The 144179-nt window shown below is 40.9% G+C and overlaps 1 protein-coding gene across 1 annotated transcript; it reads left to right on the plus strand.

Annotated features, from left to right (window-relative positions):
• The first annotated feature begins 22014 nt into the window (after positions 1 to 22014).
• On the plus strand, positions 22015 to 119668 carry ZC3H15 (zinc finger CCCH-type containing 15). Its single transcript, XM_053698540.1, has 10 exons — positions 22015 to 22144; positions 37796 to 37897; positions 46213 to 46324; positions 76122 to 76274; positions 76358 to 76449; positions 89533 to 89712; positions 102219 to 102365; positions 102496 to 102594; positions 117124 to 117262; positions 118966 to 119668. Exons 1-10 carry the CDS (start codon positions 22070 to 22072, stop codon positions 119154 to 119156), a joined length of 1290 nt encoding a protein of 429 aa, XP_053554515.1. The 5' UTR covers positions 22015 to 22069; the 3' UTR covers positions 119157 to 119668.
• The last annotated feature ends 24511 nt before the right edge of the window (positions 119669 to 144179 follow it).

The raw sequence follows: 144179 nt of genomic DNA on the forward strand, positions 1-144179 counted from the left end.
AAGAATATATCTAAACTAGATAATGTATTTTGGGTTTTAGAAATACATGTGTATTCTAGACAATTTGGATTAATCAACCTCCAAATGTCCATCAAATTAAATTGGGACTGAAAAGATGAGAAAATTCTTGTTTCATGTTGTATTTGTGCTTTCCTTATATTACTAGGTTTCTTAGTAAGAGATACTTTTTTCCTATCTAGATGGCAATTAGGTGTGGCGTTAAAATCTCTGGCTAATATGGTATTGGTTTCTGGGAACTTATTTAGTATGTTATTAATTTTCCTCCAAAATTTGCAGTCCGTATTGTTAGGGCCATAAATATTTCCTATAAAGAAGTCCTTTCCGTATAACGTTAACAATAGGAATTGGAATCTTCCTTCTTTGTCATTTATTGTTTGTTTTATTGAGTATTCTAGATTTTTGCTAATTAGAATTGCTATACCTTTAGCTGCTCTAGTATATGATACTGAGATCTCTCCGACCCACTTTGTTCTTAGCTTTAAATGTTCTGTTTCGGAGAGATGTGTCTCCTGTAAACATTTATTTTTATTATTATTATCAGGTATTTGTAGAGTGCCAATAGGTTCCGCAGCAATATGAACATGGGTGGTATATAAAAAACGATTACAGGGATCAAATGGGTGAAGTGTCCTGCAGAGAGTTGCACTGTTGTAGTCGGCTCTTATGAAGGTGGACTACAAACAGCTGGGCTCATAGGCTTACATGCTATGGGGTTTAAGGGGATATCAGTGGAGATAGGAAGGTTAGTGTAGGTTGTAAGCGTCCCTGAACATATGATATCTGCATTTTTCTTACCTAGATAACTTACAATAGCTTTCCTTTTAATTGGGGAATGGATGCCTCCTACGTTCCAGGAAATGATTCTATCTATTACTTAGTCAAGGACATTATCTGTATTCCATTCCGAGAGTGGTGGGCTGAGGTGGTGTGCCGCGAGGCAGGAGGCAGCAAAAGAGGAAAAATTATACATTCTGGGACCAGCATTAACAATATTATGCAATCAATGCAAACAAATATAATACACATAATTCTTTGTATGCTTTTTCTTAGAATACCCTTGAAATCAGTCATATATTCAAGCTGCCCCCCTAGATTAGTAACATTCTACACTCTATAAATCGCTCTTCCAAATTTTTACCCTTTTAATTATCTAGAAAAATACACGTTATTGACCTTGAACAGCTACAGTGAATTTTGAGGACTCTCAGTGAAGTGTGTGCTTAAAGGGATGTTAACCCCAATATTTTTCTTTTATGATTCAGACAAAGAATACAATTTTAAACAACATTCAAATTTACTTATATTATCTAATTTGCTTCATTCTATAGATATCCTTTGTTAAAGAAATAGCAATGCACATGGGTGAGTCAATCACATGAGGCAAATATGTGCAGCCACCAATCAGAAGCTACTGATCCTATCTAGAAATATGTAAACACAAGAGAGGCGCCCAAATGTGTGTATCTGTTTTGAAAGATGGCTATAGCAGCAGTAATTCTTTGCACAGGGTACTCACAATTTCACAGAGCACACCTTTGTGCTTGTAGACGCAGGCTGGCTATCAGAGCTAACCAGCTAGCTCCCTCCGGTCTCAGTTTCCTTTCAATGCAGATGTATGGTAGTGGAAATCTCACCAAGTAAGGATCAAAGCCACGGAATAAAATCAAAGTCTTTTATTATTTTGACAAGTAGCTTGAAAACAGTATAATCCTTCAGGTGAGCATATGCCAATATGCTACGCATTTCTCAGCTCTAACGGCCGTTTCATCAGGCATATTTGACAACAAACATTGCTAGGCTTATATTGCCGTTAACTACCATACATCCTAATTTCATTGGACCCTCCCTAATAGGGTGTGTGTGTCTTAACCTTTCGGCATCTACTGGGACTGGGGTTGTGTATTCAAAACTCCCGCTGCACTTAATTTGCTTTTTAATTATTTCGTAACTTGAGCTCTGGGCCTTTGCTGTATCTATAAGCTATTTGAAGACTGTTAGCTTATCTGGTATCATGCTGATAGTGCTACTAAATATCTAGTGTATATATGTATATCATTAACAAAAATCATAGCGTTATTATAATCCCAAGTACTGTGCTACTAAGAAATAAGTTTTGCATTAATATGTGACTATATAACATAACTAACCAATTTATATGAACTTATTTGATTAAAATCTGGATCTGACATTTTCTGCCAAATGCATAAAGCTGTCGCTAAAAATAACAAAAAGAAAGTTGTTTAAAATGGTATTCTTTATCTGAATCATGAAAGAAAAATGTTGGGTTTAATGTCCCTTTAAGGAGCACCCTCAACTGCTTTTAGCCTAACTTTTTCTTTTCTTATTCTTTTCCTTTCCTTAGCAGAACATAAGACAGTGATATACCCTATTAATCTTAAAATACGATAATCAATTAAGTATGCTCTCCTTCCTACTTAACAAAAGTATTATACAGTGTAAATCTTAAAGAACACGACAATAGTACGTTTTTACAAAATAATTTACACCCTCAGTGTGGTGTATGCCTAACTTTAAGGACTCTCAGTAAAGTGTGTGCTTAAAAAGCTCCTTCATTAACCAAACATAAAACAATAATATATATCAGTAAGGAGTGTGCTCTTCATACTACTTGACAAAAGTAGAATACAGTGTAAATCTTAAAAAAAAAATTAGTGTACAACTTTGATCCTGAGAAACTGTAGTGAGTTTTAAGAACTTTCAATAAATCTTGAAATGCAGTAGTGCGAAGAAAGAGAAAAAAACAACACATGTACGGGTAAAAATAGGACAGGGACTCAAAAAAAAGGGGGAGTCACCTTAACAGTTTGATTATATTTCTTTTTCTAAGAAGCTGCGGGCCTGCTCAGGTGTCTCCTTTTAGAAGAGGTTTCATATTAAAAAAAAGTCCTGGAAAAGAAGGATTTTATTGTCATTACAGTACAGCTGCAGTTTTTTCTATATGCTCTTAATAGTTCCATTTTAGCACGGTAGTTCAAATATTTGGTAATCACCGGGCGTGGTTTATTAGTATTCTGTACAGATGGCTCTTTCTCTCTTCCAATCCTGTGAACTCTTTCCACAGTGAACAGATCTTTCTCCCCTTCCAAATGTAGTAGTTGTGGCAGAGTTTCTTCAGCAAAGTACAGTAGATCATCAGATGTTATCTTTTCTGGCAGGCCAATTATCCTCAGGTTATTACACCTGCTCCTATTCTCTATCTTCTCCATACTGAGTTAAAGACTGATTCAGCTTTGCAAAGTCCTCTAGCTTGGGTTCCCATGCTGTCTGAGTATCCTCACAGTCTGAGAGTCTTTGCTCCAGAGCTGTTAATCTAGTACTCTGATTTTTGAGTTCACAGTTGTCAATCTTAAATTTATCTCCTCGATTTTAGGAAGGATTAGAGCAGACACTTGAGAAGCAATGAGGTTAGCCTTGCTTCTATCCTCCAACTTTTCTTCTGCTACACCTTCTTCAGATGGGTTGCCAATTTGACTGGTGTTTTTAATATTTTTCCTCTCACTAGATTTGATTTTGGGAGACATTTTATGCGACTTTATGTATTTATCCTTCAGTTTCTTAACACTGTGCTGATGTTTTAGCAACCCCTCAGTGGTTGTATAATAGCAGGTTACCTCCTTGATTGTATCCTAAATAGATTTTCAAGTCCTACTGAGTAGGTAGGCAGAAGAAAAGAATACAGGTGAGTACTCTGCTTTAGCACACACCTTTAATTAGCTTGATTTCAGCCACTCTGCTGCATATTAGTTAAAGGGACACTGAACCCAAAATTTTTCTTTCGTGATTTACTCCATTTATCAATTTTTCTTTGTTCTCTTGCTATTTTTATTTGATTCAGAACTCGGGGCAGCACTTTTTTTATTGGTGGATGAATTTATCCACCAATCAGCAAGATCAACCGAAGTTGTTCACCAAAAATGGGCCGTCATCTACTCTTACATTCTTGCATTTCAATAAAAGATACCAAGAGAATGAAGAAAATTTGATAATAGGAGCAAATAAGAAAGTTGCTTAAAATGTCATGCTCTATCTGAATCACCAAAGAACAAATTTGGGTTCAGTGTCCCTTTAACCGCCATTACCTAAGCACCTTCTTAGATGTGTCATTTGCAGATTTGCAGAACTCTCCGATTGCTTGGTAAATAGGCAAATGAAAGAATGCAACTGGATACTTTATTTAATTTCAGCCACTCTGCTGCATATTAGTTAGTCAGTCACTGCCTTAATGAGTCCAAGTTTACACAGTTCTGCATAGCCCATATACCTCCTCTGCCCAGTAAATTACATATTATTGATTTAACTCCTGCAGTTAACAGATTTATTTTTTTATATAGCAGCTATGCTCTAAGTATGTCCATCAGATACAACAGTTTTTTTTACCTGAGACTTTCAGGTGGTTAGAAAGTAAATGAGAAGGCACTATCAGTGCCAAGTAAGGCTTCCATAGTCAGCGCGGCTGTGTCCACGCCGCTTCTCGCCTGTCATCCACCACTTGCCTTGAGGTGCCGCATACAGCGTGCTGTGTCACGTCACACACGGCTTACCCCTCGCACTGTGTTTTTTTAAGTTTTGTTAAATCATTTTTTAGCTATTTTTGTTACAGCGGTTGCCATGACGATGTGTAGCTTACTGATTGGCTAGCCTTGGTTTAAATAGCGTTTAGAACATATCTGTAACACCATATGATTAAAGGACCAGTAAACACAGTAGATTTGCATAATCTACAAATGCAAGATAACAAGACAATACAATAGCATTTACTCTGAATTTCAAATGAGTAGTAGATTTTTTTCTAACTATTTCCACTCCCCCTGTACCATGTGATAGCAATCAGCCAATAACAAATGCATATACGTATAGTCTGTGAATTCTTGCACATGCTCAGTAGGAGCTGGTGACTCAAAACATGTAAATATAAAAGACTGTGCACATTTTTTTTAATGGAAGTAAATTGGAAAGTTGTTTAAAATTACATGATGTATCTGAATCATGAAATTTAATTTGACCTGAGTGTCCCTTTAAGTGCTGCAGAGCACGAAACGCGTAAGGGATCTGTTCCCTAACCCTGCTGGGCACTTTCATTTTTATCATGCAATAATAAAGTTTCAGTTTTTAATCTTATCTTTCAACATTTTTTGTTTTGCCGTGTTCGGCTTCCCCAGCCGTTTGGCTTGCACCACACCGCAGTGTTTCCTTTTGACCTCTTCTGCCACCCGTAGTTTTGCCTCATTCCCAAAGTCACTTACCTGCTTGTCGAGGACTGTAAGTGTGTGATCGCTTACGTGTTTTCGGAGCTGTGCCGTTTTGTTTGTTAGATTCAGTAGATGTTAGGCTTAAATAAGTAGCATTATGTCCAGTTGTAGTTCTTGTATAATTCTTAGTGCTGCCACTTAAAGATGGAAGGGAGCTTAGAGAGATGGAATGCTCTGCAAATGCTCAGACCCCAGCAAATGCTCTCCCCTAGCTGGTTTTAAATGTATAGGGCTTCAGCAGACAGCTGAGTTACAGGGGTTAAGAACAGTGAAATAAATACAGTAAAAAAACCCAGAGGTTTTAAAGGGACGTACCTGAACGTAAATGAGAAATAGCATGGTTAGATTCAGTAGATGTTAGGCTTAAATATGTAGCATTCTGTCCAGTTGTAGTTCTTGTATAATTCTTAGTGTTGCCACTTAAAGATGGTCACTTAGACAGATGGGAGCTTAGAGAGATGGAAGAGGATGTACTCACTTTTGTTGCCAATGGTTTAGACATTAATGGCTGTGTGTTGAGTTATTTTGAGGGGACAGCAAATTTACACTGTTATACAGACTGTACACACACTACTTTACATTGTAGCAAAGTGTCATTTCTTCAGTGTTGTCACATGAAAATAATAATAATAAATAATATAATATAATATTTACAAAAATGTGAGTGGTGTACTCACTTTTGTGGGATACTGTATATATATATATATATATATATATATACTGTATATATGTGTGTGTGTGCGTGTATTTTACATTAACATAATTATATATATAAAGTACATTATTTTCTATCAGCTAGATTGTGCGTTATGACTCAAATTGTATTCTTATGGCCCATAACGCATTAATTTCCCTAACCCGGCCAATACAAGTTTGAAAAAATCTCCATAGCGCAACAAAAATCTCCATGTGTACACAAATCCATTCCGCTATCCAAGACCAGTAGTTATTGATATATCACCAAAGAAAACCTTTACGAATCACTTCAAAAATATTATACAAAGGGGGGGCGTGTCCGTATAGCAATCCTAAGCGGTCGCAACTCTCTAGAGCTCCAACTGATCTGGACATTCTGCCGATTTCTGGAGGCATCCTACAGTTATATCCCAGTATTTGCTCATTATACAACTGCATAGCTTTGCTGTGCAATATACACTAAAAATGAAGCTGTATTTTTTAAGTTTGAGCTGGAGATCGGACGAAGAAGACCTGTAGCGGCGGCTATCATGCAGGTAGCGCATCCCCCCTCGGCACACCAAGGTATTCAGCCTTAATTGAACACACCAGAAAACCGAAGGTCATTGTACCCCTATTTCAGTATCTAACATATATTGAGAAACATACTATCGAAGAGGGGAATAACTGCGTGTGAGGTTATATGCATAACATTGAAACATGGCCTACATGGGGGAAATGGATCCGCAATACCATCCTATATCGCCATTTGAGAAATTAGAGAGAGTCATTGAGATACTTCTGGAAAAAGCACTGTATGACTTCCTGATGAATAAAATCTGCACTAACAATAGAATATGCATTCGCAGAGAAGGATCTACAGATTCTTGCAATCAAGATGGCGCCAATCCTGCAGCGCACAAAATAGCAAAAGCTGAATGCCATAAGAATCCTGCAACACAACAAAGCATCATTCTTGGTTATGGAAAGACACAGCAAATAAAACCGCCTACGTCCGACCCAGGTAACATACTTGATAAAGCTACAAGCATAGTCCTTAAAAGCTCCATCATCAGAGGAAGCTACATGACTTTTACCGCACTTCAATCACCGGCATCAACTAGAACATCAACCTGGTCTCAACACATTGATCAGACTTCAGTGAAAATTGCGCTTCTAGAGGAGCTTGGTGGGGGCTCCGGGAAAACAGCGATCACTGGGCTGACTTATGTAAAAAAGAAAGACACTTTCACAAAACATGATGTCCAAACCAAAGGTCCCTCCATTAATCATAGTGACATGATGCCTAAGACTCACACAGACATATGGCAAATGGACTTACAAGCGGGACTATTGACTCAAATAACAACAAGCCATATCCAGTCACTACAAAGATACTTTCTAGAATATACAACGAAGACTGCTCGTTGACAGAAAAAACCTGGGGACTGACTAAACATGCTCCTGGCTACAGTCATGTAAAATGGATGTTTGTAAATTCAAGTTGTAAATGATCAATCTTGTGTTGTTGTTGTTTTTAAATTGTTTAAAGTGTATTCCTATTTATTTGCCTGGTGGGTTGGTCTTACTAAGAGTATAGTACTTCACAATTTGAATAGAAACACTGATAGAAGGTTTAATGCTTGTAGTCAATTGCACTATGTTTACATATAATACTCCATGTAGATAAGGATTTAACTTCACAGCCGTTCTATAATTACATATGCCTAGATTACGAGTCTTGCGTTAGCCTTAAAAAGCAGCGTTGAGAGGTCCCAACGCAGCTTTTTAACGCCCGCTGGTATTACGAGTCTGGCAGGTACAGGTGTACCGCTCACTTTTCTTCCGCGACTCGAGCATACTGCAAATCCACTTACGTCAATTGCGTGTCCTATCTTTTTAATGGGATTTGCCTAACGCCTGTATTACGAGTCTTGGAGAAAGTGAGCGGTACACCCTCTCCTGTCAAGACTCCTACCGCATTTAAAAGTCAGTAGTTAAGAGTTTTATGGGCTAACGCTGTAACATAAAACTCTTAACTAAAGTGCTAAAAAGTACACTAACACCCATAAACTACCTATTAACCCCTAAACCGAGGCCCCCCTGCACATCGCAAACACTTAAATACATTTTTCAACCCCTAATCTGCTGACCGGACATCGCCCCCACTGTAATAAATATATTAACCCCTAAACTGCCGCACTCCCGCATCGCAAACACTAGTTACATTTTATCAACCCCTAATCTGCCGTCCCTAACATCGCCGACACCGACCTACATTTATTAACCCCTAATCTGCCGCCCCCAACGTCGCCGCCACTATATTAAATGTATTAACCCCTAAACCTAAGTCTAACCCTAACCCCCCTAACTTAAATATAATTTAAATTAATCGAAAAAAAATTACTAGAATTAAATAAATAATTCCTATTTAAAACTAAATACTTACCTATAAAATAAACCTTAAGCTAGCTACAATATAACTAATAGTTACATTGTAGCTATCTCAGTGTTTATTTTTATTTTAAAGGCAACTTTGTATTTATTTTAACTAGGTACAATAGTTATTAAATAGTTATTAACTATTTAATAACTACCTAGCTAAAATAAGTACAAATTTACCTGTAAAATAAAACCTAACCTATGTTACAATTACACCTAACACTACACTATAATTAAATTAATTCCTTAAACTAACTACAATTAACCCCTTAACGACGCATGTTGTACAGGGTACGTCGCACACAACCTGGTCTTAAAAGACCAGCGACGTACCCTGTACGACATTAGGGGTTTAAATCGGCTGGAATCGATCCTGCTCGCTTCCAGCTGCTTTCCGGTTATTGCAGTGATGCATCGATATTGAGGCATCCTGAAATAACACCCCTTGGCCATCCGATGCAGAGAGAGCCACTCTGTGGCCCTCTCTGCACCGGACATCGATGGCCGTTATCGTTGGTGGGTGGGAGCCGACTTGGGAGGCGGGTGGGCGGCCATCGATCTGCCGGGTAATGTAGAGGGGGGCGGGATCGGGGACGGGGGCGTGCACGGGCGCGCACGCGTGCACGGGGGCAGCAGGCAGGCGCATGCACGGGGCGGGAGCAGGTGGGAACCGCTACACTACAGAAAATATTTTGTTATAAAAGTGAGAGAAAGGGGTATTTTAATTTTTTAATAAAATCAATCAAAGCTATCTAGGAGGGGGTGGGGGGTTGGTCTTTGGTGGGGGGGGGGAGCTACACTACAGAAAAGGGGAAAAAAATAAAAAAAAGCAACAATTCTATTCTAAACTAAGATGGCGCCCATTAAGGCAGAGGGGGGGGGGGTTAGAGAGCTGTTTGGTGGGGGATCAGTCAGGTTGGGGGCTAAGGGGGGGTCCTACACAGCAGCTTATGTAAATATGCTTAACCCCCCCCCCCCCCAAAGCCTAAATATACCTTTTATTTTAGTACTGGCAGAGTTGCTGCCAGTACTTAAGATGGCAGGGATAATTGTGGGGTGGGGGAGGGAAGAGAGCTGTTTGGGAGGGATCAGGGGGTCTGATGTTTCAGGTGGGAGGCTGAGCTCTACACTAAAGCTAAAATTAACCCTGCAAGCTCCCTACAAGCTACCTAATTAACCCCTTCACTGCTAGCCATAATACACGTGTGATGCGCAGCAGCATCTAGCGGCCTTCTAAGTACCAAAAAGCAACGCCAAAGCCATATATGTCTGCTATTTCTGAACAAAGGGGATCCCAGAGAAGCATTTACAACCATTTGTGCCATAATTGCACAAGCTGTTTGTAAATGATTACAGTGAGAAACCAAAAATTGTGAAAAATGTAAAGTTTTTTTTTAATTTGATCGCATTTGGCAGTGAAATGGTGGCATGAAGTATACCAAAATGGGCCTAGATCAATACTTGGGGTTGTCTACTACACTACACTAAAGCTAAAATTACCCCAAAAGCTCCCTACATGCTCCCTAATTAACCCCTTCACTGCTGGGCATAATACACATGTGGTGCACAGTGGCATTTAGCGGCCTTCTAATTACCAAAAAGCAACGCCAAAGCCATATATGTCTGCTATTTCTGAACAAAGGGGATCCCAGAGAAAAATGTACAACCATTTATGCCATAATTGCACAAGCTGTTTGTAAATAATTTCAGTGAGAAACCGAAAGTTTGTGAAAAAATTTGTGAAAAAGTCAATGGATATTCAGGGATTCCTGAAAGATATTAGTGTTCTAATGTAACTAGCGCTAATTTTGAAAAAAAAAAAATGGTTTGGAAATAGCAAAGTGCTACTTGTATGTATGGCCCTATAACTTGCAAAAAAAGCAAAGAACATGTAAACATTAGGTATTTCTAAACTCAGGACAAAATTTAGAAACTATTTAGCATGGGTGTTTTTTGGTGGTTGTAGATGTGTAACAGATTTTGGGGGTCAAAGTTAGAAAAAGTGTGTTTTTTTCCATTTGTTTCTCATATTTTATAAAAAACTTTTATAGTAAATTATAAGATATGATGAAAATAATGGTATCTTTAGAAAGTCCATTTAATGGCAAGAAAAACGGTATATAATATGTGTGGATACAGTAAATGAGTAAGAGGAAAATTACAGCTAAACACAAACACCGCAAAAATGTAAAAATAGCCTTGGTGCCAAACGGCAGAAAATGGAAAAGTGCTGTGGTCATTATTGGGTTAATTACATTTAAATTAAATAAACTAAAGTACGGAAGAAAACCCCCCACTAAATTACAGAAAATAATAAAATAATTACAAGATTTTTAAACTAATTACACCTAATCTAATCCCCCTAATAAAATAAAAAAGACCCCCAAATAATAAAAATCCCTACCCTATACTAAATTACAAATAGCCCTTAAAAGGGCCTTTTGCGGGGCATGGCCCCAAAGTAATCAGCTCTATTACCTGTAAAAAAAAAATACAATACCCCCCCAACATTAAAACCCACCACCCACCCACACACCCAACCCTACTCTAAAACCCACCCAATCCCCCCTTAATAAAACCTAACACTAACCCCTTGAAGATCACCCTACCTTGAGACGTCTTCACCCAGCCGGGCACAAGTGGTCCTCCAGAGGGGCAGAAGTCTTCATCCGATCCGGGCAGAAGAGGTCCTCCAGAGGGACAGAAGTCTTCATCCAGACGGCATCTTCTATCTTCATCCATCCGGAGCGGGTCCATCTTCAAGCCATCCAACGCGGAGCATCCTCTTCCATCCGACGACTAACACCAAAGGACGGTACCTTTAAGTGACATCATCCAAGATGGCGTCCCTTCAATTCCGATTGGCTGATAGAATTCTATCAGCCAATCGGAATTAAGGTAGAAAAAATCCTATTGGCTGATGCAATCAGCCAATAGGATTGAAGTTCAACCCTATTGGCTGATCCAATTAGCCAATAGGATTGAGCTTGCATTCTATTGGCTGTTCCAGTTTTAGTGTTCAGTTTTATTAAGGGGGGATTGGGTGGGTTTTAGAGTAGGGTTGGGTGTGTGGGTGGTGGGTTTTAATGTTGGTGGGGTATTGTAATTTTTTTTTACAGGAAATAGAGCTGATTACTTTGGGGCTGATTACTTTCTGTAATTTAGTGGGGGGGGTTCGTACTTTATTCTATTTTATTTAATTGTAATGAATTGTAGTTAGTTTAGGGAATGAATTTAATTATAGTGTAGTGTTAGGTGTAATTGTAACATAGGTTAGGTTTTATTTTACAGGTAAATTTGTACTTATTTTAGCTAGGTAGTTATTAAATAGTTAATAACTATTTACTAACTGGTCTACCTAGTTAAAATAAATACAAAGTTGCCTTTAAAATAAAAATAACCCCTGAGATAGCTACAATGTAACTATTAGTTATATTGTCGCTAGTTTAGGGTTTATTTTATAGGTAAGTATTTAGTTTTAAATAGGAATAATTTAGTTAATGATAGTAATTTTATTTAGATGTATTTAAATTATATTTAAGTTAGGGGGGTGTTAGGGTTAGACTTAGATTTAGGGGTTAATAACTTTATTATAGTGGCGGCGACATTGGTGGCGGCGGCAGATTAGGGGTTAATAAGTGTAGTTAGGTGGCGGCGACATTGGGAGCGGCAGATTAGGGGTTAATAAATAAAAAGTAGGTGTCTGCGATGTTGGGGGCATCAGATTAGGGGTTCATAGGGATAATGTAGGTGGCGGCTGTGTCCGAGGTGGCAGATTAGGGGTTAATAATAAAATGCAGGTATCGGTGATGTTGGGGGCGGCAGATTAGGGGTTAATAAGTGTCAGATTAGGGGTGTTTAGACTCGGGGTTCATGTTAGGGTGTTAGGTGTAGACATAAAAAGTATTTTCCAATAGGAATCAATGAGGCTGCGTTAGGAGCTGAACGCTGCTTTTTTGCAGGTGTTAGTTTTTTTTGCAGCCAATTCTGCCCCATTGATTCCTATCGTAAGCAGTGCTGGTATTGAGGTGAGATGTGGAGCTAAATTTTGCTCTCCACTCACTTTTTTGCGGCTAACGCCGGGTTTAGAAAAACCTGTAATACCAGCGTTGTCTTAAGTGAGCAGTGAGAAAAAAATGCTCGTTAACACCGCACACCATTACCGACAAAAACTCGTAATCTACCAGATAGAAAATAATTTCCTCAAGCAGTGTATTCTTGGTTGTTCGATGCACGCTTACAAACAGATTGGGCTTAGCGGAACATAGCTCCTTTTGTGTGGCCTGCAGCCGGGGCTAACAAAGGGTAAAATGGATTACATATATACATAATTAAGGCAACAACCTGTACCAGAAAGTTTACGAACCAATCTACAAATCACCAAGCTCCAGGCTATTGACAATTCTATTTTTTAGATATGTATTTCTCATTCTTTATCACGTCCACCAGAGGGCGACAATACATCAGAGCATTGATAATATCAAGTCAACTAAAAGATAAATTGCTGTGTTTTTTTTGTGTTTCAATAATTTTTTATTGGGTTTACAAATTTCACAGCAAGATACCATACAATACAAGTTAACATATTGACATACAGAAATAGGTCACATAAGTATTGTTAAAGAACCCGAAAGTTAACCTTTTTTATTTGGGGTAAAAGAATGGTGATATAGAAAATAATACTTCAGGGGTATAGAGACTAATAAAGAATTATAGAATTGAAAGTAGGGGGGAGGGAAGGAATGAAGGGAGGAGAGAAAGGGGTAGGGAAGGCAAAGACAAGGCTTCCCATACTGGTCATATCAATTTATGATAATATAGATCCCAGACAAAACCATGTGCAACCTGATCAGAGGAAATAACAAGTCCAAAGAGATAATCAGCATGAGTAGTCATTCAGTTATCGTCTGGTAAGTATGTCATTGGTATTACCCATTATCAGAGAGCCCCTGCTCCCACAGAAAGAGAATGTTGTTAATAAAGTCGCGTTTGCCTATATAGTAGTAGTGCATTTTTTCAAGAGCTAGAATATGTTCTACCTCAGCTACCTATTGTGCAAACGTGGGGATCATTTGAGTCTTCCATAGTCTCTGAATTAACCGCTTTGCACAAGCCAACATTATTTGAAGTAGCTTTTTGCGTAGACGCAGTGAAGTGGTGGGGTAAAATTAAGGAGGATGAGACGAGGGTTGAGAGCTATATGTGTACCTACGATTCTGTTGATACTCTGCTCTAGTCGTGTCCAGAAGCCTGTCATGTGTGGGCAGGTCCACCAAATATGGGTCATAGTCCCTATAAACAGGTACAAAAAAGAGCAGCCAGTCCGGATTTGATGCCAATGCTTGATAGAGTATTCAAAAAGTTATAGATAGCTGTGACAGCAGCTCAACTATCTAACATGTTTCGCGCATGCCCCCATGCGCTTCCTCATAGTCCCTATATCTCCGCGCTTTCTCCAGCAGCTTGTAGAAGCGGTCGAATAAATATGTCAGAGACGTTGTGGTGTCAGGTACCAGCAAGCTAATATTTTATAATTTAGTTCAGATATAAGCAGTAAAGTAGAGGCGGAGTGAGATGCCCTGAAGCAATGTTTCCAGTCATCGTCGCTAATATTGTTTAGTATTTCTGCATTCCATTTCAGCAAGTATGCAGGCCATTGGGCAGGGAAAGAACCTCTGAGCATTTTATATATTAGAGAGAGATGGGCTTTCCTAACGTTATTAATGCACATCTGCTCAAATGCTGTGAGTGGTCTCAGAACATTAGTTTATGTGTGCTAGTGTTGATTGCATGCCTAATCTGCAGGTACAAGTACCAATTATGAAAGGGAGAACCTAGGTCATTATTTAGTGATAATCTGTCTTTGTTCTCCCCGGAGTCCAGTAATAAACAAACGGGCAGATTTTGCAAATATTCTATTACATTCGTATGAGTAAAGGTGTGTTGTAGGAAAACGGGGTTAAGGGGGAGACTGGAGTGGAGATTCCTTTAATATGTGTGATTACATGGTCCCACATGTCAAGAGTGGTCTTAATATAGCTGTTTTAGTGTGTTAGTAGTGGTCTATTGATTTTAGGAAGCCATGCAATATCTCTCATACACTTGACCCCCAGCGGAGAACCCTCAATGTGAACCCACAAAGTAGTAGGATGGGAGTGGTTCCAGGAAATCATTCTGGCTAAATGTACAGCCCTATATTAGTTCAAAAGGTTGGGGACACTAAGTCCCCCGTCTTCTTTGCTTAGATAAAGAGTATCTTGAGACACCCTAGGTTTTTTTATAAGACCAGATAAATGAATTGAGCATCCTCTGCTGGACGCTAAGGTACAAGTCAGGCAGGGCCATCGGCAATGTCTGGAAAAGATACAACTACTTTGGCACCATCATCATTTTAATAGTATTTATTCTTCCCATCCAGGACAGATGCCCCTGCTTGTACTTGTAATATCAGCGCACCCCAACGCACAGAAAAAGTTTACTTCTAGCTAAATAGCGCTCCACTCGTAATCTGGCCCTTAGTGTATCATTAGCATCAGACAAAACTGATGGTCTTTGTATTTGATTAGGGTATCTAGGGATCGAAATTGACTCAGTAGCAAGGGAGTGTAGGCTTCTGGCTGAGAAAATTAGGGCTGCCAAGAAGCAGATCCTGGCAATAATGATGGTAGGACAGTCCACGCTTAGAGAGTTGCAATCCCTCTTAGGCTTGCTTAATTTTGCTAGCAGAATCATTCCCTTAGGCCGAATTTTTAATCGCCGCATGGAAGCGTCCACTAGAGGCTTGGTTTCCCCTAGAGCAAGAATTCCATTGTCCAAGGGAGTTAAGGCAGACTTAGAAGTTTGGAAGGTTTTCCTAGATGTCTTCAACGGGGTCAGGCTTTGGCTTCCCCTGCCAATTTCTAATCAGTCACTACATTTTTTCACTGATGCGGCGGGTAGTTTGGGTTTTGGGACTTACTTTAATGGTGTTTGGTGCGCCAGTGATTGGCCCTCTTCTTGGATGATTTGGGGATTCCTTAAGAACCTGACGTTGTTAGAGCTTTTTCCTATTCTAGTTGTGATTGAGCTCTGGTGGTTCAGTTTGCAAAATAGGTCAGTTACATTAAGACAACCTGAGTGTAGTGCATTCGATCAATAGGTTGTCAGCCTCTTCACCGCCGGTGGCTAACATCCTTAGACAGTTAGTATTGCGCTGCTTGAAGCATAACATTAGTTTTAGAGCAACACATGTACCTGGAGTACATAAAATAATCGCTGACGCTTTATCACGCTTTCATTAATACTTGCCCACCATATTTTTGGCTGGTGTCGATTTCTGGGGATTGCATTGAGGTTACTTAGCGGTTCTTTGTCGCCTAAGACTTGTGATTCTACTGTACACATTAGAATGAGTGGGGTAATTTTCTTGAGGGTAGGAGTAGTTCATGGAGAACGCCATCCATAATGTATTGTTTAGAGTGGATCTCTTGGCTTCATGTGCATGTGGCTTGTCCCTAGGTGTTATTGGGGTAAGTTTGGCAGCAGTGTAATTGTTTGCTAAACTTCAGGGCATTGAGGATGTCACTAAGACATTTGTAGTTCACACAGCTTTCTCATTAGCATTTCATTCTCATTTGGAGCTTTGAGAGTTAGGGAACTTGTGGCTCACTCTGAGGGTTATAGGATTCACATTAATAGTTAACCAGGTACGGGTGGAAGGTTCCTCTGTGCTTTTATTTATTGCTAGATCCAAAACAGATCAGGTTGGTAAGGGACGGTGGCTTAACTTGCTTCCGCAGGTGGAGTTAGCTGTGTGTCAGGTATCTTTATGCACATGTTATTTAGGAATTCGGCCACCAGGTGAAGGGTTTTTCTTGGTCCATGAGGATGGGACCTTTTTTTCATACTACAAATTTAGGTTAATTTGGAATAGGGCAGTAAAAATGTTAGGATGGAGCTCATCCGTGATTGCCCCACATTCTTTTCTAATTGGGTGCTGCTATGGATGGTTGCTCTGAGGAACAGATATAAGGCCTTGGGGAGATGGATAACTGTTAGGTTCAGGAATTATATTAGGCCCCTTCAGCAATAGGTTAGGTTTGTTTAATAGTCTGGTTGTGTTGTTGTTAGTTCTGGGTTTTTTATTCTTCTCTTTTTTCTGCGTTTTGATTGCTCTGTTGGGACCTTGAATTTTTTTGTGTTACAGCTGAGGTTCCGACCTGCAAATGTATTTGGATTTTGGGGCATTTATATGTCCATTGTTCATCAATACAAGAGGCTTAAAAGGAAGGAGGTCTGCACCTTGGATTGCCAGGCTCCAAATGCTATGTTAGATATCTAGGGCGCAGAGGCATGGTCTACGCTGACTTGCCAGGGAAAGTCAGCAAAGCTAGACGGAGGTGGGGTACACCTCACGTGATATTACTCCATTTGGGGGGGTAACAATGTGGACACTATGCCGATGAGGGATCTGTCCACTATAATTTTGTCTGACTTAAGATGGCTTAGGGTTCAGTTTCCAGGGGTCCTGATGATTTGGTCCAACATCAAGGAATGCCTGGTGACACATGGACTCTAGGAAGGCTGGTTTCAGGGTGAAGGGGAAGATCAATAGGGACGTGGGGCGCGTTCTTGAGATTGATGGTGGTAAGGTGGTGGTACATGAAAATATCAGGATTGATCTTCCAGTTCTTTTTAGGTCAGACTGGGTACACCTCTCTGACGTGGGTTTGGACTTGTTACTTGGTCATTTGAGGAAGGTCCTGGCCAACGTGATTGGAGTTTAGTGGCAGCAAGAGTCCTTTTGTCCTCTTTAGGGTGGCAGTAAGGGGTAGGTCAAAATAGCAATCTGAAGGTCAGCTCAACAATAGAAAGGAGGGACAGGGACTGCTTGACAGCAGCAAGAAACAGGAGCTCCGTGTCAAAGAATTATAAAACTTCTTTTTATTCTCTTCTCCTACTTAGCTTTTAAAAAAATTCTGGTGTAGACTGTCACTTTAATGTCTCAAGTTACTAGTTTTTGGGAACTCTCCCCCTTTGCTAATGTACATATTGCTTATAAAAATGGGTAGCTTCTCCCTGTCCACAATATACCACCAACTGATTAGATATGCCTCTACCAATGTAAAAGAAAGATACTCTGACACGGCTACAGAGAGCAGAAATGGGATCCATTTCAGCTAGGGATATTCACATTAGTCTAGAAAGGGCCAAAGCAGCTAGTTTAGCACTCTCTTTTAGAGAAATGCAGATAAGAATGATAAACAAGGATTATTTTACCCCAGCAGGTATGGCCCACTGGAATCATGCTCACCCAAATCAATTTGTTAAATGTTGCTTGCCTAGACCCACATTTAATCACTACTTTTATGAATTCCCATAAATCAACCATTTCTGATGCCAACTACAACATTGAGTTAAAATTACGACTTGAAAACAATTGATCTATTTCATGGGACAAACAATATAGCATGCTAACACTCAATGCTTACACTCTGTACTTTACTAGCCCGTAAATGTATTTTAGCTTTATAGATCTCTAAAAAAATCACCCTCTATTGTTTAGTTCAAACATAATCTGCTTAAACAACTATTTATTGAAAAAAAAAAGACACTAAACTAGACAAAAAACACAGACTACAACACTTCTTAAAAAAATGGCGGTCTCATTACCACTCTCCCTCCTCCTATACAGCGCCACATTTTAAAACCTTTCATACACCATGAAATGTTTCTTTAAGCATCCCTTAGAGGAGAATGGGATAATATAATATAAATAGATTGCCCAGATATGCTGCAAAATCTGGAGAAAAATACTGATTGAAACTTAGTTGCTCATGTTTAATTTGTATTTTGGTTACAGGTTAGCTTATTATTAGGTAATACATTAAAAAGTGTGTTGGTTAAAAAAATAAAAAAAAATGAACTGAACCACCCACCTTTATCCCCATTGACTGGACCAGCAAGGTCGAATTTCTGGATGCTACATTACTACTAGATCTGTATCCACACCGATGGGACTAAAACTATTATGACTTTACTTTTCTTTGATGCTCATTATACGGATTGTATGATAGTTAACCTGTAACTTTGTATTTCACTGTGTGATTCCAAATAAAGAAAATTTGAAAAAAAGAAAGGAGGGACAGGCACCACAAATTTTCCCTCAGCACAGAGTCTGGTGCTATGGCGGCCCCTGCTCAATCTTCCTAATATAACTAAGTAATCAAACTACAAAAAAATGATGAGAGGCGCTAGATGTAAAAAAATAAACCATATGAATGAAAAAATATAATAATAATAATGAAAAACATAAAATAGTTAAAAGTCCCAAACATCAGAGAATCAGGCAGTGCTCCAAAGGTTAGATAAGATCCTTCATAAACAAAGTCCTGGAAGACATAAAGGGCAAGATTACAAGTAGAGCGTTATGAGTTTTCCTTGCACAATGTGGTCTTTTCACAAACAATTTCCATTGTGCAGCTATTACAAGTTTTGAAAAAGGCTTCCGTCTTGCCAATCTACCCCATAACCCAGACATATGAAGAATATGGGAGATTGTTGTCACATGTACCACACAGCCAGTACTTGCCAGATATTCCTGCAGCTTGTTTAATATTGCTGTTGGCCTCTTGGCAGCCTCCCAGACCAGTTTTATTCTCGTCTTTTCATCAATTTTGGAGGGTCGTCCAGTTCTTGGTAATATCACTGTAGCGCCATATTTTCTCCACTTGATGATGACTGTCTTCACTGTGTTCCATTGTATATCTAATGCCTTGGAAATTCTTTTGTACCCTTCTCCTGACTGATACCATTTAACAATGAGATCCCTCTGATGTTTTGGAAGCTCTCTGTGGAACATGGCTTTTGCTGTAGGATTCGACTAAGAAAATGTCAGGAAAGACCTACTAGAACAGCTGAACTTTATTTGGGGTTAATCAGAGGCACTTTAAATGATGGCAGGTGTGTACTGACACCTATTTAACTTGACTTTGAATGTGATTGCTTAATTCTGAACACTGCTAAATCCCCAGTTATAAGAGGTTGTGCACAATTATGCAGCCACACTATTTAATTTTTTTTTTGTTTGCTTCACTCCACCTAAAAGATTTCAGTTTGTTTTTCAATTGAGTTGTACAGTTTATAGGTGGAAAAAGTTCTGAAATGATTTATCTATGTGTCATTTTTTTTACATCACAGAAACCTGACCTTTTAAAAGGGGTGTGTAGACTTTTTATATCCACTGTAGGTAGATACTTACAACACTGATGATCCTCATCTCTTATGTAGTATATAATTTTAATATGGTATCAGCAATTAGGTAATCAATTAGGTAATCTTATTTAAGCACGATTAGCACTTATGTCAGGATATCAGCCCACATTGTTATCAAATGGTTTTATATTATATGTAAAGCTGATCCATGTTTGTAACTATGTTGTTAAATGTATTGACTACATATGTCTTTATACTTACTACTTTATATGTATCCATGTCTGCGAGAAGAGCCATTTGCATTTTGAATACTATTGGTATGGTTCCTTTTAAGGAGCATATTCTTATGCCACATTATGATTGGTTCTTGTGTTTAAATAGAGTAAGGAGAGATCTTTATGCTACAGCCTGATAAAACGGAGCTTGTGCGAGAAACGCGTTGCTGCGTTTTTGTTTTATTAAAGCTTTTTAACCATTCCCTTGCTCTGCTTGAGTCTTCTCTGTCTTGAGAATCTATACATCCAGTAATGTTCTGCGAGTGATGTTCCTGATCGTTGGTTGATGCCAATGGGGTCATACACCGTCTCCTGATCTTCAAGTTGTGCACTTACACAAAGCTATGGGTGTTGACAGTGAAGTAGTGACTGACGTATCCTGTGGTCGATTGTCGAAGCTCCAGTTATGGGAGTGAGTCTGCCGAGCAGCTCTGAAGCTTTGGTCTACTCTGCATGCACTATATGTGCCACCTCAATTGTGAGTCAACCTTCCTTAGTTGGGTTGAACTGAGGAAAGGGGCGCCCCCTTACTCTAAGGCGGCCTCTCCCCTTTTAGAGGGGTTGTTAGGACAGTCAGTCCATCTTGCTAGTCAGCTGTTTGTGTTTTGGAGTTAATTTTACTTGCCGTTTTATTATTATTAATAAACATTAACCCCTCCACTTTGCTGTGGTTTGGTAAGGGAGGGGTTATTATACCCAAATAAAGGTGTATGTCTTTTTATTTATAGTTAAGTTGGGTGAATTACTGGTCCTGCACAGGATAAAAAAAATGTTCCCTTATGCTTGCAACTTTGCATGTGGATGAAAGTGGGTAACGCTAGAATGCATGTGATTGTTTTTGTCTCCAGTGTGCATGCGGTCAGAAGTACACAAATGGACATATAAATATGCTAATAGGACATTGACAAATGCAATATGACTGGATGGATGATTTCCAAATGGCACAGCCTTCTTTGGAGGGCTGTAGCTGGTGATATAATAATAGGAAATATAGAAGTTTTTTTATATATATATATATATATATATATATATATATATATATATATATATATATAAAGAAGCCTCTTTTTGGATATAATGTGAGTGGATTCTATTTGCATTACAGTGAAGGTCCATTTTGATGAATTAGTGCCCGGTTTTTAATAAACCTATTAAAAACAAGGGCACTTTAATTAATCAAAATTGACATTTCACTGTTTTCTTCAAAAACGTACCTTTTAATCCTGGCAGCCGCTCCAGCACTTCCTCCGCCGGTCGCAAGCCGTCTTCGCGGGTCCAAAATGACGAATCCGGCTTCCTCCAATCACAGCGTTGCATCAGACCAAGATTCCCCAGGGGGGGGGAAGCTGTGATTGGAGGAAGCCTGATTCATCATTTCTGACGTCTGCAGAGGCTTCCGATGGCCGGGGGAATCGCTGAAGCGGCATTCAGGATTAAAAGGTAAGTTTTTGAAGAAAACAGTGAAATGTCAATTTTGATTAATTAAAGTGCCCTTGTTTTTAATAGGTTTATTAAAAACCAGGCACTAATTCATCAAAATGGACCTTCACTTTAAGGTAATATATCATACGCATACGTTTTGTAATATATGCGTATGGAAGTTCTTATACCCCCCATGCAACGTCTGATGAGCAAAAAAACAGAGTAACATGGAGACATAAACTTGAATTGGGCAACTCTAAACGTAACTTTAGGACAAGGTCAAATCACCACCTGAAGCTAGACAAGTTTTCGTTATTCAAAACATAATGGGGATTTCAATGTTATATAAAACCAAGAAAAAATAAGAAAAATAAGTTTTGCGTCACTCCGACTTCAGGTGGGTCCTATCAACAAGAAGCAAAGCAGGTAACATTTGTTGTCATCCAAAAATATGACGGTGTTCGCTCTTCTGATAGAACAACGGTAACAAAAGCCCGTTCAATCGTAGTAAATAAATACCATAAGAGCAAGTACGCTAAGGTTTTACACCAATATGAAAATGTTCTATAATATAAGCTGAACTGCATGAAACAGAAACCACAGAACTGGGATATGAAGACGTGTTAGTCGCACATCAGCAGAGCACTGTCTCTTTCGAATTAGTGCACCGTGGAAACCTCGCGAGATCAGGATACCGGCCTTTACGTCATTGCCCTCTTCCTTTTGCCGTAAAGTGTAGTGTGCGGAGCTGACCGTCTAACGTGGGCCACGATGCCTCCTAAAAAACCAGCGGCACCGCAACCCAACAAGAAAACAGATCAGAAAAAGAAAGAGAAGACAATCGAGGTGAGAAGTCGCCTAACGGCGTATTATTCTCGGGAAAGACCTATGTGTTGCCTTGTACAGTGAGCCCAAGGGCTGGTGTCTACAGTGAGCTCCGTGGAAGTATTGCTGTCATGCTGTAGGCCATATAGAAGATGAATTGGGAGCTTACAGATGTCAAAGCTCGGTTTTATTTTACGCCTATAGCGAAGACTACAATTCGTATACATGTTAGATTCTGTAGGAACTTTGTACTGTGATAGTGTGATCATGAGCTCCATCTGTTAGTTATGGCAGGTGACTGCACAGTGACTGACTGCAATTAAATTCGTATTTAAATGTGTTAATAAGGCTGATAAATGTGTATTATTGGATCTTTGAATTGTTTACTATGCTTCGTAATAAACCACACACAGGTAATAATCCGATTAAAAATCTATTTTGGAATATTATAGGGTCTGTTTACTCCTTTCCCTGTTTTGTTCTGTCAGTGCTTTTGGAGTTGAGATAGTGGTCTCTGAATATCAGATGTTTGTATTGTTAATTACAAGTTTTATTTTATAGGTCATTCACTTTTAAATAAATATACAGTGTGAATGTACGTGTGTCTGTGTGTGTATATATATATATATATATATATATATATATACTGATAAAATAGACATAGTACTGAAAAATGTTCTACCTTGTGAAAGAGCAGCAGTTAATTGGACTGTGTACTAAAAAATTGTTCCCAGTTATTCATTTTAGTGTCTTAAATTTACAAATGGCTCCAAACCTTTTATTTTTGCATTTGAAATATGTTTTGCCTTTACTGAAAGTTTCAATACTTTAAGTGAAAGTAAATTTCGGACCATTTCAACACAGTAAGTCATTCTCGCCATCTATATAAACATAATCGCTATATATATATATATATATATATATATATATATATATATATATATATATATATATATATATATATATATTTTTTTTTTTTTAATAAAAATATTCAATTCACCTTTATTTTCAATACATTATAATGCTTCCGTTTTTGTCTGGACTCCTCCCATCTTCTATTTCCTTACTTTTTCAGTGTTTACGTATAGAGCGGTCCCACCCGCTCTATACGTATCAGATATGCGCGTTCACAACGAGCCTTACAATTGCGCATGCGCAATTAAACGATTTTAACTGCAATGCGCATGCAATTCCCAATACAGCTTGTCTCCAAAGCGCATGCGATCCGCTTCAATGTTGCAATTACTGATTGAAATCAGAAGACGTTTATGCGCATTCAGGAATGAATGATGCGCGCATGCGCAAATCGGCCACGAGCATTGTGATAGAAGATATGCGTATTAGATGGGACGCATGCCCAGATCGGCCGATAGGAAGATGACGTAGTATCACGGCCGCCTAACGGCCAGGATTTCAATTGGAGAATTGCAAAACGTCATCAGGAAGTAGTTAAAGGACCGAAAAACGGGTTGTTATTATCGATTCAAATATTAGTGTTTTAAATCATGTAAAACTTCGTTTGCAAACAAATATAACAAATTTCATGAATGAAAGTCCAAATGATTTTAAATGTTACATTTAATTGTGTTTAGTAACCATTGAAACTTTACCTTCACTTTAAAGGGACAGTAAAGTCAAAATTAAACTTTCATGATTCGGATAGTGCATGCAATTTTAAACAACTTTCCAAGGTACTTCTTTCATCTAATTTGCTTCATTCTTTTGGTATCCTTTGTAGGAAAGCATACCAAGGTTGGCTCAGGAGCAGCAAAGCATTATTGGGAGCTAGCTGCTGATTGGTGGCTGCACATGTATGCCACTTGTAATTGGCTCCTCCAATTTGTTCATCTAGCTCCCAGTAGTGCATTGCTATTACCTTAATAAAGGATACCAATAGAATGAAGCACATTTCATAATAGAAGAATATTGGAAAGTTGTTTAAAATTGTATGCTCTATATGAATCATGAAAGGAAATATTTTGGGTTTTGTGTCTCTTTTAAATATTGGCTGTCAAAAGAGCTATGCAAAGATAGCCAGCAGAAGAAATTACATTCTAGGTAAGAGAGACAGTGTTCTCCCCAGGATCTTTCCAACACCCTGCTGATTTTACTGACCACCCATCTAAATTGTATAGGGACAATCTTCTCTAGAATTTTTGTTTAAAAAGATAAATAATCCCTTTTATTACCCTTTCCACAGTTTTGCATAACCAACACTGTTCTATTAATACACTTTCTGCCTCTGTGATTACCTTGTATCTAAGCCTCTGCAGACTGCCCCCTTAAAGTGAAGGTTAAGTTAGAGCTTCATATTTCATTATAACACTTCTATGCATATTAAATATCTAGCCACTATATTAATTTTTTGCAATAACTTTTTATTTTTATTATTTTGTACAGTCTTTTTTTGCTTACAGTTCCCTTCTATTCTCCTCCCATTAGTTATTTCCTGGTTTTTGATCCAGTGACGTATAGAGCGGTCCCACCCGCTCTATACGTCTCTAGTAGGCTCGTGCACGGTGACTATCCAAAACTGCGCATGCGCAGCGTTCTCCGACTCGCATCAATGCGCATGCGTTAAAACAAGTTCATTGCCGAGTTCAGCGCATGCGTCATTCGTCCGCAATATGTTACCTAACAGTGCTTAAATAAAATTTTCAGTGCACATGCGCGAAACGGGCCACGCTCGCTTTGCCGAAGCAAACAGAGATACTGGCGCATGCGCATATTGTCACAGTAGCTGCTGACGTCATTTGACGGCTGTCTAACGACCAAAAAGTCAATTGGCTAGCGAAAAAACGTGATCAGACTTTAACAACAACAAAAAAAACGGGGTTGATTTACTGATAGCGAAATTACAAAGAAAGAATTGATATATCTAAGGAACGATGTAGAAGTAAAAGTTTTGATGAAAGAAACTGCCATTTATTTTTTGAGATAAACACAACATTTCATTAGAACTGATCAAAGTTAACCTTCACTTTAATTTCAGTTCTTTTGACAGACTTGAATTTTAGCCAACCGGTACTGACTCTTAAATAACTCCACGGGAGTGAGCACAATGTTACCTATGTGATACACGTGAACTAGCACTGTCTAGCTGGGAAAAACTCAAAATACACTGAGATAAGAGGCAGCCTTCAAGGCCTTAGAAATTAGCATATGAGCCTACCTAGGTTTATCGAGCAACAAATACCAAGACAACAAAGTAAATTTGATGATTAAAGTAAATTGGAAAGTTCTTTAAAATTGCATGTCCTGTCTGAATCATGAAGTTTAATTTTGACTAGACTATCCCTTTAAGATAGTATTATGCAAACAATAGCTAATATTATACTTTTCCAATCTTTATTGCACAAATTATCATTAAATAAATGTTATAATTATGCAATTTAATTTGTACTTTAGACAGCAGGGAATGTTATAATATAAGAAAATATTACACTGCCCCATCTGGCTACTTCATAATGTTACCCGCCTGGCAAAATGTTCTGTGGAAAACACATAAGAGATAAGTAAACAAAACGTTGCATTTCAATTGTTCTCTTTAGGTATTGGGCTATGGTATACAGAGAGAAATAAGATAAGGAAGACGACAAGGAAGTTGGTTTCTTATTCAAGCTGTTTCTTATTCATGGAAGTTGGTTTCTTATTAATTTTTTTGTCAGACTGCTTTAAATTGACTTTAAAATAAAAATATAGGTTTTATTTAAATAATATGATTCATATAATGTAGTTACACAGAGGTGCAATCCCTTTATACAACAATTGGATATACAAACTAGAAAAAAGGGCATACGTTGGCACCAATACAAATATTACTATTTTGAATAAGTAACATATTTTCAAAGGGTTAATAACTATTGGGCCACTGATTTCACTATGAATATATACAGGGTAGATCCCCCTCCATGCCATGCAATTGTTTTTAGCCTGGCCCAATGGTATTTTTGGGCACAGAAATTGATGCCAACCATGGCATAGGTCACATAATTCTCATTTTTGAATAAGAAACAGATATTTTCAAAGGGTTAATAATCACTGGGCCACTGATTTCACTATAAATATATACAGGGTAGATCCCCCTCCATGCCATGCAATTGTTTTTAGCCTGGCCCAATGGTGTTTTTGGCACAGAAATTGATGCCAACCCTGGCATAGGTGACATAATTCTCAATTTTTAATAAGTAACAGATATTTTCAAAGGGTTAATAACCATTGGGCCACTGATTTCACTATTAATATATACAGGGTAGATTCCCCTCCATGCCATGCAATTGTTTTTAGCCTGGCCCAATGGTGTTTTTGGCACATAAATTGATGCCAACCCTGGCATAGGTGACATCATTCTCATTTTTGAATAAGTAACAGATATTTTCAAAGGGTTAATAACCATTGGGCCACTGGCCCAAAACACCATTGGGCCAGGCTAAAAACAATTGCATGGCATGAAGGGGGATATACCCTGTATATGTTAGTGAAATCAGTGGCCCAATGGTTATTAACCCTTTGAAAATATCTGTTACTTATTAAAAATTGAGAATTATGTCACCTATGCCAGGGTTGGCATCAATTTCTGTGCCCAAAACACCATTGGGCCAGGCTAAAAACAATTGCATGTCATGGAGGGAGATCTAACCTGTAAATATTCATAGAGAAATCAGTAGCCCAATGGTTATTAACCAATTGAAAATATCTGTTACTTATTCAAATATGAGAATTAGAGCACCAATGCCAGTGTTGGCATCAATTTCTGTGCCCAAAACACCATTGGGCCAGTCTAAAAACAATTGCATGTCATGGAGGGAGATTCAACCTGTATATATATTTATAGTGAAATCAGTGGCCCAGTGGTTATTAACCAATTGAAAATATCTGTTACTTATTCAAAAATGAGAATTATGTGACCTATGCCAGGGTTGGCATCAATTTCTGTGCCCAAAAATACCATTGGGCCAGGCTAAAAACAATTGCATGGCATGGAGGGGGATCTACCCTGTATATATTCATAGTGAAATCAGTGGCTCAATAGTTATTAACCCCACTGTATGTTCTATAATAAAATAATTTTATGTGATTTTCAGTTCAGTGCTATAATGGAGCCTGATGTGTAAAGCAGCATATGCTCTAGTATATTTTAAAAATCTTAAAGGGACATGGAGCATACATTTGTAAACCACTTTCCAATCTGTTTCGGAGCCAGTGAGAATTATTAGGAGTCGGACAGCTGTATTTTTATATAGATATATGGAGAAAAACCAAAAAAGTTAGTAGCCAGGGGTAAATCGGAAATCTCAGCTGATAAGCAACTCAATACTGAATGCTGTTTTGACATGGCAAGCTGACTATACAAGTTAAATCTGTGCCAAGAGCTCACTCATATATTATTAGGTAAAAAAAGCCAGTGTGCTGGGACCAAAATCGGTGCAATTTAATGCTGGACATGGCCATTTTAATAAGAGGTTTTACTTGAGTTGGGGGTATAATGATCTCCTTAGGAAAAAAATGGTATACTTAAAGGTTAAGTCTAGTCCAAAACAAAAGTTTCATGATATTTATAGGGCATGTAATTTTAAACAATTTTCCAATTTACTTTTATCACCAATTTTGCTTTGTTCCCTTGGTATTCTTAAAATGATAACAAATACCATAATATCACAAAAACGCAAAAATGTGAAATAAATGTGATAAAATTGTGAACAAAAAGTGATCATAAAATATACATAATGTGTGAAACCTAAATACTTATAAAAGTTCATATAAGGATATATGTGTTCTTCCAAAATCTTCACGCTTCTATTTTTCTTTTGATCCTCATATGAAAAGAAAGAAGAAATGCCACATAGCGTAACTCTAACCTTTTTTTCAATGCAGAATGTGTATGTACAAATGATTACTCACATGAGATGGAGCTATAGCCAAGCTCAGGTTAGTGCGCACACCCAATGTTATACTGTTGGGTAAACAGTTGCTTGAACAGGATATTGAATAAAAAGATTTATTTAAAATACAAATATAAAAAGCGCCACAAGAGCTGCAAAGACCACCAAATACAATAGGATTGGCAATACAATCAAGTATTTGCTCAAGTTGAGCTTATACACAATACCAGAGACCGTGGTAAGGAGTGCAGAAATTTAACCACACAACCTCCCCCTTAAGAGTCCAGTATATGTTGCTCTCCTTACTGGTGTGCAGATTCTTGGAAGGACGCCAAAGAGCAATGTATCCGACGTACGTTTCGCTAAAGAGCTTTATCAAGGAATCCTTGATAAAGCTCTTTAGCGAAACGTACGTCGGATATACTGGACTCTTAAGGGGGAGGTTGTGTGGTTAAATTTCTGCACTCCTTACCACGGTCTCTGGTATTGTGTATAAGCTCAACTTGAGCAAATACTTGATTGTATTGCCAAACCTATTGTATTTGGTGGTCTTTGCAGCTCTTGTGGCGCTTTTTATATTTGTATTTTAAATAAATCTTTTTATTCAATATCCTGTTCAAGCAACTGTTTACCCAACAGTATAACATTGGGTGTGCGCACTAACCTGAGCTTGGCTATAGCTCCATCTCATGTGAGTAATCATTTGTACATACACATTCTGCATTGAAAAAAAGGTTAGAGTTACGCTATGTGGCATTTCTTCTTTCTTTTCATATGAGGATCAAAAGAAAAATAGAAGCGTGAAGATTTTGGAAGAACACATATATCCTTATATGAACTTTTATAAGTATTTAGGTTTCACACATTATGTATATTTTATGATCACCTTGGTATTCTTAGTTGAAAGCTAAACCTAGGAGGTTCATATGCTAATTTCTTATACCTTGAGGGCCACCTCCCTTTTTTTTTTTTTTTTTATGCATTTTGACAGTTTTTACCACTAGAGGGTGTTAGTTCATGTGTGTCATATAGATAACACTGTGCTCATGCACGTAGAGTTACCTAGGAGTCAGCACTGATTGGCTAAAATGCAAGTCTGTCAAAATAACTGAAATAAGGGGGCAGTTTGCAGAAGCTTAGATACAAGATAATCACAGAGGTAAAAAGTGTATTAATATAACTGTGTTGGTTATCCAAAACTGGGAAATGGGTAATAAAGGGATTATCTATCTTTTAAAACAATAACAATACTTCTTACACCACTGTGGACATTCTCGGGCAGTCGTAGCAACCAAGTTAATGTGATATGGGCCAATAAAAGTTTATACAGAATAGCTGACACACTGCGAAACTCTGAGACCATCACGTTCCAACAATATAACGATATCTTACCCTCCACACCACACTCCTGGTTTCATTACCTCCAACTAAAAACTAGGATAGACGAAGTCCGCAAGTTGAGAACCTCAAACAGCCCTACGCTATTTGAGAAAATTTGTAGCTCCACCTCTAGAAGTAGGGGTACAATTTCTAGCCTATATAAATTTTTATTCACAAAACAAAAGTCGGAGAAGCTATACTTTATTAAAAAATGGGAAAATGAGATTAACCTTACTAGAGACACGGGAGAATGGGCCACCATAATCCAAAAGGGCCTGGCTTGCTCTATTAGTGCAAACTTAAAAGAAAATTACATTAAAACAACATATAGGTGGTATAATTATCCAAGTAGATTTAAATATCATCAATCAGATACCAACACAGTTGGTCCAGTACAATGTTACAGAGGATGCCAAGCAGAGGGTACCTACGTTCATATGTGGTGGGAGTGCCACGAAAGTAAGAGAATATGGGAGTCCACCTCCGAGCTAATTAGTAAGATTTTCGATAGACGAATTACATTAACTATTGAGCAAGCTCTTTTACATTTCCCTATTGAAGGCCTCAACAGACATTCATTAAAATTAGTGGGTATAATATGCACCGCTGTTAGAACAGTGATAGCGAAATTCTGGAAAACTACAGTGCCCCACTATGATATTATAATAAACAAAATTAGGTATTACCACCAAATGGAGACCATAGCATCTTCGTTGTTAGACAAAAGACAGGAATTTCTTAAAATATGGGAGGAATGGATAGTCTGGGAAGACTCTGAGAATGCAAGCGAGAAGGGCGCTAGGAGATAGGGCATGTCAGGAAGGCGGACATGTTAGATAGATACCCCCACGAGTGCTTCATCCACACTTCTCTTTATTTCTTCTCTTTTCCCCCTTCCTCTCTGCTTCAAAAAAGAAAAAAATTATTTTTATTCTTGCCCTTCTATTACTATTTTAAGAGTTATAGGTGATATAATAGAAGTCTTCCTTTAATTCAACTTATGTGCTAACTAACTCTATGCTTAATTTGTATAGTCTCTAAGCGAAGGAGGAATAAGCTATAACATTGCTGGATGTAATTTGTAACATGGACTAATATTATCTTCTGCACGGCACTATAATGCAAATGTTGTTACTATTTATGTATTGATTTGGAAGGTTTCAATAAAAATATTTTCAGTTAAAACAATAACAATTCTGGTGTAGACTAGGGCTGGGCGATATGGGGGGGGGGTGTAATCGCGATTTTCTTATAAATGACTAACACCTTAATTTGTCAATAAAAAATGTATTTAAGACTACAGAATCTTAATGTACATGTTTCTCAATGTCCAATACATTGAGAATAAAAATACAAACCACAGATGTATGTGTGTGTATAATATATATATATATATACACATAACCTACAGTATTGTATTACACTGTGAGTATGCATTTAACTTGCAGCACTAATGTTCTATTAACAATTTAGCAAGCTTCATAAATTACAGTAATATTCTTAGTTCCAGAGTGAGCAATCTCTGTGCCTGTAGAAATATTGCAAGTATACTCTACTCTATTATCGTTTGCTATAGAGACATTACTGCAAAGTAAGCCAGCTGAGCTCTATAGTTTGCAGTATAATTCAGATGCAGAGGAGACAAGCTCTTTATCTTGCAATGGTGACCTATGCCAAGTGAGTCCCACTACACAACACTACCACAGTCACTTGCCGGCCCCCCAAGCAGGGTTTTCTTGTCCGGTGCAGCAGCAAGCACAGCGGCTCCCTCCCACCTTGAACAGAAAGCTGGCCAGCAGGATGCACGGTCTGCGCGACCAAATACTTTGAATGGAGTATTTGGGCGCGCAGACCGTGCATCCTGCTGGCCAGCTTTTTATTCATGATGGGAGGGAGCTGCTGTGCTTGCTGCTGCACCGGACAAGAAAATGCTGCTAGTCCATTCAACACTGCATGGCCGGCTATCCCTCAAGCTAGATCCGACACGGCTGCCCCCCGGGCCCCCTCTCAGCCTGAGCTCAGTCACCATGTGCTAGTACAGCACTGGTAAGTCACTGCCACCCCCCTTACCCGCATGTGGCCGCCGCGAAGCCCTCCTGTACGTCATAGGTGACATAGTGGGCGGGGTTATAAATCACATACTCTTGAGGTTTTTAATCTGCAGCGATTAATCGCGGTTTAAAACCGCATCCGTGATTAATCGTGCAGCCCTAGTGTAGACTGTCCCTTTTTAAAATAACATTTTCATAATCTGTACTCCTGGCTCTCTGAATGTTATTACCCCTATTTCAGATCTTTTGTTTTAATACTATTATCTCACATAGGGCCTGATGATCTAAAGCTCTCTAATCTGGCAAGATGATCTTATAAATCTCATCAATACTATGAGGTACCACCAATAACTTTAGAAAGGCAAATTTTACCTTGAGGGCAGTTTCTCTATCTCTGCAGTTATGGGTGTGAAGGAGTGACACATACTTTACAATCTACTGCTCACTTTCAGAATGTGAAAGAATTTATTCTGTGGCTCCTTTTAAATAAGAAGAGTTAATAAGCTTACTTTCTCTTGCAAGGTGTATCCAGTCCACTGATTCATCCTTTACTTGTGGGATATTCTCATTCCCTACAGGAAGTGGCAAAGAGAGCACACCGCAGAGCTGTCCATATAGCTCCCCCTCTAGCTCCACCCCCCAGTCATTCTCTTTGCCGGCTCTAAGCACTAGGGTCTCTCTCGGGAGTGTAAAGTGAATGTGGTGTTAGAATTGTAGTTTTATTATCTTCAATCAAAAGTTTGTTATTTTAAATGGTACCGGTTTGTACTATTTACTCTCTAGCAGAAAAGTGATGAAGATTTCTGCTGAGAGGAAAATGATTTTAGCATGTTGTAACTAAAATCCACTGCTGTTCCCACACAGGACTGAGGAGTACCAGAAAACTTCAGTTGGGGGGAACAGTTTGCAGGGTGATCTGCAATAAGGTATGTTCAGTCATTTATTTCTAGACAAGACTGAGATAATGCTAGAAGAGACTGACAATATCCCCATGAGGGGAGGGTAAGCTATGTTCACAGACTTAGGTGATTGTCAATTTTCGTTCTTTTGAACACATATTCCTGTAGGCAATCCTGATATTAACCTAACCGCCACTATACATTTATTATAAAATTAGTAATATGTAGTTTATTTTTTAGATGAAATATAGACTATTCACAGTACCTGCTCCTCCCACAGTTTACTTCCTTAGTTTTAGACATATCACGTATACAGCGGTCCCACCCGCTATTTACGTCTCTTCAATGCGCGCTCCCGTTTTCACTTCACATTGCGCATGCGTGAAATGCTGTTTCCGCTTTCAATCAACCATAGTATTCATTGAATCAATACATTCAATGAATACTATCGTTGTGAAGAGAAGGAAACAATCTGCTAACCCAGCACCTAATAGCGCAAAAAATAAAAATACAATACAGATCGATTGTAAGTGTTTATTGAAACAGAACTTTTTAATTTCATTATGTTTTGCCTGCTAACTAATATTTTATTATTCAAACAGTATTGATTTTTAAAATAAGCTGTAATTAGAGAATACGGAGCCCTGTTACTGATGTACTTACCGAGCGGTACAGTAATTCAGAAATGACAGGGCTCCGTAAAGTGAAACTACTGCGCATGCGCGAAATGTGCACGAGCGTTAAAGGAAATCGCTGGTGAACATGATAACAACGCAGGCGCAGAAAGGAGTAGTGACGTCAGCGTAAGCGGGTGGGTCCCCCTGTGGTTAGAGCCTTGATTGGTAATAAAGACGTCAATCAGACTGACACTAAGTAGGTGCGTGTGCCGGGTGGAGGATCAAAATAACGGGAGCCAACGAACAAAATAAAAAAACAAGGTATATAACAAAAACATTGTAAATCGATGAATGAAACTGGTATTTATTTTTAATAGACATTAAGGGTAACGTTAGTGAGGATGAGCACTTTACATTCACTTTAGTAAGGAATTGAATGCTTACATAATAGGGCTAATATACTGGTTGACACTTATTCAGGGCAATCGATTGTTTTGCTAAGAAAAAATCGTTTTGCAAGACACTTTGAAAGCCCTTTTGGGTTCTTTCTGGGGTTATTACCCACATGGCTGTTTTTTAGTCACTTAGGAGTGATTTACTAGGCCTCACAGCTCCGGAGTAGAGTGGGAGGGGCCTAATTTCGCGCCTCAGATGCGCACTTAGAAATTGTGTTTTTTATTTGATTAAAGTGATTTCAAAGCCTGTTTGTGTACTCTACTAGTCTGTTAAACATGTCTGACACTAAGGAAAATCCTTGTTCAATGTGTTTAGAAGCCATGGTGGAACCCCCTCTCAGAATGTGTCCCACTTTTACTGATATGTCTATACACTTTAAAGATCATATTGTTGCACTTAAGAATGTGGCCCAAGATGATTCTCAGACTGAAGGTAACGAGGGTAGCCCGTCTGCCTCTCCCCAAGTGTCACAACCAGTTACGCCCGCGCAAGCGACGCCTAGTACCTCTAGTGCGTCTAACCCTTTTACATTACAAGACTTAGCGGCAGTCATGGATAATTCTCTTACAGCCTTCTTATCTAAACTGCCCGTGTTACCTGCAAAGCGGGATAGCTCCGTTTTAAGAACAGATTATGAGCATTCTGACGCTTTGGTAGCCGTATCCGATATACCCTCACAACGCTCTGAAGTGGGAGCAAGGGATTTGATGTCTGAGGGAGAAGTCTCTGATTCAGGAAGGGTTCCTCCTCAGACAGATTCAGATACATTGGCTTTTAAATTTAAACTGGAACACCTCCGTGTTTTGCTTAGGGAGGTATTAGCTACTCTGGATGACTGCGACCCTTTGGTGATCCCAGAGAAATTGTGTAAAATGGACAAGTACCTAGAGGTCCCTGTTTACACGGATGCGTTTCCGGTCCCTAAAAGGATTGCGGATATCGTTACTAGGGAGTGGGGATAGGTCAGGTGTCACTTTTGTCCCCCCTCCTGTTTTTAAGAAAATGTTCCCCATATCTGACCCCATGCGGGACTTGTGGCAGACGGTCCCTAAGGTGGAGGGGGCTGTTTCTACACTAGCTAAACGCACAACCATACCAATTGAAGACAGTTGTGCTTTTAAAGACCCTATGGATAAAAAATTAGAGGGTTTACTTAAGAAAATTTTTGTTCAATAAGGTTTTCTTCTCCAACCTATTGCCTGCATTATTCCTGTAACTACTGCAGCTGCTTTCTGGTTTGAGGCGCTGGAAGACTCGCTCCAGACGGATAGACTTAAGGCTCTAAAGCTAGCTAATTCTTTTATCACTGACGCCGCTTTCCAAATAGCTAAGTTAGCGGCGAAAAATTCAGGTTTCGCCATTTTGACGCGCAGGGCGCTATGGCTAAAGTCCTGGTCGGCCGATGTGTCGTCTAAATCCAAGCTTTTGAACATTCCTTTCAAAGGGAAGACCCTCTTCGGGCCTGAATTGAAAGAGATTATTTCAGATATCACCGGGGGAAAAGGCCATGCTCTCCCTCAGGACAAAGCCTTTAAGACAAAGAACAAGGCTAATTTTTGTTCCTTTCGCAATTTCAGGAACGGCCCCGCTTCATCCTCTCCGGCTGCAAAGCAAGAGGGTAACGCTTCACAGCCCAAGGCAACCTGGAAACCTTACCAGGGCTGGAATAAGGGTAAACAGGCCAAAAAGCCTGCAGCTGCCACCAAGACAGCATGAAGGGGTAGCCCCCCATTCTAGTAGGGGGCAGACTCTCTTCGCTCAGGCCTGGGCAAGAGATGTACACAATCCTTGGGCATTAGAGATTGTAGCCCAGGGATACCTTCTAGAATTCAAGGACTCTCCTCCAAGGGGAAGGTTCCACATTTCTCGTCTGTCTACAGATCAGACAAAGAAAGAGGCATTTTTACGCTGTGTAGAAGATCTACATACAATGGGAGTGATCCACCCAGTTCCAATTGCAGAACAAGGACTGGGGTTTTACTCAAACCAGTTTGTGGTTCCCAAAAAAGAAGGAACTTTCAGACCAATCCAAGGACAATCTTACCAATGATCCAGGAGGGTCAATATATGACTACCGTGGATCTAAAGGATGCATATCTGCACATTCCTATCCACAAAGATCATCACCAGTTTCTCAGGTTCGCCTTTCTGGACAAGCTTTTTCAGTTTGTGGCTCTTCCTTTCGGGTTGGCCACTGCTCCCAGAATTTTCACAAAGGTGCTAGGGTCCCTCCTGGCGGTTCTAAGACTGCGGGGCATAGCAGTGGCGCCTTACCTAGACGACATCTTAATTCAGGCGTCGACTTTCCAAAGAACCAAGTCTCACACGGAGATTGTATTGGCCTTTCTGAGCTCTCACAGGTGTAAGGTGAACATCAAAAAGAGTTATCTTTCCCCCCTCACAAGAGTTCCATTCCTAGGAACCCTGATAGACTCGGTAGAAATGAAAATATTTCTGACGGCGGTCAGAAAGCTAAAACTCTTAACTACTTGCCGAGCTCTTTATTCCATTCCTCGGCCATCTGTGGCTCAGTGCATGGAGACAATCGGACTAATAGTAGCGGCAATGGACATAGTCCCTTTTGCTCGTATACACCTCAGACCACTGCAACTATGCATGCTCAAACAGTGGAATGGGGATTATGCAGATTTGTCTCCTCAAATTCAGTTGGACCAGGAGACCAGAGATTCTCTTCTCTGGTGGTTGTCTCAGGATCACCTGTCTCAGGGAATATGTTTTCGCAGGCCAGAGTGGATCATTGTAACGACCGACGCCAGTCTGTTAGGCTGGGGTGCGGTCTGGGTCTCCCTGAAAGCTCAGGGCTTATGGTCTCGGGAAGAAACTCTTCTCCCGATAAACATTCTGGAACTGAGGGCAATATTCAACGCTCTTCAGGCATGGCCTCAACTAGCTGCGGCCAAATTCATCAGATTTCAGTCGGCAGCAATTCACATCCCAGGAGTAGACAACTGGGAGGCGGATTTTCTAAGTCGTCAGACTTTTCACCCGGGGGAGTGGGAACTCCATCCGGAGGTATTTGCCCAGCTGACTCATCTATCGGGCACTCCAGAGTTGGATCTGATGGCGTCCCGTCAGAACACCAAACTTCCTCTCTACGGGTCCAGGTCCCGGGATCCCAAGGCGGTATTGATAGATGCTCTAGCAGCGCCTTGGTCCTTCAATCTGGCTTATGTTTTTCCACCGTTTCCTCTCCTCCCGCGTCTGGTTGCCAGAGTCAAGCAGGAGAAGGCTTCAGTGATTCTGATAGCACCTGCGTGGCCACGCAGGACTTGGTATGCAGACCTAGTGGACATGTCATCTGTCCCACCATGGACATTGCCAATGAGGCAAGATCTTCTGATACAGGGTCCGTTCAAGCATCCAAATTTAGTTTCTCTACGTCTGACTGCTCGGAGATTGAACGCTTAATTCTATCAAAGCGTGGGTTCTCTGAGTCAGTTATAGATACTCCTGATTCAGGCTAGAAAGCCTGTCACCAGGAAAATCTACCATAAGATATGGCGGAAATATCTTTGTTGGTATGAATCCAAGGGTTACTCATGGAGTAAGATTAGGATTCCCAGGATATTGTCCTTTCTCCAAGAAGGATTGGAGAAAGGATTGTCAGCTAGTTCCTTAAAAGGACAAATATCAGCTTTGTCTATCCTGTTACACAAGCGTCTGGCAGAGGTACCAGACGTTCAAGCGTTTGCTCAGGCTTTAGTCAGAATCAGGCCTGCCTATAAACCTGTGGCTCCGCCATGGAGTTTGAATCTAGTTCTTTCAGTTCTCCAAGGAGTTCCGTTTGAACCTTTTCATTCCATAGACATTAAGTTGTTATCTTGGAAAGTTTTGTTTTTGATAGCTATCTCTTCTGCTCGAAGAGTTTCAGAATTATCTGCCTTACAGTGTGATTCACCTTACCTGGTGTTCCACGCAGATAAGGTAGTTTTGCGTACCAAGCCTGGTTTTCTTCCTAAAGTTGTTTCTAACAAGAATATTAACCAGGAAATAGTTCTTCCTTCTCTGTGTCCTAATCCATCTTCGTGGTTTCTCCTTTTTCTTCCTAACCTTTGGTCGAATGACTGGGGGGTGCAGCTAGAGGGGGAGCTATATGGACAGCTCTGCTGTGTGCTCTCTTTGCCACTTCCTGTAGGGAATGAGAATATCCCACAAGTAAAGGATGAATCCGTGGACTGGATACACCGCAAGAGAAAGTAATTTATCAGGTAAGCATAAATTCTGTTTTTAAATACTTACGTGTGGTTTACATTGTAACTACTTGATTTATTTCTTTTAGATAAGCAGTTAGCCTTTTAAACAAACCTTTATTTTATTAGTTTTAGTCCCCCCTACAGTTTGTAATATTTTTTTGTTTTCTTTGTAGGACAAAACTTTTGGCTTAAAAAACAAGAAGGGGGCCAAGCAGCAAAAATTTATAAAAAATGTCACTCACCAAGTTAAATTTGGTGCGCAAAACCCTCGCCTGGTAAGTATTATTTATTTATTTTATTTATTTCTTTAAAATAATCTGTCCTAATGAATTGTTCAGGTCATTATGAATGGATATATAGATATCAAATTATGTTACTAAATATTATGATTGTCATCACACTACTACCAAGTGATGTTATAATGTATTAATAAAATGCTCTTCAATTACTACATTTGTAAGACCCACTAAATACATTCTAGGAAAAACATTTGAAAATTATCTTGTGCAAAAGGACACTAAATACATTTCATGCATCCATTTTGACACCTAGTTTACACGGCAGGTATCTGAAGGAGAGTTGCTGTACATGTGTAAACAGGTCAGCGCTGGAATGGAATGAAAGCTAGATTTTTAACATGGCAGCACCCATGACTAATTGGAGATGGGGAATAACCCCAATACTATGTTTAAGGGATACTAAACGGTAAATACATGCTACACGTTTGGTATGCGCATTTGTTATTTTCTTAAAGGGACATGAAACCCCAATTTTTTTTTTTCATGATTTAGAAAGCTCATGCAATTATAAACAACTTTTTAATTTACTTCTATTATCTAATTTGCTTATTTCCCTTGATATTCTTTGCTGAAAAGCATATCTAGATATGCGCAGTAGCTGCTGATTGGTAGATGCCTTGTGTGATTGGCTCACACATGTGCATTGCTATTTCTTCACCAAAGATATCTAAAGAATTAAGCAAATTAGATAATAGAAGTAATTTGGAAAGTTATTTAAAATTGTATTCTCTACCTGAATCATTAAATATTTTTGGGGGTTTAGTGTCCCTTTAACGAATTAGGAAATAGGTGACTGCAAGCCGCATTAGATTGTTTTTGGAACTACATTCATTTTCGTGAAAGTGCAACACACTGAGATCTGTGCAAATCCAGATCTTAGTGTGTTGCACTTTCACAAGAATGAACAGCAAGATAAGGTTAAAAGGATTGTAAAGTCCAAATTAAACTTTCATGATTCAAATAGGGCATATCATTTTTAACAACTTTCTAATTTACCTTTATCATTAAATTTGCTTTGTTCTTGTTATTCTTAGTTGTAAGCTAATACTAGGTAGTTTCATATGCTGATTTCTAAGCTCTTGAAGGCAGCTTCTAATTTTAAAGCATTTGACAGTTTTTCACAACTAAAGGGCGTTAGTTCATGTGTTTCATATAGATAATATTGTGCTCATGCACGTGAAGTTATTTAAGTCAGCACTAATTGCCTGAAATGCAAGTCTGTCAAAAGATCTGAGATAAGGAGGCAGTCAGCAGAAGCTTAGACACAAGGTAATTACAAGGTTAAAAGTATATTTCTTCTGTTATGTGCGATCAGTCCACGGGTCATCATTACTTCTGGGATATAACTCCTCCCCAACAGGAAATGCAAGAGGATTCACCCAGCAGAGCTGATATAGCTCCTCCCCTCTACGTCAGTCCCAGTCATTCTCTTGCACCCAACGACTAGATAGGATGTGTGAGAGGACTATGGTGATTATACTTAGTTTTTATGACTTCAATCAAAAGTTTGTTATTTTACAATAGCACCGGAGCGTGTTATTACTTCTCTGGCAGAGTTTGAAGAAGAATCTACCAGAGTTTATTACTATGATTTTAACCGGAGTAGTTAAGATCATATTGCTGTTCTCGGCCATCTGAGGGAGGTAAAGACTTCAGATCAGGGGACAGCGGGCAGATGAATCTGCATTGAGGTATGTAGCAGTTTTTATTTTCTGAATGGAATTGATGAAAAAATCCTGCTATACCGTTATAATGACATGTATGTATACACTTCAGTATTCTGGGAATGGTTTTTCACCGGAACTACTCTGTTAAAGGTCACTAATCCTTTTAATAAATATTGTCATGTTAAACGTTTTTGCTGGAATGTAGAATCGTTTACATTGCTGAGGTACTGAGTAAATAAATGTTTGGGCATTATTTTCCACTTGGCAGTTGTCTGCTTTAAATTGTGACAGTTTCGTTTCTCCTCACTGCTGTGTGTGAGAGGGAGGGGCCGTTTTGGCGCTCTTTTGCTACGCATCAAAAAATTCCAGTCAGCTACTATTATATTTCCTGCATGATCCGGTTCACTGACAGATCTCAGGGGTCTTCAAACTTCTTTGAAGGGAGGTACATTCTCTCAGCAGAGCTGTGAGAATTTTTATTGACTGTGAATAAAAACGTTACTCTATAATTTTTTATGTCAAATTTAGTTATTTACTAATGGGAACAAACCTTTGCTAAAAGTTGTGTTATTTTAAACTTGATGCTATAACTGTTTCAGTTCATTATCTCAACTGTCATTTAATCGTTAAAGTACCTCTTTGAGGCACAGTACGTTTTTGCTAAAAAAGATTATAACCAGGTTGCAAGTTATTGCTAGTGTGTTAAACATGTCTGACTCAGAGAATATCTGTGTCATTTGTTCCAATGCCAAGGTGGAGCCCAATAGAAATTTATGTACTAACTGTATTGATGCTACTTTAAATAAAAGTCAATTTGTACAATGTGAACAAATTTCACCAAACTGCGAGGGAAGAGTTATGCCGACTAACTCGCCTCACGCGGCAGTACCTGCATCTCCCGCCCGGGAGGTGAGTGATATTATGGCGCCTAATACATCTGGGCGGCCATTACAGATAACATTACATGATATGGCTACTGTTATGACTGAAGTTTTGTCTAAATTACCAGAACTAAGAGGCAAGCGTGATCACTCTGGGGTGAGAACAGAGTGCGCTGACAATACTAGGGCCATGTCTGATACTGCGTCACAGCTTGCAGAGCATGAGGACGGAGAGCTTCATTCTGTGGGTGACGGTTCTGATCCAAACAGATTGGATTCAGATATTTCAAATTTTAAATTTAAATTGGAGAACCTCCGTGCATTACTAGGGGAGGTCTTAGCAGCTCTCAATGATTGTAACACCGTTGCAATACCAGAGAAAATGTGTAGGTTGGATAAATACTTTGCGGTACCGGCGAGTACTGACGTTTTTCCTATACCTAAGAGATTAACTGAAATTGTTACTAAGGAGTGGGATAGACCCGGTGTGCCGTTCTCACCCCCTCCAATATTTAGAAAGATGTTTCCAATAGACGCCACTACTCGGGACTTATGGCAAACGGTCCCTAAGGTGGAGGGAGCAGTTTCTACTTTAGCTAAGCGTACCACTATCCCGGTGGAGGATAGCTGTGCTTTTTCAGATCCAATGGATAAAAAATTAGAGGGTTACCTTAAGAAAATGTTTGTTCAACAAGGTTTTATATTGCAACCCCTTGCATGTATCGCGCCGATTACGGCTGCGGCAGCATTTTGGATTGAGTCTCTGGAAGAGAACCTTAGTTCGTCTACGCTAGACGACATTATGGACAGGCTTAGAGTCCTTAAACTAGCCAATTCATTCATTTCGGAGGCCGTAGTACTTCTAAACAAATTCCTAAGAGTTCCATCGTTCAAAATGGAAACTATTCGGACAATCTTACCTATGATCCAAAAGGGTCAGTACATGACCACAGTGGATTTAAAAGATGCTTACCTTCACATACCGATTCACAAAGATCATCAACGGTATCTACGGTTTGCCTTCCTAGACAGGCACTACCAGTTTGTAGCTCTTCCATTCGGATTGGCTACGGCCCCAAGAATCTTCACAAAGGTTCTGGGCGCCCTTCTGGCGGTACTAAGACCGCGAGGGATTTCGGTAGCTCCGTACCTAGACGACATTCTAATACAAGCTTCAAGCTTTCAAACTGCCAAGTCTCATACAGAGTTAGTTCTGGCATTTCTAAGGTCGCATGGATGGAAAGTGAACGAAAAGAAAAGTTCTCTTTTTCCTCTCACAAGAGTTCCATTCTTGGGGACTCTTATAGATTCTGTAGAAATGAAGATTTACCTGACAGAAGACAGGTTAACAAGGCTTCAGGATGCATGCCGTGTCCTTCATTCCATTCAACACCCGTCAGTGGCTCAATGCATGGAGGTGATCGGCTTAATGGTAGCGGCAATGGACATAGTACCTTTTGCACGCCTACACCTCAGACCGCTGCAATTGTGCATGCTAAGTCAGTGGAATGGGGATTACTCAGATTTGTCCCCTACCCTGAATCTGAATCAAGAGACCAGAAATTCTCTTCTATGGTGGCTTTATCGGCCACACCTGTCCAGGGGGATGCCATTCAGCAGGCCAGACTGGACAATCGTAACAACAGACGCCAGCCTACTAGGTTGGGGCGCTGTCTGGAATTCTCTGAAGACTCAGGGATTATGGAATCAGGAGGAGAGTCTCCTTCCAATAAACATTCTGGAATTGAGGGCAGTTCTCAATGCCCTTCTAGCTTGGCCCCAATTAACAACTCAGGGGTTCATCAGGTTTCAGTCGGACAATATCACGACTGTAGCTTACATCAACCATCAGGGAGGGACAAGAAGCTCCCTAGCAATGATGGAAGTATCAAAGATAATTCGCTGGGCAGAGTCTCACTCTTGCCACCTGTCAGCAATCCACATCCCGGGAGTGGAAAACTGGGAGGCGGATTTCTTGAGTCGCCAGACTTTTCATCCGGGAGAGTGGGAACTTCATCCGGAGATTTTTGCCCAAATACTTCGACGTTGGGGCAAACCAGAGATAGATCTCATGGCGTCTCGCCAGAACGCCAAACTTCCTCACTACGGGTCCAGATCCAGGGATCCGGAAGCGGTTCTGATAGATGCTTTGACAGCACCTTGGAACTTCGGGATGGCTTATGTGTTTCCACCCTTCCCGCTGCTTCCTCGATTGATTGCGAAAATCAAACAAGAGAGAGCATCTGTGATTCTAATAGCGCCTGCATGGCCACGCAGGACTTGGTATGCAGATCTAGTGGACATGTCATCCTGTCCGCCTTGGTCTCTACCTCTGAGACAGGACCTTCTGATACAGGGTCCATTCAAACATCAAAATCTAACTTCTCTGAAACTGACTGCTTGGAAATTGAACGCTTGATTTTATCAAAGCGTGGTTTTTCTGAGTCGGTTATTGATACCCTGATCCAGGCTAGGAAGCCTGTTACCAGAAAGATTTACCATAAAATATGGCGCAAATACCTATACTGGTGCGAATCCAAACGTTACTCCTGGAGTAAGGTTAGGATCCCTAGGATATTGTCCTTTCTACAAGAAGGTCTAGAAAAGGGTTTATCGGCTAGTTCATTAAAGGGACAGATTTCAGCTCTGTCCATCTTGTTGCACAGGCGTCTGTCAGAAAATCCAGACGTCCAGGCTTTTTGTCAAGCTTTAGCTAGGATCAAGCCTGTGTTTAAAGCCGTTGCTCCGCCATGGAGTTTAAACTTAGTTCTTAACGTTTTACAAGGTGTTCCATTTGAACCCCTTCATTCCATTGATATAAAATTGTTATCGTGGAAAGTTCTATTTTTAATGGCTATTTCCTCGGCTCGAAGAGTCTCTGAGTTATCAGCCCTACATTGTGATTCTCCTTATCTGATCTTTCACTCAGACAAGGTAGTTCTGCGTACTAAACCTGGGTTCTTACCTAAGGTAGTTACTAACAGGAATATCAATCAAGAGATTGTTGTTCCATCCTTGTGTCCAAATCCTTCTTCAAAGAAGGAGCGTCTTCTACACAATCTGGATGTAGTTCGTGCCCTCAAGTTCTACTTGCAGGCAACTAAAAATTTTCGCCAAACTTCTTCCTTGTTTGTCGTTTATTCTGGACAGAGGAGAGGTCAAAAAGCTTCTGCTACCTCTCTCTCTTTCTGGCTTCGTAGCATAATACGTTTAGCCTATGAGACTGCTGGACAGCAGCCTCCTGAAAGAATTACAGCTCACTCCACTAGAGCTGTGGCTTCCACTTGGGCCTTTAAGAATGAGGCCTCTGTTGAACAGATTTGCAAGGCTGCAACTTGGTCTTCGCTTCATACTTTTTCCAAATTTTACAAATTTGACACTTTTGCTTCTTCGGAGGCTATTTTTGGGAGAAAGGTTCTTCAGGCAGTGGTTCCTTCTATATAATGAGCCTGCCTATCCCTCCCGTCATCCGTGTACTTTTGCTTTGGTATTGGTATCCCAGAAGTAATGATGACCCGTGGACTGATCGCACATAACAGAAGAAAACATAATTTATGCTTACCTGATAAATTCCTTTCTTCTGTTGTGCGATCAGTCCACGGCCCGCCCTGTTTTTTAAGGCAGGTAAATATTTTTTAAATTATACTCCAGTCACCACTTCACCCTTGGTTACTCCTTTCTCGTTGATTCTTGGTCGAATGACTGGGACTGACGTAGAGGGGAGGAGCTATATCAGCTCTGCTGGGTGAATCCTCTTGCATTTCCTGTTGGGGAGGAGTTATATCCCAGAAGTAATGATGACCCGTGGACTGATCGCACAACAGAAGAAAGGAATTTATCAGGTAAGCATAAATTATGTTTTCTAAAGCAGTGTTGGTTATGCAAAACTGGGGAATGGTAAGTAAAAGGAGTATCTATCTTTTTAAACAATAACATTTTTGGTGTTTACTATCCCTTTAAAACAAAGGGATGGTAAATCCTAGCTTTTGTGATACTCTAGGATTTACCAGTGGAACAAATAAAAGGGACTTTCAGTCATGAAGTATAAAATACTTTATGCTCAAAGTTCCTTTATTTGTTTGAAGCGTTTGCCGCACTGAGCTTTTCAGGCAGCCTGTGGCAGAACGCTATTTTGATGTGAGGTGATGCACGGCTATTGGCTAAGAGGAGGAAACATCACCTCTCAGCAAAATAGCATTCTGCCCTGGGCTGCCTGAGGCACTCAGCGTGGCGAATACTTCAAACAAATAAAGGAACTTTCAGCATGAATTTTTTTATACTTCATGACTGAAAGTCCCCTTTATTTGTTCCAATGGTAAATCCTAGCATTTCACAAACGCTAAGATAGGAGACAAAATAATGAAAGTGTATTACAAAGTTGTTGTTTTTTAAAGGGACAGTTTAGTCCAAAACAAACTTTCATGATTCAGATAGGGCATGTAATATTAAACAATTTTCCAATTTACTTTTCTCACCAATTTTGCTTTGTTCTCTTGGTATTCTTAGTTGGTTCATATGCTAATTTCTTAGACCTTGAAGGCCGCCTCTTAAGAATGCATTTTAACAGGTTTTTCACCACTAGAGGGTGTTAGTTCATGTTTTTCATATAGATAACACTGTGCTCATGCACGTGAAGTTACCTGGGAGCTATCACTGATTGGCTAAACTGCAAGTCTGTCAAAAGAACTGAAATAAAGGGGCAGTTTGCAGAGGCTTAGATACAAGATAATCACAGAGGTAAAAAATATATAAATATAACTGTGTTGGTTATGCAAAACTGGGGAATGGGTAAAAAAGGGATTATCTATCTTTTAAAACCATAACAATTCTGGTGTAGACTGTCCCTTTTAACTACACATAATTAAACATGCTATATTACAATCTCATTCTATTTAAAGTGATTGTAAAGTTTAAAGAATTAAAGCCCACTATCTAAAAATACTCTCAAAAACAGGGGCACTTTAATTCATTTAAACTTTACAATCACTTTATTAAACAGTAGGGTAAACAGACCGCTGATCCGGCTTCCTCCAATCGTTGTGTGTCCCGTGAGCTGGACGCCAATGGGGGCAAGCAACGATTGGAGGAAGCCGGATTCATTATTGAGATGCAAAATACAGCCGGAGAAGCAGGCGGAGGATCAGCGGTCTGTTTACCCTAATGAAATAGTAAGTATTTAATTCATTAAAGCACTTTTTTTTTTTTTTTTTTTTTGTAAAGTGCCTCTGTTTTTAAGAGTATTTTTAGATACTGGGTTTTAATTCTTTAATCTCTACGATCACTTTAATATCTGTTTATAAAATGTATTTAGTGTTTAATGTCCCTTTTTAATAAACCAATAATAACCAATTTGCTGCGATAAGCCGATAAGTGCTGTCATTTTAGTTTCGCTTTCCATTGAGGTCCTGCTCCTTGTTTGTGCTTATTTTATTAAACAAGATAACAATCTCCACCAAAGATATTTCAATTATTTTAATAGATTTTATTTATTGGGTCTTTGGTGTAACAGTCACAGTTTCTGCTGTGTAATATTTTCTTAGATTTAAGAAAAGTTTTTGGTGTTTGACACTAGTAATTGTGTGTTCTGAAAGTGGTTTAAAATTGTGTGCTCTATCTGAATCATGAAAGTTGAATTTTGACTTTAGTGTTCCTTTAACTACACAGCAAAGTATCACTTCTGACCCTATACACTTGATACATGAAACTGTAAATTTCAATGTTTATTCTCTGTTGGATTTCTTAGGTTGCACAGACTGAGGGCGACAAGAAAGGAAAGAAAGATGACAAAATGAAAGAACTACTTCAACTGAATGAACTATTTAGACCAGTTGTAGCTGCACAAAAGGTCAGCAAAGGTATGAAAACGGCATGATATGTATTTTATAGACAAAGTTTAAAAAACAAAGTAAAAATGTAGTTTGATTTTTAAATTTAGAATTAACCAGAAATACAATTGGATTAATCAGCTCCTTTCTGTCTGTATCCCATAGATATTGATCTTTCTCCTTTTTTTTTTTTTTTTTTTTTCTCTCCTCTGCATTATTCATATTTGTTTTCCTGTACTATGTGAATGTCTTTATCACACAATTGGGCACTTTAACAACATATTACTCTTGGGTCAAAGGAAGAATTTCTTCTCCTAGTACCAAGGCTGATGTTTTTCATTGCACCCCTGTAACTCTGTAAAATCTGTGTCCAATCCCTACCTTTAGGGAAAAAAGGCTTATACAAGTTCTTGAGATGAAAGAAGTAGTTCTATGCATTTTCAGTGACTAAATAAACTTGATAACTTATCACAAAATTCTCTTTTTCCTCTGCAACTTGTACAACTTTAAGAAAATAAATACATAATAGTCCAAAAGAAGCCATAGCTTGCAGTGTTCTCACTATTTAATGAGCACAACTCCTGACTGATTTTAATGACCACTCGGCTAAAATTTAAGCCAATATTACAATAAGCTATTATTACTTTTCTCCAACATTGGTGTGTCCGGTCCACGGCGTCATCCTTACTTGTGGGATATTCTCTTCCCCAACAGGAAATGGCAAAGAGTCCCAGCAAAGCTGGTCACATGATCCCTCCTAGGCTCTGCCCACCCCAGTCATTCTCTTTGCCGTTGCACAGGCAACATCTCCACGGAGATGGTTAAGAGTTTTCTTTCATGTAATTAGCAAGAGTCCATGAGCTAGTGACGTATGGGATATACATTCCTACCAGGAGGGGCAAAGTTTCCCAAACCTTAAAATGCCTATAAATACACCCCTCACCACACCCACAATTCAGTTTTTACAAACTTTGCCTCCGATGGAGGTGGTGAAGTAAGTTTGTGCTAGATTCTACGTTGATATGCGCTCCGCAGCAAGTTGGAGCCCGGTTTTCCTCTCAGCGTGCAGTGAATGTCAGAGGGATGTGAGGAGAGTATTGCCTATTTGAATGCAGTGATCTCCTTCTACGGGGTCTATTTCATAGGTTCTCTGTTATCGGTCGTAGAGATTCATCTCTTACCTCCCTTTTCAGATCGACGATATACTCTTATATATACCATTACCTCTGCTGATTCTCGTTTCAGTACTGTTTTGGCTTTCTACAAACATGTAGATGAGTGTCCTGGGGTAAGTAAATCTTATTTTCTGTGACACTCTAAGCTATGGTTGGGCACTTTGTTTATAAAGTTCTAAATATATGTATTCAAACATTTATTTGCCTTGACTCAGAATGTTCAACTTTCCTTATTTTTCAGACAGTCAGTTTCATATTTGGGATAATGCATTTGAATTTATCATTTTTTCTTACCTTCAAAAATTTGACTCTTTTTTTTTCCTGTGGGCTGTTAGGCTCGCGGGGGGCTGAAAATGCTTCATTTTATTGCGTCATTCTTGGCGCGGACTTTTTTGGCGCAAAAATTCTTTTCCGTTTCCGGCGTCATACGTGTCGCCGGAAGTTGCGTCATTTTTTGACGTTATTTTGCGCCAAAAATGTCGGCGTTCCGGATGTGGCGTCCTTTTTGGCGCCAAAAGCATTTAGGCGCCAAATAATGTGGGCGTCTTATTTGGCGCTAAAAAATAAGGGCGTCGCTTTTGTCTCCACATTATTTAAGTCTTATTTTTTTCAGTGCTTCTGGTTGCTAGAAGCTTGTTCTTTGGCATTTTTTCCCATTCCTGAAACTGTCATTTAAGGAATTTGATCAATTTTGCTTTATATGTTGTTTTTTCTCTTACATATTGCAAGATGTCTCACGTTGCATCTGAGTCAGAAGATACTACAGGAAAATCGCTGTCTACTGCTGGAGCTACCAAGCTAAGTGTATCTGCTATAATTTTTGGTATCTGTTTCTCCAGCTGTTGTTTGTATTGCATGTCATGACAAACTTATTAATGCAGATAAAATTTCCTTTAGTACTGTTACATTACCTGTTGCTGTTCCGTCAACATCTAATTTTCAGAGTGTTCGTGATAAACATAAGAGATTTTATTTTTTAAATCCATTAAGAAGGCTATGTCTGTTATTTCTCCTTCTAGTTTACATAAAAGTCTTTTAAAACTTCTCTTTTTTCAGATGAATTTTTAAATGAACATCATCATTCTGATACTGATAATGGTTCTTCTGGTTCAGAGGTTTCTGTCTCAGAGGTTGATGCTGATAAATCTTTGTATTTGTTCAAGATGGAATTTATTCGTTCTTTATTTAAAGAAGTATTAATTGCATTAGAAATAGAGGATTCTGGTCCTCTTGATTCTAAATCTAAACGTTTAAATAAGGTTTTTAAATCTCCTGTAGTTATTCCAGAAGTGTTTAATCTCCCTGATGCTATTTCTGAAGTAATTTCCAGGGAATGGAATAATTTGGGTAATTCTTTTACTCCTTCTAAACGTTTAAGCAATTATATCCTGTGCCATCTGACAGATTAGAGTTTTTGGGACAAAATCCCTAAGGTTATGGGGCTGTCTCTACTCCTGCTAAATGTGCTACTATTCCTACGGCAGATAGTAATTCATTTAGATAGGAAAATTGAATCCTTTCTAAGAAAAGCTTACTTATGTTCAGGTAATCTTCTTAGACTTGCTATATTTTTAGCGGATGTTGCTGCAGCTTCAACTTTTTGGTTAGAAGCTTTGGCGCAACAAGTAACAGATCATAATTTTATAGCATTATTATTATTCTATAACATGCTAATAATTTTATTGGTGATACCATCTTTTGATATCATTAGAGTTGATGTCAGGTATATGTCTCTAGCTATTTTAGCTAGAAAAGCTTTATGGATTAAACTTGGAATACTGATATGTCTTCTAAGTCAACTTTGCTTTCCCTTTCTTTCCAGGGTAATAAATTATTATTTCAACTGTTTCTGGAAGGAAGGGAACTTTTTTTCCAAAGGATAAAAAATCTAAGGTAAATTTAGGTCTAATAATCATTTCGTTCCTTTCCTCACAATAAGGAACAAAAGCCTGATCCTTCATTCTCAGGAGCGGTATCAGTTTGGAAACTATTTCCAGTTTGGAATATATCCAAGCCTTTTAGAAAACCTATAGCCAGCTCCTAAGTACCCATGAAGGTGCGGACCTTATTCCAGCTCAGCTGGTATGGGGCAGATTACGTTTTCTTCAAAGAAATTTTGATCAATTCCGTTCTCAATTTCTGGTTTCAGAACATTGTTTCAGAAAGGTACAGAATTGGCTTCAGTTAAGGCCTCCTGCTAAGAGATTTTTTTCTTTCCCGTGTCCCAGTTAACACAGCAAAGGCTCAGCATTTCTGAAATGTGTTTCAGATCTAGAGTTGGCTGGAGTAATTATGCCAGTTCCAGTTCTGGAACAGGGGCTGGGGTTTTATTTTATCTCTTCATTGTACCAAAGAAGGTCAATTCCTTCAGACCAGTTCCGGATCTATCAATATTGAATCGTTATGTAAGGATACCAACATTCAAGATGGTTACTGTAGGACTGTCCTGCCTTTTGTTTAGCAAGGGCATTATATGTCTACAATAGATTTACAGGATGTGTATCTACATATTCCGATTCATCCAGATCACTTTTAGTGTCTGAGATTCTCTTTTTAGACAAGCATTACCAGTTTTGTGGCTCTACCGTTTGGCCTAGCCTCAGTTCCAAGAATTTTTTTCAAAGGTTCTCGGTGCCCTTCTTTCTGTAATCAGAGAACAGGGTTTTGGTATTTCCTTATTGGACAATATCTGGGTACTTGCTCAGTCTTCTCATTTTCGAAGAATCTCATACGAATCGACTTGTGTTGTTTCTTCAAGTTCATAGTTGGAGGTTCAATTTACCAATCAGTTCATTGATTCCTCAGACAAGTGTAACCTTTTTAGGTTTCTAGAATAGATTCAGTGCCTATGACTCTGTCCTTGTCAGACAAGAGAAGTTTAACATTGATATCAGCTTGTCAAAACCTTCAGTCACAATTATTCCCTTTGGTAGCCTTATGCATGGAAATTTTAGGTCTTAGGACTGCCGCATCAGATGCGATCTCCTTTGCTCGTTTTCACATGCGACCTCTTCAGCTCTGTATGCTGAACCAATGGTGCAGGGATTACTCAAAGATATCTTAATTAATATCTTTAAACCGATTATACGACACTCTCTGACATGGTGGGCAGATCACCATCGTTTAGTTCAGGGGGCTTCTTTGTTCTTCTGACCTGGACTATAATCTCAACAGATGCAAGTCTTACAGGTTGGGGAGCTGTGTGGGGGTATCTGACGGCACAAGGGGTTTGGGAATCTCAGGAGGTGAGATTTCCGATCAATATTTTGGAACTCCGTGCAATTTCAGAGCTCTTCAGTCTTGGCCTCTTCTGAAGAGAGAGTTGTTCATTTGTTTTCAGATAGACAATGTCACAACTGTGGCATACATCAATCATCAAGGAGGGACTCACAGTCCTCTGGCTATGAAAGAAGTATCTCGAATTTTGGTTTGGGCGGAATCCAGCTCCTGTCTAATCTCTGCGGTTCATATCCCAGGTATGGACAATTGGAAAGCGGATTATCTCAGTCGCCAAACGTTGCACCTGGGCGAATGGTCTTCACCCAGAGGTATTTCCTCAGATTGTTCAAATGTGGGAACTCTCAGAAATAGATCTGATGACTTCTCATCTAAACAAGAAACTTCCCTGGTATCTGTCCGGATCCAGGGATCCTCGGGCGGAGGCAGTGGATGCATTATCTCTTCCTTACAAGTGTCATCCTGCCTATATCTTTCCGCCTCTAGTTCTTCTTCCAAGGGTATTCTCTAATATTCTTAAGGAATGCTCGTTTGTCCTGCTGGTAGCTCCAACATGGCCTCACAGGTTTTGGTATGCGGATCTTGTCCGGATGGCCTCTTGCCAGCTGTGGACTCTTCCGTTAAGACCAGTCTTTCTGTCTCAAGGTTCTTTTTTCCATCAGGATCTCAAAACCTTAATTTTAAGGTGTGGAGTTTGAACGCTTGATTCTTGGTCAAAGAGGTTTCTCTGACTCTGTGATTGATACTATGTGACAGGCTCGTAAATCTGTATCTAGAGAGATATATTATAGAGTCTGGAAGACTTATATTTCTTCAGGATGGTTTAGATAAAGGTTTGTCCGCAAGTTTCTTGAAAGACAAATCTCTGCTCTTTCTGTTCTTTTTCACAGAAGGATTGCTAATCTTCCTGATATTCATTGTTTTGTACAAGCTTTGGTTCGTATAAAACCTGTCATTAAGTCAATTTCTCCTCTTTGGAGTTTGAATTTGGTTCTGGGGGCTCTTCAAGCTTCTCCTTTTGAACCCATGCATTCTTTGGTCGTTATATTACTTTCTTGGAAAGTTTTTTGTTTCTTTTGGCCATCTCTTCTGCCAGAAGAGTCTCTGAATTATCTACTCTTTTTTGTGAGTCTCCTTTTCTGATTTTGCATCAGGATAAGGCGGTGCTGCGAACTTCTTTTGAATTTTTTACCTAAGGTTGTGAATTCTTACAACATTAGTAGAGAAATTGTGGTTCCTTCATTATGTCCTAATCCTATGAATTCTAAGGAGAAATCATTGCATTCTTTGGATGCTGTTAGAGCTTTGTAATATTATGTTGAAGCTACTATGTCTTTCCGAAAGACTTCTAGTCTATTTGTCATCTTTTCCGGTTCTAGAAAAGACCAGAAAGCTTCTGCCATTTCTTTGGCATCTTGGTTGAAATCTTTATTTCATCATGCCTATGTTGAGTCGGGTAACACTCCGCCTCAAAGGATTACAGCTCATTCTACTAGGTCAGTTTCTACTTCCTGGGCGTTTAAGAATGAAGCTTCGGTTGATCAGATTTGCAAAACAGCAACTTGGTCCTCTTTGCATACTTTTTCTAAATTCTACCATTTTGATGTGTTTTCTTCTTCTGAAGCAGTTTTTGGTAGAAACGTACTTCAGGCAGTGGTTTCAGTTTGAATCTTCTGCTTATGTTTTTTTCATTAAAATTTTATTCTGGGTGTGGATTATTTTCAGCAGGAATTGGCTGTCTTTATTTTATCCCTCCCTCTCTAGTGACTCTTGTGTGGAAAGATCCACATCTTGGGTAATCATTATCCCATACGTCACTAGCTCATGGACTCTTGCTAATTACATGAAAGAAAACATAATTTATGTAAGAACTTACCTGATAAATTCATTTCTTTCATATTAGCAAGAGTCCATGAGGCCCGCCCTTTTTTGTGGTGGTTTTGATTTTTTTGTATAAAGCACAATTATTCCAATTCCTTATTTTATATGCTTTCGCACTTTTTTCTTATCACCCCACTTCTTGGCTATTCGTTAAACTGAATTGTGGGTGTGGTGAGGGGTGTATTTATAGGCATTTTAAGGTTTGGGAAACTTTGCCCCTCCTGGTAGGAATGTATATCCCATACGTCACTAGCTCATGGACTCTTGCTAATATGAAAGAAATGAATTTATCAGGTAAGTTCTTACATAAATTATGTTTTTTGGTGTTTAAATGTAGTTTTTATTCTTCTATCAAGTGTTTGTTATTTTAAAATAGTGCTGGTATGCACTATTTACTCTGAAACAGAAAAGGATGAAGATTTCTGTTTGTAAGAGGAAGATGATTTTAGCAGACAGTAACTAAAATCGATTGCTGTTTCCATATAGGACTGTTGAGATGAAGTAACTTCAGTTGGGGGAAACAGTTAGCAGACTTTTCTGCTTAAGATATGACTAGCCATATTTCTAACAAGACTGTGTAATGCTGGAAGGCTGTCATTTCCCCTCATGGGGACCGGTAAGCCATTTTCTTAGTCAAAAACAAACAGAATAAAGGGCTTATTATGGGCTAAAAAACTGGTAGACATTTTTATGGGGTAAATCGATTGCTTTATTTGTGCATATTATTCAAATTTAGGCTAACAATTGACATTTATAATCTTGGGGAACGTTTATAAAACGGCAGGCACTGTATTGGACCCCTTTTTCAGTCAGGGGGCCTTTCTAGTCATAGACTGAGCCTCATTTTCGCGCCATTAATGCGCAGTTGTTTTTTGAGAGCAGGGCATGCAGATGCATGTGTGAGGATCTAAGAATCTCTGAAAAAGCTTTTAGAAGGCGTCATTTGGTATCGTATTCCCCTCAGGGCTTGGTTGGGTCTTAGCAAAGACTGTATCTGGGACTGTATAGAGGTTAAATTGAAAAACGGCTCCGGTTCCGTTATTTTAAGGGTTAAAGCTCTGAAATTTGGTGTGCAATACTTTTAAGGCTTTAAGACACTGTGGTGGTAATTTTTGAACAATTCCTTCATACTTTTTCACATATTCAGTAATAAAGTGTTTGTTTGAAATTTAAAGTGACAGTAACGGTTTTATTTTAAAACGTTTTTTGTGCATTGTTGACAAGTTTAAGCCTGTTTAACATGTCTGTACCTTCAGATAAGCTATGTTCTATATGTATGAAAGCCAATGTGTCTCCCCATTTAAATTTATGTGATAATTGTGCCATAGCGTCCAAACAAAGTAAGGACAGTACTGCCACAAATAATGATATTGCCCAAGATGATTCCTCAAATGAGGGGAGTAAACATGATACTACATCATCTCCTACTGTGTCTACACCAGTTTTGCCCATGCAGGAGGCCCCTAGTACATCTAGTGCGCCAATACTTATTATCATGCAACAATTAACGGCTGTAATGGATAACTCCATAGCAAATCTTTTATCCAAAATGCCTACTTATCAGAGAAAGCGCGATTGCTCTGTTTTAAACACTGAAGAGCTAGAGGACGCTGATGATAATTGTTCTGTCATACCCTCACACGAATCTGAAGGGGCCATGAGGGAGGTTTTGTCTGAGGGAGAAATTTCAGATTCAGGAAAAATTTCTCATCAAGCTGAACCTGATGTTGTGACATTTAAATTTAAATTAGAACATCTCCACGCACTGCTTAAGGAGGTGTTATCTACTCTGGATGATTGTGACAATTTGGTCATTCCAGAGAAATTATGCAAGATGGACAGGTTCCTAGAGGTTCCGAGGCTCTAAACAAACGCACTAGTATTCCTATCGAAGATAGTTGTGCTTTCAAAGATCCTATGGATAAAAAATTGGAAGGTTTGCTTAAAAAGATTTTTGTACAGCAAGGCTACCTTCTACAACCAATTTCATGCATTGTTCCTGTCACTACGGCAGCGTGGTTCTGGTTCGAGGAACTAGAAAAGTCGCTCAGTAGAGAAACTCCATATGAGGAGGTTATGGACAGAGTTCACGCACTTAAATTGGCTAACTCTTTTATTTTAGATGCCGCTTTGCAATTAGCAAAATTAGCGGCGAAAAATTCAGGGTTTGCTATTGTGGCACGCAGAGCGCTTTGGCTAAAGTCTTGGTCAGCGGATGTGTCATCCAAGACAAAATTGCTTAACATCCCTTTCAAGGGTAAAACTTTATTTGGACCAGAATTGAAAGAGATTATTTCAGACATCACTGGGGGAAAGGGCCACGCCCTTCCACAGGATAGGTCTTTTAAGGCTAAAAATAAGCCTAATTTCTTCTGTTAAGTGTGATCAGTCCACGGGTCATCATTACTTGTGGGATATTAACTGCTCCCCTACAGGAAGTGCAAGAGGATTCACCCAGCAGAGTTGCTATATAGCTCCTCCCCTCTACGTCACCTCCAGTCATTCTCTTGCACCCAACGACTAGATAGGACGTGTGAGAGGACTATGGTGATATATTTAGTTTTTATATCTTCAATCAAAAGTTTATTTTATAATAGCACCGGAGTGTGTTATTCCTTCTCTGGTAGAATTTGAAGAAGAATCTGAGTTTTTCTATGATTTTAGCCGGAGTAGTTAAGATCATATTGCTGTTTCTCGGCCATCTGAGGAGAGGTAAACTTCAGATCAGGGGACAGCAGGCAGATTAATCTGCAAAGAGGTATGTAGCAGTTTATTATTTTCTGACATGGAATTGATGAGAAAATCCTGCCATACCGTTATAATGTAAACTCAGCCTTGAATGCAGTAGATGTAGCTGATATCAGGCTGTCATGTATGTATATTTTACACTTCAGTTTTCTGGGAAATGGTACTTCTCTGGCTTTTAAACTGTATACATAGACTTAACCTATTTTGCAGGGACTTGCAATAGGTTTTAAATGACAATTAATTATTGAGGTAAAACGTTTTTTTGCTGGCATGTAAAAACGTTTTTTTCTCTGAGGTACTGGGTGAAAAAATGTTTTGGGCACTTTTTTTTCCACTTGGCAATAGTTTTGATTTAAATTAGAGCAGTTCACTGATCCCTCTCACTGTTATGTGTGTGGGGGAGGGGCCATTTTTGGCGCTTTTACTATGCATCAGAAAAACTCAGTCAGAGGTTCATTTTCTTCCTGCATGATCCGGTTCATCTCTACAGAGTTCAGGGATCTCAAGAGTCTTTTTTGAGGGAAGTAATCATTACAGCAGAGCTGTGCTGATTGTATTGACTGTGATATAAAAAACGTTTATTTGTGTATTTTTTTCTGCTGCCTGGGTTAGTTATCATTTGCTGAGGGGAACAATCCTTTGCTAAAACTGTATATTCTGACAAAGATTGATGCTATAACTTAATTATTTTATCTGTTATAATATTTTCTGTGCTTCTTAAAGGCACAGTTCGTTTTCATATTATTTGTAAATTACTTTGAAAAGTATTTCCAAGTTGCTGTTTATTTGCTAGTGTGTTAAACATGTCTGATTCAGAGGAATATCTCTGTGCTATATGTGTTAATGCCAAAGTGGAGCCCAATAGAAATTTATGTACTAAATGTATTGATGCTACTTTAAAAAATAGTCAATCTGTACAAATTGAACATATTTCACCAAACAACGAGGGGAGAGTTATGCCGACTAACTCGCCTCACGTGTCAGTACCTGCATCTCCCGCTCAGGAGGTGCGTGATATTGTAGCGCCGAGTGCATCTGGGCGGCCATTACAAATCACATTACAAGATATGGCTACTGTTATGACTGAAGTTTTGGCTAAACTACCAGAACTAAGAGGTAAATGTGATCACTCTGGGATGAGAACAGAGTGCGCTGATAATGCAAGGGCCATGTCTGATACTGCGTCACAGTTTGCAGAACGTGAAGACGGAGAGCTTCATTCTGTGGGTGACGGTTCTGATCCAAATAAACTGGACTCAGACATTTCAAATTTTAAATTTAAGCTTGAGAACCTCCGTGTGTTACTAGGGGAGGTATTAGCGTCTCTGAATGATTGTAACACAGTTGCAATCCCAGAAAAAATGTGTAGGTTGGATAAATATTTTGCGGTACCGACGAGTACTGACTTTTTTCCTATACCTAAGAGACTTACTGACATTGTTACTAAGGAGTGGGATAGACCCGGTGTGCCTTTCTCACCCCCTCCTATATTCAGAAAAATGTTTCCAATAGACGCCGCCACACGGGACTTATGGCAAATGGTCCCTAAGGTGGAGGGAGCAGTTTCTACTTTAGCCAAGCGTACCACTATCCCAGTGGAGGATAGCTGTGCTTTTTCAGATCCAATGGATAAAAAATTAGAGGGTTACCTTAAGAAAATGTTTGTTCAACAAGGGTTTATATTGCAACCTCTTGCATGTATTGCGCCTGTCACGGCTGCAGCAGCATTTTGGTTTGAGTCTCTGGAAGAGACACTTCAATCATCCACACTAGATGACATCACACACAAACTTAAATTCCTTAAGTTAGCTAATTCATTTATTTCAGATGCCGTAGTACATTTAACTAAACTTGCGGCTAAAAATTCAGGATTCGCCATTCAGGCACGCAGAGCTCTGTGGCTAAAATCCTGGTCAGCTGATGTTACGTCTAAATCTAAATTGCTTAATATTCCTTTCAAAGGGCAGACCTTATTCGGGCCCGGCTTGAAAGAGATTATTGATGACATTACAGGAGGTAAAGGTCATGCCCTGCCTCAGGACAAGGCCAAAGCCAAGGCTAGACAGTCCAATTTTCGTTCCTTTCGTAATTTCAAAGCAGGAGCAGCATCAACTTCCTCTGCACCAAAACAGGAAGGAGCTGTTGCTTGCTACAGACAAGGCTGGAAACCTAACCAGTCCTGGAACAGGGGCAAACAGGCCAGAAAACCTGCTGCTGCCCCTAAGACAGCATGAATTGAGGGCCCCCGATCCGGGACCGGATCTAGTGGGGGGCAGACTTTCCCTCTTCGCCCAGGCTTGGGCAAGAGATGTTCAGGATCCCTGGGCGTTAGAGATCATATCTCAGGGATACCTTCTGGACTTCAAATCCTCTCCCCCAAGAGGGAGATTTCATCTCTCAAGGTTGTCAACAAACCTAACAAAGAAGGAAGCGTTTCTACGCTGCGTACAAGATCTTTTATTAATGGGAGTGATCCATCCAGTTCCGCGGTTGGAACAAGGACAAGGGTTTTACTCAAATCTGTTTGTAGTTCCCAAAAAAGAGGGAACCTTCAGGCCAATCTTGGATTTAAAGATCCTAAACAAATTCCTAAGAGTTCCATCGTTCAAGATGGAAACTATTCGAACAATTTTGCCCATGATCCAAGAGGGTCAGTACTTGACCACAGTGGATTTAAAGGATGCTTACCTTCACATACCGATTCACAGAAGTCATTACCGGTATCTAAGGTTTGCCTTTTTAGACAGGCATTACCAGTTTGTAGCTCTTCCATTCGGACTGGCTACGGCTCCAAGAATCTTCACAAAGGTTCTGGGCACTCTTCTGGCGGTACTAAGACCGCGAGGAATTTCAGTAGCTCCGTACTTAGACGACATACTGATACAAGCTTCAAGCTTTCAAACTGCCAAATCTCATACAGAGATAGTACTGGCATTTCTAAGGTCGCATGGATGGAAAGTGAACGAAGAGAAAAGTTCTCTCTTTCCACTCACAAGAGTTCCCTTCCTGGGGACTCTGATAGATTCTGTAGAAATGAAGATTTACCTGACAGAGGACAGGTTAACAAAACTTCAAAATGCATGCCGTGTCTTTCATTCCATTCAAGAGACCAGAAATTCTCTTCTATGGTGGCTTTATCGGCCACATCTGTCCAGGGGAATGCCATTCAGCAGGCCAGACTGGTCAATTGTAACAACAGACGCCAGCCTACTAGGTTGGGGCTCGGTCTGGAATTCTCTGAAGGCTCAGGGACTATGGAATCAGGAGGAGAGTCTTCTTCCAATAAACATTCTGGAATTGAGAGCAGTCCTCAATGCTCTTCTGGCTTGGCCCCAGTTAGCAACTCGGGGGTTCATCAGGTTCCAGTCGGACAACATCACGACTGTAGCTTATATCAACCATCAGGGAGGGACAAGAAGCTCCCTAGCAATGATGGAAGTATCGAAGATAATTCGCTGGGCAGAGTCTCACTCTTGCCACCTGTCTGCAATCCACATCCCGGGAGTGGAGAACTGGGAGGCGGATTTCTTAAGTCGTCAGACTTTTCATCCGGGGGAGTGGGAACTTCATCCAGAGGTCTTTGCCCAAATACTTCGACGTTGGGGCAAACCAGAGATAGATCTCATGGCGTCTCGACAGAACGCCAAGCTTCCGCGCTACGGGTCCAGATCCAGGGATCCGGGAGCGGTCCTGATAGATGCCTTGACAGCACCATGGACCTTCAGGATGGCTTATGTGTTTCCACCTTTCCCGATGCTTCCTCGATTGATTGCCAGAATCAAACAGGAGAAAGCATCAGTGATTCTAATAGCGCCTGCATGGCCACGCAGGACTTGGTATACAGATCTGGTGGACATGTCATTCTGTCCACCTTGGTCGTTACCTCTGAAACAGGACCTTCTGATTCAGGGTCCTTTCAAACATCAAAATCTAACTTCTCTGAAGCTGACTGCTTGGAAATTGAACGCTTGATCTTATCAAAGCGTGGTTTTTCTGAGTCAGTTATTGATACCTTAATACAGGCTAGGAAGCCTGTTACCAGAAAGATTTACCGTAAAATATGGCGTAAATACCTATATTGGTGCGAATCCAAAGGTTACTCTTGGAGTAAGGTTAGGATTCCTAGGATATTGTCTTTTCTACAAGAAGGTTTAGAAAAGGGGTTATCCGCTAGTTCCTTAAAGGGACAGATCTCAGCTCTGTCCATTCTGTTACACAAGCGTCTGTCAGAAGTTCCAGACGTTCAGGCTTTTTGTCAGGCTTTGGCCAGGATTAAACCTGTGTTTAAAGCTGTGGCTCCACCATGGAGTTTAAACCTTGTTCTTAACGTTTTACAGGGTGTTCCGTTTGAACCCCTTCATTCCATTGATATAAAGTTGTTATCTTGGAAAGTTCTATTTTTAATGGCTATTTCCTCGGCTCGAAGAGTCTCTGAGTTATCAGCCTTACATTGTGATTCTCCTTATTTGATTTTTCACTCGGATAAGGTAGTTCTGCGTACTAAGCCTGGGTTCTTACCTAAGGTAGTCACTAACAGGAATATCAATCAGGAGATTGTTGTTCCATCCTTGTGCCCAAATCCTTCTTCGAGGAAGGAACGTCTTTTGCACAATCTGGATGTAGTTCGTGCCCTTAAATTTTATTTACAGGCAACTAAAGATTTTCGACAAACGTCTTCCCTGTTTGTCGTTTACTCTGGTCAGAGGAGAGGTCAAAAAGCTTCTGCTACCTCTCTCTCTTTTTGGCTTCGTAGCATAATTCGTTTAGCTTATGAGACTGCTGGACAGCAGCCTCCTGAAAGAATTACAGCTCATTCCACTAGAGCTGTGGCTTCCACTTGGGCCTTTAAGAATGAGGCCTCTGTTGAACAGATTTGCAAGGCTGCAACTTGGTCTTCGCTTCATACTTTTTCCAAATTTTACAAATTTGACACTTTTGCTTCCTCGGAGGCTATTTTTGGGAGAAAGGTTCTTCAGGCAGTGGTTCCTTCTGTATAAAGAGCCTGCCTATCCCTCCCGTCATCCGTGTACTTTTGCTTTGGTATTGGTATCCCACAAGTAATGATGACCCGTGGACTGATCACACTTAACAGAAGAAAACATAATTTATGCTTACCTGATAAATTCCTTTCTTCTGTAGTGTGATCAGTCCACGGCCCGCCCTGTTTTTTAAGGCAGGTAAATATTTTTTAAATTATACTCCAGTCACCACTACACCCTTGGCTTCTCCTTTCTCGTTGGTCCTTGGTCGAATGACTGGAGGTGACGTAGAGGGGAGGAGCTATATAGCAACTCTGCTGGGTGAATCCTCTTGCACTTCCTGTAGGGGAGCAGTTAATATCCCACAAGTAATGATGACCCGTGGACTGATCACACTACAGAAGAAAGGAATTTATCAGGTAAGCATAAATTATGTTTTTCGTCCCTTTCGCAGAAATGGACCAGCCTCTAATTCTGCATCCTCTAAGCAAGAGGGTAATGCCTCACAACCCAAACCAGCCTGGAAACCAATGCAAGGCTGGAACAAGGGTAAGCAGGCCAAGAAGCCTGCCACTGCTAACAAGACAGCATGAAGGAGTAGCCCCCGATCCGGGACCGGATCTGGTGGGGGGCAGACTCTCTCTCTTTGCTCAGGCTTGGGCAAGAGATGTTCAGGATCCTTGGGCGCTAGAAATAGTTTCTCAAGGTTATCTCCTGGAATTCAAGGAACTACCCCCAAGGGGAAGGTTCCACAGGTCTCACTTATCCTCAAACCAAATAAAGAGACAGGCATTCTTACATTGTGTAGAAGACCTGTTAAAGATGGGAGTGATACACCCAGTTCCAATAAAGGAACAAGGAATGGGATTTTATTCCAATCTGTTCGTAGTTCCCAAAAAAGAGGGAACGTTCAGACCAATTTTGGATTTGAAGATCCTAAACAAATTTCTCAGGGTACCATCGTTCAAAATGGAAACTATTCGAACGATTCTACCCACCATCCAGGAAAGTCAATTTATGACTACCGTGGATCTAAAGGATGCGTACCTACATATCCCTATCCACAAGGAACATCATCAGTTCCTAAGGTTCGCTTTTCTGGACAAACATTACCAGTTTGTGGCTCTTCCATTCGGATTAGCCACTGCTCCAAGGATTTTCACAAAGGTGCTAGGGTCCCTTCTAGCGGTTCTAAGACCAAGGGGCATTGCAGTAGTACCTTACTTGGACGACATTCTAATACAAGCGTCGTCCCTGTCAAAGGCAAAGGCTCATACGGACATCGTTCTAGCCTTTCTCACATCTCACAGATGGAAGGTGAACGAAGAAAAGAGTTCTCTGTCCCCGTCAACAAGAGTTCCCTTCTTGGGAACAATAATAGATTCCTTAGAAATGAGGATTTTTCTGACAGAGGTCAGAAAATCAAAACTTCTAAGCTCTTGTCAAGTGCTTCATTCTGTTCCTCGTCCTTCCATAGCGCAGTGCATGGAAGTAATAGGATTGATGGTTGCAACATTGGACATAGTTCCTTTTGCACGAATTCATCTAAGACCATTACAACTGTGCATGCTCAAACAGTGGAATGGGGATTATACAGACTTGTCTCCAATGTTTCAAGTAGATCAAAAGACCAGAGATTCACTCAGTTGGTGGCTGACCCTGGACCATCTGTCCCAGGGAATGAGCTTCCGCAGGCCAGAGTGGGTCATTGTCACGACCGACGCCAGTCTAGTGGGCTGGGGTGCAGTCTGGGAATCCCTGAAAGCTCAGGGTCTATGGTCTCGGGAAGAGTCTCTTCTCCCGATAAACATTCTGGAACTGAGAGCGATATTCAATGCTCTCAGAGCTTGGCCTCAACTAGCAAAGGCCAAATTCATAAGGTTCCAATCAGACAACATGACGACTGTTGCTTATATCAATCATCAAGGGGGAACAAAGAGTTCCCTGGCGATGAAAGAAGTGACCAAAATAATTCAATGGGCGGAGGATCACTCCTGCCACTTGTCTGCGATCCACATCCCAGGAGTGGAAAATTGGGAAGCGGATTTTCTGAGTCGTCAGACATTCCATCCGGGGGAGTGGGAACTCCATCCGGAAATCTTTGCCCAAATAACTCAATTATGGGGCATTCCAGACATGGATCTGATGGCGTCTCGTCAGAACTTCAAGGTTCCTTGCTACGGGTCCAGATCCAGGGATCCCAAGGCGACTCTAGTAGATGCACTAGTAGCTCCTTGGACTTTCAACCTAGCTTACGTATTCCCACCGTTTCCTCTCATTCCCAGGCTGGTAGCCAGGATCAATCAGGAGAGGGCCTCAGTGATCTTGATAGCTCCTGCGTGGCCACGCAGGACTTGGTATGCAGACCTGGTGAATATGTCATCGGCTCCACCATGGAAGCTACCTTTGAGACAGGACCTTCTTGTTCAAGGTCCATTCGAACACCCAAATCTGGTCTCCCTCCAACTGACGGCTTGGAGATTGAACGCTTGATTCTATCAAAGCGTGGGTTTTCAGATTCGGTGATAGATACTCTGGTTCAGGCCAGAAAACCTGTAACTAGAAAAATTTACCATAAAATATGGAAAAAATATATCTGTTGGTGTGAATCCAAAGGATTCCCATGGAATAAGATAAAAATTCCTAAGATTCTCTCCTTTCTTCAAGAAGGTTTGGAGAAAGTATTATCTGCAAGTTCTCTAAAGGGACAGATCTCTGCTTTATCTGTCTTACTACACAAAAGACTTGCAGCTGTGCCAGATGTTCAAGCATTTGTTCAGGCTCTGGTTAGGATCAAGCCTGTTTACAGACCTTTGACTCCTCCCTGGAGTCTAAATCTAGTTCTTTCAGTTCTTCAAGGGGTTCCGTTTGAACCCTTACATTCCATAGATATTAAGTTACTATCTTGGAAAGTTTTGTTTTTGGTTGCAATTTCTTCTGCTAGAAGAGTTTCAGAGTTATCTGCTCTGCAGTGTTCTCCTCCTTATCTGGTGTTCCATGCAGATAAGGTGGTTTTGCGTACTAAACCTGGTTTTCTTCCGAAAGTTGTTTCTAACAAAAATATTAACCAGGAGATAGTTGTACCTTCTTTGTGTCCGAATCCAGTTTCAAAGAAGGAATGTTTGTTACACAATTTGGACGTTGTCCGTGCTCTAAAGTTCTATTTAGAGGCTACTAAAGATTTCAGACAAACATCTTCCTTGTTTGTTGTTTATTCTGGTAAAAGGAGAGGTCAAAAAGCGACTTCTACCTCTCTTTGCTTTTGGCTTAAAAGCATTATCCGATTGGCTTATAAGACTGCCGGACGGCAGCCTCCTGAAAGAATCACAGCTCACTCCACTAGGGCTGTGGCTTCCACATGGGCCTTCAAGAACGAGGCTTCTGTTGATCAGATATGTAAGGCAGCGACATGGTCTTCACTGCACACTTTTGCCAAATTTTACAAATTTGATACTTTTGCTTCTTCGGAGGCTATTTTTGGGAGAAAGGTTTTGCAAGCTGTGGTGCCTTCCGTTTAGGTGACCTGATTTGCTCCCTCCCTTCATCCGTGTCCTAAAGCTTTGGTATTGGTTCCCACAAGTAAGGATGACACCGTGGACCGGACACACCAATGTTGGAGAAAACAGAATTTATGCTTACCTGATAAATTACTTTCTCCAACGGTGTGTCCGGTCCACGGCCCGCCCTGGTTTTTTTAATCAGGTCTGATGAATTATTTTCTCTAACTACAGTCACCACGGTATCATATGGTTTCTCCTATATATATTTCCTCCTGTCCGTCGGTCGAATGACTGGGGTGGGCGGAGCCTAGGAGGGATCATGTGACCAGCTTTGCTGGGACTCTTTGCCATTTCCTGTTGGGGAAGAGAATATCCCACAAGTAAGGATGACGCCGTGGACCGGACACACCGTTGGAGAAAGTAATTTATCAGGTAAGCATAAATTCTGTTTTTTGCAATGTTTGTGGCTCAAGGTATCATTAAATCAATTTTCCTTTTTAATATGAGGAAAGTCCATGGCTTCATTCCTTACTTGTGAGAAATACTGAACCTTGCCACCAGGAGGCGGCAAAGACACCCCAGCCAAAGGTTTAAATACCTCCCCCATTTACCTCATCCCCCAGTCATTCTTTGCCTTTCATCACAGGAGGTTGGCAGAGAAGTGTCAGAAGATATGGAGTAGTTCCTTATGGAGGGTAGTACTCTTCGGAATGGGACTGGAGTTTTAAATAGTCTTGTCAGCCTCTCAGTGAGAGCATTGATGAATGTGTCTGAAGATGCAGGGAGAGTCTTTCTGCGAACCCATCCAGACTCGTATTAACAACTCCTAAGCAGTCAGTGTTCACGAGTTTCACTGCCTGCTTCTATCACTCAAGTCCATGTCAGGTGCGATGCTACAAGACGGTCAAACCTGAGAGGCCGTGTTTCTGTTCCACGGTATAGATTTCGGTAAGATTGTTTAATTTTTTATACGCATTTGATAACGCAAGAAGACAGGGTCACAGTGTGACTCCTTTTATCTGAATGGAATCAAGGGTTAATGTCTCCGGAAGGGGATTAATGACAAGGGGGGATTAATCACATATTTGAATTATTGTGTTTATGCTGTGATATGAGACTCAGGCAGATGTTGGAACGTACAAATTTTACTTTAATTTTGGAGAGTTGCGCAACCTGTTAGGCTTGGCGCGCTTTTAGTGGTTCAGGGGTGGTCCTGCATGGTGCACCTCGTGTGATCGGGTGTGGTCACATTGATTCTCTTTTTCCTGACCGTGCGTTTATCTGGAGAAAAAGTGGTTTCTCTCTTGGGCCTGGGTCATAGGAGGTGGTGAGTGCCCCAGCCATTTGGGGGTATAAAGGTGCCATTTATCTTTGTCTATAGTCCTATTTATAAGCGCAAGCTAGGGAGGACTCTGATACGTTAGAGGGTACTCCCTCTTTACCAAAATCTAATGCCTGTCTATATTGTGAGGAGGCCCCGCCTGCTCAATTATGTTCCACATGCCTTGATAAAGTAATTTTATCTAAGGAAGCTAATATGTTTAGTACTACTGAGCCTTCTACCTCTGAGGAGTCTCCATCCCGTGAGGTGCGCACCATACAGTCAACTCCTAATACACATGCAGCTTCCCGTAGCACTCCTGTTCCTCCATCTGGAGGGCCCTTTAGCCACACCACGTTTCAACCTTGCACACTACGGTCTATGCACGCCACCTAGGGGGGTCTACTTCTTCCTCCCTGGAAATACTCAAACAAGAATCAGCAATGGTGGCAGCAAACAATCATTTATTCCATCAGCACAGTAACAAACAGCAGCTCTTAATTCAATTTTAATTTCTTCATTCAATTTCAAAACATAGCTCAATATCTAAGTCCTATACCTTAATTAATTATTATACATAGTTTACCTCAAAATTATCTAAATTCTCAATAATGCTTTACAGAAATACATATAAATCCCAATCTCTATTGAGACCTATTGGTTCCATAGTTCCTAATTTATAGATCCAAAATGCTTCACATTGTTTTAATAACTCCCTGTTCCCACCTCTGCGGGGCATATGTACATATTCAATAATTTGGAACCTTAATTCATTAATCAAATGTCCCTTTTGGATAAAATTATGTGCAACTGGGGCTTTAATATTTACCTGTTCTAATTGAACTCTTATGTTCAATTATACAGTCTCTAATGTGTCTAGTCGTTTTTTCCACATAGCTTCTCCCACATGGGCATTTTATCAAATATATTACGAAATTAGTGTGGCAAGTAAGATATCCCCGTATTTTAAATTTCTTACCCGTGGTCGGGTGGTGAAACACTGGGCCTTTAATCATATTGTTACAACAAGAACAGTTTAAGCATGGAAAACAACCTTCATTTTTTCTTGTAATAAAACTCTGATTCACTTTTTTATTGGAACCTACAGTATATCTGCTTTTATCAATTGTTGTTATTTTAAATTCCTACCCTGTTTAAAGGCAGACATTTGGGGGCTTTTGGAATTCTACAATGTCATGATTACAATCTGACAACACAGACCAATGTTTTATTATTAGTTGGATTTCAACTGACTGAGCATTGAACTCTGATACGAAAATGAGACGTTGATCATCTGTCTTTTTTTTTTTTTTTTTTTTTTTTACTTAGTCTTTCTAGATAAAGACGCAGCATTCTCAATTTCTTTATTTATCAATGCAGCAGGATAACCTCTACTACAAAATCTCTCACTCATTTCTTAAAATCTTATGTTCAATAACTGGTCATCTGTTACAATTCTACAAGCACTTAGGAACTGACTCCGTGGAAGAGACTTAGGAACTGACTCCGTGGAAGAGCTTTTAATAAGGATGGAGGATGTGCACTTTCAAAATGGAGCAGACTATTCCGGTCTGTCTCTTTACGGAACAGGTCACTCCATTCTTATTAAAATTTAATACATTTTGTAGCACAATTTAAATCCTCAACAAAGGCCAAAAGGGATCCAACGTCACACCTCCATATCCCAAAGATATCATCGATTTTAGCGCCACCAACAGGTGCCATACCGATGAAATCTATAGTTAGTATATACAAACTTTTCTTCAAAAATATTCATAAAAATATTTGCGTAATTTGGGGCGACGATGTCTGCCTTTAAACAGGGTTTGCATTTAAAACAACAAATGATAAAAGCAGATATGTTCCAATAAAAAAGTGAATCAGTTTTATTACAAGAAAAAATGAAGGTTGTTTTCCATGCTTAAACTGTTCATGTTGTAACAATATGATTAAAGGCCCAGTATTTCACCGCTCGACCACGGGTAAGAAATTTAAAATACAGGGATATCATACTTGCCACACTAATTTCGTAAAATATTTTAGAAAATATTCCATGTGGGAGAAACTACTAGAAAAATTAGGGACCATATAATTGAACATAAGTGTTCAATTAGAACAGGTAACTTTAAAGCCCCAGTTGCACATCATTTTATCCAAAAGAGACATTTGATTAATTAAGGTTCCAAATTATTGAATATGTACATATGCCCCATAGAGGTGGGAACAGGGAGTTGTTATTAAAACAACGTGAAGTATTTGGATCTATAAATTAGGAACTATGGAACCAATAGGTCTTAATAGAGATTGGGATTTATCTGTATTTCTGTAAAGCAGTATTGAGAATTTAGATAATTTTGAGGTAAACTATGTATAATAATTAATTGGGGTATTGGACTTGGATTTTGAGTTATGTTTTGAAATTGGATGAAGAAAGTAAAATTGAATTAAGAGCTGCTGTTTACTGTTACTGTGCTGATGGAATAAATGATTGTTTGCTGGCACCATTGCTGATTCTTGTTTAAGGGGCCCTTTTACCGCCAGACTTTACTGCACAGTTAGACGGCAGTGTCTGCGGCCTTTAGCGCTTTACCTCGACCTGCTAAGCGAAAGGTTAAATATTGATATTCTTCCCAGGGGTCATCTACTAGCTTATTTGATTTATCTGATACAAGATTATCCAATGATGACACCTCTGATACTTCAGAGGATGCTCTTTCTGGGTTAGAATCTGCTGCCTCTAAGCCTCCAGCTGCGGAGGAACCAGACTTTAGATTTAGGATTGAACACTTACCCTTGCTGCTAAAGGAAGTTATGGCTACTTTAGAGGTTCCAGACCCTAAATTACCTGAGGAACCTTTGTATTCCTAAATTAGATAAGGTCTACGAGGATAGGGTTGTACCACAGACTTTCCCAGTTCCTGTAGAGATGGTGAACATTATTAAGAATGAATGGGAAAGACTTGGTTCTTCTTTTTCCCCTACTTCTTCCTTTAAGAAATTGTTCCCCGGTTCCGGACACTCAGTTCCGTCCCTAAATAGACGGTGCTATCTCCACGCTTGCTAAGTGCACTACTATCCCTCTTGAGGATAGTTTGTCATTTATGGAGCCCATGTTTAAGAAGTTGGAAACTTTATTAAGAAAGATGTTTCAGCATACGGGGTATTTGTTTCAACTGGCAGCGGCTGTTGCTGCAGTTGCGTGAGCGGCTACCTACTGGTGCGACTCCTTATCTGAGTTGATTAAGGTGGAGGGTTCCCCCGACACGATCCAGGAAAGAATTGGGCCTTAAGGGTAGCTAATTATTTTATTTGTGATGCAAATATGAAGATTATTCGCCTGAACGCCAAGGTTTCAGGTTTTTCTGTGCTAGCCCATAGGGCACTCTGGCTGAAGTTTTTGTCCGCGGACATGACTTCAAAATCTAGACTCCTTTCCCTCCCATTTAAGGGAAAGATTCTATTTGGTCCAGGCCTGGACTCAATCATATCCTCGGTTACTGAAGGCAAAGGTGCCTTTTTACCGCAGGATAAGAAGAACAAACCTAAGGGACAAGGTCCTAATTTTCGTTCAGACAGATCCCAATGTCAGCAGCCCTCTGCAAAGCTGGAGCAGTCCAAGGGAACTCGGGAACCTCCTCAGTCCTGGAATAAGTCCAAGCAGAATAAGAAGCCCGCCGAGTCAAAGTCGGCATGAAGGGGCAGCCCCCGATCCGGCTTTGGATCTGGTAGGGGCAGACTGTCGCTCTTTTCAGAAGCCTGGTTTGAGGACGTGCAAAACCCGTGGGTACTGGAGGTCATCGCTCAGGGATACAGGATAGGTTTCAAGTCTCATCCTCGCAGGGAAAGATTCCTCTTATCAAACCTGTCTTCAAGGCCAGAAAAGAGAGAGGCTTTTCTAGGGTGTGTGAGGGATCTCTCTGCCCTGGGGGTCATTGTACCGGTACCTCCAGCAGAGAGAGGTCTGGGATACTACTCAAAGCTGTTTGTGGTCCCAAAGAAGGAGGGTTCTTTTCGTCCAATTCGGGACTTCTCCCTCGTGTAGTGGCCCGCATCAAGCAGGAGCAAGCATCAGTGATTCTAATAGCTCCATTGTGGCCACGGAGGATGTGGTTCGCGGACCTGGTGGGGATGTCCTCATCTCCTCCATGGAGGTTGCCTTGTTGCAGGGATCTGCTGGAGCTAGGTCCTTTTGTTCATCAAAATCTAGATTCTCTGAGTCTGACTGCGTGGAGATTCAACGCTTAGTCCTAGCCAAGAGAGGTTACTCTGAAAAAGTTATTGATACTCTCATTCAAGCTCGTAAGCCGGTTACTCGTCGCATCTATCATAAGGTTTGGAGGACCTACTTATTCTGGTGTGAAGAGCGGGAATTCCCCTGGCATAAGGTCAGAGTTTCCAGGATTCTTTTCTCCAGGATGGTCTGGAGAAGCCTTTCTGCTAGCTCCCTTAAGGGACAGATTTCGGCCCTATCTGTTTTACTGCACAAGAGGCTCGCTGAGCTTCCAGATGTCAGGGGACGCACGCTAATATGGCGCCAATTACATCAGGGACGCCCATAGCGATTACCTTGCAGGACATGGCTGCAATCATGAATAATACCCTGTCAGAGGTATTATCTAGATTGCCTGAATTAAGAGGCAAGCACGATAGCTCTGGGGTTAGGAGAGATACAGAGCGCGCAAATGCTGTTAGAGCCATGTCTGATACTGCGTCACAGTATGCAGAACATGATGACGGAGAGCTTCAGTCTGTGGGTGACATCTCTGACTCGGGGAAACCTGATTCAGAGATTTCTAATTTTAAATTTAAGCTTGAGAACCTCCGTGTATTGCTTGGGGAGGTATTAGCTGCTCTGAATGACTGTAACACAGTTGCAATTCCAGAGAAATTGTGTAGGCTGGATAGATACTATGCGGTGCCGGTGTGTACTGACGTTTTTCCTATACCTAAAAGGCTTACAGAAATTATTAGCAAGGAGTGGGATAGACCCGGTGTGCCCTTTTCCCCACCTCCTATATTTAGAAAAATGTTTCCAATAGACACCACTACACGGGACTTTTGGCAGACGGTCCCTAAGGTGGAGGGAGCAGTTTCTACTTTAGCAAAGCGTACCACTATCCCGGTTGAGGACAGTTGTGCTTTTTCAGATCCAATGGATAAAAAATTGGAGGGTTACCGTAAGAAAATGTTTATTCAACAAGGTTTTATTTTACAGCCCCTTGCATGCATTGCGCCTGTCACTGCTGCGGCGGCATTCTGGTTTGAGGCCCTGGAGGAGGCCATCCAGACAGCTCCATTGAATGAAATTATTGACAAGCTTAGAACGCTTAAGCTAGCTAACTCATTTGTTTCTGATGCCATTGTTCATTTGACTAAACTAACGGCTAAGAATTCCGGATTCGCCATCCAGGCGCGTAGGGCACTATGGCTTAAATCCTGGTCAGCTGACGTGACTTCAAAGTCTAAATTACTCAACATTCCTTTCAAGGGGCAGACCTTATTCGGGCCTGGCTTGAAGGAAATTATTGCTGACATTACTGGAGGCAAGGGTCATACCCTTCCTCAGGACAGGGCCAAATCAAAGGCCAAACAGTCTAATTTTCGTGCCTTTCGAAATTTCAAGGCAGGAGCAGCATCAACTTCCTCCGCTTCAAAACAAGAGGGAACTGTTGCTCATTCCAGACAGGCCTGGAAACCTAACCAGTCCTGGAACAAGGGCAAACAGCATGAAGGAACGGCCCCCTATCCGGAAACGGATCTAGTGGGGGGCAGACTTTCTCTCTTCGCCAAGGCGTGGGCAAGAGATGTTCAGGATCCCTGGGCGTTGGAGATCATATCTCAGGGATATCTTCTGGACTTCAAAGCTTCTCCTCCACAAGGGAGATTTCATCTCTCAAGGTTATCATCAAACCAGATAAAGAAAGAGGCATTCCTAAGCTGTGTGCAAGACCTCCTAGTAATGGGAGTGATCCATCCAGTTCCGCGGACGGAACAAGGACAGGGATTTTATTCAAATCTGTTTGTGGTTCCCAAGAAAGAGGGAACCTTCAGACCAATCTTGGATCTAAAGATCTTAAACAAATTCCTCAGAGTTCCATCATTCAAAATGGAAACTATTCGGACCATCCTACCCATGATCCAAGAGGGTCAGTACATGACCACAGTGGACTTAAAGGATGCCTACATTCACATACCGATTCACAAAGATCATCATCGGTTCCTAAGGTTTGCCTTTCTAGACAGGCATTACCAATTTGTAGCTCTTCCCTTCGGGTTGGCCACTGCCCCGAGAATTTTTACAAAGGTTCTGGGCTCACTTCTGGCAGTTCTAAGACCGCGAGGCATAGCGGTGGCTCCGTATCTAGACGACATCCTGATACAGGCGTCAAGCTTTCAAATTGCCAAGTCTCATACAGAGATAGTTCTGGCATTTCTGAGGTCGCATGGGTGGAAAGTGAACGTGGAAAAGAGTTCTCTATCACCACTCACAAGAGTCTCCTTCCTAGGGACTCTTATAGATTCTGTAGAGATGAAAATTTACCTGACGGAGTCCAGGTTATCAAAACTTCTAAATGCTTGCCGTGTCCTTCATTCCATTCCACGCCCGTCAGTGACTCAGTGCATGGAAGTAATCGGCTTAATGGTAGCGGCAATGGACATAGTGCCATTTGCGAGCCTGCATCTCAGACCGCTGCAATTATGCATGCTAAGTCAGTGGAATGGGGATTACTCAGATTTGTCTCCTCTACTAAATCTGGATCAAGAGACCAGAGATTCTCTTCTCTGGTGGCTTTCTCGGGTCCATCTGTCCAAGGGTATGACCTTTCGCAGGCCAGATTGGACGATTGTAACAGATGCCAGCCTTCTAGGTTGGGGCGCAGTCTGGAACTCCCTGAAGGCTCAGGGATCGTGGACTCAGGAGGAGAAACTCCTCCCAATAAATATTCTGGAGTTAAGAGCAATATTCAATGCTCTTCTAGCTTGGCCTCAGTTAGCATCACTGAGGTTCATCAGATTTCAGTCGGACAACATCACGACTGTGGCTTACATCAACAATCAAGGGGGAACCAGGAGTTCCCTAGCGATGTTGGAAGTCTCAAAGATAATTCGCTGGGCAGAGTCTCACTCTTGCCACCTGTCAGCGATCCACATCCCAGGCGTAGAGAACTGGGAGGCAGATTTTCTAAGTCGTCAGACTTTTCATCCGGGGGAGTGGGAACTCCATCCGGAGGTGTTTGCTCAACTGGTCCATCGTTGGGGCAAACCAGAACTGGATCTCATGGCGTCTCGCCAGAACGCCAAGCTTCCTTGTTACGGATCCAGGTCCAGGGACCCGGGAGCAACGCTGATAGATGCTCTAGCAGCTCCTTGGTTCTTCAACCTGGCCTATGTGTTTCCACCGTTTCCTCTGCTCCCTCGACTGATTGCCAAAATCAAACAGGAGAGAGCATCGGTGATTCTGATAGCGCCTGCGTGGCCACGCAGCACCTGCTATGCAGACCTAGTGGACATGTCATCTATTCCACCATGGACTCTGCCTCTGAGGCAGGACCTTCTAATACAAGGTCCTTTCAATCATCCAAATCTACTTTCTCTGAGACTGACTGCATGGAGATTGAACGCTTGATTCTATCAAGGCGTGGCTTCTCCGAGTCAGTCATTGATACCTTAATACAGGCTCGGAAGCCTGTCACCAGGAAAATCTACCATAAGATGTGGCGTAAATATCTTTATTGTTGTGAATCCAAGAGTTTCTCATGGAGTAAGGTTAGGATTCCTAGGATATTGTCCTTTCTCTAAGAGGGTTTGGACAAAGGCTTATCAGCTAGTTCTTTAAAAGGACAGATCTCTGCTCTGTCTATTCTTTTGCACAAGCGTCTGGCAGAAGTTCCAGACGTCCAGGCATTTTGTCAGGCTTTGGTTAGGATTAAGCCTGTGTTTAAAACTGTTGCTCCCCCGTGGAGCTTAAACTTGGTTCTTAAAGTTCTTCAGGGAGTTCCGTTTGAACCCCTTCATTCCATTGATATTAAACTTTTATCTTGGAAAGTTCTGTTTTTGATGGCTATTTCCTCGGCTCGAAGAGTCTCTGAGTTATCTGCCTTACACTGTGATTCACCTTATCTGATTTTTCATTCAGACAAGGTAGTTCTGCGTACCAAACCTGGGTTTTTACCTAAGGTGGTTTCTAACAGGAATATCAATCAAGAGATTGTTGTTCCATCATTGTGTCCTAATCCTTCTTCAAAGAAGGAACGTCTTTTGCATAATCTGGACGTAGTCCGTGCCTTGAAGTTTTACTTACAGGCTACTAAAGATTTTCGTCAAACATCTGCCCTGTTTGTCGTTTACTCTGGACAGAGGAGAGGTCAAAAAGCTTCGGCAACCTCTCTCTCCTTTTGGCTTCGGAGCATAATACGCTTAGCCTCTGAGACTGCTGGACAGCAGCCCCCTGAAAGGATTACAGCTCATTCTACTAGAGTTGTGGCTTCCACCTGGGCCTTTAAAAATGAGGCCTCTGTTGAACAGATTTGCAAGGCTGCGACTTGGTCTTCGCTTCACACCTTTTCAAAATTTTACAAATTTGACACTTTTGCTTCTTCGGAGGCTGTTTTTGGGAGAAAGGTTCTACAGGCAGTGGTTCCTTCCGTTTAAGTTCCTGCCTTGTCCCTCCCATCATCCGTGTACTTTAGCTTTGGTATTGGTATCCCACAAGTAATGGATGATCCGTGGACTGGATACACTTAACAAGAGAAAACATAATTTATGCTTACCTGATAAATTTATTTCTCTTGTAGTGTATCCAGTCCACGGCCCGCCCTGTCCTTTTAAGGCAGGTCTAAATTTTAATTAAACTACAGTCACCACTGCACCCTATGGTTTCTCCTTTCTCGTCTTGTTTCGGTCGAATGACTGGATATGGCAGTGAGGGGAGGAGCTATATAGCAGCTCTGCTGTGGGTGATCCTATTGCAACTTCCTGTTGGGAAGGAGAATATCCCACAAGTAATGGATGATCCGTGGACTGGATACACTACAAGAGAAATACATTTATCAGGTAAGCATAAATTATGTTTTTGTTCAGGCTCTGACTAAAATAAGGCCTGTGTTTAGATCTACTGCTCCTCCTTGGAGTTTAAATCTTGTTCTTAAAGTTTTGCTGAAGGCTCCGTTTGAGCCTATGCATGGAGTTGACATTAAATTACTATCTTGGGGGAAAAAAATAAATTCTACTGGCTATTGCCTCGGCGTGCAGGGTATCTGAGATGGCTGCCTTGCAATGTGAACCCCCTTACCTAGTAATACATGCTGATAAGGCTGTTTGTTCTTCGTTCTGGGTTAGGTTTTCTTCCTAATCCTCCTCCTCCTTCGAAGGAGGTTACTTCATATCATATTACATATCATATAGCCCATACTTAAGCTGGATTAACAATATAACCCCTTTTGCTTAAATACTTATAAGGATATGACCATTTTTGACGAATAGATTCTAATGTTTAAAGAAAAACAAGGAATTGTGTAAACAGTGCAGACTTGATTTGATACAATATTATATACATAGTCGGCACTCAGGAGGTGAGGAATTGTCTATAACATTCCTCATGGGTGACCCTATAAACCTCTCATGGCTCATTGTAAATCAATACAACCCCTATTCAGGGGAACTAATAGTATTAGTAATACTAGGAGCCACTAAGATAAGTTACAGCGCCACCCAATGTCCAAAGAAATGTATAACAAAATGTAAATACATTTATTATTCAACAGAACCTCATAGTACCTAGTATTTAACATAACAATATTCCTATTCTTATTTCAAAGAAAACATGGGAAAGACAGAAGGAACAAGAAACTATAAATGAATCATGCAAAATCTCACAGAAGTAAATACAATAATAAGTTGTCAGGGGACTTATCTCCAGCAATTTATGAGATCAGTCTTGATATTGAGGCCATCCGGCACCCTAGATTTAAGTTTAAATATCCAGAAAGCCTCTCTGGTGCGAAGGGGGATGAGGGAAGTTGGAGAGGTATTTAAGCCTTTGCCTGGGGTGTCTTTGCCGCCTCCTTGTGGCCAGGTTCAGTATTTACAACAAGTAAGGAATGAACCCGTGGACTCCTCATACAGAAGAAAAGAAAATTATCTGGTAAGCATAATTTGTTTTTATGTTAAATTACGCAATTCATTTTGACTTTTGAGCTTAAAGGGACATAATACTCATATGCTATATCACTTGAAACAGATGTAGTATAACTGTAAAAAGCTGAAAAGAAAATATCACCTGAGCATCTCTTTGTAAAAAAAGGAAAATATTTTACCTCACAATCTCTTCATCTCACCAGAGTAAGTCTTGTGTAAAAAGTTATACTTCAGTTACTGTCCAGCTGCAGGTAAAAAAAAAATGAAGAAATTAACTGCAGCCAATCAGCATCAGCAGTGCTGAGGTCATGAACTTTGACTGTGATCTCGTGAGATTTCACTTAACTCTCATGAGATTTCATAGTAAACTTCCTTAAACTATAAAGGGAAATAAACATGAGTGTGCACAAAGCTCACTCCCTTGCCTGTTCCGGGACAGATATACTGATCTGCTGCTTAAAGTTCTTTGCAATGGGGTTTGAATTCTTAGGCCATTTTGAGGTAAAATATCTTTCTTTTTTGCATAGAGATGTTCAGGTGATATTTTCTAGTCCGCTTTTTTACAGCTACGCTGCATCACTTTCAAGTGTTTCAATATTTGGGTATAATGGCCATTTAAGTAACATTTATAAATAGCCGAAAATTATGTTGTAAAGTAATTCATAATACCTCTTGAACATTTTCTGGTGAGAACACTGGCTGGCAAAAGCAATCTTTTATTGAGCAGTGGAAAGTGTCAGGGACATCTTCTTTTACTATATTTAAAAGAAAACACTTCCTGAGCAACACAAGTGTTGCTCTTTTTATGTCCCTTTTTAGTATTTATTGATAATCTATTTGCTTTTGTAGGGGCAGATCCAAAATCGGTTGTGTGTGCTTTCTTCAAGCAAGGGCAGTGCACCAAAGGAGATAAATGCAAATTCTCTCACGATTTAACTCTGGAAAGAAAATGTGAGAAAAGAAGTGTTTATGTTGATCAGAGAGATAGTGACCTTGAAAAAGGTGAGTGGACTTGCCTCCTGGTTATTAAGATAAGATGAATATAATAATACAATCTGTACTGATTTGTGGATGTCTTTCTTTAGATACAATGGAGAACTGGGATGAAAAAAAATTGGAGGAGGTAGTGAACATGAAGCACGGTGAGGCAGAAAAGAAAAAACCTAAAACACAAATAGTATGTACTTTTTACTGGAATCATTTAATATTTAATTTCTCAATCTTTTTGTTTCTCAAGCTATGTTTATAATAGAATATTAGCAAATCTGCTATTCTTATTGAATATATATATATATTATCACAAAAGTGAGTACACCCCTCACATTTTTGTAAATATTTTATTATATCTTTTCACAAAGAGGGTACAAACCCTATAGGGGGCGCTAGTAAGTTGTTAAGGACTCCAATGATAGAATTAACAATGTGGATATAATATAATCACCAATATGTGTCACAGTCCTTGATCAGTGATAAAGGAAATGAGAGATGGTAGGAGACAAATAGTCCACAGTATTAGTCCACAGGAATGGAGGCAGCACTCAATCTTCACTGTATGATGATCAACAACTCTAAAAACAAAACAAGGAGAGAGGCGCCGTATGTGTGAATCGATAGCCAGCAAGATGGGAGTATGGACAAGTACAGGGTACTCACATTCTGTGGCGGCACTCCAATGTGCCAATAGAGACAGGCTGGTTTTCACAGCAGACCAGCTAGCTGTACAAGGCAGTATCAAGAATCTCTGGAGGAGCGAGGTCCACAGGTAGCGTAGAATAATGCACTCAGCAATGAAGATGTGTAATTAAAAATAGATTTAATACACAATAAAAACAATTTAAAAACAACAGTTCATGCCGTATTGTGCACAAACATATCATGCAATGCGTTTCACGGTCAACACCGTTTCATCAGGCATGTATTCTGTTCAAAATTCAACCCTTAAATAAGGCTACTCTACCTACTCACACCCTCTCCAATGAACAAACAAACCAATCAGTATGCCCTTTGTCTAATTGGTAATTAAATTGTAGCACCAGGATAACTCTCATGTGAATATACATACAAACTAGCTGATTATAAAAACATATATACCACAAAGTGCAAATGAGTAACTAAATGTACCCATATAGTGCAAGCATAAATATATAGCCCAAATCTACCCATTGATAAAGTGTACTTAGATACACAGACTGTTGAATGTGAAACTGAAGGAATATAAAATGACTAAACACAATCATTAGCTCTCTCTAACTGAATGATTCTCCTTTTGATTTGTTACGATTTGTTAATACATTATCATTGGATAAACTGGCTAGTATTCAATGATCCTGAATAAATGTGTGGAGACCTGATGTTCAAATATACATCTAGAATGGTGATAAAAATGTTTTTAAACAAAAAACAGAACTCGACATATGTTTGGCGAAAACAGACGATATTGGAGGCTTCTGATTGGTTGAATTAACCTCCGGGATTTAACCAGTGGCAGGGGCCGTGTCAGTGCACACCTTTTACGTGTTTATGAAGCTTTGACAAACCCTTCTTACGCTGGGAGTCAGATGACCTCATTACGTGACTAACGTCTAATACCAAGGGGGGTCACCCTTTTAGGACTAATAGACTATGAACTAGTGTCAATGCGTGATTGGAGAAAAATAGCCGATAATGGGGGCATCTGATACTCCTATGTCACCAACATTTGTGACAGGGGGGCCAATGAAAAGGTAATAAACGGATTGATCACCTAGACTATCATATCCATAATAGAAATTATATCAGGTGGCAACTATGTTCCCGAGAACGAGAAGAAAGTAACTATATATCTAGACTATACTCAGGATGTGTCTGGATGAATCGTGATGTATAATAAATATAGACAAAGTGTGAGATATATGTAAATAACGAAATACAAATATAAAATATAATGTTACCAAGTGATGATATGATGTGCATATGGCAAAATTAATGATGGACTAAACATATAGTGCCTATAGTGTGTGATAGTGGATATTATAATAATGACATTCACAACTAAAACAAATGGGGGGAATGGTGTATATATGCATAAATAACACATGACTAAACATTAACAGTGTATAATAAGCACTGGTTCTAGAAAATAAATTAGAGATGTATGGGGATAGTGCAATATCGTCAACATAAAGTGTGTGGACAGTAATCAAATACTACATAAGTGTAGTATAAATATCATATAGTACATAAGTGAGCTAATACATCGACTACAATGATGGTGAAACAATGTGTGTGTGTGTGTATATGTATATGTGTGTATGTATATATATATATATATATATGTATATATATATATATATACACACATGACAAATTGTCATAGATGTAAATAATATCAATATCCAACTGACAAGGACTGATCATAAATACTAATGATGATCGTATATATAATTATGTGAATAAACATATGTGTCCAACCTAAACTGATAATTATAAAAATAAATGAGTGCATAATACAATTTATAATAAATGTAATTGAAGTAGAACAACCTAAATGATAGAACAAAGATACAAGCCAAATCTATCATAATGTATGTGTGTATGTATACATATAAATGGTGATCAATCTGTTTATCACCTTTTCATTGGGCCCCCTGTCACAGATGTTGGTGACATAGCTGTATCATTTTATCCTCTCTACATCATTGGTCCATATGAGTATATCAAGCGTCACACAGTATGTGTCCCGATATAGTGTTATTGGTTATTATCTTCACCAGTCAGATGGCCCCCATTATCGGCTATTTTTCTCCAATCACGCATTGACACTAGTTCAGTCTATTGGTCCTAAAAGGGTGACCCCCTTGGTATTAGACGTTTGTAACGTAATAAGGTCATCTGACTCCCAGCGTAAGAAGGGTTTGTCAAAGCTTCATAAACACGTAAAAGGTGTGCACTGACACTGCCCCTGCCATTGGTTAAATCCCAGAAGTTAGTTCAACCAATCAGAAGCCTCCAATATCGTCTGTTTTCGCCAAACTTATGTCGAGTTCTGTTTTTTGTTTTAAAACATTTTTATCACCATTCTAGATGTATATTTGAACATCAGGTCTCCACACATTTATTCAGGATCATTGAATACTAGCCAGTTTATCCAATGATAATGTATTAACAAATCGTAACAAATTAAAAGGAGAATCATTCAGTTAGAGAGAGCTAATGATTGTGTTTAGTCATTTTATATTCCTTCAGTTTCACATTCAACAGTCTGTGTATCTAAGTACACTTTATCAATGGGTAGATTTGGGCTATATATTTATGCTTGCACTATATGGGTACATTTAGTTACTCATTTGCACTTTGGGGTATATATGTTTCTATAATCAGCTAGTTTCTATGTATATTCACATATGAGTTATCCTGGTGCTACAATTTAATTACCAATTAGACAAAGGGCATACTGATTGGTTTGTTTGTTCATTGGAGTGGGTGTGAGTAGGTAGCATAGCCTTATTTAAGGGTTGAATTTTGAACAGAATACATGCCTGATGAAACGGTGTTGACCGTGAAACGCATTGCATGATATGTTTGTGCACAATACGGCATGAACTGTTGTTTTTAAATTGTTTTTATTGCGTATTAAATCTATTTTTAATTACACATCTTCATTGCTGAGTGCATTATTCTACGCTACCTGTGGACCTTGCTCCTCCAGGGATTCCTGATACTGCCTTGTACAGCTAGCTGGTCTGCTGTGAAAACCAGCCTGTCTCTATTGGCACATTGGAGTGCCGCCACAGATTCACACATACGGCGCCTCTCTCCTTGTTTTGTTTTTAGAATTATCTTTTCATGTGACAACACTGAAGAAATGGCACTTTGCTACAATGTAAAGTAGTGAGTGGACAGCCTGTATAACAGTGTCAATTTGCTGTCACCTCAAAATAACTCGGCACACAGCCGTTAATGTCTAAACCGTTGGCAACAAAAGTGAGTTCACCCCTAAGTGGGTCCAATTAGCCATTTTCCCTCCCCGGTGTCATGTGACTCGTTAGTGATGCAAGGTATCAGGTGTGAATGGGGAGCAGGTGTGTTGAATTTGGTGTTATCGCTCTCACACTCTCTCATACTGGTCACTGGAAGTTCAACATGGCACCTCATGGCAAATAACTCTCTGAGGATCTGAAAAAAGAATTGTTGCTCTACATAAAGATGGCCTAAGCTATAAGAAGATTGCCAAGACCCTGAAGCTAAGCTGCAGCACGGTGGGCAAGACCATACAGCGGTTTCACAGGACAGGTTCCACTCAGTACAGGCCTCGCCATGGTCGGCCAAATAAGTTGAGTGCACGTGCTCAGCGTCCTATCCAGAGGTTGTCTTTGGGAAATAGACGTATGAGTGCTGCCAGCATTGCTGCAGAGGTTGAAGCGGTGGGGGGGGTCAGCCTGTCAGTGCTCAGACCATACGCCGCACACTGCATCAAATTGGTCTGCATGGCTGTCATCCCAGATGGAAGCCTCTTCTAAAGATGATGCACAAGAAAGCCTGCAAACAGTTTGCTGGAGACAAGTAGACTAAGGACATGGATTACTGGAACCATGTCCTGTGGTCCAATGAGACCAAGATAAACTTATTTGGTTCAGATGGTGTCAAGCTTGTGTGGCGGAAACCAGATGAGAAGTACAAAGACAAGTGTGTCTTGCCTACAGTCAAGCATGGTGGTGGGAGTGTCATGGTCTGGGCCTGCATGAGTGCTGCCGGCACTGGGGAGCTACAGTTCATTGAGGGAACCATGAATGCCAACATGTACTGTGACATACTGAAGCAGAGCATGATCCTCTCCCTTCGGAGACTGGGCCGCAGGGCAGTATTCCAACAGAACGACCCCAAACACCCCTCCAAGACGACTACTGCATTGCTAAAGAAGCTGAGGGTAAAGGTGATGGACTGGCCAAGCATGTCTTCAGACCTAAACACTATTGAGTATCTTTGGGGCATCCTCAAACGGAATGTGGGGAGCACAGTGTCTCTAACATCCACCAGCTCTGTGATGTCGTCATGGAGGAGTGGAAGAGGACTCCAGTGGCAACCTGTGAAGCTCTAGTGAACTCCATGCCCAAGAGGGTTAAGGCAGTGCTGAAAAATAATGGTGGCCACACACAATATTGACACTTTGGGCTCAATTTGGACATTTCCACTTAGGGGTGTACTAACTTTTGTTGCCAACGGTTTAGACATTAATGGCTGTGTTGTTATTTTGAGGGGATAGCAAATTTACACTGTTATACAGGCTGTACACTCACTACTTTACATTGTAGCAAAGTGTCATTTCTTCAGTGTTGTCACATGAAAATATATAATAAAATATTTACAAAAATGTGAGGGTTCTACTCAGTTTTGTGAGATACAGTGTGTGTGTGTGTGTGTGTGTATATATATATGTATGTGTAATATATATATATATATATATATATATATCTCATCCTCCTATGATTGTAATACTATATGTGATCACAAATATACTTGGCTAGGGATAGATAAACGTATAATGCCAATAATTCATGCAATTAAAAATGTTTTGTGCACACAAGGCGGGGATTAATATTTATAGTATAGGCATGGTGTGCTGCAGGCTTTTTCTTCTGTTAAGTGTGATCAGTCCACGGGTCATCATTACTTCTGGGATATTACTCCTCCCCAACAGGAAGTGCAAGAGGATTCACCCAGCAGAGCTGCATATAGCTCCTCCCCTCTACGTCACTCCCAGTCATTCTCTTGCACCCAACGACTAGATAGGATGTGTGAGAGGACTATGGTGATTATACTTAGTTTTATATCTTCAATCAAAAGTTTGTTATTTTAAAATAGCACCGGAGTGTGTTATTATCTCTCTGGCAGAGTTTGAAGAAGAATCTACCAGAGTTTTTGTTATGATTTTAGCCGGAGTAGTTAAGATCATATTGCTGTTTCTCGGCCATCTGAGGAGAGGTAAACTTCAGATCAGGGGACAGCGGGCAGATGAATCTGCATAGAGGTATGTAGCAGTTTTTATTTTCTGACAATGGAATTGATGAGAAAATCCTGCCATACCGATATAATGTCATGTATGTATACTTTACACTTCAGTATTCTGGGGAATGGTACTTCACTAGAATTACACTGTAAGAAATACATAAAGCTGTTTAATAACTAGAGATTATATTTAACGTTTTTGCTGGAATGTAAAATCGTTTTCATTTGCTGAGGTACTGAGTGAATAAATGTTTGGGCACTATTTTTCCACTTGGCAGTTGCTTAATCTGATTTCTGACAGTTTCTGTTCCTGTGTGTGAGGGGGAGGGGCCGTTTTTTGGCGCTTTTACTATGCATCAAATATTTCAGTCAGCAACTCATTGTATTCCCTGCATGATCCGGTTCATCTCTACAGAGCTCAGGGGTCTTCAAAACTTATTTTGAGGGAGGTAATTTCTCTCAGCAGAGCTGTGAGAATTATAGTTTGACTGAGATAAAAAATGTTTATTCTGTAATTTGTTTCCTGCGTTCAGAATTTGTTATCTTTGCTAATGGGATTAAACCTTTGCTAAAGTTGTGTTGTTTACAAGGATTGAGGCTATAACTGTTTCAATTTATTAATTTTCAACTGTCATAGATCTTCTGTGCTTCTTAAAGGCACAGTACGTTTTAATATTATTCTAATTGAATTGTATTTCCAAGTTGCAAGTTTATTTGCTAGTGTGTTAAACATGTCTGATTCAGAGGATGATACCTGTGTCATTTGTTGCAATGCCAAAGTGGAGCCCAATAGAAATTTATGTACTAACTGTATTGATGCTACTTTAAAAAAAAATCAATCTGTACAAATTGAACAAATTTCACCAAACAACGAGGGGAGAGTTATGCCGACTAACTCGCCTCACGTGTCAGTACCTACATCTCCCGCTCAGAGGGAGGTGCGTGATATTGTAGCGCCGAGTACATCTGGGCGGCCATTACAAATCACATTACAGGATATGGCTACTGTTATGACTGAGGTTTTGGCTAAATTACCAGAACTAAGAGGTAAGCGTGATCACTCTGGGGTGAGAACAGAGTGCGCTGATAATATTAGGGCCATGTCAGACACTGCGTCACAGGTGGCAGAACATGAGGACGGAGAACTTCATTCTGTGGGTGACGGTTCTGATCCAAACAGACTGGATTCAGATATTTCAAATTTTAAATTTAAACTGGAAAACCTCTGTGTATTACTAGGGGAGGTGTTAGCGGCTCTGAATGATTGTAACACAGTTGCAATACCAGAGAAAATGTGTAGGTTGGATAAATATTTTGCGGTACCGACGAGTACTGAGGTTTTTCCTATACCTAAGAGACTTACTGAAATTGTTACTAAGGAGTGGGATAGACCCGGTGTGCCGTTCTCACCCCCTCCGATATTTAGAAAAATGTTTCCAATAGACGCCACCACAAGGGACTTATGGCAAACGGTCCCTAAGGTGGAGGGAGCAGTTTCTACCTTAGCTAAGCGTACCACTATCCCGGTGGAGGATAGCTGTGCTTTTTCAGATCCAATGGATAAAAAGTTAGAGGGTTACCTTAAGAAAATGTTTGTTCAACAAGGTTTTATATTGCAACCCCTTGCATGCATTGCGCCGATCACGGCTGCAGCGGCATTCTGGATTGAGTCTCTGGAAGAGAACATTGGTTCAGCTACTCTGGACGACATTACGGACAGGCTTAGAGTCCTTAAACTAGCTAATTCATTCATTTCGGAGGCCGTAGTACATCTTACTAAACTTACGGCGAAGAATTCAGGATTCGCCATTCAGGCACGCAGGGCGCTGTGGCTAAAATCCTGGTCAGCTGATGTTACTTCTAAGTCTAAATTGCTTAATATACCTTTCAAAGGGCAGACCTTATTCGGGCCCGGGTTGAAAGAGATTATCGCTGACATTACAGGAGGTAAAGGCCATGCCCTGCCTCAGGACAAAGCCAAGACTAGACAGTCTAATTTTCGTTCCTTTCGTAATTTCAAAGCAGGAGCAGCATCAACTTCCTCTGCACCAAAACAGGAAGGAGCTGTTGCTCGCTACAGACAAGGCTGGAAACCTAACCAGTCCTGGAACAAGGGCAAGCAGACTAGGAAACCTGCTGCTGCCCCTAAAACAGCATGAATTGAGGGCCCCCGATCCGGGATCGGATCTAGTGGGGGGCAGACTTTCTTCGCCCAGGCTTGGGCAAGAGATGTTCAGGATCCCTGGGCGCTAGAGATAATATCTCAGGGATACCTTCTGGACTTCAAACACTCTCCTCCAAGAGAGAGATTTCATCTGTCAAGATTGTCAACAATCCAGACAAAGAAAGAGGCGTTTCTACGCTGCGTACAAGAGCTCTTGTTAATGGGAGTAATCCATCCAGTTCCACGATCAGAACAGGGACAGGGGTTTTACTCAAATCTGTTTGTGGTTCCCAAAAAAGAGGGAACTTTCAGACCAATCCTGGACTTAAAGATCCTAAACAAATTCCTAAGAGTTCCATCGTTCAAGATGGAGACTATTCGGACAATTTTACCTATGTTCCAAGAAGGTCAGTACATGACCACTGTAGATTTAAAAGATGCTTACCTTCACATACCGATTCACAAAGATCATTATCGGTACCTAAGGTTTGCCTTCCTAGACAGGCATTACCAGTTTGTGGCTCTAACATTCGGATTGGCTACAGCTCCAAGAATCTTCACAAAGGTTCTGGGTGCTCTTCTGGCGGTACTAAGACCGCGGGGGAATCTCGGTAGCTCCATACCTAGACGACATTCTGATACAAGCTTTCAAACTGCCAAGTCTCATACAGAGTTAGTGCTGGCATTTCTAAGGTCACATGGATGGAAGGTGAACGAAAAGAAAAGTTCACTCGTTCCACTCACAAGAGTTCCCTTCCTGGGGACTCTTATAGATTCTGTAGAAATGAATATTTACCTGACAGAGGACAGGCTAACAAGACTTCAAAGTGCTTGCCGCACCCTTCATTCCATTCAACACCCGTCAGTGGCTCAATGCATGGAGGTAATCGGCTTAATGGTAGCGGCAATGGACATAGTACCCTTTGCACGCTTACACCTCAGACCACTGCAACTGTGCATGCTAAGTCAGTGGAATGGGGATTACTCAGACTTATCCCCTTCTCTGAATCTGGATCAAGAGACCAGAAATTCTCTTCTATGGTGGCTTTCTCGGCCACATCTGTCCAGGGGGATGCCATTCAGCAGACCAGACTGGACAATTGTAACAACAGACGCCAGCCTTCTAGGTTGGGGTGCCGTCTGGAATTCTCTGAAGGCTCAGGGACAATGGAGTCAGGAGGAGAGTCTCCTGCCAATAAACATTCTGGAATTGAGAGCAGTTCTCAATGCCCTCCTGGCTTGGCCCCAGTTGACAACTCGGGGGTTCATCAGGTTTCAGTCGGACAACATCACGACTGTAGCTTACATCAACCATCAGGGAGGGACAAGAAGCTCCCTAGCTATGATGGAAGTATCAAAGATAATTCGCTGGGCAGAGTCTCACTCTTGCCACCTGTCAGCAATCCACATCCCGGGAGTGGAGAACTGGGAGGCGGATTTCTTAAGTCGTCAGACTTTTCATCCGGGGGAGTGGGAACTTCATCCGGAGGTCTTTGCCCAAATACTTCGACGTTGGGGCAAACCAGAGATAGATCTCATGGCGTCTCGACAGAACGCCAAGCTTCCTCGTTACGGGTCCAGATCCAGGGATCCAGGAGCAGTCCTGATAGATGCTCTGACAGCACCTTGGGACTTCAGGATGGCTTACGTGTTTCCACCCTTCCCGTTGCTTCCTCGATTGATTGCCAGAATCAAACAAGAGAGAGCATCAGTGATTCTAATAGCACCTGCGTGGCCACGCAGGACTTGGTATGCAGACCTGGTGGACATGTCATCCTGTCCACCTTGGTCTCTACCTCTGAAACAGGACCTTCTATTACAGGGTCCCTTCAAACATCAAAATCTAACTTCTCTGAAGCTGACTGCTTGGAAATTGAACGCTTGATTTTATCAAGACGTGGGTTTTCTGAGTCAGTTATTGATACCTTAATACAGGCTAGGAAACCTGTTACCAGAAAGATTTACCATAAGATATGGCGTAAATACCTATATTGGTGTGAATCCAAAGGTTACTCTTGGAGTAAGGTTAGGATTCCTAGGATATTGTCTTTTCTACAAGAAGGTTTAGAAAAGGGTTTATCTGCTAGTTCTTTAAAGGGACAGATCTCAGCTCTGTCCATTCTGTTACACAAACGTCTGTCAGAAGTTCCTGACGTCCAGGCTTTTTGTCAGGCTTTGGCCAGGATTAAGCCTGTGTTTAAAACTGTTGCTCCACCATGGAGTTTAAACCTTGTTCTTAATGTTTTACAGGGCGTTCCGTTTGAACCCCTTCATTCCATTGATATAAAGTTGTTATCTTGGAAAGTTCTATTTTTAATGGCTATTTCCTCGGCTCGAAGAGTCTCTGAATTATCAGCCTTACATTGTGATTCTCCTTATTTGATTTTTCATTCGGATAAGGTAGTCCTGCGTACTAAACCTGGGTTCTTACCTAAGGTAGTTACTAACAGGAATATCAATCAAGAGATTGTTGTTCCTTCTTTATGCCCAAATCCTTCTTCAAAGAAGGAACGTCTACTGCACAACCTGGATGTAGTCCGTGCTCTAAAATTTTACTTACAGGCAACTAAGGAATTTCGACAAACGTCTTCTCTGTTTGTCATTTACTCTGGGCAGAGGAGAGGTCAAAAAGCTTCCGCTACCTCTCTTTCTTTTTGGCTTCGTAGCATAATTCGTTTAGCTTATGAGACTGCTGGACAGCAGCCTCCTGAAAGAATTACAGCTCATTCTACTAGAGCTGTGGCTTCCACTTGGGCCTTCAAGAATGAGGCCTCTGTTGAACAGATTTGCAAGGCTGCAACTTGGTCTTCGCTTCATACTTTTTCCAAATTTTACAAATTTGACACTTTTGCTTCATCGGAGGCTATTTTTGGGAGAAAGGTTCTTCAGGCAGTGGTTCCTTCTGTATAAAGAGCCTGCCTATCCCTCCCGTCTTCCGTGTACTTTTGCTTTGGTATTGGTATCCCAGAAGTAATGATGACCCGTGGACTGATCACACTTAACAGAAGAAAACATAATTTATGCTTACCTGATAAATTCCTTTCTTCTGTAGTGTGATCAGTCCACGGCCCGCCCTGTTTTTAAGGCAGGTAAATATTTTTTAATTTATACTCCAGTCACCACTTCACCCTTGGCTTTTCCTTTCTCGTTGGTCCTTGGTCGAATGACTGGGAGTGACGTAGAGGGGAGGAGCTATATGCAGCTCTGCTGGGTGAATCCTCTTGCACTTCCTGTTGGGGAGGAGTAATATCCCAGAAGTAATGATGACCCGTGGACTGATCACACTACAGAAGAAAGGAATTTATCAGGTAAGCATAAATTATGTTTTATTAATACATGAATTTGTCCCAATGAGCTTTAATGTGCTATGCCAGTACGTTGCACACTGTAGGGGTTTAAAGGGACATTGTACTATAAAATGTTCTTACTTTTTTTGTCACCAGTGGTCCATTTACCTGCTGGATTGTATTAATTGTTTAAAAAAATAATTTATTTACCTTTTTTTGTCATCTGAAATAGCTACTGCTGCCTGTTGAAACCATCACCTAGAATACTGCATTATTGGCTATATCTAAACAAGAGACGGCAGCAGAAATTGACCTTTGAGTGGATGTTAGGAAAGAAGGCCCAACTCATTTAAAAGTATTTGAATACAATGAGCTTTTATCCGCTAGTCACCTGTGTACATTGTCCCTTTAAGTGCACTATGTAAGGCAGATAATGTGATATTTGTAATAACAGTAAATTATTAAGGTGAAGTATGTTAGGATAATATTATAGCACATTTAAAAGACTAATACATCATAAATGCAATTAGATTTTCTTTTAAACCTTTCATTTTTTCATGTTTGATACTTAAAGTGACAGTTCAAAATAATGTAAATCTATTACTTATGCTAAGAGTGTGCTTATTGACAGAGGCAAGATGGAGGTGTTGCCTGTGGTGCAGTGCAACTCTGTTATGCAGCAGAAACCATTTATTGTGAATGACGCTGTTAATGTGGCTGCAATTGGCCAAACAATCCTTGCTTTTTAAAAATGTTGCTTCCGCGCAGATGCTGAAGCTGCTCCTCTTCATACTGGATGCCGCGATCTTGGAGCTCAAGGTTTTCTCACAGCCCGTGACAGAAGCAGTGCACACTCACAGATCAGTAATATTGTCTGTTTTTTACAGCTGTACAATGTGCTTGGAGCTAGCGTGCATGATACATCATGCGCTTTAGTTTTTTTGCATTTTTACAGTTACACATAATGTATTTAAAAAAACAAACAAACACTCAACAATACTTATAGAGCAATGCAGTCACTGCAAAAATGTACAGCTCCAGCTTTGTATCATACACTCTCTAACCTGAGGCACATTATACAGCTGTAAAGAAGTTGACTACCTAATTAATATGTAAATGCAAAATGTTTCTGTCACAGTGTGAGAATACTTGCGCTCCAAGATGGTGGCGCCCAGTACATAGAGGTGGAGCTCACCATCGGACAACATTTCAAAGGTTAAAATTGGAACGCGGCTTTAAAGAGGGCTGCAGCAACAGGAGGGAAAGAAATAGCATAGTGAGTACTAACCATTCTAGAGTAGTTTAAATTGTGTTCTCTAATATAAAGTGCTTAAAGGGATAGGAAACTCAAAATTAATCTTGAATGATTTAGACCGAGCAGGTAATTATTAAGACTCTTTTTAATTCACTTCTATATTCAAATGTGCTTTGTTCTCTTGGTATCCCATGTTGAAAAAGAATATGCACATATCCTACGCTAGTGGTATCTAGCTGCTGATTGGTGCCTGCACACATTTGTCTCTTGTGATTGGCTAACTAGATGTTTTCAGCTAGATGCCAGTATTGCAATGCTGTTCATTCAGCAAAGAATAACAAGAGAATGAAGCAAATTTGATAATAGAAGTAAATTAGAAAGTTGTTTAAAATTGTATGTTCTATCTGAATCATGGAATAAATTTTTGGGGTTTCCTGTCCCTTTAAATTACAAAATTACAGGTGAAAATTCAGTAAACCAGGGATATTAAAATTGTAATTTCTTAGCTACTAAGCGTTGTCTGGGTCATAATTCTTAATGTGGGATTCAAATTTAGAATTTGTTTAACAGGTTTGCAGATATTTCCTTGAAGCAATTGAAAACAACAAGTATGGATGGTTTTGGGTTTGCCCAGGAGGTGATGTCTGCATGTACCGCCATGCACTCCCTGCTGGATTTGTGCTTAAAAAAGATAAAAAGAAAGAAGAGAAGGAGGAAGAAATTTCATTGGAAGACTTAATAGAAAGAGAGGTATGTAACAGTGTGAAACATTTGGATTTATTTTATATGACCTCTGTTTTTGCCTTTGTCTTACATATTGTGTTTAGTGCCGCCTCAGTGTTCCTCCCAGGACCTATTTAGCAGAAACGCCACCCATCTGATTTTATTGACCACCCAGCTAAAATTAGCTCTCTTTTCTCCTGTTAAGTGTAGTCAGTCCACGGGTCATCCATTACTTATGGGATTATATCTCCTCCCTAACAGGAAGTGCAAGAGGATCACCCAAGCAGAGCTGCTATATAGCTCCTCCCCTCTACGTCATACCCAGTCATTCTCTTGCACCTAACTAATAGATAGGACGTGTGAGAGGACTGTGGTGTGTTAAACTTAGTTTTTATTTCTTCAATCAAAAGTTTATTTTAAACGGCACCGGAGTGTGTTGTTTTTTCTCAGGCAGCATTAGAAGAAGAATCTACCTGAGTTTGTCTATGATCTTAGCGGTCGTAACTAAGATCCACTTGCTGTTCTCGGCCATTCTGAGGAGTGAGGTAACTTCAGAACAGGGGATAGCAGGCAGGGCCCACCTGCAAGGAGGTATGTGCAGTAAATTATTTTCTGAGGAATGGAATTGACTGAGAAAATACTGCTAATACCGATGTAATGTAAGTGCAGCCTTAAATGCAGTAGTAGCGACTGGTATCAGGCTGATATGTATGTATGTATACTCTGAGGTATTTCTGGGGAATGGAATTTCACTAAGAAAATACTGTCTATATTAAAGTAATATTTTAGCCTGCACTGCAGTGAAAGCGACTAGCAGCAGGCTTATTAATAACACTTCATAACTTTCATTTTTAAAAACGTTTACTGGCATGTTAATCGTTTTTTCTGAGGTACTTGGTGATAAAACTTTATGGGCATGATTTCTCCAACATAGGTGTGTCCGGTCCACGGCGTCATCCTTACTTGTGGGATATTCTCTTCCCCAACAGGAAATGGCAAAGAGCCCAGCAAAGCTGGTCACATGATCCCTCCTAGGCTCCGCCTACCCCAGTCATTCTCTTTGCCGTTGTACAGGCAACATCTCCACGGAGATGGCTTAGAGTTTTTTAGTGTTTAACTGTAGTTTTTATTATTCAATCAAGAGTTTGTTATTTTGAAATAGTGCTGGTATGTACTATTTACTCAGAAACAGAAAAGAGATGAAGATTTCTGTTTGTATGAGGAAAATGATTTTAGCAACCGTCACTAAAATCCATGGCTGTTCCACACAGGACTGTTGAGAGCAATTAACTTCAGTTGGGGGAACAGTGTGCAGTCTCTTGCTGCTTGAGGTATGACACATTCTAACAAGACGATGTAATGCTGGAAGCTGTCATTTTCCCTATGGGATCCGGTAAGCCATGTTTATTCAGCAAGTAAATAAGGGCTTCACAAGGGCTTATTAAGACTGTAGACTTTTTCTGGGCTAAATCGATTCATTATTAACACATATTTAGCCTTGAGGAATCATTTTATCTGGGTATTTTGATATAATAATATCGGCAGGCACTGTATTAGACACCTTATTCTTTAGGGGCTTTCCCAAAGCATAAGCAGAGCCTCATTTTCGCGCCGGTGTTGCGCACTTGTTTTTGAGAGGCATGGCATGCAGTCGCATGTGAGAGGAGCTCTGATACTTAGAAAAGACTTTCTGAAGGCGTCATTTGGTATCGTATTCCCCTTTGGGCTTGGTTGGGTCTCAGCAAAGCAGATACCAGGGACTGTAAAGGGGTTAAAGTTCAAAACGGCTCCGGTTCCGTTATTTTAAGGGTTAAAGCTTCCAAATTTGGTGTGCAATACTTTTAAGACTTTAAGACACTGTGGTGAAAATTTGGTGAATTTTGAACAATTCCTTCATGTTTTTTCGCAATTGCAGTAATAAAGTGTGTTCAGTTTAAAATTTAAAGTGACAGTAACGGTTTTATTTTAAAACGTTTTTTGTACTTTGTTATCAAGTTTATGCCTGTTTAACATGTCTGAACTACCAGATAGACTGTGTTCTGAATGTGGGGAAGCCAGAATTCCTATTCATTTAAATAAATGTGATTTATGTGATAATGACAATGATGCCCAAGATGATTCCTCAAGTGAGGGGAGTAAGCATGGTACTGCATCATTCCCTCCTTCGTCTACACGAGTCTTGCCCACTCAGGAGGCCCCTAGTACATCTAGCGCGCCAATACTCCTTACTATGCAACAATTAACGGCTGTAATGGATAATTCTGTCAAAAACATTTTAGCCAAAATGAACACTTATCAGCGTAAGCGCGGCTGCTCTGTTTTAGATACTGAAGAGCATGACGACGCTGATAATAATATTTCCGAAGGGCCCCTAACCCAGTCTGATGGGGCCAGGGAGGTTTTGTCTGAGGGAGAAATTACTGATTCAGGGAACATTTCTCAACAGGCTGAACCTGATGTGATTGCATTTAAATTTAAGTTGGAACATCTCCGCATTCTGCTTAAGGAGGTATTATCCACTTTGGATGATTGTGACAAGTTGGTCATCCCAGAGAAACTATGTAAAATGGACAAGTTCCTAGAGGTGCCGGGGCTTCCAGAAGCTTTTCCTATACCCAAGCGGGTGGCGGACATTGTTAATAAGGAATGGGAAAGGCCCGGTATTCCTTTCGTCCCTCCCCCCATATTTAAAAAATTGTTTCCTATGGTCGACCCCAGAAAGGACTTATGGCAGACAGTCCCCAAGGTCGAGGGAGCGGTTTCCACTTTAAACAAACGCACCACTATACCCATAGAGGATAGTTGTGCTTTCAAAGATCCTATGGATAAAAAATTAGAAGGTTTGCTTAAAAAGATGTTTGTTCAGCAAGGTTACCTTCTACAACCAATTTCATGCATTGTCCCTGTCGCTACAGCCGCATGTTTCTGGTTCGATGATCTGATAAAGGCGGTCGATAGTGATTCTCCTCCTTTTGAGGAGATTATGGACAGAATCAATGCTCTCAAATTGGCTAATTCTTTCACCCTAGACGCCACTTTGCAATTGGCTAGGTTAGCGGCTAAGAATTCTGGGTTTGCTATTGTGGCGCGCAGAGCGCTTTGGTTGAAATCTTGGTCGGCTGATGCGTCTTCCAAGAACAAGCTACTTAACATTCCTTTCAAGGGGAAAACGCTGTTTGGCCCTGACTTGAAAGAGATTATCTCTGATATCACTGGGGGTAAGGGCCACGCCCTTCCTCAGGATCGGCCTTTCAAGGCAAAAAATAAACCTAATTTTCGTCCCTTTCGTAGAAACGGACCAGCCCAAGGTGCTACGTCCTCTAAGCAAGAGGGTAATACTTCTCAAGCCAAGCCAGCTTGGAGACCAATGCAAGGCTGGAACAAGGGAAAGCAGGCCAAGAAACCTGCCACTGCTACCAAGACAGCATGAAATGTTGGCCCCCGATCCGGGACCGGATCTGGTGGGGGGCAGACTCTCTCTCTTCGCTCAGGCTTGGGCAAGAGATGTTCTGGATCCTTGGGCGCTAGAAATAGTCTCCCAAGGTTATCTTCTGGAATTCAAGGGACTTCCCCCAAGGGGGAGGTTCCACAGGTCTCAGTTGTCTTCAGACCACATAAAAAGACAGGCATTCTTACATTGTGTAGAAGACCTGTTAAAAATGGGAGTGATTCATCCTGTTCCATTAAGAGAACAAGGGATGGGGTTCTACTCCAATCTGTTCATAGTTCCCAAAAAAGAGGGAACGTTCAGACCAATCTTAGATCTCAAGATCTTAAACAAGTTTCTCAAGGTTCCATCGTTCAAGATGGAAACCATTCGAACTATTCTTCCTTCCATCCAGGAAGGTCAATTCATGACCACGGTGGATTTAAAGGATGCGTATCTACATATTCCTATCCACAAGGAACATCATCGGTTCCTAAGGTTCGCATTCCTGGACAAACATTACCAGTTCGTGGCGCTTCCTTTCGGATTAGCCACTGCTCCAAGGATTTTCACAAAGGTACTAGGGTCCCTTCTAGCTGTGCTAAGACCAAGGGGCATTGCTGTAGTACCTTACTTGGACGACATTCTGATTCAAGCGTCGTCCCTTCCTCAAGCAAAGGCTCACACGGACATTGTCCTGGCCTTTCTCAGATCTCACGGATGGAAAGTGAACGTGGAAAAGAGTTCTCTATCCCCGTCAACAAGGGTTCCCTTCTTGGGAACAATAATAGACTCCTTAGAAATGAGGATTTTTCTGACAGAGGCCAGAAAAACAAAACTTCTAGACTCTTGTCGGATACTTCATTCCGTTCCTCTTCCTTCCATAGCTCAGTGCATGGAAGTGATCGGGTTGATGGTAGCGGCAATGGACATAGTTCCTTTTGCGCGCATTCATCTAAGACCATTACAACTGTGCATGCTCAGTCAGTGGAATGGGGACTATACAGACTTGTCTCCGAAGATACAAGTAAATCAGAGGACCAGAGACTCACTCCGTTGGTGGCTGTCCCTGGACAACCTGTCACAAGGGATGACATTCCGCAGACCAGAGTGGGTCATTGTCACGACCGACGCCAGTCTGATGGGCTGGGGCGCGGTCTGGGGATCCCTGAAAGCTCAGGGTCTTTGGTCTCGGGAAGAATCTCTTCTACCGATAAATATTCTGGAACTGAGAGCGATATTCAATGCTCTCAAGGCTTGGCCTCAGCTAGCGAGGGCCAAGTTCATACGGTTTCAATCAGACAACATGACAACTGTTGCGTACATCAACCATCAGGGGGGAACAAGGAGTTCCCTAGCGATGGAAGAAGTGACCAAAATCATTCTATGGGCGGAGTCTCACTCCTGCCACCTGTCTGCTATCCACATCCCAGGAGTGGAAAATTGGGAAGCGGATTTTCTGAGTCGTCAGACATTGCATCCGGGGGAGTGGGAACTCCATCCGGAAATCTTTGCCCAAGTCACTCAGCTGTGGGGCATTCCAGACATGGATCTGATGGCCTCTCGTCAGAACTTCAAAGTTCCTTGCTACGGGTCCAGATCCAGGGATCCCAAGGCGGCTCTAGTGGATGCACTAGTAGCACCTTGGACCTTCAAACTAGCTTATGTGTTCCCGCCGTTTCCTCTCATCCCCAGGCTGGTAGCCAGGATCAATCAGGAGAGGGCGTCGGTGATCTTGATAGCTCCTGCGTGGCCACGCAGGACTTGGTATGCAGATCTGGTGAATATGTCATCGGCTCCACCTTGGAAGCTACCTTTGAGACGAGACCTTCTTGTTCAGGGTCCGTTCGAACATCCGAATCTGGTTTCACTCCAGCTGACTGCTTGGAGATTGAACGCTTGATCTTATCGAAGCGAGGGTTCTCAGATTCTGTTATCGATACTCTTGTTCAGGCCAGAAAGCCTGTAACTAGAAAGATTTACCACAAAATTTGGAAAACATATATCTGTTGGTGTGAATCTAAAGGATTCCCTTGGGACAAGGTTAAGATTCCTAGGATTCTATCCTTCCTTCAAGAAGGATTGGAAAAGGGATTATCTGCAAGTTCCCTGAAGGGACAGATTTCTGCCTTGTCGGTGTTACTTCACAAAAAACTGGCTGCTGTGCCAGATGTTCAAGCCTTTGTTCAGGCTCTGGTTAGAATTAAGCCTGTTTACAAAACTTTGACTCCTCCTTGGAGTCTCAATTTAGTTCTTTCAGTTCTTCAGGGGGTTCCGTTTGAACCCTTGCACTCCGTTGATATTAAGTTATTATCTTGGAAAGTTTTGTTTTTAGTTGCAATTTCTTCTGCCAGAAGAGTTTCAGAATTATCTGCTCTGCAGTGTTCTCCTCCTTATCTGGTGTTCCATGCAGATAAGGTGGTTTTACGTACTAAACCTGGTTTTCTTCCAAAAGTTGTTTCTAACAAAAACATTAACCAGGAGATTATCGTACCTTCTCTGTGTCCGAAACCAGTTTCAAAGAAGGAACGTTTGTTGCACAATTTGGATGTTGTTCGCGCTCTAAAATTCTATTTGGATGCTACAAAGGATTTTAGACAAACATCTTCCTTGTTTGTTGTTTATTCCGGTAAAAGGAGAGGTCAAAAAGCAACTTCTACCTCTCTCTCTTTTTGGATTAAAAGCATCATCAGATTGGCTTACGAGACTGCCGGACGGCAGCCTCCCGAAAGAATCACAGCTCATTCCACTAGGGCTGTGGCTTCCACATGGGCCTTCAAGAACGAGGCTTCTGTTGATCAGATATGTAGGGCAGCGACTTGGTCTTCACTGCACACTTTTACCAAATTTTACAAGTTTGATACTTTTGCTTCTTCTGAGGCTATTTTTGGGAGAAAGGTTTTGCAAGCCGTGGTGCCTTCCATTTAGGTGACCTGATTTGCTCCCTCCCTTCATCCGTGTCCTAAAGCTTTGGTATTGGTTCCCACAAGTAAGGATGACGCCGTGGACCGGACACACCTATGTTGGAGAAAACAGAATTTATGTTTACCTGATAAATTACTTTCTCCAACGGTGTGTCCGGTCCACGGCCCGCCCTGGTTTTTTTAATCAGGTCTGATAATTTATTTTCTTTAACTACAGTCACCACGGTACCATATGGTTTCTCCTATGCAAATATTCCTCCTTAACGTCGGTCGAATGACTGGGGTAGGCGGAGCCTAGGAGGGATCATGTGACCAGCTTTGCTGGGCTCTTTGCCATTTCCTGTTGGGGAAGAGAATATCCCACAAGTAAGGATGACGCCGTGGACCGGACACACCGTTGGAGAAAGTAATTTATCAGGTAAACATAAATTCTGTTTTTTTCCACATGGCTGTCGTTTTTTTCTGAATAAAAACAGTTTACTGAGCTTCCCCACTGTTGTAATATGAGTGGGAGGGGCCTATTTTAGCGCTTTATTGCGCAGTAAAAATTTAGTCAGTCTTCCTATTTCTTCCTCCATGATCCAGGACGTCTATACAGAGCCCAGGGGTCTCCAAAACTAGTTTTGAGGGAGGTAATCACTCACAGCAGACCTGTGACAGTGTGTTTTGACTGTGATAAAAACGTTAATTATTAAATTGTTATCCGTTTTTGGGTATTAAGGGGTTAATCATCCATTTGCTGGTGGGTGCAATCCTTTGCTAACTTAATACATTTACTGTGAAAAATTGGTTGCTATAACTATTTTGGTTCATTGTTATTTCAACTGTGACAGCTTTTTGTGCTTCTTAAAGGCACAGTAGCGTTTTTTATATTGCTTGTATATTTATTTAGAAAAGTATTTCCAAGCTTGCTAGTCTCATTGCTAGTCTGTTTAAACATGTCTGACACAGATGAATCTCTTTGTTCACTATGTTTAAAGGCCAATGTGGAGCCCAATAGAAATTTGTGTACTAATTGCATTGATGTTACTTTAAATAAAAGTCAATCTTTACATGTAAAGAAATTATCACCAGACAACGAGGGGGAAGTTATGCCGACTAACTCTCCTCACGTGTCAGTACCTTCGCCTCCCGCTCAGGAGGTGCGTGATATTGTGGCGCCAAGTACATCAGGGCGGCCCATACAAATCACTTTGCAAGACATGGCTAATGTTATGACTGAAGTACTATCTAAATTGCCAGAATTTAGGGGTAAACGCGATCAGTCTGGGGTAAGCACAGAGTGCGCTGATAATAATAGAGCCATGTCTGATACTGCGTCACAATTTGCAGAACATGAGGACGGAGAGCTTCATTCTGTTGGTGACGGCTCTGATCCAAGTAAACTGGACTCAGACATTTCAAATTTTAAATTTAAGCTTGAGAACCTCTGTGTATTACTAGGGGAGGTATTGGCGGATCTGAATGATTGTAACACGGTTGCAATTCCAGAGAAAGTATGTAGGCTGGATAAATATTTTGCGGTACCGGCGTGTACTGACGTTTTTCCTATACCTAAAAGGCTTACAGAGATTGTTAACAAGGAGTGGGATAGACCCGGTGTGCCTTTTTCACCCCCTCCCATATTTAGAAAAATGTTTCCAATAGACGCCACCACACGGGACTTATGGCAGACGGTCCCTAAGGTGGAGGGAGCAGTTTCTACTATGGCTAAGAGCACCACTATCCCGGTGGAGGATAGCTGTGCTTTTTCAGATCCAATGGATAAAAAGTTAGAGGGTTACCTTAAGAAAATGTTTGTTCAGCAAGGTTTTATATTACAACCCCTTGCATGCATTGCGCCTGTCACGGCTGCGGCGGCATTCTGGTTTGAGTCTCTGGAAGAGACCCTTAGCACAGCTCCATTGGATGAGATTATAAACAAGCTTAAAGTCCTTAAGCTAGCTAATTCATTTATTTCTGATGCCGTAGTACACTTAACCAAACTTACGGCTAAGAACTCCGGATTCGCCATTCAAGCGCGTAGAGCGCTGTGGCTTAAATCATGGTCAGCTGATGTGACTTCTAAATCTAAATTGCTTAATATTCCTTTCAAAGGGCAGACATTATTCGGGCCCGGTTTGAAAGAAATTATCGCTGACATTACTGGAGGTAAGGGCCATGCCCTGCCTCAAGACAGGGCCAAACCAAGGACTAAACAGTCTAATTTTCGTGCCTTTCGTAACTTCAAGGCAGGAGCAGCATCAACTTCCTCCGCTCCAAGACAGGAAGGAACTGTTGCTCGCTACAGACAGGGCTGGAAACCTAACCAGTCCTGGAACAAGGGCAAGCAGGCCAGAAAACCTGCTGCTGCCCCTAAGACAGCATGAAGTGAGGGCCCCCGAACCGGAAACGGATCTAGTGGGGGGCAGACTTTCTCTCTTCGCCCAGGCTTGGGCAAGAGATGTCCAGGATCCCTGGGCGTTGGAGATCATATCTCAGGGATATCTTCTGGACTTCAAAGCTTCTCCTCCACAAGGGAGATTTCATCTTTCAAGGTTATCAGCAAACCAGATAAAGAAAGAGGCGTTTCTACGCTGTGTACAAGACCTCTTACTAATGGGAGTGATCCACCCAGTTCCGCGGTCGGAACACGGACAAGGGTTTTATTCAAATCTGTTTGTGGTTCCCAAAAAAGAGGGAACCTTCAGACCAATCTTGGACTTAAAGATCCTAAACAAATTCGAATAGTTTCCATTTTGAACAATGGAACTCTTAGGAACTATCCTACCCATGATCCAAGAGGGTCAGTACATGACCACAGTGGATTTAAAGGATGCCTACCTTCACATACCGATTCACAAGGATCATTACCGGTATCTAAGGTTTGCCTTCCTAAACAGGCATTACCAGTTTGTAGCTCTTCCCTTCGGGTTAGCTACGGCTCCAAGAATCTTTACAAAGGTTCTGGGCTCTCTTCTGGCGGTACTAAGACCGCGAGGCATAGCGGTAGCTCCGTACCTAGACGACATTCTGATACAAGCGTCAAGTTTCCAAACTGCCAAGTCTCATACAGAGTTAGTTCTGGCAATTCTAAGGTCGCATGGGTGGAAGGTGAACGTAGAAAAGAGTTCTCTATTGCCACTCACAAGAGTTCCCTTCTTAGGGACTCTTATAGATTCTGTAGAAATGAAAATTTACCTGACGGAGGACAGGTTATCAAAACTTCTAAATGCTTGCCGTGTCCTTCATTCCATTCAACACCCGTCAGTGGCTCAGTGCATGGAGGTAATCGGCTTAATGGTAGCGGCAATGGACATAGTACCTTTTGCGCGCCTGCATCTCAGACCGCTGCAATTGTGCATGCTAAGTCAGTGGAATGGGGATTACTCAGATTTGTCCCCTCTGCTAAATCTGGATCAAGAGACCAGAGATTCTCTTCTATGGTGGCTTTCTCGGCCACATCTGTCCAAGGGGATGCCCTTCCGCAGGCCAGATTGGACGATTGTAACAACAGACGCCAGCCTTCTAGGTTGGGGCGCAGTCTGGAATTCCCTGAAGGCTCAGGGATCATAGACCCAGGAGGAGAGACTCCTTCCAATAAACATTCTGGAATTAAGAGCAGTTCTCAATGCTCTTCTGGCTTGGCCTCAGATAGCAACTCTGAGGTTCATCAAGTTTCAGTCGGACAACATCACGACTGTGGCTTACATCAACCATCAGGGAGGAACAAGGAGTTCCCTAGCGATGATGGAAGTCTCAAAGATAATTCGTTGGGCAGAGTCTCACTCTTGCCACCTGTCAGCGATCCACATCCCAGGCGTGGAGAACTGGGAGGCGGATTTTCTAAGTCGCCAGACCTTTCATCCGGGGGAGTGGGAACTTCATCCGGAGGTGTTTGCCCAACTGCTTCATCATTGGGGCAAACCAGATCTGGATCTCATGGCGTCTCGCCAGAACGCCAAGCTTCCTTGTTACGGATCCAGGTCCAGGGACCCGGGAGCGGTACTGATAGATGCTCTGACAGCTCCTTGGGTCTTCAACATGGCTTATGTGTTTCCACCCTTCCCGATGCTTCCTCGATTGATTGCCAGGATCAAACAGGAGAGAGCATCGATGATTCTAATAGCGCCTGTGTGGCCACGCAGGACCTGGTATGCAGATCTAGTGGACATGTCGTCCTGTCCACCATGGTCTCTGCCTCTAAGACAGGACCTTCTGATTCAGGGTCCTTTCAAACATCCAAATCTAATTTCTCTGAGGCTGACTGCATGGAGATTGAACGCTTGATTCTATCAAAGCGGGGATTCTCGGAGTCAGTGATTGATACCTTAATACAGGCTAGGAAACCTGTTACCAGGAAAATTTACCATAAAATATGGCGTAAATACTTATATTGGTGCGAATCCAAGAGTTACTCATGGAGTAAGGTTAGGATTCCTAGGATATTGTCTTTTCTACAAGAAGGTTTAGAAAAGGGTTTATCTGCTAGTTCATTAAAGGGACAGATCTCAGCTCTGTCTATCCTTTTACACAAACGTCTGGCAGACGTTCAGGCTTTGGCTAGGATTAAGCCTGTGTTTAAGACTGTTGCTCCGCCGTGGAGCTTAAACTTAGTTCTTAACGTTCTTCAAGGTGTTCCGTTTGAACCCCTTCATTCCATTGATATCAAGCTGTTAACTTGGAAAGTTCTGTTTTTAATGGCTATTTCCTCGGCTCAAAGAGTCTCTGAGTTATCGGCCTTACATTGTGATTCTCCTTATCTGATTTTTCATTCAGATAAGGTAGTTCTGCGTACTAAACCTGGGTTCTTACCTAAGGTAGTCACTAACAAGAATATCAATCAAGAGATTGTTGTTCCATCATTGTGCCCTAACCCTTCTTCAAAGAAGGAATGACTTCTGCACAATCTGGACGTCGTCCGTGCCCTGAAATTTTATTTGCAGGCAACTAAAGATTTTCGTCAAACTTCTTCCCTGTTTGTCGTTTATTCTGGACAGAGGAGAGGTCAAAAAGCTTTGGCTACCTCTCTCTCTTTTTGGCTTCGTAGCATAATACGTTTAGCCTACGAGACTGCTGGACAGCAGCCTCCTGAAAGGATTACGGCTCATTCTACTAGAGCTGTGGCTTCCACTTAGGCCTTCAAGAATGAGGCCTCTGTTGAACAGATTTGCAAGGTTGCAACTTGGTCTTCACTTCACACTTTTTCAAAATTTTACAAATTTGATACTTTTGCTTCTTCGGAGGCTGTTTTTGGGAGAAAGGTTCTACAGGCAGTGGTTCCTTCCGTGTAAAGATCCTGCCTGTCCCTCCCGTCATCCGTGTACTTTTAGCTTTGGTATTGGTATCCCATAAGTAATGGATGACCCGTGGACTGACTACACTTAACAGGAGAAAATATAATTTATGCTTACCTGATAAATTCATTTCTCCTGTAGTGTAGTCAGTCCACGGCCCGCCCTGTTTTTACGGCAGGTCTAAATTTTAAATTAAACTCCAGTCACCACTGCACCCTATAGTTTTCTCCTTTCTCGTTTGGTTTCGGTCGAATGACTGGGTATGACGTAGAGGGGAGGAGCTATATAGCAGCTCTGCTTGGGTGATCCTCTTGCACTTCCTGTTAGGGAGGAGATATAATCCCATAAGTAATGGATGACCCGTGGACTGACTACACTACAGGAGAAATGAATTTATCAGGTAAGCATAAATTATATTATATCTCTTGCACAAATTTATAATAAGATCAATTTTTGTTAAATTATGCAATTAGTATGTGATTTGGGTAGCTTATAGGAACATTGTACACTAGATTTTTATTTGCATACATGTTATGTAGATGATCCATTTATATATCCCATCTGGGAGTGTTTTTGTAAAAATGTATAGTTTTGCTGATTTTTCGACTCCTAACCAAGCCCCAAAGTTTTAGATTTATACAGACTTCAGATTGCTTCTGTTTCTATGCAGGGGAGGGGGAGTGTTTGCTCTTTGTGAATGCATGCAGTTATATGAAAATTGGTGTATAATGTCCCTTTAAGTAACACTTATAAATAACAGAAAATGTTATAAAATTGCAAAGTATCATACTGCCCCCACCTGGCTACTTAATAATGCCACCCAGCTAGCATAAGCTTCTGTAAAGAACAATTCTCCTTGTACAACAATTTGTTAATTTCAAAAAAAAATTATTTTTTTTTTATCAGCGTGCTGCCCTTGGGCCCAATGTTACCAGAATTACCTTAGAATCTTTTCTTGCATGGAAAAAACGAAAAAGGCAAGAAAGAATTGAAAAAGCAGAAGAAGACATGGAGAGGAGAAAGGCAGATTTCAAAGCAGGAAAATCTTTTGGGGTATGTGATTTTCTTTTTGTTATTTTTATACCTTAGATAGCCAAAATGCATATTATTTTACATTCTTATTTCTGCAAAATAATATACAATATTCTGTTTAATTTTGGTATTATTTTTTTTATCCTGATAGATCAGTGGTCGTGAAGTTTTTGAATTCCGACCTGAACTTGTGGATGATGATGATGAAGAAGCAGATGATACACACTATAGCCTAGACATGGAGGACAGGGTAAACCAATACCTCTTTATTTTATTTGTATCTTATTGAAACTGTTAAAAAAAAATATATATATATATATATATATATATATATATATATATATATATATATATATAATGTATCTCAGGCTCATTTAACTCATTTAGAGTTACTGAATGGTTTTGTTGCTGTGTGCTTGTATATTTATATAATAAACACAAATAGGCTTAATTGTACAGATGTGTTTTTATGTATGTATAGCTCTTAAATGACCACCTAACAAACTCCTCATTAAACGTTTAAGGGTCTGAGCATGCAATTCTAAGAGACTATATGATTTACTTCTATTATCAAATTCAGGGTAGATAAAAATCAGGGGTTGTTTTTTTTTTTTTTTTTTTTCTCAAATAGGATATTGATCTTAATACGAGGAGAGTCCACAGCTTCATTCATTACTTGTGGGAAATACAGAACCTGGCCACCAGGAGGAGGCAAATACACCCCAGCCAAAGGCTCAAATACCTCCCCCAATCCCCTCATCCCCCAGTCATTCTTTGCCTTTCGTCACAGGAGGATGGCAGAGAAGTGTCAGAAGATTCGGAGTAGTCTCTTGTGGAGGGTAGTACTCTTTGGAATGGGACTGGAGTTTTAGGTAGTCTTGTCAGCCTCTCAGTGAGAGCATTGACAAATGTTAGGGTCTGAAGATGCAGGGAGAATCTTTCTGCGAATCCATCCAGACTCGTATTAACAGCTCCTTAAGCAATCAGTGTTGACGAGTTTCACTGCCTGCTTTCTATCACTCAAGTCCACGTCAGGAGCGATGCTACAACACTGTTAGAGGCCGTGTTCCTGTTCCACGGTGTAGATTCTGGTAAGATCATTTCATTTTTTATACCGGTAATGATAACGTAAGAAGACAGGGTCACAGTGTGACTCATTTTATCTTTATAGAATCAAGGGTTAATATCTCCGGAAGGTGATTATTGAACAGGGTGGGGGGTTTATCATGATTACTTGGTGTTTTTGCTGTGAGATGTGGCTCTGGCAATGTGTGAACAGTCGGGTTCTTCCTTCATTTTGATTACTGCGCAGCCGGTTTAGTTTGGCGTGGTTTTTCTCGGCTGCAGGGGCAGTCCTACATGGCACTCCAGGTGACCGGGTGTGGCCTCATTCTTCACTCGTGTTGAAGGGCATGTGACCCAAGAGGAGTGTCGCCGACTGGCCTGAGCTGTCAGTGGTTGTAAAAAAAAAAAAAAAAACGTGACCACAGTATTTCAATGGCGGCTGTTGTACAGGAGGAGGATAAAAATAATAAAATACAAGTTTCAACAATAAATAAGTTGATTAATATAGCGATTTTTAAAAAATCATGAATTAAAGTCACATTTTCTCCAACATAGGTGTGTCCGGTCCACGGCGTCATCCTTACTTGTGGGATATTCTCTTCCCCAACAGGAAATGGCAAAGAGCCCAGCAAAGCTGGTCACATGATCCCTCCTAGGCTCCGCCTTCCCCAGTCATTCTCTTTGCCGTTGCACAGGCAACATCTCCACGGAGATGGCTCAGAGTTTTTTGGTGTTTAAATGTAGTTTTTATTCTTCAATCAAGAGTTTGTTATTTTAAAATAGTGCTGGTATGTACTATTTACTCTGAAACAGAAAAGAGATGAAGATTTCTGTTTGTAAGAGGAAAATGATTTTAGCAACCGTTACTAAAATCGATGGCTGTTTCCACACAGGACTGTTGAGAGGAATTAACTTCAGTTGGGGGAAACAGTGAGCAGACTTTGGCTGCTTGAGGTATGACACATTTCTAACAAGACTTGGTAATGCTGGAAGCTGTCATTTTCCCTATGGGATCCGGTAAGCCATTTTCTTAATTTTCAATATAAGAATAAAAGGGCTTCACAAGGGCTTTAAAGACTGGTAGACATTTTTCTGGGCCAAAACGATTACTATATAAGCATATTTAATGGTTTATAACTTTGGAGAGTTATTTTAATCTTGGCAATTTTGTTAAAAAAACGGACAGGCATTGTATTGGACACCTTTTTCACTGGGGGCCTTTTCTAGTCATAGGCAGAGCCTCATTTTCGCGCCACTAATGCGCAGTTGTTTTTGAGAAGCAAGGCATGCAGATGCATGTGTGAGGAACTCAGATCCACTGAAAAAGCTTATTGAAGGCGTCATTTGGTATCGTATTCCCCTCTGGGCTTGGTTGGGTCTCAGCAAAGCAGATACCAGGGACTGTATAGGGGTTAAATGTAAAAACGGCTCCGGTTCCGTTATTTTAAGAGTTAAAGCTTTCAAATTTGGTGTGCAATACTTTTCAGGCTTTATGACACTGTGGTGAAATTTTGGTGAATTTTGAACATTTCCTTCATACTTTTGCGTATATTCAGTAAAAAAGTGTGTTCAGTTTAAAATTTAAAGAGACAGTAACGGTTTTATTTTAAAATGTTTTTTGTGCTTTGTTATCAAGTTTATGCCTATTAACATGTCTGAACTATCAGATAGACGATGTTCTGTATGTTCGGAAGCCAAGGTTCCTATCCATTTAAATATATGTGATGAATGTGACAAACAAAGTAGGGACAATGATGCCACTGATAATAATGTTGCCCAAAATGATTCCTTAAGTGAGGGGAGTAAGCATGGTACTGCATCATCCCCTTCTATGTCTACACCAGTCTTGCCCACTCAGGAGGCCCCTAGTGCATCTAGTGCGCCAATCCTCCTTACTATGCAACAATTAACGGCTGTAATGGATAATTCTATTAAAAACATTTTAGCCAAAATGCCCACTTATCAGCGAAAGCGCGACTGCTCTGTTTTAGATACTGAAGAGCATGAGGACGCTGATGATAATGGTTCTGACATGCCCTTACACCAGTCTGAAGGGGCTAGGGAGGTTTTGTCTGAGGGAGAAATTTCAGATTCAGGAAAAATTTCTCAACAAGCTGAACCTGACGTTATTACATTTAAATTTAAATTGGAACATCTCCGCGCTCTGCTTAAGGTGTTATCTACTCTGGATGATTGTGACAATTTGGTCATTCCAGAGAAATTATGTAAGATGGACAGGTTCCTAGAGGTCCCGGTGCCCCCCGAAGCTTTTCCTATACCCAAGCGGGTGGCGGACATTGTAAATAAAGAATGGGAAAGGCCCGGCATACCTTTTGTCCCTCCCCCTATATTTAAGAAATTATTTCCTATGGTCGACCCCAGGAAGGACTTATGGCAGACAGTCCCCAAGGTCGAGGGGGCGGTTTCTACTCTAAACAAACGCACCACTATCCCTATAGAAGATAGTTGTGCTTTTAAAGATCCTATGGATAAAAAATTAGAGGGTTTGCTTAAAAAGATGTTTGTTCAGCAAGGTTACCTTCTACAACCAATTTCATGCATTGTTCCTGTCACTACAGCAGCGTGTTTCTGGTTCGAGGAACTAGAAAAGTCGCTCAATTAAGCATCCTCTTATGAGGAGGTTATGGACAGAGTTCAAGCACTTAAGTTGGCTAACTCTTTTACCTTAGACGCCACTTTGCAATTAGCTAGATTAGCGGCGAAAAATTCAGGTTTTGCTATTGTGGCGCGCAGAGCGCTTTGGCTGAAGTCTTGGTCAGCGGATGTGTCCTCCAAGAACAGATTGCTTAACATCCCTTTCAAGGGGAAAACGCTGTTTGGCCCTGACTTGAAAGAGATTATTTCAGACATCACTGGGGGAAAGGGCCACGCCCTTCCTCAGGATAGGTCTTTTAAGGCTAAAAATAAAACAAATTTTCGTCCCTTTCGCAGAAACGGACCAGCCTCAAATTCTACATCCTCTAAGCAAGAGGGTAATTCTTCTCAAACCAAGCCAGCCTGGAGACCGATGCAAGGCTGGAACAAAGGTAAGCAGGCCAAGAAGCCCGCTACCAAGACAGCATGAGATGCTGGCCCCCGATCCGGGACCGGATCTGGTGGGGGGCAGACTCTCTCTCTTCGCTCAGGCTTGGGCAAGAGATGTTCAGGATCCTTGGGCGCTAGAAATAGTTTCTCAAGGTTATCTCCTGGAATTCAAGGAACTACCCCCAAGGGGAAGGTTCCACAGGTCTCAATTGTCTTCAGACCAAATAAAAAGACAGGCATTCTTACATTGTGTAGAAGACCTGTTAAAAATGGGAGTGATTCATCCTGTTCCATTAGGAGAACAAGGGATGGGGTTTTACTCCAATCTGTTCATAGTTCCCAAAAAAGAGGGAACATTCAGGCCAATTTTGGATCTCAAGATCCTAAACAAATTTCTCAAGGTCCCATCGTTCAAGATGGAAACCATTCGGACAATTCTTCCTACCATCCAGGAAGGTCAATTCATGACCACGGTGGATTTAAAGGATGCGTATCTACATATTCCTATCCACAAGGAACATCATCGGTTCCTAAGATTCGCCTTTCTGGACAAGCATTACCAGTTTGTGGCACTTCCATTCGGACTAGCCACTGCTCCAAGAATTTTCACAAAGGTACTAGGGTCCCTTCTAGCGGTGCTAAGGCCAAGGGGCGTTGCAGTAGTACCCTACTTGGACGACATACTGATTCAAGCGTCGTCTCTACCTCAAGCAAAGGCTCATACGGACATTGTCCTAGCCTTTCTCAGATCTCACGGGTGGAAAGTGAACGTAGAAAAAAGTTCTCTATTCCCGTCAACAAGAGTTCCCTTCTTGGGAACAATAATAGACTCCTTGGAAATGAAGATTTTTCTGACAGAAGCCAGAAAATCAAAACTTCTAAGCTCTTGTCAAGTACTTCATTCTGTTCTTCTTCCTTCCATAGCGCAGTGCATGGAAGTAATAGGTTTGATGGTTGCGGCAATGGACATAGTTCCTTTTGCGCGAATTCATCTAAGACCATTACAACTGTGCATGCTCAGACAGTGGAATGGGGATTATACAGATTTGTCCCCGACGATCCAAGTAGATCAGAGGACCAGAGATTCACTCCGTTGGTGGCTGACCCTGGACAACCTGTCCCAAGGGATGAGCTTCAGAAGACCAGAGTGGGTCATTGTAACGACCGACGCCAGCCTGGTGGGCTGGGGCGCGGTCTGGAAACACCTGAAAGCTCAGGGTCTATGGTCTCGGGAAGAATCTCTTCTCCCGATAAACATTCTGGAACTGAGAGCGATATTCAATGCTCTCAAGGCTTGGCCTCAACTAGCAAAGGCCAAATTCATAAGGTTTCAATCAGACAACATGACGACTGTTGCATATATCAACCATCAGGGGGGAACAAGGAGTTCCCTGGCGATGGAAGAAGTGACCAAAGTAATTCAATTGGCGGAGTTCCACTCCTGCCACTTGTCTGCAATCCACATCCCAGGAGTGGAAAATTGGGAAGCGGATTTTCTGAGTCGTCAGACATTTCATCCGGGGGAGTGGGAACTCCATCCGGAAATCTTTGCCCAAATAACTCAATTATGGGGCTTTCCAGACATGGATCTGATGGCGTCTCGTCGGAACTTCAAGGTTCCTTGCTACGGGTCCAGATCCAGGGATCCCAAGGCGACTCTAGTAGATGCACTAGTAGCGCCCTGGACCTTCAACCTAGCTTATGTGTTCCCACCGTTTCCTCTCATTCCCAGGCTGGTAGCCAGGATCAATCAGGAGAGGGCTTCGGTGATCTTGATAGCTCCTGCGTGGCCACGCAGAACTTGGTATGCAGACCTGGTGAATATGTCATCGGCTCCACCATGGAAGCTACCGTTGAGACGGGACCTTCTTGTTCAAGGTCCGTTCGAACATCCGAACCTGGCATCACTCCAACTGACTGCTTGGAGATTGAACACTTGATTTTATCAAAGCGTGGGTTCTCAGATTCTGTCATTGATACTCTTATTCAGGCTAGAAAGCCTGTAACTAGAAAAATTTACCATAAAATATGGAAAAAATATATCTGTTGGTGCGAATCAAAAGGATTCCCATGGAACAGGGTAAAAATTCCTAAGATTCTATCCTTTCTACAAGAGGGTTTGGAGAAAGGATTATCTGCAAGTTCTTTGAAGGGACAGATTTCTGCTTTATCTGTTTTACTTCACAAGAAGCTGGCGGCTGTGCCAGATGATCAGGCTTTTGTTCAGGCTCTGGTTAGAATCAAGCCTGTCTACAAACCTTTGACTCCTCCTTGGAGTCTCAATTTAGTCCTTTCAGTTCTTCAAGGGGTTCCGTTTGAACCCTTACATTCCGTAGATATCAAGTTATTATCTTGGAAAGTTTTGTTTTTGATTGCAATTTCTTCTGCTAGAAGAGTTTCAGAGTTATCTGCTCTGCAGTGTTCTCCTCCTTATCTGGTGTTTCATGCAGATAAGGTGGTTTTGCGTACTAAACCTGGTTTTCTTCCGAAAGTTGTTTCTAACAAAAATATTAACCAGGAGATAGTTGTGCCTTCTTTGTGTCCGAATCCAGTTTCAAAGAAGGAACGTTTGTTGCACAATTTGGATGTAGTTCGTGCTATAAAATTCTATTTAGAGGCTACAAAGGATTTCAGACAAACATCTTCCTTGTTTGTTGTTTATTCTGGTAAAAGGAGAGGTCAAAAAGCAACTTCTACCTCTCTCTCTTTTTGGCTTAAAAGCATCATCAGATTGGCTTATGAGACTGCCGGACGGCAGCCTCCTGAAAGAATCACAGCTCATTCCAATAGGGATGTGGCTTCCACATGGGCCTTCAAGAACGAGGCTTCTGTTGATCAGATATGTAAGGCAGCGACTTGGTCTTCACTGCACACTTTTACCAAATTTTAGAAATTTGATACTTTTGCTTCTTCTGAGGCTATTTTTGGGAGAAAGGTTTTGCAAGCCGTGGTGCCTTCCATCTAGGTGACCTGATTTGCTCCCTCCCATCATCCGTGTCCTAAAGCTTTGGTATTGGTTCCCACAAGTAAGGATGACGCCGTGGACCGGACACACCTATGTTGGAGAAAACAGAATTTATGTTTACCTGATAAATTACTTTCTCCAACGGTGTGTCCGGTCCACGGCCCGCCCTGGTTTTTTAATCAGGTCTGATGATTTATTTTCTCTAACTACAGTCACCACGGTATCATATGATTTCTCCTATGCAAATATTCCTCCTTTACGTCGGTCGAATGACTGGGGAAGGCGGAGCCTAGGAGGGATCATGTGACCAGCTTTGCTGGGCTCTTTGCCATTTCCTGTTGGGGAAGAGAATATCCCACAAGTAAGGATGACGCCGTGGACCGGACACACCGTTGGAGAAAGTAATTTATCAGGTAAACATAAATTCTGTTATTTTTTTAAGTTCATAAAATAACGATCGTTCAAGGTAGGCATAGTTTTCCATCACTTTAAAGGAAAGGTACTTTTTGGTCTAGGCCTGGAATATCCACGTCACAGGGGGCAAGGGTGCCTTTCTACCGCAGGATAAGAAGAATAAACCTAAGGTTCCTAATTTTTGTCCTTTCGTTCGGACAAGTCCCAACGACAGCAGCCTGCCGCAAAGCCCGAGCAGTCCAAGGGATCTTGGAAACCATCTCAGTCTTGGAATAAAGCCAAGCAGGACAAGAAGCCCGCCGAGACAAAATCGACATGAAGGGGCGGCCCCCGATCCGTCTCTGGATCTCGTAGGGGGCAGACTATCTCTTTTCAAGGAGGCTTGGATGAGGGACGTGCAGGATCCTTGGGTTCTGGAGGTTATTGCCCAGGGTTACAGGATAGGTTTAGACAGACCAGAGACGTTGCAAAATTGCCTCCAGCTGTCTTGCCCTTCAGACCTCCTCAAGGCCATCTGTGGCCCGATGTATGGAGGTGATTGGGCTCATGCTATCCAGTATAGATGTCATTCTATTCGCCCGGTTCCATCTACGACCTCTTCAGTTGTGCATGCTGAGGCAATGGAACGAGATCACTCAGATCTATCGCAACAGATATCTCTGGACAACCGGTCGAGGGAATCCCTCTCTTGTTGGCTCCGTCCAGATCAGCTGTCCCAGGGGACATCCTTCCTGAGACCATTCTCAGGATGTGGAGCTGTTTGGGGTGCCAGGAAGGCACATGGCAGGTAGAATCGGGAGGAGTCGCTTCTTCCGATCAACATCCTGGAACTTTAAACGATCTTCAACGCTCAGAGGGCTTGGCCCCCCCTGTATTTCGCCATTCTGCTCCTCCTTGGAGTTTGAATCTGGTTCTTAGGGTTTTGTAGGGGGCTCCGTTTTGAGCCTATGCTTTCTCTTGACATGAAGATACTGTCTTGGAAGGTTCTTTTTCTACTGGCTATTGCTTCGGCACGCAGAGTCTCTGAGTTGGCGGCCATGTAAGCCTCCTTACCTGTTTTTTTTCATGCCGTTAATGCTGTCCTTTGCACTGGGTTGGGATTTCTCCCTAAGGTTGTGTCTGATCACAACATTAATCAGGAGATAGTAGTTTCTTCCTTGTGTCCTAACCCTTCTTCTTCGAAGTAACAGTTGCTTCATAACTTGGATGTCGTTCGCGCTTTGAAATTTTATCTTCAGGCTACGAAGGATTTCAGACAGACTTTTTAGCTTTATTTGTTGTCTATTCGGGGATGCGCAGGGACAGAGGGCTTCTTCCACTTACCTATCTTTTTGGCTGAGGAGCATGATTCCCTTGGCTTATGAGACAGCGGGACATAAGCCTCCTCAGAGGATTATGGCTCACTCAACTAGAGCTGTGGCTTCTTCTTGGGCCTTCAAGAATGAGGCCTCTATGGAGCAGATATGTAAGGCGGCTACCTGGTCCTCCTTACATACTTTTTCAAAGTTTTACAAATTTGACGTTTATTCTTCGGCTGAAGCAGCTTTTGGGAGGAAGGTTTTGCAGGCTGTGATGCCCTCAGAATAGGGTCCGCCTCTCTTTTTCCCTCCCGTTTTCATTCAGTGTCCTCTAGAGCTTCATTATTTGTTTCCCACAAGTAATGAATGAAGCCGTGGAGACTCCCCGTATTAAGATGGAAAACATAAATTATGCTTTCCTCATAATTTCATTTCCATCTGTGCGAGGAGAGTCCACGGCTCCCACCCAGTTCTCTGTTGGGCGGAGCTAAATTTCTTTTGTTTTTCTAATGGCACCATTTATACCCTGATATTTCTCCTACTGTTCCTTGTTCCCTCGGCAGAATGACTGGGGGATGAGGGGAGTGGGGGGAGGTATTTGAGCCTTTGGCTGGGGTGTCTTTGCCTCCTCCTAGTGACCAGGTTCTGTATTTCCCACAAGTAATGAATGAAGCTGTGGACTCTTCTCGTACAGATGGAAATTAGATTATCAGGTAAGCATAATTTGTTTTTGTTTTTTCTTCAATTAAATGCTTTTTGAGGAAAAAATCTATTTAAATATAGTTTCTATTTCAGATACATTATAATATAAAGGTTGTTCATCCTGAAATATAGATTTGTTTTTAATTATATAGCAAGATACTGTATATTCATGGCTGTAATGTTTAATTTTTTTTAAATAAATTAATTTAATTAATCCATTTACAATGTCACACTCTCACAGAGGTTTGTGTCTGATTATTTTTCTATCTTGAAGATATTATCACATCTTATTGGTTTTGGTGTCTGCATAAATAACATGCACCTTCTTCACAGCACAAATGTTATAAAATAAACATAGAGTTGAAAAATAGACCTTAAAGGGGGACACTTTTGGGTTTCAGAGCATACAATTTTCAAATTTACGTCTATCAAATTTGCTTCATTTTCTTGGTGCCCTTTGTTGAAGGAGAGTAATGCTCTACTGGGGCCTAGCTATACACAGTGGGTGAGACAGTGACAAGCAGCTAGTTCACAGTAGTGCATTGCTTCTGAGCCTACCTATGTATTCTTTTCAACTATGGATACCGAGAGATCTTAGCAAATTAGATAAGAGAAGTAAATTGTAAAAATTGCATATTTTTTTCTGAATCAGGAAAGTATAATTTTGACTTTAATGCAATTGTTCCCCTGTAACTATATGTACACAATCAACCCATATAGTAAGTTTCAAGAAGCTCACTGAATAGAAGATTGTTTGGAGTGAAATAGATCTGCACAAGGACCTACGTGTGAGGAGGGAGGGGCAAGCATTAAAAATGAAATATAATGTAATTTTCGGCAATAATAAGCAGGCACTGGGGCTAGGAGACATGGATGTTTAGGGCCTGGTGGTTTTACTTCACAGTGGAATTCTACCTCTACTGCCTCCAAACAGGAACCTGCATGGAGATCCAATCATCCTGGAATAAAGGAAAACAATCCAAGAAGCCTACTGTTGAATCTAAGACCGCATGAAGGGCATGCCCCCGATCCGGGACCGGATCTTGTAGAGGGCAGACTTTCCTTTTTCACTCAGGCTTGGATTTGAGAAGTTCAGGATCCCTGGTCAATAGAAATTGTGTCCCAGGGATACAGGTTAGAGTTCAAAAGTCTTTCCCCCAGAGGCAGCTTTAGGCTTTCAAGATTTTCTGCAGACCAGACAAAAAGAGAGGTGTTCTTACACTGCGTAAGAGACCTTTCCAACCTAGTAGTGATTGTTCCAGTACAGGAACAGGGTCTGGGATTCTATTCCAATCTGTTCGTGGTTCCCAAAAAAGAGGGAACCTTCAGGCTGATTTTAGATCTCAAACAAATTTCTCAGAGTACCGTCCTTCAAGATGGAAACTATTCGTTCCATTCTTCCTTTGATCCAAGAGGGTCATTTTATGACAACTGTGGATTTAAAGGATGCGTACCTGCATGTTCCCATTCAAAGGGAGCATCACAAGTTCCTAAGGTTTGCTTTTCTGGACAAACACTTCCAGTTCGTGGCTCTACCTTTCGGTCTTGCCACAGCTCCCAGAATTTTCACAAAGGTTCTAGGATCGCTGTTGGCGGTGCTTCGGTTACGGGGCATTGCAGTGGCGCCCTATCTGGACGACCTCCTAGTCCAGACGCCATCATTACAACAAGCAAGGTCCCAAACGGACATGGTGTTATCCTTCCTGCGATCTCATGGGTGGAAGGTAAATTTGGAAAAGAGTTCCTTAGTCCCAAATACAAGGGTAACTTTTTTGGGAACTATAATAGATTCCCTATCAATGAAGATTTTTCTGACAGAAGTCAGGAAATCAAAGATTATCAATATTTGTCAAGTCCTTCAGTCCACTCCTCGGCCATCTGTGGCTCAGTGCATGGAGCTAAACGGGCTGATGGTGGCGGCAATGGACATCATTCCATTTGCTCGGTTCCATCTCAGAGCTCTGCAGTTAAGCATGCTCAAGCAATGGAATGGAGATTATGCAGATTTGTCTCCTCAAATACTACTGGAGCAAGAGACAAGGGATTCTCTTCACTGGTGGTTATCTCTGGATCATCTCTCTCAGGGAACCTGCTTTCGCAGACCTCCTTGGGTGGTTGTGACAACAGATGCCAGTCTTCTAGGGTGGCGAGCAGTCTGGGGCTCCCTAAAGGCTCAGGGAGTGTGGACTCGGTCAGAGTCTATTCTTCCTATAAACATTCTGGAGCTGAGAGCGATTTTCAATGCGCGCCTGGCCTCAGTTAGCCTCAGTCCAGTTTATCAGGTTCCTGTCGGACAACATAACTTCAGTGGCTTACATCAATCATCAGGGAGGGACCAGGAGTTCCTTAGCGATGACAGAGGTAACCAAGATAATTCAGTGGGCGGAGGCTCATTCTTGTTGCCTGTCTGCGATCCACATCCCAGGGGTGGACAACTGGGAGGCGGCGTACTTTCTGAGCAGGCAGACCTTTCATCTGGGGGAGTGGGAACTCCATCCAGAAGTGTTCTCCAGTCTGATTCTCAGGTGGGGTCTGCCGGAATTAGATCTGATGGCATCTTGACAGAATGCCAAGCTCCCGAGATACGGGTCGAGGTCCAGGGACCCCCAGATGGAACTGATAGATGCTCTGGCGGTTCCTTGGATTTTGAGTCTAGCATACCTATTTCAACAGTTTGCTCTTCTTCCTCGGGTCATTGCTCGAATCAAGCAGGAGAGAGCATCAGTGATCCTCATTGCTCCGGCTTGGCCTCGCAGGATTTGGTATGCAGATCTGGTGGACATGTCGTCTCTGCCACCTTGGAGACTTCCGTTGAGGAAGGACCTTCTAATTCAAGGTCCCTTCCTACACCCAAATCTGGTTTCTCTGAAGCTGACTGCTTGGAGATTGAATGTTTAATCTTATCCAAGCGGGGCTTCTCTGACTCGGTCATAGAGACCATTAATCAGGCTTGTAAACCTGTAACTAGAAAGATTTACCATAAGATATGGCATAAATATCTCTATTGGTGCGAATACAAGGTCTACTCATGGAGTAGAGTTAGGATTCCTAGAATTTTGTCTTTTCTCCGAGGGTTTGGAGAAGGGTTTATCAACAAGTTCCCTTAAGGGTCAAACCTCTGCTTTATCTATTTTGTTACACAAACGTCTGGCAGATGTCCCAGATGTGCAATCTTTTTGTCAGGCCTTGGTTAGGATCAGGCCTGTGTTCAAACCAGTTACTCCTCCATGGAGTCTTAATTTAGTTCTCAAAGTTCTTCAAGGGGCTCCGTTTGAGCTTATGCATTCCTTAAATATTAAGTTATCTTGGAAAGTTTTATTTCTTGTTGCTATTTATTCTGCTCGTAGAGTGTCAGAGCTCTCGACATTGCAGTATGAGTCTCCTTACCTTATTTTCCATTCAGATAAGGTAGTTTTACGTACTAAATTAGGATTTCTTCCTAAGGTTGTTTCTGATCGGAACATTAATCAGGAGATTGTTGTTCCTTCCTTGTGTCCTAATCCTTCTTCTCAGAAAGAGCGACTTCTGCACAATTTGGACGTGGTCCGTGCTTTAAAGTTTTACCTGCAGGCGACTAAGGACTTTCTTCAGTCTTCTTCTTTGTTTGTTTTCTCAGGAAAACGTAAGGGACAGAAAGCTATGACTACTTCTCTTTCTTTTTGATTGAAGATTATCATACGTTTTGCATAAGAGACTGCTGGACAGCAGCCGCCGGAGAGTGTTATGGCTCATTCCACAAGGGCTGTTGCTACCTCGTGGGCATTCAAAAATGAGGCTTCTGTAAAACAGATTTGCAAGGCTGCAACTTGGTCCTCTCTTCATACTTTTTCAAAATTCTACAAATTTGACACTTTTGCCTCGGCTGAGGCAGCTTTTGCCAGAAAGGTTCTTCAAGCAGTGGTGCCTTCCGTTTTAGGTTCCCTGTCTTGTCCCTCCCATATCATCTGTGTACTCTAGCTTTGGTATTGGATCCCATTACTAATTAAACTGATCCGTGGACTCATCGTGTCATAAAAAAGAAAAGAAAATGTATGCTTACCTGATAAACGTATTTTTTTGACACAAGTCCATGGCCCGCCCTGTGTTTTGTAAGACAGGTTGTTGGTTATTATAAACTTCAGACACCTCTGCACCTTAGTTTTTCCTTTCTCTTCATAATTTCGGTCGAATGACTGGAGTGGGAGGGAAGGGAGGAGCTATTTAACAGCTCTGCTGTGGTGCTCTTTGCCGCCTCTTGCTGACCAGGAGGTGAATATCCCATTAGTAATTAAAATGATCCGTGGACTCATTGTGTCAAAAAAGAAATAAATTTATCAGGTAAGCATAAATTTTATTTTTCCTTACAATAAAGTACTACTGAAAAGTTGATCAAATATGAATGATTAACCCATTAAACTGGAGATGGTTAACCTCCCAATACTATCAATTATTTCAGTGATCTATCTATGCATATCTAATTATATATACAACCAAATCAGTAATGGTCTGATATAACTGAAAAAATAATCTGAAACGTTATTCTAAAAATGAAAAACATGATTTTAATTGGTCTTACTGACTTGTGATTTAAATCAAATCCACATGTGTTAAAATGTACTTCGAAAAGCATACCTATTTAGGCTCAGGAGAAGAAATACACAACTAGGAGCTAGCTGGTGATTAGTGCTAACATACACATGCCTCTTGTCATTGGCTCACCGGATATGTTCAGCTAGCTCTCAGTAGTTCATCGCTGCTCTGTAGCGCACTTTTATATGTTAACAGTTAAACATATTGGGCTACATTCGTATTTTCATGTCTGGTTAGTACTAATGAGAATCTGTGATGGTGTTTGCTCGAGAGTGGGGTGGTAGGTTTTTCCAACTTTTTTTTTCTCTCCATTTACTTTTGTGGGGGAATACGTGAACGCGATATTCTAAGTTCAGATTTTTGCGCTCATCGGGTTATAGATAAAGCAAAAACAGTTTAATTTCAATTTATAATACCAGCGCAACCCGGCTAGCGCAAAATACCACTGCACTTGTAATCTGGCCCATGGTTAAAAGCAAGCAATAGTGCAATAATAAAATACTCTAAGATATTAGCATATTTTCTTTTTGCACTTATATCTCTTTTTTTGAATCCTTGGCCTTTATATTGAAATATAAAGCATTTAATAGAGTATTTGTGTGTTGCATCTTGTGTATGTTTTCATCCATTTTAGCTATTTACCGAACTAGTAATAGCCGTATTTAAGTATTTACAAATAATAAAAGTAATTTACAGTTTTTTTTTTTTTTCTGCTTTAAAGGATGAAACTCAAGATAATGATGATGATGTGAAAGACATAGATCTGAGCAGATTTGTTCCAAAAGATGTTGATGATACTGGTATTACAGTTGCCAGTCATGAACGATTCAGCACATATGTTACATCAAAAGTTAAAGACGGTAAGAACTTTTAACAGTAAGGCATTTTTGGCTTATTTATTATGGATAAGATTCTTTCATTCTTGAGAATGTTCAGGAGTATTTATTCATGGAAGTTGACTTGACTCTTGATTGCCTGTAGCCATTTTGTCTCCTTAGGGTGTTCTTGTAATGTGAGGTACGAATGTAGGCGCTATGCTGTGTGACATTTATGGGGATTTGAGTCTCTATGCAATGAGTTACCATAGACTGAATGCAGAATTTGATCTCATTTCATTTGACAATTGACATTTCTCAATCCCATTGCATTATCATGTTTGGTCTGCTATAGCTTATTCTTTGTATGTTTGTATGCACACAATAGTGGTTTAAATTAGTGTGTGTGGTTTTTTTTTAATAATTTTTTTGAAAATATCACAAATATAATTCAATGTAACAGCAATACAATCAGTTTACTGAAAGTACAGTATAAAAGTGGATGATTGCAGTATATTGGCGAAATAAGGTTACAGAAAAAAATAAATTATCTAGAATTTACATATTCTTCTCAAATTAAATTACTAGCAAAATCATCTAGTTTACGTAATTTGAAATAGTGATGTTTTTCCAAGGATAATGTTAACGTAACAGAATTAATCCATTCTTCCAAAGATTGGGTTTCTTTTCCAGAATCTAGGGATTGTTTGGAACATTTATTTATTATGACTACCAACCCCTTTTTTTTTTATTTTATTTTTTTTTTTTTTTTTCTTAATTGCTAGATGGTTATAGTTTTGTTTTTGTTTTTTTTTTTGTTTGTTTAACTTAATATGATGTTTTTGTTTAATTCCTTCAAGCTAAATCTCAAGCAATAATTATAATTATAATAAAGATTCTTGCTGAGAAGTTATGACACCATTCTGTTGAAATATACAAACTTTTATAGCAGATATTAAAAGTCCAAAAGGAGATATTTCATTTAAAGTGAATGTAAATTTTTATGCTAAAGTGCCCGGTTTTTAAAAATTCGATTAAAAACAGGGGCACTTTAATTCATCAAAATTTACATTTCACTCCTGTTGTGAAAAAAAACTTACCTTTTAATCCTGACAGCAGCTCCAGCTTCCTCCACCCGTCGCTAAGCCTCTTTCTGGGTCTAAAATGAAGAATCCGGCTTCCTCCAATCACGGCATTGAATCAGACACTGATTCCCCTGGGGTGAAGCCATGATTGGAGGATGACCTATCCATCATTTCTGACATCAGAAATGGCTTGTGACGACCGGAGGAAGCTGGAGGAGCTGCTGTCAAGTTTAAAAGGTAAGTATTTTTTCACAACACGAGTGAAATGTAAATTTTGATTAATTAAAGTGCCCCTGTTTTTAATTGAATTTTTATTTTACTTTAGCATCAATATTTACATTCACTTTAAGCAAACAGTTTCTGACATTCACACAATGATTCTACTTTCAAACAATATTTATGTAAAAACATCTGCACTTTCTTCACATACATATTTATAAGGGTTGAAAACCCCATCAATGCTTTGCCTGAATACAGATGTTGCTAAGGGGTAGGAAGAAGAAGCAAATGGGCTGGTATGTTGTAAGCAAGAAGTGATAATCTATGGAAGGAATAACTTTTTGGCATATATAGTCAAGTTCTTTATGTATGTGGGGAAAGCCTGCTTTGGTGGTGTTATGATTGAGAACATACTTTAAAATGTGGTGTTTTTATTTTTTTAAGATACTAAGTTAAGTGAAGCATCAGGAGGTGAAATTGAAAATGGAGAACAAAGTGACCTGGAAGAGGATAATGAAGATGAGGATCAGGAAAATGGTCTTGTGGATGCTGTGCCTGTTGATGAAAATCTGTTTACTGGAGAGGACTTGGATGACCTTGAGGAAGAACTAAACACACTTGATTTAGAAGAATGAAAAATAAACAATCCAGACTCATTTTTTTTTTCATCTAGGATTCCTTAATGGGATGTTTAACACCTACAAAGCTGCTTCAGAAGGGCACATCAGAACTTTTATTTTCTTTGTCTTTTGTGTTCTCATTTCGACTTCATCTAAAAATTGGTTCATAGGAATGAGGAATTAAGATCAAAGTCGGATATTGTGATGCATAGTTTGTTTTGTTAAATAAAACAGAATAAATTATTGCGGACAAAGTAGCTGCTTTGTTTCCTTTTAAAAACTGTCTTTCCAAAGATAATTATACTTCTGAAAACTTTTCAGCAAAATCTATTTTAGTCACTGACTATTCCAGAAAATAATTTTCAAAATCACACATTAAACATAAATTTCAAATTATGTTCTGTACTGTATTTGTACACATTTTAGAGAAAGATACAGATCTGTTAAACATAGTATCTCTAGCAAAAAATATTTTAAACTTCTCATATATCAACAAAATGTAAATAAAGGCTATTCACTTAACTTCATGGAAGTTACTAAATTGTAATTTTTTCAAGTTCTCTGTGTTGAGTACTGGTGTATATTCATTGTGCCAGAAGTCTTTAGTGTGCCTCCATTTCTATAATGTCCACCTCCTTCCTGCCTGCTTCAGTTCTGTTTTAACCTTTTTGGAGTGAGGTGGCTTAGGAGGATGTCATCCAGCAACCATGAAGAGCACATACATACAGGAATATACACAGTTTTACTCCCAGTGCCTATGGGTTGTGGCCTTACATTCATGGTGTGTTCCCTCTTCTATATAGCACTACTTTAGGTATATGTTTAAAAAATAGGTCAAAATTGAAATGTGAATGAATGCATTTCAGTCTTAATTCTATAGAAGCATATTTGCAATATTCCTCTTAACAAAAATGCTTTAGTAAAAGTTATACTGTTTTAGCGGCACGCACATATGCTATGTGACTCAATGCTCAGGATTCAAACATACCTGCTCAGAGAACGGGTGGTTGTGTGTATTGCATCAGTGTGTCATACAAGCCACTGCTGACTGAGAAGGTGTGGTTGAATGCTGGTGCACAGGGCACACACAGTATAAGCGTGTATGCTGCTTTAAAAAAAACAAACTTTTTCTTAAATGGAAAGGTTCCACAGCTGCATTCATTACTTTTGGGAATTAAGAACCTGGCCACCAGGAGGAGGCAAAGACAACCCAGCCAAAGGCTTAAATACTCCTCCCACTCCCCTCATCCCCCAGTCGTTCTTTGCTTTTCATCCCAGGAGGATGGCAGAGAAGTGTCAGAATTTTTAATTTTTCTTTTTGTCTCTTATGGAGGGTAATACTCTTAGGCATGGGACAGGAGTTTTAAGTAGTCCTGTCAGTCTCTCAGTGAGGGCTTGAATGAAAGTTAGAGTCCGGAGATGCAGGGAGTTTCTTTCTTCGAAACCATCCCGACTCATATTAACAGCTCCTCAAGCAATCAGCGTTGTCGAACTTCACTGCTTGCTATCTTCTCTCAAGTCCATGGCGGAGGCGATGCTACTATCCGTCACACTTGAAGGGCCGGTAAGATCGTTTCATTTTACTTTATTCGCAATGTACTGTAATGTGAATGTTTCCCGAGAGGTTACCACCTTGTGGGTCTAACTTATACATAAGGGTCTCAGTGAGTCTCTTTTAGTATCTTGGAATCGAGGGTTAATATCTCCTGAGGGGGGTTATTGAACAGGGGGGTTTATAATCATGTTTATGTGATTCAACCTGCGTATGTGCAATGTTTACTGGGCTCGTGGCTGGAACTTTGAGGCTTTTGGAAGTGACGCAGCCTTTTGGTTGGGCGCACTTGTTTTGGACTGTACGGTTCACCTTGTGTTCGGGCGTGGCTATGTTCTGTTTTTCCATTTCCGCATTCCCGACCACGTGGCGAAGGAACATTTTCTAGTCCGCAGGGGTCTGGTCATAGGAGGTGGTAAGTGCCCCAGCCATTGGGGGTGTCAGGTGCCATTTTAGTTTTTACTACTTTAGTCCATATTTAAATATCCAGTTATGGCGGATTCTGATGCTGAGACTGTGTTAATTTTAGATTCAGTTACAGAGGATTCTGATACTGAGACTATTTTGATTTCAGATTCTGTGTCTGGTGATGAATCCGGAGTGGCCTCGTTGACGCCTGTCAACCAGTTTTGCTCAGGGAATCAAGGTAATGCTGAGCAATCCGCCTCTGGGGGTCCTGTCCTCCGAGAGGCGAGTTCCCTACCAAATCATACTTCTGCACATGCGGGTAACCCAGTTTATGGTTCCTCCATGCGGGGTGGCGTGTTTCCCCCGGAGGTTGCAGCACGTTTTCGCTTCCACATAATGTTGGCGATTGTTCGTCTGCAGAGTCCAGATGTTTATTTGAGAATGTGCTCCCGGGCCTTCCGCCTTGGGGAGGGCCTCTACAGTTCCCAGCGGGAGTATCTGTTCCTGAGTGTTGTGTCTTCCGTTACAGAATTGTACGCCTTCGCGTGTTGCTCAGACATGTTTTTTAGTTATTGAATGTCCTTATCGTTACCAGATACGGGATTTTCAGTCTGATAATTCGAATGTTGCACCTCATTAGACTTGTGGGGATGAAGTAATCTCCTGATTGTCATTTGTTTGAGATCTTTCCCAGTTTTGTGTGATAGGGCTCCGTTTGGCTGGTCCTGCGGGTAGGCCTGTGTCTTTTTTTTTTTTGCCTTATATTTTATTTATATCTGATGGGATGTCTTCTATTTGTTTTTGTTTCCTTCGGGAACCTTCTGGGATTGATACTCTTTATTACTTCTTCGGAAGTTGTTGGACATGTTAGTCCTCTGTTACAAATGTCTGTATTTTCCCCTACGAAGGAGAATTTACTCAGCCTGCCGGGTTGAGACCCTAGGTGCAGGCTGGTCCTGTCGGGTTCGTTCGGTCTTGCAGCTGTTCAGACACGTGGCGTTGTTCTGCTCGGCTGGTTCGGTAGAAGCGCCGAGTGCTCAGGTTATCATTGTTTGTTTTTCATGTTAAGCTATGCATTCGAGAGGCCTATGGGTCCGTGAGGTGGGAAGGATTGTTTCAGTCCTTATAGCCTTCAGTCATAAATGACCAGGCAGGGGAGTTTTTCAGCTGCGTCATTCTGACATCTGATTTCATCAGAACTTAGAGTTTCCTCCCCCATGCGGTGGAGGGTGGGAGGGCTTAATGCCCCTTACTGCTATTGAGCGGTTTGGCCTTCATTTCTAGACCTCTGAATTTGTCCTTTTGGGCTTGATCCAACAGCTTGTACAGGATAGCTGTCTAGCATGCGGAAGGTTTGCAGTTTGAAACCTGTTGCAGCTCTTAACACCTTGCAGGTGTGTGCGTAAGCTGTTTCTAGTGTATCTAGATGCAGCTCTTACTCTTGACTGAGTTATAAGAGGCCTTCTGGGTCTTCTTCCATTGGTTTAGGGATCTGTGTTTCTTTCATGTAATTAGCAAGAGTCCATGAGCTAGTGACGTATGGGATATACATTCCTACCAGGAGGGGCAAAGTTTCCCAAACCTTAAAATGCCTATAAATACACCCCTCACCACACCCACAATTCAGTTTTACAAACTTTGCCTCCGATGGAGGTGGTGAAGTAAGTTTGTGCTAGATTCTACGTTGATATGCGCTCCGCAGCAAGTTGGAGCCCGGTTTTCCTCTCAGCGTGCAGTGAATGTCAGAGGGATGTGAGGAGAGTATTGCCTATTTGAATGCAGTGATCTCCTTCTACGGGGTCTATTTCATAGGTTCTCTGTTATCGGTCGTAGAGATTCATCTCTTACCTCCCTTTTCAGATCGACTATATACTCATATATACCATTACCTCTGCTGATTCTCGTTTCAGTACTGGTTTGGCTTTCTACAAACATGTAGATGAGTGTCCTGGGGTAAGTAAATCTTATTTTCTGTGACACTCTAAGCTATGGTTGGGCACTTTGTTTATAAAGTTCTAAATATATGTATTCAAACATTTATTTGCCTTGACTCAGAATGTTCAACATTCCTTATTTTTCAGACAGTCAGTTTCATATTTGGAATAATGCATTTGATTTAAACATTTTTTCTTACCTTCAAAAATTTGACTCTTTTTCCCTGTGGGCTGTTAGGCTCGCGGGGGCTGAAAATGCTTTATTTTATTGCGTCATTTTTGGCGCAGACTTTTTTGGCGCAAAAAATCTTTTCCGTTTCCGGCGTCATACGTGTCGCCGGAAGTTGCGTCATTTTTTGACGTTATTTTGCGCCAAAAGTGTCGGCGTTCCGGATGTGGCGTCATTTTGGCGCCATAAGCATTTAGGCGCCAAATAATGTGGGCGTTTTATTTGGCGCTAAAAAATATGGGCGTCGCTTTTGTCTCCACATTATTTAAGTCTCATTTTTCATTGCTTCTGGTTGCTAGAAGCTTGTTCTTTGGCATTTTTTCCCATTCCTGAAACTGTCATTTAAGGAATTTTATCAATTTTGCTTTATATGTTGTTTTTTCTCTTACATATTGCAAGATGTCTCACGTTGCATCTGAGTCAGAAGATACTACAGGAAAATCGCTGTCTAGTGCTGGATCTACCAAAGCTAAGTGTATCTGCTGTAAACTTTTGGTAGCTATTCCTCCGGCTGTTGTTTGTATTAATTGTCATGACAAACTTGTTAATGCAGATATTTCCTTTAGTAAAGTACCATTGTCTGTTGCAGTTCCTTCAACATCTAAGGTGCAGAATGTTCCTGATAACATAAGAGGTTTTGTTTCTGAATCCATAAAGAAGGCTATGTCTGTTATTTCTCCTTCTAGTAAACGTAAAAAATTCTCCCTACAGATGAATTTTTAAATGAACATCATCATTCTGATTCTGATGACTCTTCTGGTTCAGAGGATTCTGTCTCAGAGATTGATGCTGATAAATCTTCATATTTATTTAAAATGGAATTTATTCGTTCTTTACTTAAAGAAGTACTAATTGCTTTAGAAATAGAGGATTCTGGTCCTCTTGATACTAATTCTAAACGTTTGGATAAGGTATTTAAATCTCCTGTAGTTATTCCAGAAGTTTTTCCTGTTCCTAATGCTATTTCTGCAGTAATTTCCAAAGAATGGGATAAATTGGGTAATTCATTTACTCCTTCTAAACGTTTTAAGCAATTATATCCTGTGCTGTCTGACAGATTAGAATTTTGGGACAAAATCCCTAAAGTTGATGGGGCTATTTCTACCCTTGCTAAACGTACTACTATTCCTACGTCAGATGGTACTTCGTTTAAGGATCCTTTGGATAGGAAAATTGAATCCTTTCTAAGAAAAGCTTATCTGTGTTCAGGTAATCTTCTTAGACCTGCTATATCATTGGCTGATGTTGCTGCAGCTTCAACTTTTTGGTTGGAAACTTTAGCGCAACAAGTAACAGATCATGATTCTCATGATATTATTATTATTCTTCTTCAGCATGCTAATAATTTTATCTGTGATGCCATTTTTGATATTATCAGAGTTGATGTCAGGTTTATGTCTCTAGCTATTTTAGCTAGAAGAGCTTTATGGCTTAAGACTTGGAATGCTGATATGGCTTCTAAATCAACTCTACTTTCCATTTCTTTCCAGGGTAACAAATTATTTGGTTCTCAGTTGGATTCTATTATCTCAACTGTTACTGGTGGGAAAGGAACTTTTTTACCACAGGATAAAAAATCTAAAGGTAAAAACAGGGCTAATAATCGTTTTCGTTCCTTTCGTTTCAACAAAGAACAAAAGCCTAATCCTTCATTCTCAGGAGCAGTTTCAGTTTGGAAACCATCTCCAGTCTGGAATAAATCCAAGCCTGCTAGAAAGGCAAAGCCTGCTTCTAAGTCCTCATGAAGGTGCGGCCCTCATTCCAGCTCAGCTGGTAGGGGGCAGGTTACGTTTTTTCAAAGAAATTTGGATCAATTCTGTTCACAATCTTTGGATTCAGAACATTGTTTCAGAAGGGTACAGAATTGGTTTCAAGATGAGACCTCCTGCAAAGAGATTTTTTCTTTCCCGTGTCCCAGTAAATCCAGTGAAAGCTCAAGCATTTCTGAATTGTGTTTCAGATCTAGAGTTGGCTGGAGTAATTATGCCAGTTCCAGTTACGGAACAGGGGATGGGGTTTTATTCAAATCTCTTCATTGTACCAAAGAAGGAGAATTCCTTCAGACCAGTTCTGGATCTAAAAATATTGAATCGTTATGTAAGGATACCAACGTTCAAGATGGTAACTGTAAGGACTATGTTGCCTTTTGTTCAGCAAGGGCATTATATGTCCACAATAGATTTACAGGATGCATATCTGCATATTCCGATTCATCCAGATCATTATCAGTTCCTGAGATTCTCTTTTCTGGACAAGCATTACCAGTTTGTGGCTCTGCCGTTTGGCCTAGCTACAGCTCCAAGAATTTTTACAAAGGTTCTCGGTGCCCTTCTGTCTGTAATCAGAGAACAGGGTATTGTGGTATTTCCTTATTTGGACGATATCTTGGTACTTGCTCAGCCTTTACATTTAGCAGAATCTCATACGAATCGACTTGTGTTGTTTCTTCAAGATCATGGTTGGAGGATCAATTTACCAAAAAGTTCATTGATTCCTCAGACAAGGGTAACCTTTCTGGGTTTCCAGATAGATTCAGTGTTCATGACTCTGTCTTTAACAGACAAGAGACGTCTAAAATTGATTTCAGCTTGTCGAAACCTTCAGTCACAATCATTCCCTTCGGTAGCCTTATGCATGGAAATTCTAGGTCTTATGACTGCTGCATCGGATGCGATCCCCTTTGCTCGTTTTCACATGCGACCCTTTTCAGCTCTGTATGCTGAATCAATGGTGCAAGGATTACACAAAGATATCTCAATTAATATCTTTAAAACCGATTGTTCGACACTCTCTAATGTGGTGGACAGATCACCATCGTTTAATTCAGGGGGCTTCTTTTGTGCTTCCGACCTGGACTGTAATTTCAACAGATGCAAGTCTCACAGGTTGGGGAGCTGTGTGGGGATCTCTGACGGCACAAGGAGTTTGGGAATCTCAGGAGGTGAGATTACCGATCAATATTTTGGAACTCCGTGCAATTTTCAGAGCTCTTCAGTTTTGGCCTCTTCTGAAGAGAGAATCGTTCATTTGTTTTCAGACAGACAATGTCACAACTGTGGCATACATCAATCATCAAGGAGGGACTCACAGTCCTCTGGCTATGAAAGAAGTATCTCGAATTTTGGTTTGGGCAGAATCCAGCTCCTGTCTAATCTCTGCGGTTCATATCCCAGGTGTAGACAATTAGGAAGCGGATTATCTCAGTCGCCAAACGTTGCATCCGGGCGAATGGTCTCTTCACCCAGAGGTATTTCTTCAGATTGTTCAAATGTGGGAACTTCCAGAAATGGATCTGATGGCGTCTCATCTAAACAAGAAACTTCCCAGATATCTGTCCAGATCCCGGGATCTTCAGGCGGAGGCAGTGGATGCATTATCACTTCCTTGGAAGTATCATCCTGCCTATATCTTTCCGCCTCTAGTTCTTCTTCCAAGAGTAATCTCCAAGATTCTGAAGGAATGCTCGTTTGTTCTGCTGGTAGCTCCGGCATGGCCTCACAGGTTTTGGTATGCGGATCTTGTCCGGATGGCCTCTTGCCAACCGTGGACTCTTCCGTTAAGACCAGACCTTCTGTCACAAGGTCCTTTTTTCCATCAGGATCTGAAATCCTTAAATTTAAAGGTATGGAGATTGAACGCTTGATTCTTGGTCAAAGAGGTTTCTCTGACTCTGTGATTAATACTATGTTACAGGCTCGTAAATCTGTATCTAGAGAGATATATTATAGAGATATATTATTTCCTGGTGTCTTTCTCATCATTTTTCTTGGCATTCTTTTAGAATACCGAGAATTTTACAGTTTCTTCAGGATGGTTTAGATAAGGGTTTGTCTGCAAGTTCCTTGAAGGGACAAATCTCTGCTCTTTCTGTTCTTTTTCACAGAAAGATTGCTATTCTTCCTGATATTCATTGTTTTGTACAAGCTTTGGTTCGTATAAAACCTGTCATTAAGTCAATTTCTCCTCCTTGGAGTTTGAATTTGGTTCTGGGAGCTCTTCAAGCTCCTCCCTTTGAACCTATGCATTCATTGGACATTAAATTACTTTCTTGGAAAGTTTTGTTCCTTTTGGCCATCTCTTCTGCCAGAAGAGTTTCTGAATTATCTGCTCTTTCTTGTGAGTCTCCTTTTCTGATTTTTCATCAGGATAAGGCGGTGTTGCGAACTTCTTTTGAATTTTTACCTAAAGTTGTGAATTCCAACAACATTAGTAGAGAAATTGTGGTTCCTTCATTATGTCCTAATCCTAAGAATTCTAAGGAGAAATCATTGCATTCTTTGGATGTTGTTAGAGCTTTGAAATATTATGTTGAAGCTACTAAGTCTTTCCGAAAGACTTCTAGTCTATTTGTTATCTTTTCCGGTTCTAGAAAAGGCCAGAAAGCTTCTGCCATTTCTTTGGCATCTTGGTTGAAATCTTTAATTCATCTTGCCTATGTTGAGTCGGGTAAAACTCCGCCTCAGAGGATTACAGCTCATTCTACCAGGTCAGTTTCTACTTCCTGGGCGTTTAGGAATGAAGCTTCGGTTGATCAGATTTGCAAAGCAGCAACTTGGTCTTCTTTGCATACTTTTACTAAATTCTACCATTTTGATGTATTTTCTTCTTCTGAAGCAGTTTTTGGTAGAAAAGTACTTCAGGCAGCGGTTTCAGTCTGAATCTTCTGCTTATGTTTTTCATTAAACTTTATTTTGGGTGTGGATTATTTTCAGCAGGAATTGGCTGTCTTTATTTTATCCCTCTCTAGTGACTCTTGTGTGGAAAGATCCACATCTTGGGTAATCATTATCCCATACGTCACTAGCTCATGGACTCTTGCTAATTACATGAAAGAAAACATAATTTATGTAAGAACTTACCTGATAAATTCATTTCTTTCATATTAGCAAGAGTCCATGAGGCCCGCCCTTTTTTTTTGTGGTGGTTATGATTTTTGTATAAAGCACAATTATTCCAATTCCTTATTTTATATGCTTTCGCACTTTTTTATCACCCCACTTCTTGGCTATTCGTTAAACTGAATTGTGGGTGTGGTGAGGGGTGTATTTATAGGCATTTTGAGGTTTGGGAAACTTTGCCCCTCCTGGTAGGAATGTATATCCCATACGTCACTAGCTCATGGACTCTTGCTAATATGAAAGAAATGAATTTATCAGGTAAGTTCTTACATAAATTATGTTTTCCGGCTGATGGATTTTTCCTGCGGGATTTTCTTTAGCTCAGGATTCTCCTGAGCTGGGTAGGCTTCGTGCCTTCTCTTCCTTGTGTCCTCTGCTTGTGCGGAGGTGTTGGGGAGACTAGTCCTGTTAGTAGGATTTTTTGACCTTGAGGTATCCCTGGGTCGTCCTGAGGCTTTGAGAAGTATCTTCAGCCGACTTCTAGCCTTGCTCCTTGAAGTGTTGGACTTTAGCTAGGGGTGGTTCCTTCCTTTGGTCAGGGCTTTCGAGTTCTCTCGCTATCTGCATTTCTGAATATGCATCCATACCCTTGTGTCTGACTTTTTGACCAGTTGGGGTGTTTAGTTCTAGGGTAAGGTTTGCCTGAACTATTGGGTACCCAGACCTGTTTCTCTCCCTGAGACTTCCGGTTGCTTGGCCTTTTTACCAACCAAGTCTGGGTGGTTTTGGAATCTCAGGGCTGGTCGGGGGTTCCACGGTAGTGGGAACTGGGGCTATGTCCTTGCTCCATCTACCTAACCTGGTCATGGTTGGGCAGGATTTCAGAGTATTTTTTACTCTTTGCCGCAGAGTGACCCTTGTCCTCTGGTGGTTAGCCGTGGGGCTTGAGCATTAAGGGTGGTTGGTTCATACCCAGCTGTTGGCGTTGGATGTCCAATTTCTGGTGCGCCTTAGGGTTGCATTCCCCTGGTTAGCTTGCCAGTGTTCCTGTTGATTCCCTGCTCTGCAGGCAAATGGGTTGGCTATGCCTCTGCTTGGCAATCTACTTGTAGGGGGGGTCCTTTTCTAGGACATCTGTGTTGGGAATTTCTCTTCCCATTAGCTGGTGCCTTCGGGCCTTGAAGACAGTTGTTGCTCTTCCGGCATCATCCCTTTTCTTTAGGGGATATTCTCCTCCCTATGGAGATAGAGCCCTTGCTTGGGGCTTCTCCTGGATGGGAGGCAGAAAGGTGAGATTGGTTCCCCCGGGGGTCTTGCTGGCTCCAAGCAGACTTGTTGGGCCTTTATTTTGATAGATCTTTAGGTCTATGGCCTTGTTGTCTGTTTTCAGAGTCGGGTTGTACTTGTACTCTGTGGGGATGGCTGTGCTATCCTTAAGCTCGTTCCTGTACCTGTTTCGGGATTCTTTTGTTCCCCTGTTTTGGATCCCTAAGGCTGGGTTGGTCCAGCTGGCTGTGGGTCTGCGGGTCAGGATGGCCGAGCAATCTAGGGAGCTGCGTTCGTTCACAGTCTCCTCTGGATGTGTGAGCTTTGTTGAGTCTATCCTTTCAACTGGCTCCATTGATTTCAGAAGAGAGTTTACTCTTCCTTCGGGGTCGGAGGGTATACTCTTCTTCTTGGGGGGGGCCTCGATTGAGGTTTGTGTTTCCCTTTTTAGGGAATTGTGTGCAGGTTCGGTGACTTAGGTTGCCTGGAGCGTGCCCTCTGTCTGGGGGTTGCTTTTGCTGTTTCTTGCTTGACTGATTCTTCTTCCTCGCAAGTATCCTCTGTGTTGTCCTGTTATGGACTCTGTGTTTTCAAACTTGGGGTTCTCTTCTGGGTGCATTACACACTTTTTCATGGTCGAATGCCTTGCTATTCTTGACACTGGGAGGACTTTGCCTTTTCAGTTGCAATCCGTACTTGCAGGATGTTGGAGAGATGTCTGTTTTGTCTCTGTGCCCGGTCTTATCTCGGGCTTCGCTTGGTATAGGCATGGCCTCCTTTCCTTGTTTGGGCCCCTTTGGGCCTCTGTGAGCTGGACTCACTCGTGGAGGTGTTCTTTTTTGTATTAGGGGACCTTTTGGGTTCCTTGGTTCTCCCTTGCCTTGTTCCTTTGGGGGTTTCTGCTGATTTCTCCATTTGTGGAGATGAGTGGTGGAGCACTGTTTGTTGGGCTACGGTGTCTCCTGGAGGACTGCTGGCTCAGTCGAATCCGTATGCAGTCTCTAGTTCGGCTTCTGGACTAACTGCGAGTCAGTGTCATTGGGGCTTTTTCCTTTTCAAATTTTCTCGGCTTCGGACAAAGCAGTGTTTTTTCTCTGGTAGAGGTTCAGGCTTGGTGCCCTCAGTATGGGCCGCCTATGTACCCTCCCGTCTTGGCATTCAGTGTCCTCTATAGCTTGGGTATTGTTTTCCCAAAAGTATTGAATGCAGCTGTGGACTCTTTCCATTTAAGAAGAAAAACATAAATTATGCTTACCTGATAATTTCCTTTTCTTCTGATGGAAAGAGTCCACAGCTCCCCACCCGTAATTTTATGTGGGGCGTCCTTATATTCTTCTGGCACCTTTCACCTTGATATTTCTTCTACTGTTCCTTGTTCCTCGGCAGAATGACTGGGGGATGAGGGGAGTGGGAGGAGTATTTAAGCCTTTGGCTAGGTTGTCTTTGCCTCCTCCTGGTGGCCAGGTCCTTAATTCCCAAAAGTAATGAATGCTCCTGTGGACTCTTTCCATTAGAAGAAAAGGAAATTAGCAAAAAAACACATAAATTATGCTTACCTGATAATGAAAGTATATTGCAAAAATGCTTCTATTTAAAATGTTAATGCACCCATGCACATTTCAATTGTTTCCTTTATATCAGGGCTCGACAAACCCGGAAGCCACTGGCTCCTAAAAATGTACCCATGGTTCCTAACTTTTTGGGTTATTTTCCATATATCTACATATTTTTACTGGTTCCTAAATTTTAAACAGATATTTTTTCCACCCCTGCTTTATATCCTTTTACTGGTTTTGTCACCACTGTGTCCAGCGACATCCTAGCTGGGCTATAATTAATGCCTCTTCTTTCCTTGCAAGTTTTTATTAGAAGGTATCCCATCTCTAATGTGTTGTTTATTATTTATTTTTGTTTAGGGTAATTTCAATGCACATGTGCAAAACTTACGTGGGAAGGGCTTGAGTGTGTGTGTAGTATTACCCTGCAGCAGAGTAGCAGTCATGTTTGACATATAGGCAGCATTCCTATATTTACCAGCTAAAAATCCTGTTTAAACTCTGTGTGCCTGCGGTGTTCCACAAATGCCTATGTATTTACAAAAATGCAATCCCCCCCCCCCCCCTAGAAAACTGTGTGTTTTGAGAATGTCGTTCCACTAGGATTGGAACTTGTCTTATAAGACACACCTGTGATTAATCTGGAGGAATTATTTGAATTCAAGTGATGACTCACAAGCTCAAAGTCCATGAGTAACTAGTTAATCTATTTTAAGGAAAACTTAAACCTTCTCAAAAATGTATTTTTATTTTCAGTGGTGCCATTTGTTCTTGGTATTATTAATTCACGTTTTACTATTTGGATTATGTTTTTGTTAAATTCTTTCTTTCTTTGTACAAAAGTCTGAGGTTACTCCCCTTGAGGAATGCCTGTGGTTGTTAAGGATTATAATATAGTCTCCCTCGCATACCAGGGAATCCATTGTAATCATTCCCCTTTGGTTATTCTGATAGCAGATTCCTACAGGAGCAAGTAGGATTTGTCATATTGGCTTTATTCTCTGTACTGCATATTTCAAATGTTACCTTAGTCTTTGTTGTTCAAATAAAAAAATTAAAAAACGTTGAAATTCTTGATTTATACCTTTTTATATTTAAGTACAGGTAGTAAACTCTTTATCCAAACTGCTTGGGTCTGGTTTTGATTTCGGAATAGTTTGGATTTTGGAATATTTGCATCTTTAAAACGGGACAGTTGGTAATGTAACGTATGTAATTTAGGCAATATTTACATGTCATAATACAGCTTATACATGTAACTAAAGGTAGTTTTATTTTATCTACTTTTGTGACTTACAGGCATGGAAAATAGTAATAGTAATTTTTTATATATATATATATATTTTTTTTTTTTAAATTAGTGAAGAAGTTTGGATTTCCAGATTTGGGAATATGTACCTGTATTATCATAGATTCTGGACTAGGGTCACTAGTCATGTTTATTGTTTTGGGGTTTGTGACTGTCTACACAGTGTCTATTGTTTGTCATTTATTTAAGCTGCCCCTGCACTGCTTTTGCTAGTATAGTTTTCTTATTTAACACACACGTGATCTGGATACTTCATGAATATAAAGATTTAATCACTGCAGTGTAGCTGTGAGTAGCAGAACTTATAGGAATGGAGCTACTACATGAGTAGCATTATCAATGTTATTTATTAAGAGGAGTTCAGTGCTAAGGAAGCCCTCACTAGGACTGCTCTGCAAGGCCTAGTTTCTATTGAGTTAGTAACGTTTGAAAACTGGTGATAACATACAATTTCTCAATAGACTTTATTGGAGATTAAAGGGACATTGTACACTAGATTTTTCACTGCATACATGTTTTGTAGATGATCCATTTATACAGCAAATCTGTGAGTGTTTTTGTAAAAATGTGTAGTTTTTTTCTTATTTTTAAATAACATTGTGCTGATTTTCAGACTCATACACAAGCCCCAAAGTTTTAGATGTATACTGATGTCTGCGGGTGTCTCTTTCCCAGACCCTTTTTAGTGGGTGTCCCAGCCCAACCTAATCAACGGTGCTAAATTTGGAGCTTATAAATACGTTTTATACTTTATTTTTATATCCGTATCTGTGCATATTCTTTTTATAATAATGTCTATTACATGCAGTTATATGAAAATTGGTGTATACTGTCCCTTAAATGTCTAACTCCAGTTTCCACAATTTACTATCTCATTAGAAACTAGGCCTTATTCAGGTTTCAGACTGTTAGTTTTATTTATAGACCTACTGTGCTTGTACCTGTGTACCTAGTTCAAGTAATTTATGGTTGTGTTTAGTTTAGCTGACTACCAGGCTGCTCTATTAGATAAAATAATTTTTAGTGAAGTAGTTTTATGCATTTTTGTGTTGCTTTTATGGATATTTTGTATCTGTCAGACCATACTCTTCATAGTTTCAGAATTTTATTGTTCAAGATTTGATCAGTTGATAATATTCCTAAGTATTTCCTTTCAAACATTCTTATTAAGGTAAGATTTGTTTCTCTTCATAAATGGAAAGAGTCCACAGCTGCATTCATTACTTTTGGGAAATTCAGAACCTTGCCACCAGGAGAATGCTCTGTTACTCAAAGGATCGGGGAATAAGGTGCCAACTGAGCCATCCGCCTATAGGGATTCTATTTCCCATGAGGCAAGTTCCCTACCACCAACTCTTACTACGCATGCAGGTAACCCAAATGCTACTTATCCTTCTATGGAGTGTGGCCTGTTCCCACCGGAGGTTACAACACGGTTCCGCATGGCCATTTCTTTGGCACTGGCGCATCTGCACCTCCCAGGAGTGTGCTTACGATATTGTCCGTGTTTCGTTAACCAGGGCTCATCAGGCGTGGGATCGCCTGGTCCAGTTCAGCCCTCCGGGGGAGCGACTGCCCCTGAGGCCTCAGGGGGTCAACCTTCAGGGCCGGTGTTTTCTTTTGTCCCGGCGGAGGTATGTTGTGCCTTTTCGTTATAGACTGGCGCGCCTTCATGTTCTTCTGAGGCACGTTTTGGCATTACTGGAGGATCCCACTCTTAATGGGTCTGGGGATTCTCAGTCTTACTCTTCGACTGGCTTGCTTGCATACACATAAGGGGATGAAGTAATCTTCTTATAGACTGTTATTTGTGTATCCTTTTCCAGTTCTGAGTTTGGAAGTCTCGGACCCCTGTTGGGCTGGTCCTGCGGGTCTGTCCGTTCTTCCTGGGCGATAACCTACGTGTTGCCTTATCTTTTATTTCTTTCATGTAATTGGCAAGAGTCCATGAGCTAGTGACATATGGGATATACAATCCTACCAGGAGGGGCAAAGTTTCCCAAACCTCAAAATGCCTATAAATACACCCCTCACCACACCCACAATTCAGTTTTACAAACTTTGCCTCCTATGGAGGTGGTGAAGTAAGTTTGTGCTTAGATTTCTACGTTGATATGCGCTTCTCAGCATTGTTGAAGCCTGATTCCTCTCAGAGTACAGCGAATGTCAGAGGGACATGAAGGGAGTATCACTTATTTGAATACGATGATTTCCCTAACGGGGGTCTATTTCATAGGTTCTCTGTTATCGGTCGTAGAGATTCATCTCCTACCTCCCTTTTCAGATCGACGATATACTCTCAATTTACCATTACCTCTACTAATAACTGTTTTAGTACTGGTTTGGCTATCTGCTATGTGTGGATGGGTGTCTTTGGGTAAGTATGTTTTTATTACTTAAGACACACTCAGCTATGGTTTGGCACTTAATGCAATTATATAAAGTTCTAAATATATGTATTGTACTTATATTTGCCATGAGTCAGGTTCATGTATTTCCTTCTGCAGACTGTCAGTTTCATATTTGGGAATGTAAACACTTTAAGAAATTTATTTCTTACCTGTGGTTTAGTCTTTTTTTTCAATTTGACTACTTTTTGCAATTGCGGGTGTTAGGCCCGCGGGTGCCTCAAATGCTAGACTTTATTGCGTCATTTTTGTCACAAACTTTTTGGCGCAAAAAAATACGTTTATGACGCAACTTCGTCATTTCCGGCGTCATACGTGACGCCGAGACCTTTCACACGGCGGAGTCATTAGTGACGCAAGTGTGTCATTTCCGGTCATTTTTGGCGCCAAATTTTTTTCATTATTTCAATACCCCATTCATGTTTGCCTCCTGCTTTCTTCTCTATCAAGAGGCCTATGCTTTTGCATTTTTTCCCATTCCTGAAACTGTCATTTAAGGAAATAGATAATTTTGCTTTATATGTTGTTTTTTCTTTTACATTGAGCAAGATGTCCCAATCCGATCCTGTCTCTGAAGTTTCTGCTGGAACATTGCTGCCTGACATCGGTTCTACCAAACCTAAGTGCATTTGTTGTAAAATTTTAGAAATTATTCCACCGAATGTCATTTGTAATAGTTGCCATGATAAACTTTTACATGCAGATAGTGTTTCTATCAGTAATAGTACATTGCCAGTTGCAGTTCCTTCAACTTCTAATGTGCATGATATACCTGTAAATTTTAAAGAATTTGTTTCTGAATCTATTATGAAGGCTTTGTCTGCATTTCCACCTTCTAATAAATGTAAAAGGTCTTTTAAAACTTCTCATTTAGCTGATGAAATTTCAAATGACCAACAACATAATAATTCATCCTCTTCTGATGAGGATCTATCTGAAACAGAAGATCCTTCCTCAGATATTGACACTGACAAATCTACTTATTTATTTAAAATAGAGTATATGCGTTCTTTATTAAAAGAAGTGTTATTTACTTTGGATATTGAGGTAACCAGTCCTATTGACGTTCAGTCTAGTAAACGTTTAAATGCTGTTTTTAAACCTCCTGTGGTTTCCCCAGGTGTTTTTCCCATTCCTGAAGCTATTTCTGATATGATTTCTAGGGAATGGAATAAGCCAGGTACTTCCTTTATTCCTTCTTCAAGGTTTAAGAGATTGTATCCTTTACCAGCAAAATCTACAGAGTTTTGGGAAAAGATCCCCAAAGTTGATGGGGCTATTTCTACTCTCGCTAAACGTACCACTATTCCTATGGAAGACAGCACTTCCTTTAAGGATCCTTTAGATAGGAAGCTTGAATCTTATCTAAGGAAGGCCTATTTATATTCAGGTCATCTTCTCAGACCTGCTATTTCTTTGGGTGATGTTGCGGCTGCATCAACTTTCTGGTTGGAAAATTTAGCGCAACATGAATTGGATTCTGACATATCTAGCATTGTTCGCTTACTGCAACATGCTAATCATTTTATTTGTGATGCCATTTTTGATATTATCAAAATTGATGTTAGATCCATGTCTTTAGCTGTATTAGCTAGAAGAGCTTTGTGGCTTAAATCTTGGAATGCTGATATGACATCTAAATCTAGATTACTATCTCTTTCTTTCCAAGGTAATAATTTATTTGGTTCTCAGTTGGATTCTATTATTTCAACTATCACTGGAGGAAAAGGAGTTTTTCTGCCTCAGGATAAAAAACCTAAGGGTAAATCTAAGGCTTCTAACCGTTTTCGTTCCTTTCGCCAGAATAAGGAACAAAAACACAATCCTCCTCCCAAGGAATCTGCTTCCAGTTGGAAGCCTTCCTCAAATTGGAATAAATCCAAGCCATTTAGGAAACCAAAGTCTGCCCCTAAGTCCGCATGAAGGTGCGGCCCTCATTCCAGCTCAGCTGGTAGGGGGCAGATTAAGGTTTTTCAAGGATTTTTGGATAAAATCTGTCCAAAATCATTGGATTCAGAGCATTGTCTCTCAAGGGTATCGAATAGGATTCAAAGTAAGACCTCCTGTGAGAAGATTTTTTCTCTCACACATTCCTGTAAATCCAGTAAAAGCTCAGGCTTTTCTGAAGTGTGTTTCAGACCTGGAGTCTTCAGGGGTAATCATGCCAGTTCCTCCTCAGGAACAAGGTTTGGGGTTTTATTCAAACCTATTCATTGTACCAAAGAAAGAAAATTTGTTCAGACCAGTTCTGGATCTGAATATTTTGAATCGTTATGTAAGAGTACCAACTTTCAAGATGGTGACTATAAAGACTATTCTGCCTTTTGTTCAGCAAGGACATTATATGTCCACAATAGACTTGCAGGATGCATACCTTTATATTCCGATTCATCCAGAACACTATCAGTTTCTGAGATTCTCTTTTCTAGACAAGCATTACCAATTTGTTGCTCTTCCATTTGGCCTAGCAACAGCTCCAAGAATCTTTTCAAAGGTTCTGGGTGCCCTATTATCTGTAATCAGAGAACAGGGTATTGCGGTGTTTCCTTATTTGGACGATATCTTGGTACTAGCTCAGTCTTTACATACTGCAGAATCTCACATGAATCAACTAGTGTTGTTTCTTAGGAAACATGGTTGGAGGATCAATTTACCAAAAAGTTTCTTGATTCCTCAGACAAGGGTCACCTTTTTAGGCTTCCAGATAGATTCAGTGTCCATGACTCTGTCTCTAACAGACAAGAGACGTTTAAAATTGGTTGCAGCATGTCGGCTCCTTCAGTCTCAGTCATTCCCTTCAGTGGCTATGTGCATGGAAGTTTTAGGTCTCATGACTGCAGCATCGGACGCAATCCCCTTTGTTCATTTTCACATGAGACCTCTACAGCTTTGCATGCTGAATCAATGGTGCAGGGATTATACAAAGATATCACAATTAATATCCTTGAATCCCAATGTACGACACTCTCTGACATGGTGGATAGATCACCATCGTTTGGTTCAAGGGGCTTCTTTTGTTCGCCCAACCTGGACTGTGATCACAACAGATGCAAGTCTTTCAGGTTGGGGAGCTGTTTGGGGGTCTCTGACAGCACAAGGGGTTTTGAAATCTCAAGAGGCGAGATTACCAATAAATATTTTAGAACTTCGTGCAATTCTCAGGGCTCTTCAGTTCTGGCCTCTGCTAAAGAGAGAACCGTTCATTTGTTTTCAGACAGACAATATCACAACTGTGGCTTATATTAATCATCAGGGTGGGACTCACAGTCCCCAAGCTATGAAAGAAGTATCTCGGATACTTGCTTGGGCGGAATCCAGCTCCTGTCTAATCTCTGCGGTACATATCCCAGGTGTAGACAATTGGGAGGCGGATTATCTCAGCCACCAGACTTTACATCCAGGGGAGTGGTCTCTCCATCCAGATGTATTTTCTCAGATTGTTCAGATGTGGGGGCTTCCAGAGATAGATCTCATGGCCTCTCATCTAAACAAGAAACTTCCCAGATACCTGTCCAGGTCCAGGGGTGTTCAGGCGGAAGCAGTGGATGCGCTGACACTTCCTTGGTGTTATCAACCTGCTTACATCTTCCCGCCTCTAGTTCTCCTTCCAAGAGTGATTTCCAAAATAATCATGGAACAGTCTTTTGTGTTGCTGGTGGCTCCAGCATGGCCACACAGGTTTTGGTATGCGGATCTGGTTCGGATGTCCAGTTGCCCGTCTTGGCCACTTCCGTTACGGCCGGACCTACTATCTCAAGGTCCGTTTTTCCATCAGGATCTCAAATCATTAAATTTGAAGGTATGGAAATTGAACGCTTAGTTCTAAGTCATAGAGGTTTCTCTGATTCAGTAATTAATACTATGTTACAAGCTCGTAAATCTGTCTCTAGAAAGATTTATTATAGAGTTTGGAAGACTTACATTTCATGGTGTTCTTCTCATAAATTTTCCTGGCATTCTTTTAGAATTCCTAGAATTTTGCAGTTTCTTCAGGATGGTTTGGATAAGGGTTTGTCTGCAAGTTCCTTGAAAGGACAAATCTCTGCTCTTTCTGTTTTATTTCACAGAAAGATTGCTATACTTCCTGATATACACTGTTTTGTACAGGCTTTATTTCGTATTAAGCCTGTCATTAAGTCAATTTCTCCTCCTTGGAGTCTTAATTTGGTTCTGAGGGCTTTACAGGCTCCTCCATTTGAACCTATGCATTCTTTGGACATTAAACTACTTTCTTGGAAAGTGTTGTTCCTTTTGGCTATCTCTTCTGCTAGAAGAGTTTCTGAGCTATCTGCTCTTTCTTGTGAGTCTCCTTTTCTGATTTTTCATCAGGATAAGGCAGTTTTGCGGACTTCTTTTCAATTTTTACCTAAGTTTGTGAATTCTAACATTAGTAGAGAAATTGTTGTCCCTTCTTTATGTCCTAATCCTAAGAATTCTCTGGAGAGATCCTTACATTCTTTGGATGTGGTAAGAGCTTTGAAATATTATGTGGAAGCTACTAAAGATTTCAGGAAGACTTCTAGTCTATTTGTTTTATTTTCTGGTCCTAGGAAAAGTCAGAAAGCTTCTGCTATTTCCTTGGCTTCTTGGTTGAAACTTTTGATTCATCAAGCTTATTTGGAGTCGGGTCAAACCCCGCCTCAGAGAATTACAGCTCATTCTACTAGATCAGTCTCCACTTCATGGGCTTTTAAGAATGAAGCTTCAGTCGATCAGATTTGCAAAGCAGCCACTTGGTCCTCTTTGCATACGTTTACTAAATTCTACCATTTTGATGTATTTGCTTCTTCGGAAGCAGTTTTTGGTAGAAAAGTTCTTCAGGCAGCTGTTTCAGTTTGATTCTTCTGCTTTTTGATTTAAGTTTTTTTCTTTCAAAAGTGAAAATAAACTTATTTTTGGGTTGTGGATTATTTTCTCAGCGGAATATGGCTGTTTTTGTTTTAGTCACTCCCTCTCTAGTGACTCTTGAGTGGAAGACTCCACATCTTGGGTATTGATATCCCATATGTCACTAGCTCATGGACTCTTGCCAATTACATGAAAGAAAACATAATTTATGTAAGAACTTACCTGATAAATTCATTTCTTTTATATTGGCAAGAGTCCATGAGGCCCACCCTTTTTATGGTGGTTATGATTTTTTGTATAAAGCACAATTATTTCCAAATGTCCTTTGTTGATGCTTTCTACTCCTTTCTTTATCACCCCACTGCTTGGCTATTCGTTAAACTGAATTGTGGGTGTGGTGAGGGGTGTATTTATAGGCATTTTGAGGTTTGGGAAACTTTGCCCCTCCTGGTAGGATTGTATATCCCATATGTCACTAGCTCATGGACTCTTGCCAATATGAAAGAAATGAATTTATCAGGTAAGTTCTTACATAAATTATGTTTTTGTGTGATGTTTCCTACAGGAACTTTCTTCTCTGGAATTGATACTCACGATTTTGTGGTCGCACTGATTCTTTTACAAGAGTGAGGACGCACTAGTCCTATGTTCTGTCTGACTGTTTTTTATCCCTCCATCTCGGGGGAGACTATGTGGCCTTGACAGTGCCAGGGCCCTTGGGTTCAGGCTGGCCCTGACTGGGAACATATCCTTCTGTCTTTGAGGCCTAGTTCAGACACGTGGTGCCTTTTTATGTCCGGCTGGTCTGGTGAGGGCACCTAGTGATCACAATATGATTTGTGTTGTTCACTTGTTATTTAGGGGCATGGGGGATTGGTTCAGTCCTCATTCGCTTTTAAATCTAGTGGGCCGGGACTCCATTGAGATCTGCGGCGACATGCTCAGTCGTTTCCAAATTTTCCGGGAACTAGAGTGTTCCTTCCCATTGTTGGTTGGAGGCTTGGAGGATTTAGGCCCTTCATACTGCCGTTCATACTGTGTTTCCTTTCATGGTCTCTTTGGAAGTGTCCTTTTAGGACTTGTTCCTTTTAGAGGTTCTCTTCCTTTGGATCGAGACTTTCTGGACCACTCCATATCGGGGGGGATAGGTGGTGTTGTCTCTTTTACCAAGCTTTCTGCTTAGGGGATGCTTTTCTGCCTGGGTTTGGGATACATTGCATTCTTCTCCTTTGGGTGTGGTCCTCTGGAACGTTAATCTGAAAGGATTATGGAGACTAGCCTTTCCTTTCTACTCTCTCTTTCGGGTGACTCTGTTCTTGTTCTCATTTCCCTTGTGTTGCCCTTGGGGCCTTTTGGCTCTAGAGAAATTGCATGACTTTGTTGCAGCCTAGCACCTTGTTGGGGGGTTGTCCTCCGGCCAAGGGTGTTCTCTTCCCTTTGGGCTGGGAACTATGAGTGAGTCCTGTACCTGTTTTCCGGGCTCCCTGGTTATCATCCCTGTGAGTTCTGATTGCTTCAGACGGGGTATCTTGTGTTCCCTGGGAGTGTCATTGGTTCTAGGACGATTCTGGGTCCAGGGTTCTTGTCCTGGATCCTTCTTGGATGTCTGGAGACTTATGATCCTGTGGACTGATTCGGACGACCCAGTTTTTTCAGGGACCCTATGTTGCGTTGTAGGGGCTAGCTCATTGGGCTTGCAAGTAGGAAGGCCAGAGTTCACATCCACCTTCAGGTACTGGTTATAAACTTTAAGGCCTGACTTGTCCTTCGGATGGAGTGTGCTCCTTTTCATGGGGAGTTGGATTAACAGTGGTGTCTGGATGATTTTTCATTCGGTCCGTGTTTTGATCATACTATGGTTTCATGTCTTGTGGACATGTACGCTGTTCTTATCTGTGCCCTTCCCTTTTTGAGGGGATAGTGTGTCTTCCTTATGAGCTGGGGTTTCCTCTCTCTGGAGGGTCATTGTCCTGTCTTGTGTGTAGGAGGTTGGATCAGGTGGCTTATTCTGTAAGGGGCAGCATCTGCTGCTCTGTGGGCTCTGTTCCACCTGTTAGAAATTGATCTCTCTACGTAGAGACTGTCTAAGAGAGTTGTGACAGGTCTTCCTACAGATCTATTGCACTTTTCTCTGTTCAGGTCCTAGGGGGTTCTACTTGGGAGTGCCTTATTTTGGAGGAGCGGATTGGGTTGGCACCTGAGCTCTGTTGGGGTGGGTGAGAATCCCCTTTTTTCTTCCATTCCCTGGGGGCTTGTGGTTGGGGTCTTTCTGTCCCCCCCTGTCTATCAGACATGTCTGTCGCTTGAGCTGGTCCGGTGTTGGAGCAGGATCTGAGATCTGTTGCTCTGCTATTTCGTCCTCTGAGCATTTGAGGTACGGTAAGCCTCTTTAAGGTTTCTCCTTTCTCCATCAAGATTTGTGGGAAGGACTGGCGGCTCTTAGATAGCCTGCGACGTTATCAGCTGGTTAGTGGATACTTAGCAATCTGAAGGATCCTATCTTTAGCTGCTTTCTACTTGCCCTGCAAGTATTTAAGTTTGAGTCATTTTTAGAAGACTACAGCGTGCAGTGTTTTTTGCTTCAGGTGTGATTCGTCAGACCTATCTGAGCTTGCTGCACAAGGTTTCGTTTCTGAATATTTCTGTATTCTGAGCTACCTTTTGCAACTTGGGGACCTTCGTCTTTAGTTGCTTTCTAGAGTGCGTTTGCACTGTGTTAGGGGAAGATCCTATCTCTGTTTCAGACTCCCGGCCTTATCCTGTGGTTTCTGTATTTTTGTGGTCTGGGCGTTGCCTCCCCTTGTTTCTATGAGACTGGTTGGGTCTCTGTTAGCCTGACATGGTTTCTCAGGATTTTTGCTCTGTTTGTGCCCTTTTTAGTTTTTTTTCTGGAGTTCCTTATGCTGGCCGTACTGCTAGCTCAGCATACTAATGCACTGTGGTGCACTGTAGCAAACCGAGGGTTGCAATTTCGATCCCCGGCGAGGTCTACTCGGCCTTTCCTCCTTTCGTGGTTGATAAAATAAACAGCACCTTGAGTCCCTTAAGGGGGATTAGCCGCGCTTTACAAGTACAATCATGTTTTCTCCGTGTCTTTTCTTCTTTGTGGAAGAATACGGTAGTTTGCTCCCTTTCTTTAGTAAGGGGTGTGTTGTCTGGAGCGCGGTGTCTCTTGGGCGCGGTGTCTCTTGGAGGCTGTTGACTCAGTCGAGTCTAGTTCCTGTGGTCTCTAGCAAGGCTTGTTGACTATCTGCGGGGCAGTGTCTTTGGGCCTTTTCCTTTTTTCCAAAGTTTTCGGCTTCGGACGAAGCAGGATTTTGTTGGGTAGGGGTTTTCAGGCCTTGTGCCCTCAGAATGGGTCGCCTCTTGTACCCTCCCATTTTTGCATTCAGTGTCCTCTATAGCTTGGGTATTGTTTTCCCAAAAGTAATGAATGCAGCTGTGGACTCTTTCCATTTATGAAGAAATACGTAAATTATGCTTACCTGATAATTTTCTTTTCTTCAGATGGAAAGAGTTCACAGCTTCCCGCCCGTGTTTTTATGTGGGGCGGCCATAATTTTTGTTCTTCTGGCACCTTTTCACCCTGATATTTCTTCTACTGTTCCTTGGCAGAATGACTGGGGGATGAGGGGAGTGGGAGGAGTATTTAAGCCTTTGGCTGGGGTGTCTTTGCCTCCTCCTGGTGGCCAGGTTCTGAATTTCCTAAAAGTAATGAATGCAGCTGTGGACTCTTTCCACCTGAAGAAAAGAAAATGATCAGGTAAGCATAATTTGTTTTTTCTTCCTTAGACTTATAAAAACAGGCCATAAAGCCAGATGATCAAAATCCGCACACAATTTTTGAATTTTAGGAGTCTCCTTCACATACAGAACCTTGCACGGCAAAATAAACATCTCAATCTAAAATTTGCATTTCTTTATTATCTTTATCTTGATTAGTGCTGACAAGACTTCTTAGATCATCTTACCCAAGCAGAGAGCTTTAGATCATCTGGCCATTAGTCTGGTCTCTCTTGGGTGTGTTTTTCTGGAATAAGAAACGCAAGCAGATATCTAGCAAAGAAGGTAAGCCCAAAGAAACCTGTTTTTTTTGTCCATTCCCATTAATTTTTTTTTCTCAATGCCAGACTGTTTCAAGGGCAATGTTGCTTGTTTCTGTTCAGTTGGGATCTGACCTTGAGCCCACAATGTGCTAAAAAGAAGTCTAATTGTGAGATCTTTCTCAAATCCTCTAGAGCACAGAGTCTTTTATTTTGCCCGTACACAGTTGTTTTAGGGGTGGCCATGTTCAAACTCTCAACATGACTACATTGTTTACATCAACCACTAAGGACATCTTTAAATCCTAAAGTGGACCAAGATAAATTGGGCAATCACAGTTGTTCATATTCAAGTTCTTCAGAACCATCACACAGATTATCCATGAGAGTTGTCATTCATGTGGATGCTTTACTATAAATAATGCAGAGAAAAAGTCTGTAAATCTCTCACAGCATCAAAGATAAACTGCAAGGTACTGCACAAAAACAAGGGCTCTCACTCATGTTATGTAACTGACTGTGTGATCCAGTTGGAACTTACCCTGTCTTTTAATTGACTCGTTTCCTAGTTTGATTAAAAAGGTCAGAAAGCAAGTTTACTAGCTTTAGTCTTTGCGTGAAGGACCTGGTTTTAGTCCCTTCCCTTT

This window comes from Bombina bombina, chromosome 1 (assembly GCF_027579735.1).
Source record: "Bombina bombina isolate aBomBom1 chromosome 1, aBomBom1.pri, whole genome shotgun sequence".
In the NCBI taxonomy this organism is placed as follows: Eukaryota; Metazoa; Chordata; class Amphibia; order Anura; family Bombinatoridae; genus Bombina; species Bombina bombina.

Coding starts and splice junctions, on each gene's coding strand:
- ZC3H15 (XM_053698540.1), top strand. CDS start 22,070: ATGCCTCCTAAAAAACCAGCGGCACCGCAACCCAACAAGAAAACAGAT. Junction 37,898..46,212: donor GTGCGCAAAACCCTCGCCTG/GTAAGTATTATT, acceptor TGGATTTCTTAG/GTTGCACAGACTGAGGGCGA. Junction 102,595..117,123: donor GCCTAGACATGGAGGACAGG/GTAAACCAATAC, acceptor TCTGCTTTAAAG/GATGAAACTCAAGATAATGA.